Source organism: Thamnophis elegans, chromosome 3 (assembly GCF_009769535.1).
Source record: "Thamnophis elegans isolate rThaEle1 chromosome 3, rThaEle1.pri, whole genome shotgun sequence".
Lineage (NCBI taxonomy): Eukaryota > Metazoa > Chordata > Lepidosauria > Squamata > Colubridae > Thamnophis > Thamnophis elegans.
Genome location: NC_045543.1, coordinates 6,517,217 through 6,661,395, shown reverse-complemented (window position 1 = coordinate 6,661,395; position 144,179 = coordinate 6,517,217). Strand labels below are relative to the sequence as shown.

The 144,179-nt window shown below is 42.3% G+C and overlaps 1 protein-coding gene and 1 pseudogene across 1 annotated transcript; both read right to left on the bottom strand.

Moving 5' to 3' along the window:
* Positions 1-34,372: 34,372 nt before the first annotated feature.
* LPIN1 (lipin 1) lies at positions 34,373-101,701 on the bottom strand. The gene is made up of 20 exons (XM_032213520.1): positions 101,514-101,701; positions 88,336-88,536; positions 86,396-86,491; positions 83,333-83,664; positions 80,502-80,606; positions 73,608-73,737; positions 70,187-70,490; positions 67,858-67,951; positions 66,121-66,311; positions 59,790-59,883; positions 58,467-58,536; positions 53,566-53,658; positions 52,013-52,068; positions 50,273-50,393; positions 47,620-47,768; positions 46,851-46,937; positions 44,746-44,898; positions 43,322-43,436; positions 41,778-41,880; positions 34,373-39,593 (listed from the first exon to the last, which is right to left on the bottom strand). The coding sequence occupies exons 2-19, from the start codon at positions 88,525-88,527 to the stop codon at positions 41,809-41,811; spliced, it is 2,454 nt and encodes an 817-aa protein (XP_032069411.1). The 5' UTR covers positions 88,528-88,536; positions 101,514-101,701; the 3' UTR covers positions 34,373-39,593; positions 41,778-41,808.
* A 29,508-nt stretch (positions 101,702-131,209) lies between these two features.
* Positions 131,210-131,328, bottom strand: LOC116506887 (annotated as a pseudogene).
* Between the last annotated feature and the right edge of the window lie 12,851 nt (positions 131,329-144,179).

Here is a 144,179-nt window from a genome sequence, read left to right as displayed (position 1 = left end):
ACCCCCACTACTCTTGACAAGAATTTATGCAGAACACTTTTCTTTACTTAGTTTTCTATAATTATTATCTTAGTTTATTATATAATTATCTTAGTTTTCACAATTATTCTAGTGTAGGAAAAGTAGCTGGAAAAATAAGAGTAGGGTAAAGTTAAAGAAGCACATGCGTTGTCACTAAAAGCCGTCTGGAACATGTAGGGACAGAACAGTTTTTTGAGAGGGGCAATCAAATGTTGTATAACTTATCTCTAGATATGTTTTTAAATATAAAGAACGTATAAACAGTGATGAATGAATGACATATTGGCGCGATCAGAACATCCAACAGCTAAATGTGGAATTGTAGAACATGGTCAAATTGGTGTGTTTTATTTTATCAATAGAGCGGGCTACCTCTACTACGGTTTTAGGTAGCTTACAATACATAAATCGCTAGATTTAAAACAAGGGCGGGCAAGGATAGCTGATGCGCAAAATATACATTGCAACGCTTATTGCAAAGCCTCTCAGCTATCAAACGACAACCCGGCCTTCACGTGGTGCCCCCCGTTCCCACCAATCGGGCTCTGTCGACCCTTGGGACTGGCGCCCCCTTGGGTATATCCAGCCGAAACAGCTTCCATGGATCGCCGTATCCATTCCAATCAGTCCTTTTTAGGGCTAAACAATATCGGTTGCCTCAATGTGCAAACATTGCTACAAACAGGGAAGCAGGCCCTTCTCGCTAAAATCATATAATAGCGACTGGCTGCACCACCTGACAACCCTAGCCCAGGACCGAAAACAGTGGCGTCAAATTTCCATGGAAGTCGCCTATACCCACGATGGGTGAAGAGGCGTCAAGTACAAGTACAAGTACAAGATTTAAAACAACAGCCCGGGAAGAAAAATCAGGCAGATAACATTGCAGTTGTTAAAACCATTGTTGGGGAAACAACAGAACCAATTACATCGTGTTAAATGTCAATAAAAACAAGTGGGATATCTGGAAGATCTCTTAAGGACCTCAATAAAATACAGAACAGAATGGAAAGCTAAAGCAAACAATCAAGCATATTTATTTTAAAATATATTCCTCCCGAATTGACGGCATTTAAATCTAGGAAGAATTGGATAACTAATTCGACCGTCCCACCAACAATGATTCTCTTGAAAAAAATCCCCCTGAAGATTTTAAAAGCATTTTCTTGGTATTTTGGCAGAAATCTCATGTTGACAATAAATTGCTATTGTGCTCCCAATAAACATGCATTTAAAGTCCCCAAAATATTTCATGCATATTCAATTGCCAGTATGAAGCTAACCACATCTCACAAGCTGTCACTTGATTTAAATTTACTCAATGCTTCAATAGCTGCCATTTATGCGTTCGTGGCTTCTCTCTGCTGGCCCGTGCTGTGCTTAATTGGTCCTTGTGCTCTGATTATCATGGATAGATGATATTCAAGCAGGAAAGAAGAAAAAAGAGAATGAAATCTTGGAAGGTTTAATATGCGTTTAAGAAAACGCAAGGAGCTCTCTGACCTATGTTAGAAATGTCTTTTAATGAAGTGAACACTTTGAATTCCTTAGAAAAGTGAGTTATGTGTCTCTCCTTCAACTGTACCAGAGGTGGGTTCCTACCAGTTCGCACCTATTCGGTAGAACCAGTTCATCAAATCTACCGAACCGGTTAGAAGAGGTCCCACCAGTGGACCCGGAAAGCAGGCCACACCTACAGAACGAGGTTCCAAAAATTTTTGAAACCCACCACTACCACACACACAGAGAGACAGACAGACTGACAAAGAGAGTGAGGGAGAGAGAGAGAAAGAAAAAGAAAGGAAGAAATAAATAAAGAAAAAAGAAAAAAGAAAGAAAAGAGTGAGAGAGAGATGAAAGAAAAAAAGAAAAAAGGGACAGAGAGACAAAAGGAAGGAGAGAGATAGATAGATAGATAGATAGAGAGAGAGAGAGAGAGAGAGAGAGAGAGAGAGAGAGAGAATACATGGCCAGCAAGCCACTCCCACAAAGGAGGCCACACCCACAGAGTAGGTTCCAAAAAATTTTGAAACCCACCACTGAACTGTACTAAATGAGAATCAACCCCTGGTTTTCAATCCAATGTGTTTCTCAATTTAAAAAAAAAATCTATTATTTTCCTTAGCTACATAATCTCATCATTCAACTTTCCTTTCTTGATAGCTTCTCAAAATCCCAGGATCCCTTATAGCAATGACGGCTAACCTTTTAGTTGTCGAGTGCCAAAAGTGCATGCATGGGCCTGCCAGCGTGCCCGAACCCATAATGCAATGTGCGTGTAACACCCCCCCCATGCCCCCCCTACTCCCCCACACATACCCATATGACACCCCATCCTGTGCCCCGTTTTGAGCCTAGTAGGCCTCCCTAAAGGCTCCTGGTAGCAAAAATGCGCCACGGGGGGAGGGGGAATGCTGCACCACCCCCAGGCCTTATTTTGGGCTTAGTAGACCTCCCTGCAGCCTCTTGGGACCAAAAATGGGATGCAGGGAGGCATGCCACCCTTCCTGTGCTCCCTCTCCCCTCCAGTGCATGCGCGTGTGTCTCCCGCATGAACTCCTCTCCCCGTGCATGTGTTGCAGAGACCTGAAAATCAACTGGCATACACGGTGAAGCTGAACTGGGGCGACAGCTCGCATGCCCAGAGAGAGTGCTCTGTGTGCTATAGGTTTGCTATCACGGCCTTATATGGATATTGAATGGACAAATCAATCTTATTTGAGGTGTAGTTTTGTACACATGAATGGCATCAGCTTGGGAAGGCCTGCCAATCCAAATGATACCAGAAAGAAGCAGATACAACAAAATTTTAAAATGTACTTATTCTCACATATGGTGGACCTGCCCGGTTTAAACACAAAAAATATTGGACAAAAATTTGGAAATGGGTGCAAGAAATTACAGGAGAACAGATAAAATACAAACCCAAAATCTTTCTACTGGGAATAATCAAAGGGGAAATATACAAAGAAAATTAAGTGCATATTAACACATCTGCTAACTACAGCTAGAATAGTATTTGCCCAATGCTGGAAACAAAATAATACCCACTCGGAGGAATTAGTGATAAAAAAATCCCTTGGATTGTGCAGAGATGGATAAATTAACACTGAAATTAAAAGATAAAGAAGAGTCGGAATATTATGAAATTTGGAACAATTGGTACAAATGGCTGCAAAACAAGAATAAAATTAATTAAGCCAAAAAACAATATATATAAATATATATAGAACTGTGTTTAAAGTGTGTAAATATAGAAGCGAAACATTATATGCATGTAAAGGTATGATGGCATAACAATGTCGATGTAATGACTGTAAGGTGTTGTAGAAGGGGAAAAATAATTTTAAAAATCTGCTAAGAAAAATTTTAACATGTAAACTGAGAAGATATGCCTCTTCTGGGGTTGATGGACACCGTGACCCGTCAAAACTGCGCTCGACTAAGCCGCGCCCGATTAAACCGCGTCGCTGATGTCATCAACAGGGCGACAACAGCCAGCGCGGAGAAAGAAGGGCGCTTTAAATAGCGCTTTGAAAGCAAGCCAATTCAACTTAAGGTAAGGGTTAGCTTTAGGGTTAGCTTTAGGGTTAGGTTTAGGGTTAGGTTAAGGGTTAGGGTTAGGTTTAGGGTTAGGTTTAGGATTAGGGTTAGGGTTAGGATAAGGGTTAGGTTTAGGGTTAGGTTTAGGATTAGGATTAGGTTTAGGGGGTTAGGTTTAGGTTTAGGGGTTAATTTTAGGTTTAGGGTTTACAGCGTGCTTCTGTCTCCACACTGTTGTCGCCCTGTTGATGACATCAGCGACGTGGTTTAGTCGGGCGTGGTTTAGTTGTGGTTTTGTGGTGGAACCAATGGACACATGACAATCCCCAGCATTCTTTATTACTGCCCACAATGGCTGGTGTTGCTGGGACTGCTAATTCAGCAGCATTGGTGGAATTACAGGTCGCTTGTCCCCGATTCAAAGCAGAATGGAACAACTCTCCAAGGCCATCCGGCCACAGCCATCTCGTTGCGTCCAAATCACCACGTCCAACTCACCATGGGATAAGTCACCATGGCTGGTTTACCAAGGGACAACTCACCGCAGGACAATTCAATTTTGATTTAAAATAATTTTAAAATTATTTTAATTTTCTCCATTCACATTTCATTTTGTCTCTCCTTTGGCATCCTTTCTTTAATTATTCTATTCCCCCAAACCCCCATTTCTTCGATATTAGTGTAACTCTTGTTCTGCGGTGGGTTGGCTGTGGCAAATTGGCTTGCTTATTTCTCTGCTAGCAATCTGCACATTTCACCGTAAGGGGAGTGGGTGATTTCCTCTGTAATTGAACAAGGAATCTATCATGCGTTTTGAATCATTAAATTTTGAAGTGGCAGTCTAATAAGACTACTGATTATCCAATTGCTTCATTTTGAAAATCATATTTTCTTCTCATTCGGACATGGACATGGCTACTGAAATTAATGATTCACATTTGCATACGGAGAGGGTCTCCGTGTTTTGTTTCCAGCTCAGAATATGTCACTCACAAATTTCTCATCAAACTTATATATTCATTTCTTTGGCAGAGTGATTCTTAACTGGCCATATTTGCATAAAAGCATGAACACTTATCTAATTAAACATTATGTTAATAGCATCAAGCATAACATTAGAATTATCAAGGCCTAGCATTACCAAGGCATTTATACAGACCACAATAATTATTTTGCTTCTTATGATACACACAAAACTTGGTATTAAAGACTATCCTAAAGAAACGGAATAGTTTTAAAACTTTTAAAACTAAGGGAACATGTCTTTTTCTCACATGTGTTGGCTTGGCAACTGGGAAATAGCCTATTATCTGTCTCTCCTGCTCCCACTCAAAGCCTTTTACTGTCTATACCAAACATGGTTTTAAAGATAAAATTAGCACGTAGGTATCTACTTCTTACTGAAGGATAGATATGACTAGTGCTCCAAATATAATTTTTATTTTGGGGGAAAAACATCCTGCCTCTTAAATGCTTGGTTTCATATAGTGGTTAAAATATTGGGGGGAAATTGCCCGACATGAATTCTTCACCTCTCTTCAGTGGTGGGATTCAGCCGGTTCGCACCTATTCGAGAGAACTGGTTGGTAACTTTTCAGGCAGTTCAGAGGACCGGTTGTTGGAAGAAATCTCCTTTTGTTTTTCCCCACTTTACAGGGCTAATCCTGTAAGGAAGGCAGGAAGGAAACATTCTGGTGTTGTTTCTAGCCTCATCTTTACTGCCCTGCTTACAGAAACTGCCTCTCCGGTTAACCCTGATTACATTGTAAGAGCTAAGGCGAAGCACCCATCGACGGGAGTGACATTGAGTTGGCCACACCCACCCAGTCACATGACCATTGAGCCCCGCCTACTCAGCTGGCCATTAGGGCAGAGAACCGGTTGTTAAGTTATTTGAATCCCACCACTGCCTCTCTTACTGTTGTATTTTTCCTAGAAACATTAGAAGCTACATCCATCAACATCAGATATGGGGAATCTATGGTTGAATAAAGGATAACATTTGTAGCTCAGGGTTGAAATGAGGTGTCCTTTGTGTTCTCCGGTACACTGATGATGTTACCTAGTTTGGGTATTGAAATATCTGCAGAAAAACAGACAGAAAGCTCAGAGAGCACTAAAGACCCTTTAAGGTTGGCATGGGCCCTGGCATTTCATTTGCCATCCAGCAACATCTTGAGATCACACTGCTGAAACTTATTAGCAAAATACCTAATTTTGTTGGTAGAATTTTATTCTTCTTCCCCATCCCCACAAAAATCCCAAATCAACAATGGTGTGAACAGAACAAAGAAGCCTCTGGAAAGCTTCAGTATCCACTCTGATTTTCATGTTTATTATGTTCCATCAGAGGTGGGTTCCTACCAGTTCGCACCTATTCAGTAGAACCGGTTCATCAAATCTACCGAACCGGTTAGAAGAGGTTCCACCAGTGGACCCACCACTGGTCCTTGGATATGATTATTCTACACTATCATGCTCATATTTATAAAACTCAGTGCCTCTGTGAAAGGTAAGGATGACTACTGCGGTTGTGGTGCAAGCAGAACATTCCGTGTGTTGAAGTTGTTTTAACGCAAACCAAAGATGCGCAAACATAAAGCTCACCTCACGTCACTGCTAGCAATACTACTTAGACTTCTATATTGCTTCACAGTGCTTTTACAGACCCTCTATAAACGGTTTACGGAGTCAGCCTATTGCCCCCAACCATCGGGGTTCCTCATTTTACCCACCTCGGAAGCATGGAAGGCTGAGTCAACCTTGAGCCTGGTGGGGTTCGAACTGCCAAATTGCAGGCAGCTGGCAGTCAGGAGAGGTAGCCTGCAGTACTGCACTCTAACCATGGCACCAAGTGGTCCCTTAGCAACAGCAAATCCAGAATTACATTTCAGCAACACGTAAAGTTGTCCTCAACCTGGAATGTTTTGCAATCCAGCAAATCATCTGAGGATGATGCCTTCCCAGCTGTAGCTTGAGTGCTCTTCTTTCCTGCTGCTTTCTCCATTTGAGAAGCGCTCCCTAAAACTGGCTTTGAATTGCCAATGTTAGAACAGGAAACCACAGTATCATCATCAAGAGGACTAGCTGGCGGCCAGCTGAAGAGGAAGTGTGCATTAACTTGGTGATGTTCATCCTTTGTTCAAACAAGGCGGAACAAAAACTCATCTGGACGCATTTTAGGTGCATCTGGCTTTCTGTTTGCTGTGAGGATATGGGGAGGGAAAGAGGGGAAGGAGAGGAGGGGAAGAGGATCTGTGTCTTCTTTTTAAGGTACCAATGGGGAATGCCTGGTTAGCATCTTCCATTAACCCAGTGGTTCCCAAACTTGGCAACTTTAAGACTTGTGAACTTCAACTCCCAGAATTGGTTCCACCACAAAACCGCGTTTGACTAAAGGGCTCTCGACGAAACCACGTAGCTGATGTCATCACAGCGCGACAACAGCGAGGAGAAAAAGCACACTGTAAACGCTAAACCTAAAATTAACCCCTAAACCTAAACCTAACCCCCCTAAACCTTATCCTAAACGTAACCCTAAACCTAACCCTTAACCTAACCCTAAACGTAACCCTAAACCTAACCCTTAACCTAACGCTAAACCTAATCCTAACCCTTAACCTCACCCTAAACCTAACCCTAACCCTTAACCTAACCCTAAACCTAACCCTAAACCTAACCCTTACCTTAACTTGAATTGGCTTGCCTTCAAAGCGCTATTTAAAGCGCCCTTCTTTCTCCGCGCTCGCTGTTGTCGCCCTGCTGATGACGTCAGCGACGCGGTTTAATCGGGCGCGCTTTAGTCGAGAACGGTTTTGTCGTGCCACGCCCAGAATTCTCCAGCCAGCAGAGACTTCTGGGAGTTGAAGTCCACAAGTCTTAAAGTTGCCAAGTTTGGGAACCACCGCATTAACCAATCCTGCTTTCATAAACACAGATTAAGAGACAGACCTATTCCTGTCAGTTCTGATTCCTTTTCGACACATTTCACTCAAGCAGCAGCCCTCGCTTTACTCTTAAATAACAATTAAAGCAGAAGAACTCCCTCCATTCGCCCCCTGCTCCATATGGAAGGCATTGTTTCGATCAGCAAATTAAGCAAATATTGATGCTGTTTTCAAAATTACGACACATGCTGTAATGAAAGCAACTTGAACATCCAACATTGTATTATCTAGAAAGCTGGTGGATTCACGGTTTCAGCAAGCACAAAAAAAATCGATGTCATTCAGTCTCCTAAAAATCCTTTTTTTTTTACCCTTGCCTACTTATAGCAATAGCAATAGCAGTAGACTTATATACCGCTTCATAGGCCTTTCAGGCCTCTCTAAGCGGTTTACAGAGAGTCAGCATATTGCCCCCAACAATCTGGGTCCTCATTTTACCCACCTCGGAAGGATGGAAGGCTGAGTCAACCCTGAGCCGGTGAGATTTGAACCGCTGACCTGCTGATCTAGCAGTAGCCTGCAGTGCTGCATTTAACCACTGCGCCACCTTGGCTCTTAGACCACCTTGGCTCCATGCCATGGCTTGGCTCAGTTTAAAGTCCCTTTCACTTGTCATAAAGGGGAAATGTCCTCTTTGGACAAGCAGGGACTAGGCAGAAGTGGCTTCGCTGTGCAGAAGAGAAGAAGCAGCCATTTGTGGTGATAGATGTTTGAAGGAACCACACTGGGCTCGATCTGACTGGGACAGGGGTAGGTTTCAGGCGGTTCGTGGCGGTCCCCGCGAACCGGTTGGTCGGCGAACCCGGAAGTAAGTAACCTCCAGGAACGCCGAAGGATCCACCCACCCGCCCGCGTTTCTTACTCGGTTTTGACGAGTTCTGCTTCCACGCATGCGCAGAACGCATACAGCGCCTGCGCGATCCTCCAGGAGCAGCTGGACCATCGCACAGGTGCTAGTACGCATTCGTGCACTGCACGCGTGCACGAGGATGCCGCCGGCCCAGTTCCAACCGAACCGGATGGAACGGGGCGAGAAACCCACCCCTGGACTGGGACCATCTTCCCCAGAGATACTGCCTGAAACTGAGAGGTCCAACAGGACCAGAAGGAGCATACTACCCTTATTCAGGTCCCTACACAGGCCACCCAAGAGAATGGCTAAGACCATCTTGGCCCTATACTTGGATCTGAACCCTGACTGAAAAATATCCAAATAATCCACTTTTTCTGGGATTAGTCCACCATCACTGTTTCAACGAGCCTCCATAAAAAGGTCAGGTTAAAAACTGGATTAATTAATGAAAACTGCTGGATGCAGGGATGGCCTCTTCAGAAGTTGTCCTGCCCACAATCTCCATCAAGACTGCTAATAATTTGCCCTTCGGCAAAGAGGCCAGGGATGAAAATCCAGCAGGTTCTGACAGGTTCTGGAGAACCAGTAGTGGAAATTTTGAGTAGTTTGGCGAACCGGCAAATGCTACCTCTGCCTGGCCCCAGAGTGGGGTGGGAATGGAGATTTTGCAATATCCTTCCCCTGCCATGCCCACCAAGCCATGCCCACCAAGCCATACCCCGTCCACCAAGCCACACCCACGGAACTGATAGTAAAAAAAGTTGAATTTCACCACTGAGAAAGGCATTGACAATGTCCCAACATCAAAGGTCAGTGAGTAGGCAGTCCGCTATATTTTGGACCAGTTGTAGATTCTGAATAATTGCCCTAGATCCAAGTGGTCACCTCTCTAACTATTGTCTTCCTAATGGCTAGTATAGCACCTATTTATTTTCATACAGTTTAGAAGTCCCAGATGATGTGGCCAAGGAGTACCTTCACCAAAGGTTCCGTCCTACAGAATTAATACCACAAAGAAAATGAAAGAAACTATAGAGCAGAGGTGGGCTTCAAAAATTTCAGCAATGGGTTCTCTGCCTGGTTGCTGGGTGGGCGTGGCCAACCTGGGCATGGCCTAGTTGGCCTCCTGCACCGGTGGGGGAGGCATTTTTGCCTTCCCCAGGCTTCCCCAATGCTTGAACCTTGAGCCTCTGGGAGGGTGAAAACTGCTTCCCCCAGACTCCGAAGACCCTCCGGAGGCTGGAAACAGGCCCATTTCTGGCCTTCTGGAAATTCCAGGAAGCCCATTTCCCCCTCCTCGAGCTCCGTGTGGCCCCTGCACTTAATGTAGAGACTCCTGGGAGGGGAGGGGCAGCAGGGGTGGGGTGGGCAGGGCCAGCCAGGGATGGGATTTGGAGTTTCTCCAAATTGGCTATAACATTAGCTACAGGTTTTCCCAAACCTTGGCGAACCTATAGCAGCTCATCCCTGAAGCAGAAGTATTTCCACTCTGTCTTTATGAATCGTAGAGGTTCTTCAGGATGTCTCTCAGGAGGCTCCCAACCTTCCCTAGACATGGTGGGTAACAAACCTGCAATTTCTTCTGTACAAACTACCTGCTTTCCCTTACAGCTTATCTCTCCCCACGTCACATTATAAGCAACTCTGTTGGAGGACTGCCTGGTTTAGTTTCTGCCCAGTGGTTGCTACGTTGAATATTATGCACTAACAATTTGTCGTTCTTCTCTCTATCACCATTAGGATTATAAACTACAATCCATGATAGGGTGAAAAAAACAAATTTGTAGGTCCCCAGATTAAAGTACCATTGCTCAACTGAAGTTTCCATCAAGTAGGATTGCCAAGTTGATCCGTTGGAATTCTATTTCCAGGATCGAAATGTTTGGCCTGTCCTTTGTTTCATATTGCAAAATGTTTAGGAAATCATTACCATATGTGAATATTTTTCTCCAGGAATGTCTTCTGGGAGGAAAATATTTTCCATTCTTTATTGCACAAAAGACCACCGTTTATCTTGACTTAATATTGTGAGATACTCCTCAAATGATGGTTTCCCTCCTATGACCTTCCTCCCTTAGAAATTCTAAATAGACCGAAGTTCTAAAAAGTTTCCATAACAAGCATTTCAAAAGTTCCTGAGCAGTGATGCTGAAATATTTTTCTCCTTTCACTTTACCAAATACTGAATAGAATTATTAGTGTGTCTGCGTATTTGTACATTATTCATATTACAAAACTGTGCTATACAAGCCGCAAGCAAACTACTTTGCCATAATATGAGTCCAAATCCTTCCATAATTTCTAAGTAGATTTCCTTCTTCCCCACTATTTATACCACAGAATGCACCAATTAAACAGTGCTGAGTCTCCAATTACCACCGTCCCAGTGTGGCAGAAAGCATTCTGAAATATTTCAAGGCTGTGTTCAATACAAACTGTGTTAAAATCAGTAATAATATCTAAATTTCATACTTTGAGGCCCCTTCTTGTCTCAATCTTCATTCATTGGCACCATTGTTTGGCTTGAAGTACAGCAGCACCAGATCCAACCAATGAGGTTCATTCAAGTCCAACCTGTCTTTCGTTCATATTTGTGCTTTTAGGAGGAGAAGATTTAATCCAGATATACAGCCAGAAAGAAAAGTTTCTGACTGGGCCTTAAATACATAGGAACCATTCAGAGGTTGGCTGCTGAGGGTTCGCACAGGTTTGAGTGATCCTCTAGCTAGGATTCTGCCCAATTCAGCAAACCGTCAAATGCCACCTCTGGCCACGCCCAACCCAGCCCGGCCCTCCCAGGAGTCTCCATGTGGCCCAATCATCACGCCACATAAGTACAGACCCCATGCGGAGGCTCGTCCGAAAACAGACCTGTTTCTGGCCTGTGGAGGGTGTCCGGAGCCCAGGGGAAGCAGTTTTTGCCCTCCCAGAGGCTCCGAAGCATGAGGAGCAGAGGTGGGTTCCTACCAGTTTGCACCTATTTGGTAGAACCGGTTCATCAAATCTACCGAACCGGTTAGAAAAGGTTCCACCAGTGGACCCGGAAAGCAGGCCACACCTACAGAAGAGGTTCCAAAAAATGTTGAAACCCACCACTGGTCCTTGGATATGATTATTCTACACTATCATGCTCATATTTATAAAACTCAGTGCCTCTGTGAAAGGTAAGGATGACTACTGCGTTTGTGGTGCAATCAGAACATTGCGTGTGTTGAAGTTGTTTTAACACAAACCAAAGATGCCTTTTAAAAAACAAGTTTACATCCTATTCTTATGCAGGCCAGTGCTGTGTATGAGGTAATTTAAGGTGGTTCTGACAAGTGTCGTCGGCATCTTCATATCCGGTCACATGGGCGGCAAGCCACTCCCATCCGGTCACATGGGCAGCAAGCCACACCCACAGAGTAGGTTCGAACAATTTTTGAAACCCACCACTGCTGAGGAGGGTGAAAACGTCCCCCCCCGGTGGTGCAGGAGGCAAACTAGGCCACACCCGCCATGGCCACGCCCACCCAGCAATAGGGCAGCGAACCCATTGCTGCAATTTTTGAAGCCCACCCCGAACCATTTTACAGAAAGGATTTCCTCAATACAGCAGGATCCCTGCAAATCATCTTGGCACAGGCTTACCATCTTTTCAAGCAGCTCAGCCAGAATTTGGAAGATGGTCAATCCATGCTCCCAGATAAGGAGAGAACATAAGTTTAGACAATTAAACTCTTCCCTTGTGGGAGCACCAGACACCAGGCCTGGGCTGCCAAGGTCCCCTCCAGCCCTGTGAGTCTATAGGATAAACCTCCCTTGCCAGAAAGCATGGACGTACAGCACACAATGCAGAAAGCAAACATTTGATTCTGCTGGCAAGGTAGACCTAAGAGAGAAGATGTTTGCTGTGCTGTTTTTCTCCCACTCTGGACCCTTTGTGTTTCAAAAAAAAAAAAAAATCTTCCCCCACTGAAGTGAAGCCTTATGGCTAGGATAGAAAACTCTTCTAACCCCACTCCTCCATCCAGGAATGAAAGCCGAGAAAAACCTAAATGAGAATGTTTTTTTTAATAAGTCCAAACTCTCAGTGGCTAAAAGCCAAATCAACAGACAGATAAGCACTTTGGCAGCAAGTCCTACAAACCTTGGCAGCAATGCAAACGAACTCTGGCAACAATCCAGCCTGCCAAGTTTGTTTCTCGTTAGTCCCTAACGTTGACTTCTGCAAGAAGAGCGTGGCACAAGCAGTCTCTTTTATAGTCCAGAGAGGAGCCTAATGACCATCAGCTGAGCATAATTACCTCCTGTAATTACGTAGTTGTTCTTGACGCCGTGTAGCCCTTCGACGGTGTGCATCCTGGAACAACTCACAGGTGGTTTCTGCATCACTCTCTCTTGTCTCCTCCCCACTGATCCAAGGCTCAGGTGCCACCTGGTGGCCAACCAATCTCTCTGTGCCCTGCTCGGAGTCAGAACCCTGTCCAGGGTCCTCCACATCCTCCAGGGCCGACTCATAAGGCCCTTCGCTGTCGGAGTCTGGTGGCAGCTCCAACGGCTCCTGCCAGGCCACAACAGAAAACCTACCGATTAGTGAGAATTTCAGAGGCCTTTGGATCTAGTGGATATAAAACACTGCCATCATGCCTCCCAGTCTTTCAGCACTGCTGAATAAATCTTCCCAAGTCTGAGGATTACAAAAAGAAAGAAATAAAATTAGAAGCTGATTCATGTGGGAATCAGCCTCAGACATTACATTTCCCCCTCAGAGGTTGGAGCTTTTTCTTCCGCTTCAAAGCAGTGGTCTGAAATACCCCACAGTTCCTGAGATGTCCTCTAGGGACCAAGGAAATACAGTTTTCACATATTGCTTATTTTCTCATTCAAAAAAAGAAGGAGTTGTGCCATCCATGTGGTGCCCAGGGCATCAGGATGATGCATTTTGAACCAATTGGGTAAGAAGGAAACATCAAATCAGCAGAAGAAAAAACCTGATCGGAGGTTAGTTTCCCGTCACTTAAGTGGTGTGCATTTCTGCTGGCTGAGTGTTTCTTACCTGGGTGGGCACATCCTATAGAACAGGCCCACCAAAAAGTAATCAATCTCCTGCTTACAATCTTTACAAAAGTGAGTGCTAATGAATTTAACACATTCGTTTTTTCAAGACAAATTAAGCATGTCAGAGTGACTCAGAGACCTATATAGGGGAAGTTTGAAACATATTTAAGGGGAAATTTACTTGTCAAAACCTGTTAGTTTGTTGAAGTCTGAGCAAGCCCATGCTTCTTCTGAAACCTTATGTAAAATGATGTACTGGGTACATGAAGGTCAGGGCATTCAAAGTGCCGTTGAGTACCAAGGTAGAGAAAAAATAGTTAAAATAAGAAACAGCAAAGTGCTACTAGCCTCAAACTGCAACTACAGACATTTCTATGTGAAACAGAACACATATTTAATGCCAATCCATCTCAGTAGGGCTTCTGTGCAGGGAAGCATGCTAAGACTGTATCGCATTCTGAGCTATCCCTAGAGGCAGCAAATTTTGTGTTTTGTGACATGGCAGTGAACAGTTAGGATTTATAGAGTATTAATTTTTATTTTTATTTTAGTGCCGCGTGGAATATCTGCTTAAATCCGAAGCATCTTAGTGAGATCTTTGCTGTCGGGCATTTTTGGTGGAATACAAAAAAGCCTTGGGCTAGGCCAGATCTCGGTTGCTGGTTCTGGAAGTGTATTCATAACTCTGCAATTATATATAAGTGCCATGCAGAGACATTCCACTCCATGGAAGGTGCTTTTTGGAGGTTTAAAGGCCAGCGTACATTTGAAAAAGTTGACCTGCTGAAATAGTGGATTTATCTCTATTTCACCAGGGATCTAGATTACACTAGGTATGTACCAAAAGAATTAGGTATATTACTTTTAGTAAGGTGGCAAACATTAATATAGAGGTGAATCCCAAATTGTAATGCAACTCAGTGGGACTCACTTCCCTACAGGTTAAGGCAGTAGTATTAAGTACTTATTAGGATCTACTGAATGGGCAATGGATTACATTTGACTTGGAGTTATGGAAGCTGGTAGGATTGGACTAACTCCTAGCATGGTAGGATTGGACTAACTCCTAGGGAGGAGAAAAAAATATCAAGCTAATATCTGTTAAGATTCAGTTCCTTTGAGCTGATTCCGCCAGCCTCACTCTAGCATAATACGTGATCAGAGAATGTCATCTGAAAAGTTATTTCGTTTGGATGGCAAATATGTCAGGAACTTTTATTCCTCCAAAGAAATGCCCCACTAGAAGGAATGGGTAATATTAGGGTCATTGTCGAAGTAGCTGAACATAAATGTGTCTGTCGGCTTTGTGGAGGCAGTGTCTTTAATTCTGAAACAGCGCAGCCATTTTTCAACCTGAGCAAGTGCTAATGGGTCATTGTGTATTTCGAGCACAACTATCATCCCCATTTTCATTCTTCATCTAGCTGCAAATGCTAATGTGGTGTTACTTAGTGCAATCAAAGCTGACACCAACGCAACGTATCAATAATAATGTGCATTTTCAGTTATGGAACAGGAATTCCTGCTGCGAATACCTTGGAGAGAAAAGCAGGGAAAAGCATACGAGTCTTATCTGGTTCAGACCCGATAAGTTGCCATGCCAACAACAACCCATTGAAACATATCATTTAGGAAACGTGGCTATTCTAGTAGCACAATGGGTTGTTTCACTGGATTCGATACTTTTCTCGAATTAGTTATCCCTTCGTATTAAAGTCATGATGATCTAATAATGTGAAACCGTAAGAAATAAGTGAGAAAAATGACCAAGTGCGGGAAATACCAGCTTGTTCTCAGAAGCACAAAAGAACTGGTAAGGAATATGTTGAGTTTGGCAAAGTAAGGTTGATATTACTCTACCCTGAGTGTCCTACTTATTCTAACTGATTCATGAGATAACACAATGATTTATAGGACTGATACAATGTGACCCTGAAATACCTCCAATGCTCGTCTCTTATTTCTATGCACTGGAACGTGTGGATGCTGTTAGGCACAAACAACCAGAATCTTATGTGTAGAGTCCAAACTAGCTACTTTATTGTTCCATGCCAATTTCACAGGAATCTTCCCAGACTGGCAGATTCGTCTGGGAAAGACAAGGCTCAGAGGAACCCAACAGCAATAGCAGTTAGACTTATATACCGCTTAAAGGGCTTTCAGCCTCCTCTAAGCGGTTTACAGAGTCAGCATATTGCCCCCAACAACAATCCGGGTCCTCATTTTACCCACCTCAGAAGGATGGAAGGCTGAGTCAACCCTGAGCCGGTGAGATTTGATCAGCCGAACTGCAGAACTGCAGTCAGCTGAAGTAGCCTGCAGTGCTGCATTTAACCACTGCGCCACCTCGGCTGACCCAAGGGGAGTCAGATCTTGCCTTCTTGTGTTATGGACATAATGTCCATACCAGGGGTGAAATGCTACCAGTTCGGACTGATTCGCCCGAACCAGTAGTAAAAACTGCTACCGGTTCAGGCGAAACAGTAGTTCCATGATTTATATTAGATAGAATTGATGGATTTCCTGTTTTGTAGCTAATCTAAATTGCCTGGCACATCAGATTTAAACGCACACACCCTCGCTGTTCTTCTTACCTTTGCAGGCGTGCTCATCCTGTTTTGATGCTCCGCGCATGGGTGGAAGGTCCTGAGCACGCGCACACTCACATTGCTACCGAATTGGTAGCAAAAGTAAGTTGATTTCACCGCTGGTCCACACTAATTACCTATTTGATCCCTCCTCTGGACTCCATGGCTGTTCTCCAATATGTACTCCGTAAAAGGGAAACACTTGTGTTGAGAATATGTTTTGACTCAATCAATTAGCCTTTGCTTTCAAATCAGAAAAGCTGCAGGTTGTATGCCTGTGTATTCACATGTCTAAGCAAGTTTGTGTGCATAAGGGCAGAATATAATCAAAATACAATATAGTCCCTGGAAATAATTCTTTGGTTGCCAGTGTCAAGGTATCGAGCACCTCTTCAAATTGTCTTTAAGATTTCACTTTTTCTGTCAAAGGAAATAACAGATTGTATAGCTGTGATAACAAAAGATATTTACCAGATCTATATTACTCAGAAAGTGAATTGAGCCCCTCCTCAGATTAGTCAATAGCATTGCTGGATACTTTCCATTTCATTAAATCTGCTTGAAAACCACGATGCTTTTTTATGGTTGGGTGGGAGAGTTTAATTCACTTTCTAGGTGGATGTGAACCAGGGGTGGGTTTCAACCGGTTCGCGGCGGTCCCTGCGAACCGGTTGGTCGCCGAACCCGGAAGTAAGTAACTTCCGGGAACGGTGAAGGGTGCGCCCGCCCACGGTCCTTACACTGTTTTGACGAGTTCTGCGCTTCCACGCATGCGCAGGACGCATACAGCGCTTGCACGATCGTCCAGGAGCAGCTGGAGCGTCGCGCAGACGCTAGTACGCATGCGTGCACCGCGCGCGTGCACAAGGACGCCGCCGGCCCCGTTCCAACCGAATCGGTTGGAACGGGGCGAGAAACCCACCCCTGATGTGAACTCACGGTAGACGTTATGAATTGGATCCGAATCTGCTCATTTTTAATCTCAGTGAAGATTAAGCAGTAAATGCCCCAATCTCAGCTAAATTACAATTTGCATTAGACTGTCCAAACGTCAGTAAATACAGTAGGTTAACTTTGGATTCAGGTCTTAGTGCCATTGGAAGAAACCTTCTCTAGGTGGTCCTCTTCTCACAGATGTCCATAGTTGGAGTTCCTTTTTCTCTAAGTTAGATACAATGATTAGTTCTAGAGCGCGCCTCCTTTTGATTTCGAGAAAATATGATGACATTCGTTGGATTCTGGCTTCATATATTCTAAGGGAAATGAGTTGAACTAAATTTGGTATGTATTAGGAGATCTATCTTGCTATCTGTCAGGAGGTTTATTCAGGAAATGTAAAAGAAAAATCATAAGTCATGAGGTAAAATAATTGTGTTCATAAATTCCAGCCTTCTAAGTTTTAAATACGCTTAAGCAAAAATAGATTCAAAAGAACATTTCCATGAATAAATATTATCAACCCCTTCCTCCACCATTTGATGATAACTGCTTCCTCATTGCTGCTGTATTGAAGTTTGATTAACTGAATAATTTGGATGATTGGTTTATCAGAGTGCATAGCCCCAAGCCCTTAAATAAGAAAGAGAAAGGGGGGGGAAACATCTCAGCAGAGACTCAGAGGGGAGCAAAATAACCCAAACTGTCAATAGCTCTCCAGAGTCCCAAGCAGATGTTGCTGTTGTTTTCTGCTTCAAGATCTGAGATTGAACAATATACATGAAAAGCAGTGGTGGGTTTCAAAAATTGTTCGAACCTACTCTGTGGGTGTGGCCTCTTTTGTGGGAGTGGCTTACCACCCATGTGACCAGATGGGAGTGGCTTGCTGCCTATGTGACTGGATATGAAGATGCCGACGACACTTGTCAGAACCACCTTAAAATACCTCCCACACAGCACTGGCATGCATAAGAATATGATGTAAAGTTGTTTTTTAAAAGGCATCTTTGGTTTGCGTGAAAACAACTTCAACACACGCAATGTTCTGATTGCACCACAAACGCAGTAGTCATCCTTACCTTTCACAGAGGCACTGAGTTTTATAAATAGGAGCATGATAGTGTAGAATAATCATATCCAAGGACCAGTGGTGGTTTCAAAAAAATTTGGAACCTCTTCTGTAGGTGTGGCCTGCTTTCCGGGTCCACTGGTGGAACCTCTTCTAACCGGTTTGGTAGATTTGACGAACCGGTTCTACCGAATAGGTGCGAACTGGTAGGAACCCACCTCTGATGAAAAGCCAGCACTGTACAAGGTAGTCCTCAACTTACCACAATTGAGCACAAAATCTATGTTGCTACGTGAGGCACTTCTTAAGTGAATTTTACTCCTTTTTACAACTTTTCCTGCATCGGTTATTACATGAATCGCTACGCTTGTTAAGTTAGTAACACGGTTGTTGAGTGAATCTGGCTTCCCCATTGACTTTGCTTGTCAGAAGGTTGCAAAAGGGGATCACACGATCCCAGGACACTGCAACTGTCATAAATATGAATCAGTTGCCAGGCATCTGAATTCTGATCACATACCACAACAGTTGTAAGTGTGAAAAAAGTGTGAAAAAGTTGACCTGCTGAAATAGTGGATTTATCTCTATTTCACCAGGGATCTCGATTACACTAGGTATGTACCAAAAGAATCAGGTATATTACTTTTAGTAAGGTGGCAAACATTAATATAGAGGTGAATCCCAAATTGTTTGTATACTGTATTGCATTATAGTAAACATATTGGGACATCAGAGCCGAGGTGGCACAGTGGTTAAATGCAGCACTGCAGGTTACTTCAGCTGACTGCAGTTCTGCAGTTCAGCTGTTCAAATCTCACCAGTTCAGGGTTGACTCAGCCTTCCATCCTTCCGAGGTGGGTAAAATGAGGACCCGGATTGTTGTTGGGGGCAATATGCTGACTCTGTAAACCGCTTAGAGAGGGCTGAAAGCCCTATGAAGCGGTATATAAGTCTAACTGCTATTGCTATTTCTATTTGACTTTTTTCATTTCCCAAGTGTCTCCTCCTCCTCCTCCTCCTCCTCTTCTTCTTCCTTTTTTCTCTTTCTTTTTTCTTCCTTCCTTCCCTTTTCTTTCTTTCTGTCCCTCCATTATTTTAATTCTCAAGGTATCCCAAACATCCAACATTCAAACATCTGTCTTGTTGGGCCAATATCAATCTTGCAAGTCTCAATATGCTTCCCTTTGTTCACTTCATGTGAGCTTAGGAAGGATTTGTCCGAAATGTTCTCTCAGGATATTTTTTGGGGACAGCCTCAAGCTCCTCTTATCTGGCCACTGCCTTGGCAGCGACTCTTCCTATTATCCTTCACGGCCAATCTCTGGACTTGGTACTGACTGGGAAGAAAGACGAACAATAATCCCTAGAAAGTGAATTCCTCACACGGAGGGAAGAAAGCGTCTCTGAGTGACATCACTACAGCCAAAGTGGTGCGGTAACTGAAACAGTTCTGAACAGCTTCCATAACTCCAAGTCAAATGTAATCCATTGCCCATTCAGTAGGTCCTAATAAGTACTTAATACTACTGCCTTAACCTGTAGGGAAGTGAGTCCCACTGAGTTGGTAATATTTGTGATTAGACATGTTTGAGGTTTCTTAATGAGAAATTGCCTATTATCTTTCAGTACAGTGGTAACATTCACTAAATTAACTGTTATAGAGGATTACCTCTATAACCACTAGTTGGCATGAATTCCATTAAAGCTAGTTTTCTGTTTATGGCCTTTGATGCATCATCCTTGGTCCACCTCCTCAATGCATCAAAGGAGCACATGGTACAATTTACCAACAGCGAATAATAAGGCCCGACCAACAGGATCTGCGTGAATATGGTTTAAAGTCTTAAAATGGAAAGGCTGTTTCATAATTCTTCTTCAGAGTTTGAAATTATTGTAATTGTGGGAGTGTAAACAGGATACATGTCATGTGTTTTCACTTAGATGTTGGACAAGTTATATTTGGCAGAATAGCTTGAAGGAATATCAAATGTGTAGTTTAGATGCAGGCTTCCAGTGAATGAAACTCTTTCTAGAGATACATTAACAATTGGCTTGATGGGTATAATTACACAGATGCTTCCCCCCCCTCCACCTTCCCCAGTTTTTTCCTGTCTGGTTCTATAGCGTTTGTTTCTACAACGTTAGAAAATATGGCATAAATGAGCAACAGAAATCTGCCAAAATCTACCAAAAGCATTAAGTAATTTACAGCTTGTCAGGAATGCAAAACCAAATGATAATGAAGGAGACACATCCTTTACACAATGTGCTTTTCATTTACAGTATTTCTAGTGTCTTGAGCAGATAATACTTAATCTCAAGGCATATTGTATACAGGTAGATAGCTTAGTTTATTTCATCGCAATAACATGAGTAAAAAGATTCCTAAGCGAAAAAACAGGCCGATCTGCCAAAACAAAGAAACTCTCAGATGTATTAATTTATTTATCGGATGAAAGAGCACATGCTTCCTGATTCTGAGAATGGGCTTCCTTGGAAATATTCCAATACTTGAGAGCTTAAGAGATTTATGGCCATCCAGGTAGGTGGCCATCTATGGTTCAAGCACATGGGATGGTGATTTTCAGCCTGGATTTAAAGAAGGAAATAGAAGATGAAGTTTATGATGTGAAGGCACACAGAGACACACGCACACACGCACACAAACACGGAGAGAAATCCTGCTATCGATCAAAGCAGTTCTGAAAAAGAAGAGAAAGTATCCTGCCAAAAGTAAATAAAATTGAACCTGCGGCACAATCTATTGGATCAGGGTTTTTTTTTAAAAAAAAGAAATCAAGTTGCTGGTTCACACTCAATTATACCCACGCCAAAAAAAAAAAAAGGATGGAGAAACTCACAACAAGGTGCAAAAATCAACCGATGGAGGGAAGGAAGAAGGGAGGGAGGAAAACAAAAGGAAGGAGGGAGAGAGAGAGGAAGGAAAAAAGGAAAAGAAAGGAAAGGAAGGAAATCTCAGTTCTCTGCCCAAATGCCTTCAAACCATGGAGGAGGAAGAATCACCTCAGGCAACACAAGAGTTTGGCCCAATCCTGGCTTCTCTGCAGCCACTAGTTTGATCTATGGTTAAGGTACCAGCTTAGAAAGCAGGAGATTACGTTTTCAAGACCCACCTTAGCCCTGATTAGTCAACTTCTGCAACTTTAAGACACGTGGACCGCAACTCCCAGAATTCCCCAGCCAAGCTGGCTGAGGAACTCTGGGAGTTGAAGTCCACGTGTCTTCAAGTGGCCAACGGTGGGGAAAAGCCTGCACTAGAGAAACAGCAATGAAGCTTGCAAGAGGAGGCCACAATTCAGGATATTCACACACACACACACACACAAACCATATGCAAAGCTTAGCGGCAGAGCAATTGCCAGAGGAAGTCTTCTCTTTCCATTTGGGAGCCAGGCGCCGAGTCGAAGGAAAGTCTGGACTCTACAGCCAGCTGTTTCACTTGCCCCCTTCTAAATAAAGCCTCTGTCATAATTAGCTATGCTGAACAAGCCATGGGTACCACATAATATTGCATACACTTTCGGTGGCGGCATATCTGGAGAGAGAGAGAGAGAGAGAGAGAGGGAAGGAGAGAGAAAGAGAGAGAGCTAACTAGAACCATGGGCTATTTCAGTCTTTTGGGGGGAGGTTGGGGGAGGTTGCTGGAAGAGCAAGGAGGAAAGAGAGCAACCATGGTATGAAAAAAAGAGCTGGATCTTCTCCAAGCTTCCCCGGGGCCAGTCAGCCATCAATATCCTGCTTTGGCCACAGAAGGTCTGTGGAGGAAGCAGCCAAAGAACAATTGGGAAAGGTTTCTAAACCGCAGGAATTGAGGGAAGGAAGCCAGAAGGCCGCCAAGTGATGCAACTCAAGGGAGAGATGGGGAGGGAGAGGTTGAAGTCTCTCTTTCTCCAGCTCCTACACTGGAGCATTCATCATTGGCTGTGACCTTCCAGGAATGTGCTGACAGACTCAAAAGCCCTCCGTATGACATTCGGCCAAGGGGATGGGGAATGACGGCTGCTTGCACGGCGGTTCCTTAGCTGCAGGCACCATCTTCTGGAGGGCTCGAGGAAGGGCTCTGAGCTGCCCTCCCCCGCCTCTCTCCCAACAGAGCTATTCGTTTCTTTATTGGTGTGTCCCACCTTTACTATGTACTTACAAATAACTCAAGGTATAAACACATCCAACACGTCTCCCCCCGAGCCCCTCTTCTTTTCCTCACAACTCTGTGAGGTGGTTTGGGCTGAGAGAGGGTGACTGGCCCAAGGTTTCAGGGTTAAGGTGGGTCTTGAAAACGTAATCTCCTGCTTTCTAAGCTGGTACCTTAACCATAGATCAAACTAGTGGCTGCAGAGAAGCCAGGATTGGGCCAAACTCTTGTGTTGCCTGAGGTGATTCTTCCTCCTCCATGTTTTGAAGGCATTTGGGCAGAGAGCTGAGATTTCCTTCCTTTCCTTTCTTTTCCTTTTTTCCTTCCTCTCTCTCTCCCTCCTTCCTTTTGTTTTCCTCCCTCCCTTCTTCCTTCCCTCCATCTTCCCTTCATTTCCTCCTTCTTCCTTCCTCTCTCCCTTCCTCCTTTCTTCCTTCCTTTTCCCTCCCTCCTTGTTTCCTTTTTTTCCTCCTTCCCTTCTTGCTTCCCACCCTCCTTCCCTCATTTCTTCCTTCCTTCCCTCCTTGGCTCCTTCCTCCCTCCCTCCTTGCTTCCTTTCTTTTCCCTCCCTCCTTTCTTCCTTCCCCTCTCCCTCCCTTTCTTCCTTTTGTTTTCCTCCCTCCCTTTTTCCTTCCCTCCATCTTTCCTTCATTTCCCCTTCCTCCCTTGCTTCCTCCCCCATTTCTTTTCTTCCTTCCTCTCTCTCCCTCCTTTCTTCCTTCCTTTTCCCTCCCTCCCTCCTTCCCCCTTGCTTCCTTCCTCTCTCCCTCCCTCCTTGCTTCCTTTTTTTCCTCCCTCCTGTCTTCCTTCCCACCTTCCTTCCTTCATTCCTTCCTTCCTTCCCTCCTTGGCTCCTCCCTCCCTCCCTCCTTGCTTCCTTTCTTTTCCCTCCCTCCTTTCTTCCTTCCTTCCTTCCTTCCTTAGCAGCAGACCACGGCCCAAACAGCTCTTCCCACCAACCTTTTATTGTTGCCTTTCCTAGAAGAAGCTCATAACACAGGCTGTTTGCATAGCCCTGTGAGAGGAATTATGCAAGGATTCTTAGGGGAATATAAACCCAACCCTATGTTGAATCTTGCAAATAAATAAATAATGGGTTTGTTTAGCTATCTTTAAGCGGCAGGTCAGATCTCGACATGATCATCAGAAATCTAACCTCTGAAGAAATCCAAACGCAACTTTTTGTGTAGTTTGGCAAATATAAATACTTTTGACAAGAGGAATCGAGGGAAGGGAACCTCAAGATGTTGCAATTCCAGTGGATCTTTTAAGAGAAAACATATAAGAGGAATGTGACTTAAAGGATTCCAAGATCAATCTGTTACTTGAAATTTAACTGAAAAATAAAGCACCATTTATTTTAAAAAAATGGGGGGGGGGAAATGACTTTAATGGTTGTTTTAGGTATAACATTTTGAGCTCAGCCCATTGTGGTGTTTAAGGTGGGCATGGACATGTGGCTGTTTTGACAGCAATCTGGACATTATTTGCTATTGCTTTAATTTGGGGTGCTTTTTTGATTTCCCAGTTTTACAGTAATGCTTATAGCCCTGAGAATCTTCGGTCACCTTCTTTCCAGATACCAGACAGTTCTATTTAGCTTCCAATCCTAGACAAGATCAGCCAAGTGTCATTGTATATTGAGTGAATGATTGGGTATTATTCCTACACACCAATACACTAATGGTATCACTGTGTGTGTACCCATTTTGTGTATATATTATAGTACTGTTCTGACCCCTCCTCGTTCCACACCAAAGCACTCCAAGTCAAAGATACTTTACGGAATTTATTAATAGACAGGCAGGTCCTTGGCAGCAATCCAGCACAGATAAGCCTTGGCAGCAATCCAGCCTGCCAAGCTCACAATACTGTTCTCCAACATTAGTTAATGCCTTGACTTCTGCGAAAGGGGCGTGTGCACAAGCAGTCCTTTCATAGTCTGGAGAGGAGCCTAATTACCACCAGCTGAGTGCAATTACCTCCTGTAACTGCGTAACTGTTCCTTACGCCTATTAGCTCTCCGCTGCCGGGCATCTAGGAACAACTCCCTTGGCTCCTCCCCACTGCTGACATCCGGATCACACTCCCTTGTCTCCTCCCCACTGATCCAAGGCTCAGGCGCCTCCTGGTGGCCAACCAGCCTCTCTGCGCCTTGCTCAGAGTCGGAACCCTGTCCAGGGTCCTCCACATCCTCCAGAGCCGACTCATAGGGCCCCTCGCTGTCGGAGTCCGGTGGCAGCTCCAACGGCTCCTGCTGAGCCACAACAAGTACCCATTGCAATTCATGACTTTATTAAAATTTTATTCTAGCTCACCATTCTGCCTCAAACGAAGCAATTGAGAGGGCTTATTTAAACACCCACAACCAGACATCAAAGGTGATTTTAAAATACACTCACACACATCACAGCCAGCAGGAAACAGCGCTTCATATCAAAATCCAGATTAATATCAGGGAGTCAGGGAAAAAATAAACTTAAACCAAACATCCAGCAGGCCAAAGGCCTGTGAGAACCACCCGAAAGGTCTTCCGCTCCGAGAGAAAAGAGAACAGGACGGGAGCAAAATGGATTTCCCAGACATGACTCTATATCAAGGGACAGTGTGTGGTCCGTCATATTCCATCAGCCAGTGGCAAGTGAGATTGCTACAGAGATTCCCTCAATGTACGCAAGCTATACCATTCTGTGCATGGGGGGGGGAGTGATTTGGCAATATATATCATGCAGATGTGTTTCAATAACAGCAAAGCCTACTTTTTCTTTTTTCTTTTAAAAAAATTTTTTTTTTGAAAATTTTATTAATTTCATATATACATTCACAATTCTATGATCTCATAACTGTTATTAATAATATGTATTTATAACAATTTTTCCCCTACAGTTGACAATATACTTGAGATTACTTTCTTACCATCCCATAACTCCATCTTATCTTACAACATTCCTACTTCTTCTTCCTTCCTTCCCTCCTTCCTTCCCTCCTTTCTTCTCTCCTACTCTCCTTCCTTCCCTCCTTCCCTCCCTCCTTCCCCCTTTCCTCCTTCCCTCCCTCCTTTCTTCTCTCCTTCTCTCCTTCCCTCCTCCTTCCCTGCTTCCTTCCCTCCTTCCTTCCCTCCTTTCTTCTCTCCTCCTCTCCTTCCTTTCCCCCTTCCTTTCCTCCTACCTTCCCCCCTTCTCTCCTACATTCCCTCCTTCCTTCCCTCCTTCCTTCTCTCCTTCTCTCCTTCCTTCCCTCCTTTCTTCTCTCCTTCTCTCCTTCCTTCCCTCCTTCCTTCCCTCCTTCCTTCCCCCCTATTTTTTCTGAAGTTTGGGTGTTCTTGATAGACATGGTAGCTTGCTTTGGACCAGTGACGTGTGGTGAGGTTTATGGCTGGTGAGGCAAGCGGGCAAAAGCCGCCCTATGTCGGACACAGCGGCAGGGCTTTCGGACAACCTGCCTCTGTGTCCGACATAGAAGCATCCCGCTATGTCCAAAAGCCCTGCCGCTATGTCTGACATAAAAAAAAGTGCCAGCCCACGCGCCAGCAGAGGCGGGTAAAACACACACACACATACACAAAAAAAAAAACCAATTACTTACAATAATACAATTACTTCCAAATTACATTAATTTTGAATTCCCTCCCTCCGACCCACATACCTTTTCCTGTTGTTTCACAGAGGAGTTCAACTCTGCTCTTGTCTGTCATGATGAAAATGTAAAAGGAAAAAGGCAAGAGCTGCTGAGGTCAGGCTGGGTTAGCTGCTGCCAGAGTCTCCAATGGATGACTCTGCTTAACTGTTTAAAAAAGCCTCTAAAAAAAGTGCCCTCTACAGGAGGAGGCAAGAGAACCACGTGCCTCATCTACATAAGGAATTTTTCGGCTTTTAACCCTTGCTTAACTCTGCTCGAGTGATCATAAAGATAGACTAAAGGAGGCACGTGGTTCTCCCGCCTTCTCTTGTAGAAGGCACTTTTTAGAGGCTTTTTTAAACAGTTAAGCACTAAGCAGAGTCATCCTCTGTGACTCTGGCAGCAACTAGCTCAGTTTTTTCCTTTTAATTTTTTTTTCTTTTCATGATGACCGTGGTGAGGTTCTGCCTCCCCTGCCTCCCCTGACTGCATGTCCCTGCTTTGGACCTTGGGTGCACTCTTTCCCCTCCTGATATCCCTTAATAAATAAAATCCTGTTTCTTAATGCTTTTCCTGAATTAATTGGTTATAAGCCAGTGATAACTAACCTTTTTGTCATCGCGGGCAGAAAGTATCCTGCACACATAATGCAATGTGTATGTGACACCCCTCCACGCCCTGCGCATGTGTGCACAACAACCCACATGTCCCATTTTCCAGCTCTATTCTGAATTGAAATTGAAAACTGTAAAACTTTCCCTAAAGTCACTTGGTTAGATTATTACTGGGCTGTGAGACTCCTTACACAAATGCATTTTCCTTAGTTTACCTTTTCCTTAGAGTGGCCTTAAAAAGTCATTGTCAAAAGAAAATTGGACCAATGGTCTTGAAAAACCAGAAACGGGAGGTATAAAAATGATGCAACCTTGGAAGGATGGCAGAAACAGAGAAGAGAAATACCGCAGCTTTCAGCATGGGTGCCACAGCGGCACCTAGTGGTTAAACGAAATCCACAAATAAATAGTTCTAATATACCTGAAAATGTTCCCGTCCAGCTTAAAATTAGCGATACAGAAATACTTTAATTTAATGTATTCAGTTTAGGTGCCACTCAACACCAGACAAATCTGGACAGCTCACAATATCACTACAATGAAAATACAAAAGTGGAAAGGCAAATGGAAATATTGTTTTAAATGATTTGTGGAATATACAGTTTCACCTTGATTTGAAATCCTGAGATTCTTTAATGGCCATTGCTTCTGAGACTTACTCGGAAAATTAATCAATCAATAGAGCTGGATAGGATCTTGGAAATCATCTATTTCGGAGTCAGCAAATTTAAACACTCAAAGAGCCACAAAGGTCCCAACCAGAAGCCCCCCCCCCTTGTTCAATTCTGGAGCTGACCAGAAGTCCAGTTCCCCCACCATAGAGTCTCCTCCTAGCATGGTGTCCTTTTTCTTCTCCCTGTCCTAACTGAAAGCCCTATCAATTGTGGAGCCAACCCACGACAGGGAGCCGCAGTAGAGGGCTGAAAAAGCCACATGCGGCTCCAGAGCCACAGGTTCAACCCCCCCCCCTGCTCAAGCAGGTGACCCTATACCATTTCAAACAAATGGATGTCCAGTCTCTTCTTTAAAACCTCCAGTGATGAAGTACCCACAGTTTCTGGGCTCCTTTGAAATTGTGTCATGCCAGCCACATGACCACGGAGACATCTTCGGACAGCGCTGGCTCTTCGGCTTAGAAACGGAGATAAGCATCACTCATAGAGCCAGAAACTACTATCACGCATGTGCGGGGAACCTTTACTTTTATCTAATAGATGGAAGGTATACACCTAGATCTCAATTCTCCTATTATCTTTTGAATAGGGATTGTTGCCCATACTTACTCAATAGCAGAGAGGTCCTTACCCATATTCCTCTGAAACATGTCTGAAATAGGCAGAGTCTTACAAATGTTCTGTATAGAAACCATCCTGTTGAAGACTCTGTTCCATGATATAGAAATGTTTTCACACATTGGAAGTAACTAACCTGCAGTGTTGAAGGAACATGCCAATTCCAGCGTTATTTGGTTTTTTTAAAAAAAAAAAAAACATAATACGGCAAAATGTTGTTTATTAGATAATTTTAGTATAGGCTATCTTTCTGCTTTAACAATTTTAGCTGTTTATATATTTTTTCTAGAGAGATATGGTGGCTCAATGGCTAAGACACCGAGCTTGTCAATCAGAAAGGTCGGCAGTTCGGCGGTTCAAATCCCTAGTGCTGCGTAACGAAGTGAGCTTCCATTGCTTGTCCCAGCTTCTGCCAACCTAGCAGTTCAAAAGCATGTAAAAATGCAAGTAGAAAAATAGGGACCACCTTTGGTGGGAAGGTAACAGCGTTCCGTGCGCCTTCAGGGTTTACCCATACCAGCTACATGACCACGGAGACGTCTTTGGACTGCACTGGCTCTTCAGCTTTGAAACAGAGATGAGCACCGCCCCCTAGAGTCAGGAATGACTAGCACATATGTGCAAGGGGAACCTTCACTTTTATTAACCTGCAGAATTTAGAAACATATGCAATGTACGCTCTCCAAATCTGCTATCTACTTAGTCTCCTAGAACGAGAAGTATTACTATCTTAACAATCATAGATAGTTAAATAAAATATTGGCTAGATAATATTAAGATTTCCCTCTCTTGGGGAGTTTCTTTCCCATATCGTTGGTGTTTGTTCTGCAGAATGCATTATATATGAAAAGACAAGATACAGATTCTTTTGATTAGGACCAAGTGCCAAATTAGAAAAGTAGAAAAATAGGAACCACCTTTGGTGGGAAAGTAACAGTGTTCCGTGCGCCTTCAGCATTTAGTCCTGCTGGCTACAGGACCATAGAGGTGTCTTCGGACAACGCTGGCTCTTTGGCTTTGAAAGGGAGATGAGCACTAGAGTTAGGAACGACGAGCACATATGTGCGAGGGGAACCTTTGCCTATTTTTTTTCTAGTTTTGTACACCACCCAGAATCCATTGAAGTTGGGTAAACCAAGAAGGCTTCCACTAATGTTGATAAAGCAAGCCATCAGTATAAAATAAAATAAAATAATAAAATAAAATAAAATAAAATAAAATAAAATAAAATAAAATAAAATAAAATAAATAAAATAAAATAAAATAAAATAAAATAAAATAAAATAAAATAAAATAATAAAATAAATAAAATAAAATAAAATATAAAATAAAATAAAATAAATAAAATAAAATAAAATAAATATAAATAAAATAAAATAAAAATAAAATAAAATAAAATAAAATAAAATAAAATAAAATAAAATAATAAATAAAATAAAATAATAAAATAAAATAAAATAAAATAAAATAAAATAAATAAATATAAAATAAAAAATAATAAATAATAAAATAATAAAATAATAAAATAATAAAATAATAAAATAATAAAATAATAAATAATAAAATAATAAAATAATAAAATAATAAAATAATAAAATAATAAAATAATAAAATAATAAATAATAAATAATAATAATAATAAAATAAATAAATAAAATAAATAAAATAATAAAATAAAATAATAAATAAAATAAAATAATAAAATAAAATAAAATAAAAGCAAATCTCTCCTTCCTTCCAGCACTGATGAAGTTACTTAGTTGGGTGATGAACATCTTCAAGAAACAACCAAGCTCAGAGAGCACGAAGGACCCCACAGTTCAACCTGGAGCTACAAATATTCTAACTCTTGGTAGTATCGATATTGTGATCTTATCAGCTTTAGCCAATTTCCCATTTGCAACCTGGAACCCAAATTCTGACAGTAGATCTCTTTACTTGCATCTATTCATATTAACAGGAAATTGTGACTTTCTATAGTTTAGCACGCTTGAAAAGAACAGGACTTACATTCCCACATAGGTATGTGTTGTGACTCAGCAGATGTCTTCTGTGAGTCTTTTCAGGATGTAAGGTCAACGATGCAGCTGGGGCTCGTTAGTGGGGTTCTGGTGATAGAAGAACGGATAGTGCCACACCCTGGTTGCAGGAGTCAACGTTTGTTCCTTGGTTCATTCAACATTCATTGATCATCAGTCGTGGTTTATGTAAGATACACTTGGAGAAGTGTTTTGTTTTCTATAACCCTGATTCAAGGATACACTTGGAGAAGTGCATTGCGTTGTAAGAGTTTTTGTTTATGTATTTATAAACGACTGTATTTATGTTATTTTTGGGCTCGCAGCCAGTCTGAGCCGAGAACTGATAGAGTTCCTTTTAGGTTTGTTTGCCTGTCGTCTGTTAACGAGCGGAGAAGGGGGGACAGAACAGGTATGGACACCCAGCAGCTAATGGTATGTCCCACTCTGCAGTGCCTGCCACATACATGTTGCTTTCAGCCAGTGTTATAACACAAGGAGCCTGTCTCTGCGCTGCTAACACCTGGTGTTGTTGCAAAGAAACCAGATGGTTTTAACTCCAGGCTCATGTGATTGATGATCCCCCCCTTTTGTCTAGCGTAGTAACCGTCTTTCACACTTTGGAATGCAGATGTCGTGGTAGTTGTTTAAAACCCCTCTTTTTTATTCTTCCTACTTGGCTAGAGAAACCAATCCAGCAGGCCTGAAAGATTGAGGAATTGAAAGGGCTTTCCTCTCCCCCTAGATTCATTTGGGATGAATAAAGCGCGATATCTGTTTTTAGAAATGACAAGCTTTGGGATTTCTAAAAACTTGGGAGCTAAGACGCGGGAACGGCTGGCAAATGTTCCATGGAGCAAATATCATGGCCAAACAAGTAATGAAGCCTGGCTGACTCAAATCTCTTTTCAGATTTTTACTTACTTGGCAACGGAAAATCTTGGATTAGGATGAAGTGAAGTTCGTAAGGAGTCAAATTAAGTCATCCTGTTGGCTAGAGTTTATCTGACTCTAAGGCTATACTATTTTACACTTTTTTATTGGTTTTCCCCCCCTTGGCAAGTTAGCTGTGCTTAGGTATGAACAGCATCTTTTTTTCTGAGCTACAACGAAGCCTGTCCGTCTGCATTGTTCTGAAAAATATAGCACTTAGCAATAGCAGTTAGACTTATATACCGCTTCATAGGGTTTTCAGCCCTCTCTAAGCGGTTTACAGAGTCAGCATATCGCCCCCACAGTCTGGGGTCCTCATTTCACCCACCTCGGAACGATGGAAGGCTGAGTCAACCCTGAGCCGGTGAGATTTGAACAGCCGAACTGCAGTCAGCTGAAGTAGCCTGCAGTGCTACATTTAACCACTGCGCCACCTCGGCTCTGTATGAAGCTTGATAATGCAGATCAGTGCTTCTCAACCTTGGTCACCTGAAGATGCGTGGACTTCAACTCCTAGAATCCCCCAGCCAGCAGAGCTCTGCTGGCTGGGGATTCTAGGAGTTGAAGTCCACGCATCTTCAGGTGACCAAGGTTGAGAAACACTGATGTAGATGATTTCATCTTTTGTAATGTTTATTTTTTTTCCCAAAGCACGTTAAAAACAAGCTGTTCCCAATCTGGCCTGGGAATTCTGGAAGCTGTAATCATATTAATATCCTAATATTATTTATGTCGATAGCTTTAGTATCCTGTGGCTATCACTGAGCATTGTATCTATGTTTTTTGATGATTGTATTTTATGATTATGATTATCACTTGTTGTTTTTATGTACAGTGAAAGCATATGCCCCAGAGACAAATTCTTTCTGTGTGTCCTGTTTTATTCTCTTTCCTTTTTCACTCCTCTTTCCTTTTTTCTTTCTTTATCCTTAGCAAGGTTTTCCCAGAAGCGATTTGCTATTGCCTCCTTCCTAGGTCTGAGAGAAAGCGACTAGCTGTAGGTCACCCCGCTGGTTTCACATCTAAGGCAAAACTAGAACTCACCGTCTCCTAGTTTCCAGCCTGGATGCCTTATCCACAGGGCCGGATTTAGATGAAAAGAGGCCCTAGGCTATTCCACTTATGAGGCCCTTTCACCTCCCATTTTTAAGTTTGTAAATGACATGAGAGACAATAAATACATCATTACTGTGATATATATCAATATATATCAATATATATAGCTGGCCTCCCGACGGAGGGCGGCTCTGCTCTGCGGCAAAGGCAGCGAGGCCAGCCGCCTCCCCTGCTGCGCTCAGCTGCCTGGCTCGGCCCCCTCGCCCTCACCTGCCTGGCCGCTGGTGGGCTCCGCGTCAACGGAGCGGCTACTGGGAGCGGCCGCGCCTCTCGCCCGACTGCCGGTGCTGGGAACGTGGGCGGGCTCCCCAACTGCCACGGCGCTTGAAACGATCTTAACCAATACATTTTTATGTTTGTTTATTAGTCATATGCGTAGAATTTCTCCTTATTTTCGGTTCAGTGTTTTAGTGTTCACTGTTTTAGAATAGTGTAATTTTAATTTTGCTAACAATTTGAATGTAGGCTCCTCTTGATCTTGAGGCCCTAGGCTGAAGCCTAGTTAGCCTATAGAAAATCCGGCACTGCTTATCCACAACACTCAATTGGCTCTCAGAATTGGAATAAAGAGCTAACCCAATCTGATACTAGCTCAGCTTTCAAAGTTCATTTTAGAAGCCTGAAATGGGAGAGGATTTTTTTTTAAAACAAACCCTGAACTGTTATAATCCATTTCTTTCTTTCTTGATCACCAAAGAAAATAATACCCGCCTTTGAAGGGTCTGGAAGACAAAAGGCACGGTTGCATTTAGAAAATGGTACACAACTGAAGGGTGTTGCTTGCAAGCCTTGATTGTGGCCAGAGAAAATGGATTTCCTGAATCAATAAATAGGCTCTTGTCAACAACATGAACTGACTTTTAGACTTTGCAAACACCTTGGAGAGCTTCAGACAACTCCTGCCTCTCCATTTTTCCTCCATCCTTCTTCTCCTTTACGCCCCAGTGAGACCTGCCAGTGAATTAATGAGGAATCCCCCCGCCCTCCCTGCTTTTATTGTTGCTGTTGTTGCCTGTGTTAACGTAACCGATCAATTTTTCTGCTAAAAGCTGCTGGGATAAAGGGGGCACCGAGGATGTGCTCAAAGCATCCCATTAATATTGTACGTTTCTGGAATATAAAAGGCCAAAGAGACAGCTCTCCTGGACGGGGAGAAGGTTGATATAAGGAGAAGCACCAAAAAAAAAATCAAACAGTTTCAGCATTCCTCTACCAGAGTAGTGAACCAATGGTGCAGTGGGATCTACACCCAAAATGAGTTGTTTCGTGCCCACTTTGCTACGTTAGGTGGGAAATAAATCCACAGTGTTCCTCCTCCTGATATTTCCAATTTTCTTTCTTTCTCACAGGCATAATGCTTAAAATAGGAAACTTAAGCTGGGGACCCGTCAGCTAAAGCAGTGGTCTCCAACCTTGGCAACTTTAAGACTTGTGGACTTCAACTCCCAGAGTTCCTCAGCCAGCTTTGCTGGCTGAGGAACTCTGGGAGTTGAAGTCCACAAGTCTTAAAGCAAAGCTGGCTGAGGAACTCTGGGAGTTGAAGTCCACAAGTCTTAAAGCAAAGCTGGCTGAGGAACTCTGGGAGTTGAAGTCCACAAGTCTTAAAGCAAAGCTGGCTGAGGAACTCTGGGAGTTGAAGTCCACAAGTCTTAAAGCAAAGCGGCTGAGGAACTCTGGGAGTTGAAGTCCACAAGTCTTAAAGCAAAGCTGGCTGAGGAACTCTGGGAGTTGAAGTCCACAAGTCTTAAAGCAAAGCTGGCTGAGGAACTCTGGGAGTTGAAGTCCACAAGTCTTAAAGCAAAGCTGGCTGAGGAACTCTGGGAGTTGAAGTCCACAGTCTTAAAGCAAGCTGGCTGAGGAACTCTGGGAGTTGAAGTCCACAAGTCTTAAAGCAAAGCTGGCTGAGGAACTCTGGGAGTTGAAGTCCACAAGTCTTAAAGCAAAGCTGGCTGAGGAACTCTGGGAGTTGAAGTCCACAGGTCTTAAAGTTGCCAAGGTTGGAGACCACTGAGCTAGAGCTATGGTGCAACCTTAAAGGTGGTTACTGAAGACTATCCATGGCTCAGGGGACTTATGAATAGACATAGTTAGGATTACAGTCAAATGTTGTGATTGAGCCCAAGTAGACTTTCACTCTTTGCTTAAACTTTCCTCCCAATCCTCAGAAACGTTCTAAAGACTTTAGGCTTGGGGTGAAATTTGTTCAGTGTGTATCAGTAGTTCAGTGTGTATCAGAGGTGATATTCAGCCGGTTCTGAGCAGTTCTGGAGAACCGGTAGCGGAAATTGTGAGTAGTTCAGAGAACTGGCAAATACCACCTCTGGCTGCCCCCCCCCTCCATCTATTCGCTGCCTCCGGAGTCCCAGCTGATCAGCTGGGTTTTGTTGCCCTGCACAGGAGAATGGAGTTGAAAAGCAGGTGTGATGAGGAGGGAAAGGAGATTTTGAAATAACCTTCGCCAGGAGTGGGGTGGGAATGGAGATTTTGCAGTATCCTTCCCCTGTCACGCCCACCAAGGCATGCCACGCCCACCAAGCCACGCCCGCAGAACCGGTGGTAAAAAAAATTAGAATCCCACCACTGGTGTGCATCTTTTGAAATCACACGCCACACATGACATTTTCCAATGGATTGAATTTATTACAATATATTTATTTGCATTTTGTTGACCATCAAACTGAAGTTATCTTTTTTTTTATAGAGTCACAGCACTACTGCATATATGTACAGAGAAAATACTTTTCCCAAATATTTCCCTTAATAATTCTCCCTCTTGCCCTCAAATTCCCATCACCATTATTTGAATTTCAACGTATGGAACTAAATAGCCATAAAATGTATCAAAATAAACAGTGATCCATCTTGCATATTCTAGTTTAAGATATGGGAGAGAGTACAAACAGAGCATATATTGGCTTTCTATTTAGAAAAGGACATCTTTTCTGTAACAGAAAACCATCAATACACCAGAAGAGGGTCTTTTTTTTTTAATCTTTCACAGAAAGAACTAATTCATCCACTCCACGTTTATTGTGCAAATTCAACAATGCCATTTTAATGTATGCAGAACTACCTGGCCAAATTAAAAACTATTTAGAAACCGGATCTGCAGCTCGTTTTATGTTTTTAACAATAAAGCTTGAGTAGGCTTTATAAAATATTCCTCCCCAACCAATGCCATAACTATCAGCTGCAATCCTCGGGAATTACATTCAACACTACAATAGCATTTTCTAATAAAGCTTAGGAAAGTTTAAAAACAAAAAAAAATGATGCCAGGCACATTAAAAAAAATCAGCAAACAAGAGCAAAATCAATTTGCCAAGGTTTGTCGATTCACATTTTCTTATGGAAATCCAGAGTTTGCCTCAAGTATTAACGCAGTAGAATTACATGTGGGCACAAGAATTCTCGGTTTAGCCTTGGTGACACAGTCCAATTCCTGAAAAAACATTTACTGTTGGTTTATTAACTATTCCTTAAAATGAAGCCTGTTTCTTAAGGCAGCATCTTCATCCTTGAAATACTAGAATAAGGAAACAATCTGGATCTACCAAGGGAAAGAATCCCTCTGATTCCTAGCTGTCTTCTTGCAATTTAAGTAAATGGGAATGAAACCTGTTTCAATAGGGCTGGGCAGAGTTTCAGATTCAATGCCCCCAAACGTGTTCAGAGCAAAACAAGAGGCAGAACATCTGCCCGCCGCTGTAAAGCAGCGGTACCAAAGCAAGATCCGAAGCGCTATTCAACACTGTTGCTTAACCTTAGCTGGATCGTGCACATTTTGTTCTGAGAAATCAAATACAAATTCAAAATGGCAAAATACACGTGTCCCGGCTGTGCAACGTGCGTTAAGAAAGAGGAATAAGCACGAGAAGCATTCTGCAATAAAAGATACGCGCTCCCCAAAAAGTGATAATATAGAAACAAGTTTTTCCACGGCTTTCTATTCCCCATGCTAAACTTTTGGGTGATCAAATGTTGCTAAATCCACAATCGTGTTCTTGGACCTGAGAAGTAGATTTCATGTTGTTCAACTAGGAATTCGGTAACATTAAGACCTTAATATTATGCTGGTTTTGGATCAGTACCTGTATTTCTTTATGTACCCGTGATATTGCCCATATATAGGAACCAATGTACATTCAGAAATAATTGGAGAAGGGGGGGGGAGAACACTTTACTAATCCCAGCAAGTTATGGTGTCCAATCATATTACTGAAAGCACATAGGATGAGAAGTGGGGAAAGAGAATTATTAGACAAGGAAAATGACAAAATCCCATTCAAGGCAATGAAATGGAATGTGTGATCTAGTCCAGGGGTCCCCAATCCCCGATCCGTGTACCTGCACCGGACCGCAGCACGCCAGTAACCAGGCCGCACAAATAAGTGACGCCCCATCCGCAGGATCCAGGTAGCGCATGAAACCACGCCCCCTCCGGTCCACGGAAAATCCTTTCTCCACGGAACTGGTCCCAGGTGCCCAAAAAGATTGGGGGGGGGGGACACTGATCTACTCCTATGCATCCAACTCCATCTTTATCAATTACCTGCTGAAAAGGGTTCTAAGAATTGCCGCTGAAAATCACTTTCATTTGATTTACTGGATCTTCATCATAAATTTAGACCGGAGACATAATATTTTGTCCTATTTTTGTTGTTGTTGTTGTTGTTTTGTAGTTGCAAGCAACAGGTATTAGAGATGTTTCATCTCCTTACAGATATCAATACCCTCATTCAGGGGTCCCCAACACCCCCGGTCCATGGACTGGCACTGGGTTGCAGAATACGAGAAACCGAGCCACACAAACTAGCGAAGCCCCTTGCGCAGGATGTGGGCAGCATGCGAAACCATGCTCCCTCCAGTCCACGGAAAACCCTCTCTCCGCGCAACAGATCGCTGGTGGCCACAAGGTTCGGGGACACTGCCCTAATTAATCTATTGGAATACAAAAGAGCTTGTATGCCTGTTGAAGCAAAATAACATGCAGAAATTTGGCTGTGCACACTTAATTCCCCTTTCATTTTAACCGCTTGGATGTGAAAGGAATTTTTTTCCCCTCCAAAACCCCACAAGAGTTCGAAAGAGAGAAATGGATTCAAATCTCAACCCCGTTTCTCCTTCCCTATCAAGCAAAGTGATTTTGGGGGCTTGAGCAGTTTTGGTTTTACCCGCTCCTTTGGCCTTTGAATTATTTTAAATTATTTTACATATGCTGCTGTGGACTGCCGAGAACGGTAATCAGAGGAAACAGTGATGCTGCTTCAGAAAGGTTGTGTACTCACAAAAAAGTTAACAGCACAGAAGGAATTAAATGAGAAAACCAATTTCTAGTTGGGCCTGGCTGTAGTCACCGACAATCCTGATTGAATCGATCTTCATTCCAAGATTGCAAGTTGAGAACAGAATCTACAATATACGATTTAATCATGTGGGCTGTCTTACAGTAGGATTAAAATTGCAAACATACAATGAAATCCAACTGTAGCGATGGGGCTTATTTCTGAGTAGGTAGTATCAGTTGCAGCATAAAGCTAATGGGATAATTATTTAGCGGAATGTGCACTATAAGAGCCAGTGTGAAATTAATTCATTAAGTATAAAGAGTGACAAGCTATGATACTGAATGTAATTTTCACTATCAGTGGGAAAAGCCCCCTGATTTAATGGCAAACAAATTCCCTTACTTAAAATTGGCTTGCAGCTTTGGATCCTAAATCCAGTTAAAGGCAGAGCTTACTAACACAGCAATCCATTATATTTTTTAGAAGTTAGGCCCAATGGCTTTATTGGGACTTCCAAGTAATTATTTATGGTGGGGGAAAATCTAGGTCAAGTTAGTGAAAGTAATTTAACTTTATTCTAATTAACTTTAGCTGGATTTGGCCACAGTATTTGGGAGCTGCTAGAGTGCAATTATGAAAACACAAATAGACAGAATTCTCAAGTTCCCTTTTAAAAGAAGCAGAATATATAATGGCAAGTGAGGTATATCTAAATTCATATAAGAAGGATTCCAAACAATTTCTTCTAAGGGGTATTATTTACTCAGAGATCAGCAAGAGAAAAATACTGGAGTTAAATTTCAACACAGTGAGAAAGATATTTTAACATAGTTCTAACCATCTCAACAGCATTACTTTTGCCAGTCTCCAACTTTAAAAAAAGACTTACAGACCTCAGGCCTGTTGTCTTTATATAACAGATTACCTAGCAACCTTCCAATAAATATTAAAAAGGAAATAGTTTAATAAAAGCAAGGGTTTTCTTTTTAAAAAGATTATTTGATGCACAGTATAAACAATGGAAACTTGCATTTTAAAGAAAGCCAGCAACTTGTAAAAAGCAGCTTCTCTCAATCTAAAATATTCATTATAATATTGAATCTCAAAGACAGTCAAACGTAACCAAAAGAAAAAGGAAGGTAATGATTTTTCCTAATAATACCAAGAAAAAAATAATGAAATGTAAAAACTCTCAGTAAAGGCTGTCTATAATGTAGGATACCCCAAATCATATTAATCTCAAAACTGTGTGGTGAAGAAAAAGAAAAATACCAAGGGAGAATCTTCAGAGGATTTAAAATCAGCCAACTCCTTCACTTCTCACATCTAATTCACATAGTGCAAATAAAATAGGCTGATCCAGCAACGAAGCAATTCAAGAAAGTTCACTAAAAATACTTCCAGACATGTTTCCCTTGCAATTGGAGGCAGAAACCTTCGCGCATTATTATGTTAGGTGGGAAGAGCACACTTCTATTTAAATGGCATCGCTGTTCATGGGAAAGAAGCCAGGAACGGCAGAGGACTCTGCTGCCAAGTATCCAAGACACTCTATTTGAAAAGCATATATGTCACAGTAGTAAACTCTTAGCTATGGCCATAAAAATATTGCACTGTGGGACCTCTGGCGGGCCCAAACCTTCCAGCAAGATTAAGATGAAACGCAGTAATTGGTAGCAGGCTCAAAGTTTCGCTTGATAAAATATGGCCTAACTTAGCAGAGCCGACTTAGTCACGTGCAAATGATAATCAAAGTGCATTCGATTCCTTAAAAATCAAAGAGATTTTCATCGTAACAAATGAAATTGAAAGAACAATTGGCAATGGTACATATGGACAGAATTGGGAGGTTAGAATCATAACCCCTATCAATACAGTGCTAGCAACCACAGCCGTGCTGTGTTCAGCTTATCGATCGACTGAATTTTGTTCACTTGATCTCAACGTATTTTGTTGATTACCGGGGGGTTTTTTTTGGGGGGGGAGTATAAAAAAATATGCGTGTTACACCTCGGAGGCTTAGAGTTTCCTCTTCCTCTACCTGAGAAGTAGGGGATGGAATGGCTCTGGTAGTGCTTCAAGAGGCAAACACACCAGTGTGCTTTCAAAGCTCGCATGGAAACGCCGAAGACCATAGAGGGCTTTGAGGTTCCCGCTACCATGGCACCCGGAATTGTCCCTTTCGAAAGAAGACAGGGCATTTTGGGTACCCCTTAAGCATTATGCTGGTGAAGAGCTGGACAACCTTCAGAATGCTTTTAAAGAACAAAGGTAATTTCTGAATTGGCTTTTTTTTTTTCAAACCACTGCATCCCAAATTTCGTTTTGAGGCGCAAAATCCAGTTGAACAACTGAAGCATAGAAGAGCTGAGATGGTTAAGATGCTGCCAAGATGTTTCAAAAAGACTTATGGCAAACTAGAATGAATATCTTGATTGTCAAAAGGTGGCAGTGGCTCCCTCCATATGTGAACTGACTGTAGGTGTCAGAACAGGGAAGTCTGAAGAATGCCTTCTTTTCAGCAAGGGAAATACATGATCCACCACTTCGCAAGTCTCCCATACCTGTGAGGGGAAAAGAGAATTTGGGGGGGGGGGGGGGGGGAGAGAGAGAGATAGAGAGAGAAACATCTGAGATATTATCTTAACTATTTTATTTATTTGTTTCATTTCTATGCTTCCCTACTCACCAATAAGGCAACTTTGGACGGCTTAAAAACAGCAAAAAGGTGAAATTCAAAACATTATTCACTCTATTACTGATGTTGTGGATTGCATGAACACAACTCAGGCAAAATAATTAGAAAAACATAACATCCCTACATCAGCTTTTAACTTATTCCTGAATGTTAGGCCTAGAGGTGTGACTTTCTAAAACACTGCTAGGAAGAGTAGAATTGGGATGCTGCTTGAAGATTTGTAAACCACAGTTAGTCAGTTTTGCAGCAAAGGTCTTTGTAAGAAAAAAATCCACAATAGGTTTATAAAACCCACTAAAGTTTAAAAAAAAAAAAAAACAGCAACAAAAGTATCTCCTGCAGCTTACAGAAATGAACAGGTGAACAGGTGAGGTGTTTCAATGGCCAAACTGAAATTAACCTCATCTTCTGATTTCAAAGATTAAAAACAACAGGAATAGAAATCCAGGCGAAAGCAACAAGATCTTATTTATTAACCGCTGGACAATTCCATTTGTAGCAAAGCGTTACATTTCCCTCTATAATCACTTCCAATATTTTCCCACCTGAATTTCAACTTCAGAAAGCCTATCAAATATACCGTATTTTTCGGAGTATAAGGCGCACCAGAGCATAAGACGCACCAAGGTTTTGAAGAGGCATTTTTTTTAAAGTAGGTAGGTAAATAGAGGGATAAGAGAGGAAGAGAAAGAGAAATACAGTAGGTAGGTAGGGAGAGTGGGAGAGTAGATGGGTAGGTAGGTAGGTAGGTAGGTAGGTAGGTAGGTAAAGGGATAGGTAGAGAGAGAAATAGAGAGAGAAATACAGTAGATAGGTAGGAGAGAGAGAAGGTAGGTAGATAGATAAAGGAATAGAAGAGAGAGAGAGAGAAATACAGTAGATAGGTATGGAGAAAGAGAGTATAGGAAGGTAGGTAGGTAGAGGGATAGAGAGGGAAATAGAGAAATACAGTAGATAGGTAGGGAGAGAGATAGGCAAGAAGGTAAATAAAGGGAGAGAGAGAAGAGAGAGAGAGAAATACAATAGGTAGGTAGGGAGAGAGTGAGAAAATGAGTGTGTATAGGTAGGTAGGTAGGTAGGTAGGTAGGTGGATAGAGAGAGAGAAAGAGAGAAAGAGAAAAATACAGTAGATAGGTAGGTGTTTCTGCTGGCACAGCACTTGATCAATGTAATTCTCATCAATCAGTTAAAGAGCTTTCCAAAAGGAAAAAAAAAGTTTTGCACTCTGCAAACTTCCAAAAACGGGCCCGTTTTTTCTCTCAAAAAAGGCATGAATAGCCTTGGGGGGGGGGGGACACTTGCAGAGTGCTCTGAGGGGGGGGGGGGCAAAAACAGGCCCGGTTTTTGTCCAAAAAATTTCATGCATATTCTTATGGAGGCTTATGGAGTGCTGCTGGGGGCTGGGGGACAAAATATGGCCCAGTTTTTTTGCTCATTTCTGACCTCCCAGCCTCCAGGAGTTCTCTGAAAGCCTCCATAAGGGTATGCATGGCCATTTTGGTGAGGCGGGGCTTTGGGAGGCAAAAAATGCTGTATTCGGTGTATAAAACACACCCAGATTTTCAGCCTCATTTTTGAGGAAAAAAGGTGTGTCTTATACTCTGAAAAATACAGTAACCACTTAGTAGACAAACAGACAGCTTATCAGGCAGCCGAAAACAAAAGTTTGGAAAGGAGAAAAGTTGTTAATGGATTACACCTACAATGGGACTTGGCCATTCTTTCTTAGAAATGATTACTTGATTATTTTGTTGTATGCACAAAAACCCACACCTTATTGAAATCTTAAGAGGGCATTTTTAAATCACTGCAAGTGTATTTTTAAACCAAAAAGTGTATGTCCTTTACAAAGAGGTTGTTTAAATAAAGAAAATGTTGAATCCTACTTTTTGATGTTAATCTCTACACCACCAAAATAAATATTTAGGAATACGCATCGTATCACTGAATTTTTATTTCCAGTCCATTCATTTAATTCCTGCTACAACTTTCAGCATCAAGGACTTAAGGAGGAAAATCAGCAGGACATAAGCAGCAGAAAATTACTCACGATGAAATGTTGGTCTTCGCATGTTCTTGAATTAGTTCTCCTTTTGGATTACAGTGAATATTCTGTTTAGTGAAACTCCAACTTGCTTGTATGAGTACACATCCTGGATAAAATAATATATATATATATGAATCTCATTAAAATAACCCACAAATAGTTTTTAGGTGTATGTATTGGAGGCACTTCATACATTTTAAGTTATAAAATATATATTCCAAGAACTGATTCCTTAAAGTTGATCTGAACTTCTGAGATGGTAGTTTTCACAGTAATATCACAGAAATGATTTTCCGCCAATGATTTGTTGTTTTCCAATACTTTTTTAAAAATTTCCTGGTCATTATCACCATTAAAAACGAGTGGCAGTTTCACAAACATTCAGTGAAAGCTTTATCTGGCTGCCTAGGGAATGGAAGCAATATAGAAGGGTGTATCTGAGCACAGATAAGATACCTTTGTTAAGGATTATCTTGAGAAGATAAGAGCAGTGTATGCATTTCTTCTGCTGTTATTTTGTCTACTGGTTGCCCATCTGCAGATTTAAGCTGATTTAATTATACCTAGGCAGGGAGGGACCAGTGGAATACCTACAAGGTCATTGAGGGCTATTCTCATTATCTGTTGGGTCTGATCCACTTTAAGCTGGAGGTCAGCCATGAAAGTCCTTTGCAGGTGACTGAGACACAGTCTAGTTACATTATCTGGGAAGGGTTTGAACCCATTAGTCCTGAGATAAGGAACAAGGTTTTTTCAGGGGTGATGGTGTAAGTCTGACCACCTGTGTTTCAGATCTATGTCCATTCTGGTTGGACACAGTCTCCCATGAGGTGGTAGTTGGATCTATGTAGTGGTGAGCTCATTCTTGAGAGAGGGGATGGTTTGGTTGATTCTGGAGGAAGTGGTTTGATCCCTTCTCAAAAAAATATTGCAGCATCTGGAAGACCGCAGTTTAATGGGCATTCCTGGAGGAAGAACCACCAAAGGAAGAGGACTCCTTTAGTCTTGTTTCAAACCAGTATGTAGCACTGGTATCTCTTTGCAGCTTTTGATACCATCCACAATGGCATCCTTCTGAACCAGATCAGGGGCCTGAGGTGGTCAAGAACAGATCCAAATGGCCCAAGCCAGCATGGCCAACTGGGGCAATGGGAGTTGTAGTTTAGCAGAACCTGGAGAATACTTTTCTGAACTGGAAAATGAATCCTGCAGTGCCAATGCCTCTATGGAAAAACTCTTCGGGAAATATCATCACAATTGGTACTTAGCAATAGCAGTTAGACTTATATACCGCTTCATAGGGCTTTCAGCCCCCTCTAAGCGGTTTACAGAGTCAGCATATTGCCCCCAACAACAATCCGGGTCCTCATTTTACCCACCTCGGAAGGATGGAAGGCTGAGTCAACCCTGAGCCGGTGAGATTTGAACAGCTGAACTGCAGAACTGCAGTCAGCTGAAGTAGCCTGCAGTGCTGCATTTAACCACTGCGCTACCTCGGCTCTTCAAACAATGTAATTTTTTTTACAAACAATGTAAAAATTACTTACAGCAGCCCTGTTGCCAAAGGCAGCATAAAAAGGTTCTGTGTTAGGATGAAATAAGTGTTTTATGTCTGTTAAACACTGAACTTTAAATTTCTCTGGCTTCTTCTCTATCACTTCCCTGAAATAAAAGAAGAAAATAAATTTAGGTAAAAATAAATAAAATAAGGTGAAATATTAGATCGGGGTTGTCAAACGCAAGGCCGGCAGGCCAGATCCAGCCCACAACGTGGTCGGATCCAGCTTGCGGGGTCGTCCTGGAAAATGTAAGGGGGCAGCCCACATTGCTTCAGCCCAGTCTACCCAGTACAAAGAGGAAACGTGCCAGCAGTTTGGGGAGTGATGTCAAGCTGGCCATGCCCATCCAGTTGGCCACGCCCCCACACACCCCGAGGCCAACCACAGCCTTGATGCGGCCCTCTATGAAATTGAGTTTAGATGATATTAGATTAGCATCTGTATTAGATGATAATGCTTTATGTGTAAATGGTACACAGCATATTTCTTTCAGCAATATGAACAGTTTCAATTGATGAAGACTTCCGACTAATGATCTCTCAAGATTTTCAGAAGTATTTTATGGTCCATAGGGCTGTTTAAAATTAAACAGGAAGCCTTATTCTATGTAAACAAAAAAAGGCATTGCTATAAGCCTGTTGATTTTGGCAATGTGGAGCGGTGGTTCATTTGGATAAACTTTCAGTCTTCAATAAATGTATAATTACTGATGAATATATTGGCCTTATAATTACTTCATGATCTGATTTCCTTCTTCCTCAATGGACAACATCATGAAATCAGAAAGGGAAAGGTTTCCAATCTGCTGTATTTTAGAAATATGAAGATCAAACATTTTTCTTTTAGCTTATTTTTATTCAATAAGAAGCAAGTGGATAAAGAATATATTTAGTGGGGAAATTACTCTGCTTTTAAACATTTCCTATTAAGACACAATTTTGGGCATAAGCCTAAGGTGAATTCTGATTACAGGTTCCAAATCCATACATGTATATTTCTGCCAGAAATAGCTTAAATTTACTGCTTTTTCATCAGGATCACATAATTACCTTGCACTAAAGTTGATCCATAAATACTGAATTCAACAACGTGCATTACTGAACAACAATATATTTTACTGCTACATTTTGTGGGGTCACTACATGTATATGATACCTTTGCAACAGTATGTAACTGTTGACACCTTAATCTTATTGTGTAATCGGTCTAACCCCTGAATCATTTCAGGTGTGAAAAAAATTACACCTTGTTCACAGTAGCGTTTCTCAGTCGTGGCCCTTTTTAAGAGGTGTCAGCTTCAGCTGTCAGAATTCCTGAACTGGTATTCTAGGAGTTGATATCCACACCTCTTAGAAAGGCCAAGGTTGGGATATAACTGGTCTAAGCGTTGCAAGAACCAAATGCTGTGATACCTGTGAAAAGCTGAGAACAAACTGCTGGGACTCAATAGCACAGGCCCTTGTGGTAACACCGTTCCTCGCTCATTCACCCAATGCAAGTAACCTCGAGTCATATCTGCCATCCCAATAGCACGGGCTGAACAGTACAGGAACTTGTATCCATTTCTGTGATTTTAAAGAGAGAGAGAGAGAGAAAAAACAGGCCGTCATCAACACACATTTATTGAAATTGTTTTTGCAACTTGCAGGGGTTACAGATTACTATTGCTAGGTACACAATACTATGGAACCACAGCTGCCAGTTCTTTAGCTGGCGTTGGCCTTCATACACACATCACATTCTTCCAAGAACCATGGCAGTGGTGGGATTCAAATAATTTAACAACCAGTTCTCTGCCCCAAGGACCAGCTGGGTAGGCGTGGCTCAGTGGTCAAGAGAGTGGGTGGGCGTGGCCAACTCAACGTCACTCACATCGATGGGCGCTTCACTTTAGCTGTTACAATGGAATAAGGATTAACTGGAGAGGCAGTTTCTGTAAGCAGGACAATGAAGATGAGGCTAGAAACAACACCAGAAAGTTTCCTTCCTGCCTTCCCTACAGAATTAGCCCTGTAAAGTGAGAAAAAACAAAAGGAGATTTCTTCCAACAACCGGTTCTCCCAACTGCTTAGAAAATTAACAACCGGTTCTCCCGGATAGGTGCGGACTGGCTGAATCCCACCACTGAACCATCGATAGATGTAGATATATACAGGTAGTCCTTTTCTTACAACCATTCGTTTAGCAATCATTCAGGGCTGGGTTCCAGCTGCTGCTACTGCCGGTTCGCTCAGGGTCATGCGTGCGCGCATGCGCAGTACTAAAAAAAACCAAGATGATGCCGCCTAGAGAACTGGTTCGGGGGTGGGGGCGGTCGAGTTACTACCTACTTTTCCAAACCAGTCCAAACTGGTAGGAACCTACCTCTGCAATCAATTCTAAGTTACATGTAGGAGAAGCGCAACCTGGGCTGAAAGGTGAGATTAAACGTGTCATCATTTGGAGTCATTGTATTTCCACAAGAGACCCAAGTCCAGCTCCCCACACCCCACCCCACCCTCCCATGAACTCCATTGATTTTTATCTAATGCCAAGTTAACTTTGAGCATTAGTTGAGTGGGACTTACTTTACCAATGGTTAGATAATAAAAACAGAAGGGATTGGTGCTAATGGTTGGTATGGGTTGCTGCCATTATCATTGAATTGATATCATTGTGATGAATACTATTGTAAATACTTTATGGTTTCCTAAAAGTAATTGTATCTAGACAACACAGTATTTGATTTAAATTGTTGTTGTTTTTTACATATAGAGCCGAGGTGGTGCAGTGGTTAAATGCAGCACTGCAGGCTACTTCAGCTGACTGCAGTTCTGCAGTTCGGCTGTTCAAATCGCACTGGCTCAGGGTTGACTCAGCCTTCCATCCTTCCGAGGTGGGTAAAATGAGGACCCGGATTGTTGTTGGGGGCAATATGCTGACTCTGAGAGGGCTGAAAGCCCTATGAAGCAGTATATAAGTCTAACTGCTATTGCTATTGCTATATTACGTAAACAAAGCAAATTTAAAAAAATGAATAAAAAAAGAACCCAAACTGTATTCCAAGAGAGGGCAAAAATGATAAGAGCTGCCTGTGGTTTACGCTGCCATGCTATTTATCATTCCAAAGCTGCCTATCTGTCCTGAAGGATGGGCACTCAATTCTCAATGTTTGAAATATTCTTAGCTCAATAATTGGCATTTATTTTTATATGCCAACTTGCATGCAATGGGAACTGACACCTGGAGTGGAAACTGACAAAGGAATAGCAATAGCAATAGCAGTTAAACTTATATACCACTTCATAGGGCTTTCAGCCCTCTCTAAGCGGTTTACAGAGTCAGCATATCGCCCCCACAGTCTGGGTCCTCATTTCACCCACCTCGGAAGGATGGAAGGCTGAGTCAACCTTGAGCCGGTGAGATTAGAACTGCCGAACTGCAGCTAGCAGTCAGCTGAAGTGGCTGCAGTACTGCACTCTAACCACTGCGCCACCTCGGCGCAGAGATGATTTTGCAGAATAGTTAATAGACTTACTGGCTCACTTTGTGATACAATTTAGCAATGCCTTGATGCGTCCAGTCCTTGCCAAGGGTAGGCAAAATATGACCTAAAGTATCTGATCTGCAAAAACAGAAGATATTTCAAACCAAGAAGAAATATACAATAGCAAGCTGTATTTGTGGAATACAGAAAACACGTTAGGCAATTAACGTTAATATACTTGTTGGTCAGCATAATTACTTTAATGACTTCTAGCAATGCAGGAATATATATTTAGAAATATCATTTTTTTTCCCTTTCCAAACAATTATTTTCACTGTATAATGGAGGTGTTGGAAATATTCTAATTTTGACCCTATTGACCCTATAGTATTATTACCAAATCCTTTCACGACTAAATTATATATTAGAAGCAGCAGTTATTTTGAGCCACTTTATAACAGAAGCAAATAGCTGGCTTCCCCACTTTGTCTGATGTTTGACAATGGCCCAGTGGTTTTATATGCTGCAAAGCAGAGACTGTGCCATCAATGTGTTGCTTGGAGGAGTTTGATCCTCAAGCGAAATGTATATATACATGACAGCATCACACTAAACAGAAAGGATACTTCAAAGGAAATTCTTAATTTCTGCTTCTGTAGAGTTGGCTCTTTCACAAATCATGAAACAGCCAAGCTTTTAATATTTGCTCTTCAGTTTAAAATAAAAAAACATCACTAATGGTTTGTCTTACCAGAAAGAGCAGAATATAGTATTCCCTGAACAGAAATGTGCCATTCTGTCTCTAGCTAAAAAAACTCACCTTGTGATGGTGCCATCAATGTCAGAAATAATGACTTTGTCATCCCAGTTCCATAAATAAATGGTGCCTTCACAGCGACATGTTCCTTGATATTGTGTTGTGACACTAAAAATGACGTCATTGGGACCATTTTTAAGGTTGAGATTTTTCTGTCAAAAAACAACAACACACACACACAGTCTAGAATTCAAACTTACTTTGAAGGAAATATATATGGCATTGTAGTTCAAATGAAGCTGCAATTATACTTACAGCTTCCAAGCTAACAACTTATGCTCATAGGCTTAATGTTAGGAAAATATTTCACTCTACACCAATTAATGAATTATTTTGATTAGGCCTTAAGAGAATCAAGAAGGGGGAAGTCCACCAGTGTACACCGCCATGATGGATAAAATCCCTCAGAAAAACCTTATTAACGCTATAGGTAATTTTGGCATAAGTAGACAGTAATCATGTTAAGGTTTTCCAAAAAATCGCTTTACAGACACTTAAACACCAACTTTGGTTAAAACAAGATGTCCCTTTCGCTTGTATTCAATGTTGACCTTACAGAATGAAATGCTGTGTTATCAAAGAAGCCTCCTTAGCCAAAAAGATGTGAAGACTCAAGCTGGACTCCTTCTTTCTGAAAATTATGCCCCATGCCCACCACCAACCAAGAAACTCTTCCTGTGTGTCCAATCACACTTGGCCAATAAAGAATTCTATTCTATTCTAAATTCCAGGTTTTGCTTCACAAGGCGGTGGCAAAAGGCTAGGGGAAATGATCCCCCACAGGTTTGCCTCAGGTGCCGATTTTTGGCATAGTGACTACACAAAATCTCCCACTAACTTGGTAAAAGCAGAAAGGTTCATGGCTCAGTGACAGAGCATATTCTTGACAAGAAGAAAGTGGCATCTTTGAAGCTGACGCCTCAGCCACTAGAAACAAGTTTGCTTTCTTTCTTTCTTTCTTTTTCTTTCTTTCTTTCTCTTCTCTTCTTTCTTTCTTCTCTTTCTCTTTCTTTCTCTCTTTCTCTCTTTCTTTCTTCTCTTTCTCTTCTTTCTCTTTCTTTCTTTCTTTCTTTCTTTCTTTCTTTCAAGAAGGGGAACAGACTCTACTCCATAGTAAAGGTATGTCACTGAAGCACACCTCAAAGAAAAAGAAAACAAATTCCCAGGACCCAAAAGGCAGCTGGGCTTTTTTTGATTTTTTTCCCTAGCACTGAAGAAGCTACTTCGATGAAAAGTGAAATGTTTTTAAAAAAAAAAAAACAGGAAAGTCCAGTTGCCTTTTGAACATCACCTTTGGGACACCCATGATCCGAATGACTTAGAATCCCCATAGACAGAAAAAGAAATGTATGTATTCATGGTCCCTTACATTTTACTGATTTTTCTCAACCTGTCAAGTTTGTTCCCTTTTACTCCATTCTTAAAAGGATGTCGTTTGACTATTTTCTTCTGCTACAGTTCAATTAACAGGCTTCCTTTCCCACTACCATGGACATAACTGGACCAGCTGGACTGCCAATCAACGGAATGGGACTGTTCTCCTCCTACCCTTCGCTGTCCCTTTTTCGCCCCCAGGGTTTCTCCCCCAGTCATCCACCTCCACCATTTCGTCTCCACTGTTAGGGCCCTAGCTGTTTGTCCTGGGTAATGGGACCCAGCCTCTTCCGTTCCAGGCCCTTCCTCACGGGCCTTTGAGAGAAATACTGTCCACTCCGGCCTTTTGAGCTTAAGAGAGAGTTAGCCACCAGCCAATCGGAGGAAGGGAAGGGAGAAAGAGAGAGGGAGGGAGGGAGAAAGTGTTGGGGGAGAAACCCTGGGGGCGAAAAAGGGGCGGCGAAGGGTAGGAGAACAGTCCCAGACCCCTCAATCAATGATCTCTTCTTCTCTTGTAAGCAAGTGATGCTGCAAGATATCCTTTCCTTGATACTGGGAGCTCTCTTATTATCACAGACTAGCTGATAACACGGCGTTGCCCAGTTATTTATCCTAATTTCCTAATTATTTATTTATCCTAATCCTGTATTAGACAGGAAAAGGAATGAATTATATCTATAGTGTGAAGTCAAAGTAATTCACTATAGATATAATTGATTCCTTTTCATTTCAGCGGCCCAGGCATTCCAGTTATGCTGGAACACACACACACACACACACACACACACACACACCAGGGGTGGGTTTCTCGCCCCGTTCCAACCGGTTCGGTTGGAACGGGGCCGGCGGCGTCCTCGTGAACGCGCGCGGTGCACGCATGCATACTAGCGTCTGTGCGATGCTCCAGCTGCTCCTGGAGGATCGCGCAGGCGCTGTATGCGTCCTGCGCATGCGTGGAAGCGCAGAACTCGTCAAAACCGGGTAAGGAGCGCGGGCGGGCGAGTAGGCCCCCATCGCCGTTCCCGGAAGTTACTTACTTCCGGGTTCGCCGACCAACCGGTTCGCAGGGACCGCCGCGAACCGGTTGAAACCCACCCGACACACACACACACACACACAAACGAGGGGTGTTAGGGGTGCCTTATCCCCACAGTATTTGTTTCCAGAAAGTAAGTGTGTACAAAGTTTGGTTGAAATTGCTCGAGGCATTCCAGAGTTATGCTGGAACGTACATACACACAGAGTCATATATGGAGGAATCCTGATGACAAATGTTACTTACCAGCTGTTCTGAGCTGAGTCGAAGGCTCTTTTTATAACCTATTCCAGACAACAGTGGAAGGTGGGTGGTTTCACTTTTAGTTCGGTGATCTTCATCACTTGAAGAAGTATCATCTTTGATTCTGAAACGTCAGACACAGAATGCTCACATTTCTTTTCTGTATCAACTCAAGTGGGGAAACAGGCTTGTAAATAGGATTCCTCAGCTATTATTGATTATTTTATTTATGACAACTGAACACTCTTTGGGAGTCTAGGCCAAGAAAGAGTGACTGGCTCAAGGTCACCCAGTGGGTTTCTTTCCTGCCTGATATGGACACCAATCTCAGCAATTCTAATGTTACTTCCTTCATTAAACCATACAGGCTGTAATCACACTGATATAATTCACAATCATTTCTTTCTTTCTCTGATTAGTCATAATTTGATATTTGTTGAAGCTCCCAGAACTGTCATCTTGCTATAAAAGTAATAAAATAATAAAGTAGCAGCAGAAACAAATAGAGCCAATCGTCACGAATGCAGGCTACTTCTGCTGATTGTCGGTTGCCTGCAATTTGGTGGTTCGAATCTCACCAGTTCAAGGTTGACTCAGCCTTCCAGCCTTCCGAGGTCAGTAAAACGAGGACCCAGATTGTTGGGGGGCAGTAGGCTGACTCTGTAAACCGCTTAGAGAGGGCCATAAAGCACTATGAAGCAGTATATAAGTCTAAATGTTATTGCTATCTTGCAAAACCCAAAATAAATTTGTCGATGAAATAAGTTTGTAGCAATTTGGAAAGAGACACTGTGCTGGTTAGAGCAAATAATTACTTTAGGAATTAAGAACCATCCTCTTAAGAGATTTCTTTCTGGGAAATGTAGTTTTACGTCATGTAGTTTCTGATTGGCTAGCAGGGTTTTTAAATTCCAGCCCTGCCAGGATCTGTTTGCTTCCTTAATACAGGGACAAACTATCTTGTTTCACCTACGTGAATGGGAACGGATTACGTGTACCTCAGAAGAATCTCTTCAGTGACTGTGAGTTATTGTTTGAAAATGCCTGATAAATAAAAGTAATGTACATGCAGAGGTGGGTTCCTACCAGTTCGCACCTGTTCGGTAGAACCAGTTCGTCAAATCTACCGAACCGGTTAGAAGAGATTCCACCAGTGGACCCGGAAAGCAGGCCACACCTACAGAAGAGGTTCCAAAATTTTTTGAAACCCACCATTGACACACAGACACACACACAGACAGACTCACACAGAGAGAGAAAGAGAAAGGAAGAAAGGAAGAAAGGAAGAAAGGAAGGAAGAAAGAAAGAAAGAAAGAAAGAAAGAAAGAAAGAAGAAAAAGTGAGAGATGAAAGAAAAAAAGGAAAAAGAGACAGAGAGACAAAAGGAAGGAAGGAAGGAGAGAGAGAGAGAGAGAGAGAGAGAGAAAGTGAGAAAGTAAGAAAGAAAACACATGGCTGGCAAGCCACTCCCACAAAGGAGGCCAGACCCACAGAGTAGGTTCGAAAAAATTTTGAAACCCACCACTGTGTACATGATACCCTTTCCTGGAGTTTATCTGTCTGCGCCAAGCAGCCTGCCGCTTGAAACAGAACAGACACCATAACAGTATGTCTAACAGATCTGGATTCAAATCTTATTCAGTTATGGAACACCGAAGGTGTGTTTTCTTATCATTTTGAATAGATAAATGAGATAAATATTTTTTAAAAAATTAAAAAAAACAGGATAACAATGTCCAATACCTGTCTGCAATACTCTTCTCTTCTGTTCCGTTGAGACCTTGTGCTGGCTTTGCCTCCTGTGGGTAAAATGTAAGTGGGTGAGGAATAGTGTGTGAACATTTTGCACAGTCCATCGTCTTCCTACTTTGAAGAAAACCAAACTACAGCAAAAATTAACCCAGTTATGGCACTATTCTATTGCAAAATCCATTCTTCCTGGCCTCCATAGTTCTGTTTTATCCAGCTATTAGGGAAACATTTGCTCAGGTGATTCACCTAAGGAGCTTTTATTGTGTTTAATAATTTCTTCCTGGACCTACTTCTAAAGTTTCATGGGGAATTTGAATGATAAGTAAAAGGTAGAGGTAAGACTAAATGTAACTCAACTTATTGATGACTTCATGGATACATCCGTGGGGTTTTCTTGGCAGCAATACAGAAGGGAATTGCAATTGAATTATTCTGTGTAATCATTGCATACCATTAGCTAAATGGACCATCTATGCCTACTGTCTTTCTACTAGGGAATAATAAAAGTGCCGCAGCCATCAAAATCAGATGCCTTTCTACAAAATCTCCCATAGCCATTTTGGCAATCCCTGCAGGAGCCAAAATGCTTAATCAGGTGGCTCATTGCGCCAAACCAGCAAATGAGTTTTTAAATTATTGACGGTGACCTTGAATGCTACTCAGGAAAATAATATTGACCAGCTTTGAGATGCTGAAGAAAGAACGTGAGACATTGTACCAAGAATTACAATAATCAGCTTCCTGGAAATCTTTGTGGTGGCAGCTTAAGGATCTGCAAATACAGGTAGTCCTTCATTGAGCCCAAAATTTATGTGGCTAAGCGAGACATTTGTTAAGTGGATTTTGCCCCATTTTATCACCTTCCTTGCCACAGTTGTCAAGTGACTCACTACAGTTGTGAACTTGGGGACATGTTGTTAAGGGCATCTGGCTTCCCCAATGACTTTACTCGTCGGAATTTCACAAAAGCTGAGCACGTTTGTCCCCGCTCCCACCCCCCCACCCCCGGGGACACCGCAACTGTCATAAGTATGAGTCAGTTGCCAAGCATCTGAATTTTGATCACATGACTGTGGGGGATACTGCAATGGTCGTAAAATGTGAAAAACTGTCGTAAGTCACTTCTTCAGTGCCGTCGTAACTTTGAGCACTCACTAAATGAACTGTTGCATGTCGGGGGACTACCTGTAATGTTTACATTCTCTTATAAACTAAATAGGATCCCGAACGAACAAGCAAAACAATGCCAGTGTTTAGCATTCAGCGGTTCATTTTTTTTGGAAAATCTGGATTCTTTAAGGCAGTGTTTCTCAACCTTGGAGACTTTAAGTCCTGTGGATTTTAACTCCCAGAATTCCCCAGCCAGCACAGCTGGCTGGGGAATTCTGGGAGTTGAAGTCCACAGGACTTAAAGTCTCCAAGGTTGAGAAACACTGCTTTAAGGAGAGTCAACAAGTCACAGAGTTCATGCAGGGACTTGTGTGTAGTGTGTGTGTGTCTGTCTAGAAGCCTAGAAGAAAAATTCAAGGTAGTTCCAGATTTACCTCTTTGATAGAGTTATTCCTCCCTCTCCATGAAAACCACCATCTTCCACCTTTTTTGGGCATCTTATCCCTCATTATAGAATCCACAGTGGCCTGTGATAAATGGATGGTAACATAAATAATGGAACTGAACAAAAAGTAATTGAATTCATGCAAACAAAAGGTTTTCTTAAAGAACAGAAAAACAAAAAAACAAAAAAACCACAGAGACAATTTAAACCGAGGCAAAGCAAGTCAAAGGAAACATACTATCTGTGGGCTACAAATCTTGTTAAAGCAAAACCTAATGGTATCCATAAGCGCACGGAAATAACTTAAACAAGAACACTTCAAAAATCCAACAGAGGAAAAACAGGAAAGAAAAATGGGAACAAAAAGGGCAGAATAAGTTTAGTGTAATGCATAAAAAGGTGGGGAGAAAGAAACACTAATTTTGTTCAGTATAAATTATAAAAGACATTTTATTGGCAAGGAATTCAGCAAGGCTCTCTTTCATAAAAACAATAAATAGCTGGATGTTTTACTATGCTCTAATAATTATTAGAAAAAGGGGTTAAATGATAACGGTTGAATGAAACATTAGTATTAATAGGGCAACATGATAGCTAAAACTGCTGAAGAGGAAGTTACGGTCTTAACACAACATGTTTAACAGTAAATTTATTCCAGTAATATACAGGTGATTTCTCATTCTAACCCAGTGTTTTTCAACCTTGGCGACTTTAAGTCCTGTGGACTTCAACTCCCAGAATTCCCCAGCCAGCTCTGCGATTCTGGGAGTTGAAGTCCACAGGACTTAAAGTCGCCAAGGTTGAAAAACACTGTTCTAACCAAAGCACATACGTTCTCCTTAGATCAAGATAAAATTAACATCCGAAATATTCAAATGCACAACGCTTAATCCTAACATGCATTAAAATGCTTTGGATAATTCACCAGATTTTAATTACCTCGTGAAAGTTACGATCTACACAGCTGAATGAGCCATCCAAAAAAATGCAACAATTCCTATCTCTCCTTTACCTCAAAGTCCACTGCTTTAACTCAGCTCAGATTCACATTCCACACGGAGGCTGCAGCCCGGGGTGGGGGACAGGGGGGACGGGACCAAAAGCTGGACTGCAAATCCCATCATCTCTAAGGAGTGGCTATAGCAGATGGGGCTTGAAGATCAGCAAGTGGGTCCCGCTCTCAGGCTTACAGCAGGAATGTGGAGAGCCAGTCCTCTGTGAACAATGGGGTAAAGAAAATACTTACAGGTAGTCCTCGGGTTACAATGGCAACTGGGACCAGAACTTGTCACCTCAAGGCTGGATTATTGCAACGCACTCTACATGGGGCTACCCTTGAAAAGCGTTCGGAGACTGCAGCTAGTCCAGAATGCGGCCGCGCAAGCGATATTGGGTGCACCGAGGTACACCCACGTTACACCTGTCCTCCGCGAGCTGCACTGGCTACCAATTGGTCTCCGGACGCAATTCAAGGTGTTGGTTATTACCTTTAAAGCCCTACATGGCTTAGGGCCAGCGTACCTTCGAGACCGCCTACTGCCACATACCTCCCAGCGGCCAGTAAGATCCCACAGATTGGGCCTCCTTCAGATGCCGTCAGCCAGACAGTGTCGGCTGGCGGGCCCCCGGAGGAGAGCCTTCTCTGTGGCTGCTCTGACTCTTTGGAATGAGCTACCCCCAGAGATCCGGACCTTACCCACTCTCATGGCCTTCAGGAAAGCTGTAAAAACTTGGCTGTTCCAGCAGGCCTGGGGCTGTTGACCTCATTGTTGAGGTCCAGCCCCGATTAGAATGAATGTATGTGGTGTTGTGATTTTAAACTGTCTTTTTTTTCTCTCTCTCTCTCTTTTTTGTAAGCCGCCCGGAGTCCTTCGGGATTGGGCGGCACATACATTTTGATAATAATAAATAATAATAAACTATTGCCCCTAAGTGATGCAAGAGTAAAAGCATGAATGTCAACAATTTCGGCAACAATTTCGGTAGTCCCAAATGCCATAGTAAACCCCAAGAAATGTGGGTTATTAAGCAAGAAGCAGTGGAAATCCCAGATGAGGATGTCTGCAAGTGCAGGGTGGCTGGGAGAAAGAGGATGGGGTGCCATTCCAAGCACAGGAGGACGGGCAAAACATTCCAGGTAGTCCTCAACTTACAAAATTTCACTTAATGACCATTCAAAGTTACAAGGGCACTGAAAAATATGGCTTAGGGTCATTTTTCACAGTTACACCTTTGCAGCGCCCCCACGATTATGGGATCAAAATTCAGATGCTTGGCAACCGGTTCATACTTATGACCGTTGCTGTGCCCCAAGGTCATACCATCCCCTTCTGCGACCTTCTCACAAACAAAGTCAACGGGGATGCCAGGTTCATTGAACAACCGTGTTACGAACTTAATCAACTGTAGTTTAACAACTTTGACAAGAACGGTTGTTAAAACAGGGCAGAATTCCCTTGATAAAACGTCTCAGCTGAACAACAGAAATGCTGGGCTCGATTGGGGTCGTAAGTCAAGGACTACTTGTATGCTGCAGGAGCGAAGGGAGGCTGGGAAAGCAAGGCGCCACGTGAACAAAGAGAGGCAAGGGAAACAGGGCATTAGGCCATACAAGCAGAGTAAGGATGGAGAAGACTTGCAAGAGCCATTTACAACTTCCCGTTGGCTTCCCGTTGACTTCATTTGTAGGAAGCTGGAAGGGAAAGTTGAAAATGGAGATCATGTGACCACCGGGCACTGCAACCGTTGAAAGTAGAAGCTGGTTGCCAGGGGCCCAAGTCGCGATCCCATGAAATGGGGATTGTGGGATGGCCGGAACATCTACGAACAGTTGTTAAGTTTTCTTAGTTGAGCACCATCGTGATTTCAAACGGTTGCTGAACAAGTGGTAAGCAAGGACTACCTGTACAGTATATTGGTCTGGAAGAGGACTAAACATGAATTTCTGGTGAATTTGAATTCAGTAATGGAAACAGCACGAAAACTGGCATAGCCGGTTTGACCCCGTCAATGATCTGTTGCTCTTTTCATGCCATTTGATGTTGTAAGGAGAAAGTGAACGCGGGTAGCAAATCCTGGCTTGAATTTATCTGTTGCAACTTTACTGACTGGACAGATCAATCAATCGATAGGCAGTGAGACAAAAGGATGCTGCTGAGTCCATTATTTCATCAAGCATTAAACAAATTAAGGGCTATCTTGGGATAGATTTTTATGTCACTCTCAGTCTACAGGGAAGACCCCAATAGACCTCTAACTGGACGTAAGTGTGTCTAATGAAATCAATTAGTTCAGAAGTGGGTAAAAGAGATTTGATATGCAAGAGCTAAGCCTAATGGAATGTGTGGGTGACCTTGTGGGGGGATGAAAGAAAGATACTGCCTAGGAAACAATCAGATAAGAGGAGGAGGAGCCCCCCAAGAATTTAATGATCAGAGAAAGAAACTTAGGAAGTCTCTCTCTGTCCTCATTGATCAGATGAGTCAAAGTGGTGATGGGAAGTCTGGGCTTTCAGACATATTTTTTTATTAATATACACCTATAATACAGTAGATTTAGGTCATCTACTTGTGTTTCCTGTCAGGAAGGCTGACACTAAACCCAGGAAGGCTGACACAATAAACTCTGAGTTTCTTTCCCTGATAGCATACATTCAGACATGGGAATAACATACAACAAAACGGATTATGCAGCTCCAAGCTTCATTTTAGCCAGGTGAAGAATAGATAGATAGATAGATAGATAGATAGATAGATAGATAGATAGATAGATAGATAGATAGATAGATAGATAGATAGACAGACAGACAGACAGACAGACAGACAGACAGACACAGGATAGATAGATAGATAGATAGATAGATAGATAGATAGATAGATAGATAGATAGATAGATATAGATACAGACAGACAGACAGACATATATAGGTGATAGATAGAAAGACAGACATGATAGGTGAAAGATATAGATAGATAGATAGATAGATAGATAGATAGATAGATAGATAGATAGATAGATAGATAGATAGATAGATACTGTAGATAGATAGATAGATAGATAGATAGATAGATAGATAGATAGATAGAGACAGACAGACAGACAGACAGATATAGGTGATAGATAGATAGAAAGACAGACATGATAGGTGAAAGATATAGATAGATAGATAGATAGATAGAGAGAGAGAGAGAGAGAGAGAGAGAGAGAGAGAGCCAGACAGACAGACAGACAGACATATATAGGTGATAGATAGATAGAAAGACAGACAGACATGTAAGGTGAAAGAGATAGATGGATGGATGGATGGATGGATGGATGGATGTATGGATGGAGAGAGAGAGAGAGACAGAGATAGACAGAGACAGAGAACAATCCAGATTGTCTTTCTTTTTTCAAACAAATAATTCTGAAGGCAAATTATCTAATCCATCAACAATGTCTTTGAAAACAATTCATGCAAAATCTAGAAAATGTACAAAGCACCAATTCATGGCCCAAAATTAATATAATTATTGAGGTATCTAAATACGTCTTACGTTACCTTTTAACTAGACAAAGTAGAAGAAATGTCACATAGACATACAATTATTTTCTAATATGACTGAACTAAGGCTAAATGTTATCTTGGAAACTCTGCAATTGTTTAAAATATAGAGAGTATATATATATATAGTCTAAGTCTGTCATCATTCTTAACCCAAGAATAAAGAGACTGCTAAAAAAAAAAAAAAAGGTTACATCGCCCCATAATGTCTTACAATTGTGTCTTAGTCAGGGATCGAACAAACCAGAAGTCCAGGATGAGGTGGGGTGGGAGGGGTATCATACAGAGTCTGGCTAGACAAAGAAAGCGAGGACCTTTGGCCACAAGTCCGGCATGGTCAATCTCACCTTTGGCAAAGGTTTCTGGAATGCCTGCATTGCCAGCAGGAGTGGAGCTGCTGTTGTCCAGTTGTAGTATCTAAGAGAGCAAAACAATATTTATATGCAACTCCTTGAAACAAGCAAATTGTATACTTAATAATTATTATTTAAACCATGCAAGTTAGAGCCAGTTTGGTCTAGTGGTTAAAGTGCTGGCCTAGAAACTAGTAGACTGTGAGTTCCAAGGGCTGCCTGGCTTCTTCCCCTCCTCGGCGGGGGGTTGGGTTCGAGAACCGAGACGCGCGTCCTAGCGTGGAATGGGACTGTTCTCCGCCTGCCCTTCGCCCGCCAATTTCGCCCCCACGATTTCTCCCCCAGTCATCCACCTCTATCACTTCGCCTCCGCTGTTAGGGACCTGGCTGTTCGTCCTGAGTAATGAGACCCCTTCTCTTCCGTCCCCAGCCCTTCCACACGGGCCTTTGGGAGAGATACTCTTCACCCCGGCCTTTTGGGCTCAAGAGACAGTTATCCGCCAGCCAATCGGAGGAAGGGAAGGGTGAAAGAGAGAGGCACGGAGGGAGAAAGTGTTTTGTGTCAATTTTCCAGTTGCCTCAGGTCCGAGCTAGAAAATCTAATAAATCCTTTGTATTCCCCCCACCCCAAAATGCTGGGGGAAAGTGCCGCGAGATGCACCTCTTACCTTTCCAGGTCCGTGGCGGTCCTCGTCATTGTGTCCAGGGAAGCCCCTGGTTAAAAAAAAAATAGAAAAGAAACCCTTCTCGCAAAGAGCCAAGGTGGCGCAGTGGTTAAATGAAGCACTGCAGGCTACTTCAGCTGACTGCAGTTCTGCAGTTCGGCTGTTCAAATCTCACCGGCTCAGGGTTGACTCAGCCTTCCATCCTTCCGAGGTGGGTAAAATGAGGACCCGGATTGTTGTTGGGGGCAATATGCTGACTCTGTAAACCGCTTAGAGAGGGCTGAAAGCCCTATGAAGCGGTATATAAGTCTAACTGATATTGCTATTGCTAACTTCAAGAAGTTTGATAGAACTCGCGAGAAGGGTATTTTTTTTTAACCAGCGGCTTCCCTGGACACAATGGCGAGGAACACGACGGAGCTGGAAAGGTAAAAGGCGCGCCTCGCTTCTCCCCTGCCCCAGAAAATAATAAGCCCTCCCCGTATAATAAGCCCAAGGCCATATTTCGTGGATCAAAAAAAATAAATAAGACCCTGTCGTATAGTTCAGAAACAAAGCCACTTGACCAATAGTTCAAGGTTATGTTTAACCTGCCAAAAAAATATCCAATTGATCAAATTAGATAAAAGCTATTCCGCTAAGCTGTACTCACTTGTTTCCAATCTTCACAACAAGATTAGGGTCGTCGATAATAGCTGGGTTGTCGACAAACTGCTGATAAGAGACTTCTTGCTCTAAAAAGTTTTCTGTTTGGAAGGGAGGGAAAAACATGAATGAACCTCAAATAATAGGTTAAAATAGCGCGTGGAATATATTGCAGTGTTAGCCTCTTTAGGAAACCACAGAAGCATAAAAGCAGTTTCAGAGCCTGCAATCTCAGGTAGTTAGCAGAGCATAGTTTTAGGAGGAAAGGGATATAAAGGGATATAAAGCCTTTTACTTGAAGGTTCCCATCAAAACCGAAGCAGAGAATGCTGCTTGAAAGAGACACTAGCCCGCCTTGGTTTTATTTGTAGGAATTCCAGCAGATAAATTCACACGTTCAGCTTCAAGAATAGTCTGTCCCGACTAGTCTTGAGAAAACCTCAGACTGAAAGTGGGTTTAGACCAGGGGTGTCAAACACAGGGCCCTGGGGCCAGATCCAGCCCGCAGAGTGTTTAGATCTGGCCTGAAAACAGCAAAGGACCAGACTGCGGGGCCTCTGCCAGCAAAAACGGAGCTTGGTTTTCGCTGGCAGAGGGTTGCAGGAGGTGGTTGCAGCCGAAAACGGAGCTCGCAAGGCTGTTTTCACTGGCAGAGTGATCGGGCCACCATAGATGCCCCTGACAACAGTGACACTGAGCTGGGCCACATCCACCCTGGCCATATCCCCTCCTTCCCGGGAGTCAAACATAAGCCTGATGCCATAACCCTCAATGAATAGCATTAGCAATAGCAGTTAGACTTATATACCGCTTCATAGGGCTTTCAGCCTCTCTAAGCGGTTTACAGAGTCAGCATATCGCCCCCACAGTCTGGGTCCTCATTTCAACCACCTCGGAAGGAAGGAAGGCTGAGTCAACCTTGAGCCGGTGAGATTAGAACTGCTGAACTGCAGTTAGCAGTCAGCTGAAGTGGTCTGCAGTACTGCACTCTAACCACTGCGCCACCTCGGCTCAAATCGAGTTTGACATCCCTGGGTTAGACTGAATCACATATCTGAATAAATTTGTGTACAATTATAAAACTGAAATATGACTCTTCTTTGAAAAGAAAGATACGTGTTCTGTCCCCCCTTCTCTACTCGTTAACAGACGACAGGCAGACAAACGTAAAAGGAACTCACTTTATCAGTTCTCGGCTCAGACTGGCTGCGAGCCCAAAAATAACATAAAGTCTCTGACGAGATAACAGAATACCAAACAAAACTCTTACAAAGCAATGCACTTCTCCAAGTGTCTCTCACAAACCATGAATCCTGAACGAACGAATGAACGTTGACTCCTGCAACCAGGGCATGGCACCATCCGTCCTTTTAACACCAGAACGAGCCCCAGCTGCATCGTTAAACTTGCATCCCAAAAAGACTCACAGGAGACGTCTGCTGAGTCACAATAGATACATATACACAGCCTATGGCCAATCATATAGTTGTGGCCATAAGACTCCTTGCAAGGTATAATTAATTTCCTAACCTGAAACCAATTCCTGGATGATGGTTGCAACCAAACCAGCCTTCCACCTATATTGTGCTTTTATAGATTAATAAATAAATAAATTTATGTCACCTTGCAGGTACTAATCTGAATCAACATGAATGGTGTCCTTTAAAATAGCACGGGAAACAATATCTACAACATGACTTAAGATTAAGGGCAAGAACCAAGATAAACATCTTAGAGTGGCTTGTAACTTGCTAACTGATTAGTCACGTTTCTGTAGTTGCATGGACAAGTCACCTGTTCCCCAAACTGCAATAAACAACAGCATTTCTACAGAGGGTTGTACAATCTCTTTGAACCTGTTTAACCAACTTCCCGTCTTTTATTTTATTCAGCTGTGCCAAACATATGCCCATTTTTTTTCTGCTTATACCATAAAGCTCAAACTCTGTGAGTTTCTCCTTGCTGACCAGCCCTTCAGGAGATCTGCCTGCTTTTATTTGATTCACTAATTCTCCTCGGATTTATTTTTCTCTTAGTAATGATTTCCCAATCCATAATTTTCTGTTTCTCAACAGCCAAGTTTCACAACTGATCTTACCATATGGAAGATAATTACTTTAGCTCAGTGTTTCTCAACCTTGACAGTTTGAAGATGTCTGGACTTCAACTCCCAGAATTCCCCAGCCAGCATTCGCTGGCTGGGGAATTCTGGGAGTTGAAATCCAGACATCTTCAAGTTGCCAAGGTTGAGAAACACTGCTTTAGCTGTTCTGAGGGTTGCTGTCATTAAAATGCCTCATGCTTCATCGTTTTATCTAAGCCTGCCTTTCCATTCCTATTTTATTTTGTTCTTCCAAACTCAGCTCTTCTCATATACTTTGCTCTTCTGTTCAAGTTGAAAGAAAGAATGGAACAGAACAGAACGGAATGGAATAGTATAATAGAGTTGGAAGGGACCTTGGAGGTCTTCTAGTCCAACCCCTGCTTAGGCAGGAAACCCTACACCACTTCAGACAAATCGTTATCCAATTTCTTCTTAAAAACTTCCAGTGTTGGAGCATTCACAACTTGTGGAGATAAATTGTTCCACTGATTAATTGTTCTGTCAGGAAATTTCTCCTCGGTTCTAACTTGCTTTTCTTCTTGATTAGTTTCCACCCATTGCTTCTTGTTCTACCCTCAGGTGCCTTGGAGAATAGCTTGACTCCCTCTTCTTTGTGGCAATCCCTGAGATATTGGAAGACTGCTATCATGTCTCCCCTAATCCTTCTTTTCATTGAACTAGACGTACCTAGTTCCAGCAACCATTCTTCATATATTTTAGCCTCCAGTCCCCTAATCATCTTTGTTGCTCTTCTCTGCACTCTTTATAGTCTCAAAATCTTTTTTACATTGTGGCGACCAAAAATGAATGCAGTATTCCAAATGTGGCCTTACCAAATCATTATAAAGTGGTATTAATGATTCATGTGCCCCTGATTCTATCTCTGTTTATGCAGCCTAGAACTGTTGGCTTTTTTGGCAGCTGCTGCAGACTTCTGGCTCATATTTAAATGGTTGTCCACTAGGACTCCAAGATCCCTCTCAGTTGCTACTATTGAGCAAGGTACCACAGATATACTGTAAATTATAGATATAGATTGTCTGAGAAAAATAAAACATATTTCCAGATTTACCAATCTACTATAAGTCTGTTTTTGCTGTTGATAAACCAAAAGATAAACATCCTTCTTGGATTCTCTTGCTCCTATTTGGCTTATTTCTCTTTTTACAAAAATCTCATCAGGCATATCTCTTTCCACATGTGGGTTTATTCTTCCTTGTAAGATTTTAAGTAAAAAACTTTCCATTTAAGAAATCACTGCAATTGTTCGGTCATTTACACGTCCTTATAGCCCCCTTCTTTGATTTAGTTATTATACTGGTATGTTCCAGTAACTGAGGCAAGTGAATATTGTTTCATATTAAAAGTGCATTAGCTACCTGCCATGGATCACTTTTCCATGGAGTAGCTCCCTAGATGTATTCTTCTTTTTTAAAAAATGTATCTGTCATTCTGAAATCTTAGCTATAAAAGCTATTAGTATAACCCTTCCATTTTCTTATAACTGCTTTCACTTCTATTAGATTTATTTTGTGTTTATTCCTACATTAGCCATACATTTCCTGTTTTCTACCTGAACATCTTAAAAGTTTATCTAATTTTGTTCCTTGATTCTTTTTAGCTGTTGACAAGGGACTGAATGTGTCTCCTGTTTTTTTCCTGCTTCTTGCCAGAAAAATGCATTTGGTTGCCATGTATCCTTCCAAGACTTTCATCCTTCATCTTTTTCTTTTTATTTAAATAGCTTGCTCTAAAAAGCATTGAGAACTTTTTTTTTCCTTTTAAGTTTTAGGAATATTTTTTGCAATTTGGTTTTCACTATGCGTCTCAATTCTTTATGGAGCTGTTCTAGTTGTTCTCTTTTACATATTGAATTTGTTCTACAAGTTGGTTTTACGTTCTAATTAACTAAATCAAATCTTGTTCTCTCCAATGGTCTAAATTTAATTATGCAAACATGGCACCAATAGTTTATGGTCTGTTTCACAATCTGCACACAGAAATTTCTGGCTTACTGCACTGTATTTCTCCTTCTTTGTTTCCTATTATCTAGTTAACATGATTCTATTGTTTTGTATCTGATGATGTCCATGTGTGGAGGCTTCTTTTTTTTTATCCTCGAAGCAAATGCTGGAAACAGAGATTCTCTTCACAAAGTTTTCTAAGACTATCGTTCTATAATTTCAAATTCCTCCATTTCTCCACACTTTGCCCTACTAAACCTATTAGTAGAACTAATATAAGAATGTTCTTATATTAGCACATCTTATAATTTGTCAAATACTCAAACTGTCCAGCACTGCATCTTTACTAAATATAACACTTGTAAAACATTAGTATTCACTGGATTATAAAAGTAAGAGAGATGTCTTACAACAATTAAAACCTGGCTTTTCCGGCAGGCTTGGGGCTGTTGACCCCTTGATTGAGGTCCAGCCCCCTCTTGATTGGGTGTTTGTTGTGTTTCCCTTTTTAACCTTGTTGTGTCTAATTGTTTTTAATAATTCTTTTTAATCTTTTTTCATTTCTGTAAGCCGCCCGGAGTCCTCCGGGACTGGGCGGCATAGAAATTTAATAAATGATGATAATGAACAATATTGACACAGTTTCTCATTGCTTTCTTCCAGTTTCATTTTCAAGTTCTTACTCCCCGCTGTGCCAATTGAGTTTTTATTCAATTTACATCGCCACCCGTCTCAAACATGACTCAGGGTGGTTAACAAGGGATTAAAAACAGGTAAAAACAACATAACCAACACAATAAATAACAAATATAGCAGCTAAAATAAAACCAGCCAGAATAACAATAGCACTTAGACTTATATACGCTTCACAGTGCTTTACAACCCCAAAGAGATAGGAGGTGAGAGAGCTGCAGTGCCCCTGGTCATAAGGGCAGGTGGACTGCCTGATTCGTTACCTTTATTATTCTGATTTCAGGGATGCTGCAACACCCTTGACTTCGGGAGCAGGTTGTAAGTCTCTTCGTTCAGGATTGACACGATTTTTAACAGTTGCTGAACGAAGGGTCATAAGTCAAGAAATACTTGTAATGAAGAACACCAGTGGTGGGATTCAACCAGTTCGCACCAGTTCGGAAGAACCGGTTGTTAACTTTCTGAGCAGTTTGGTGAACTGGTTGTTGGAAGAAATCATTAGGGCAGAGAACCAGTTGTTAAATTATTTGAATCCCACCACTGAAGAACATCACGTTATATGCAAATTCTTTAAAGGAAGGGTGTTTGTAAACCTTCTGTCCCACATAGCTTACTACACAATATCCACAAGAGGTCACTATATGCTTTTTTTTCAGATAATTTTTTTATTTTAAACACATAAACACATCAACAAAAACAAACACATAACATTAAAAACAACATAGGAACAATAAGTTCCATCGTATATCATACAGCAGTTTTGAATCGGTTTCTTTGCAGTTAGTGTTTTCCCTACTATACATTTCTATCTTTCATTCATAATCTCCTTATTCGTTATCCATTTGTATGTACATTTCTTTATTTATTTAAACTTAGCTACTTATGACCAGATATTATTTACCTATATTATGCTAAATATTTTTACTGTCATTTCTTCTCTTACATACAGATTATAGATATACATTCACATAATTATTCTTTTTCTTTGCCATTCTTATATTATTATTATCCCATTTGGAAGTTTATAAGGTAGAGTTTAGAATGCTTCATTTATCATCCTTCGCACATGCTAAGACACCACCTTGTTTTCTCTTTCTTTTTATTTCTCCCTCCCTTCCTTCTCTACTTCCTTCCTTCCTAGTCTCCATCCCCTTCTTCTTTCCCTTATCTCTTCCCTACTCCTACCCTTTTTCTTCTCCTTCCTACCTTCTCTCCTTCTCTTTTCTTTCTCTTCCTCCCTCCTCTTCTTTTTCTCTCCCCTCTACCCACCTTCCCTTACCTCATTCTTCTTTCCTTATCTCTCCACCACTTCTTCTTCTCCTACTTTCTCTCCTTCTCTTCCTCTCTCTTCTACCCTCCACTCCTTTCCTTCATCCCTCCGTTCTCTACTTCCTTCCTCCCCTCCTTTCCTTCCTTCTTCCCTTCCTTTCTTTTTCTATTGTTATAGGTGTCTCTTTCAGATCCCAGTTCCTGCATATGCACTATATGCTTTTTCTTAGAGGGGTCGGAGCGTTCAAACCAAGCATTGCAGTATTTTACAATAGGGGTAGTGGGGTGGGGGGAGGTGTTGAGCGTACCTTTAGATATTTCTTTATTGTCACTCAGTCCGCCACAAAGCGAAATGGCAATGGATGGCAGGTCTCGGATTCCATCCGAAGTGCTCTCGACACCGCTGTCCACCCCTGAGCTTCCGACTGATTGAGGGGATTGATTGGCTGAGCGGGGACTGTTTTCACTCGTGTTTTTCCCGAGGGGAATATGATCCCCACTGAGAAGAGAAGAGAAGAAGAATTAGTGACCTCCACTCCTTCCCAAAGCCAGAGGGCTCATGAATTTCATCATCTGACTTTCTAGCCTACTTCTCCGCAGAGGAGAGTTAAGCAATCACTACAGGAACAATCTCTCTCGTTGAGCGATTAAAAGCACTTCTAGGTAACATATTTGGACAGGTGGGGGGGGGATTACTCCCAATGCATGCTTCTAGTCTTACCCCAGTGCTATCTATCTATCTATCTATCTATCTATCTATCTATCTATCTATCTATCTATCTATCATCTATCTATCTATCTATCTATCTATCTATCTATCTATCTATCATCTATCTATCTATCTATCTATCTATCTATCATCTATCTATCTATCTATCATCTATCTATCTATCATCTATCTATCTATCTATCTATCTATCTAGCCACCCACCCACCCACCCACCCTCCCACCCACATACATACATACACACGCACACACATATATGCATGCACACACGAACACAAACACAGACACAACTTCTGCAATAGATTGGTCAACACCTGGAATGCTCTACCGAACTCCCTTGTTACATCCTCTAACCCTTACAGCTTCAACCTTAAACTGTCTACCGTGGACCTCACCCCATTCCTAAGAGGTCCGTAAAGGGGGCGTGCATAAACGCACCAGTGTGCCTCCCGTCCCTGTTCTACTGCCCCCATTTATTTGTATTCATTTCCTTTGTTCGTGTCCATGTTCATACTTACACCTGCTATCTTGCACATGTTTGACAAACTAATAAATACAAATACAATGTACAGTCTAAAGGTTCCCTGTGCGTCTTTTGGACAGCCACTGTTTTAAGAATACCAACACAGCAATGGGAGTTTTATGTTTGATGTTTAAATAAATCTAAATCTAAATCTAAATCTAAATCTAAATCTAAATCTAAATCTAAATCTAAATCTAAATCTAAATCTAAATCTAAATCTAAATCTAAATCTAAATCTAAATCTAAATATGTATGTATGTATGTATGTATGTATGTATGTATGTATGTATGTATGTATTTTGTGTCACAACCCCTGGTATGCCCAAATATGAGAGGAAGCATACTGCTTCCTTTCTCTGTCTATCGGCTCATCCCAAGAGATCATCCAGACAGAAAGCCATTATTTTTACTGTTGCCTTTGTTACATTTGTGTTGCATTTGTGCTGATAAATAAATTATTTATCAGCACAAATGCAACATATATATCTATATACACATACATACATACATACGTGTTGCAGTAAACTTCCTCCCATATTTGGGCATACCAGGGGTTATGATTCTAAATACATACATACATACATACATACATACATACACATACAAACATACATACATACACACACACACACACACACACATACACACAAGTTTTGGCTTGGTAATTTCAAACACACTTCAGCAAAGTACAGATTTCCTCCAAAAGCACAAAGGACAGAATTTTGTACATAGGGACACAAGATGCTGAGAGAGCTATTTCCATAAATAGTAAATGTCAGTTTATAGCGTGCCTACTTTTTAGGAAAATAGAGTGCAGCAACTTCTGGCTCCATGTCAGTCAGATCATCTAAATACACACCATCAGCACCAAGATGTCGACTCCGTTTATCTGTAAAATGCAAAATCTTATTATTGTACAGGGCTTTGAGAAGACACATTTTTCAGATAAGGTAAGAACTTATTTGATCCGTTTAACCCAGATTTTATCAGGAGCTTACGGTGCGAAAGAAACAAATAATAATTCATTAAAAGAGAATAAAATCCGTAGCACAGAGTAACAGTGGAATAACAAACTCAGATTAGAATACGTTTTTGTGGGTGCAGAAATCGATAGGCCAGGGGTAGTCAACCTTCTTATACCTACCGCCCACTTTTGTATCTCTGTTAGTAGTAAAATTTTCTAACCGCCCACCGGTTCCACAGTAAATGGTGATTTATAAAGTAGGGAAGTAACTTTACTTTATAAAATTTATAAAGCAGAGTTACAGCAAACCCCTCCCGCCCACCATGAAAGCTGGAACGCCCACTAGTGGGCGGTAGGGACCAGGTTGACTACCACTGGGATAGGCAAATGAGATTAAGTAGAAGTTGTATCTCAAGCATGGAATTTTTTGTGGCGTCTTTCTTATTTATGCTCTCCTCCATCACAGCAAACCTATGGTTCATAGTAGAGTTTACAAGTGGTACTTGACTTACAAGAGTTTGTTTAGTGACTGTTCAGTTTCAATGGCACTGAAGAAAGTGACTTATCACTGTTTTTCACACTTACGACCATTGCAGTATCCCCATAACCATGGGACCCAAATGATCCAAATTCGGATGCTCGGCAACAGACTCATATTCATGACAATTTTGCAGTGTCCCAAGATCACGCAATCCACTTTGGCGACCTTCTGACAAGCGAAGTCAACAAGGAAACCAGATTCACTTAACAACCATGTTACTAACTTAACATCTGGCAGGGATTCACTTAACAACTATGGCACAAAAGGGGCAAAATTCACTTAACCAATGTCCCAGCTAGCAGGAAACATTTGGGGCTCAACTGGTCGTAAGTTGAGGACTCCCTGTGCCCTATTTACTGCTTGAAGGGTTAGAAAACTGCACCATTAATTCAGCATTCATCTTTGCTTTTGCTCCCCCATCTTAAGGAATCTGCTGCACCCATTTGAGGAAGGGAAAGCATGAAAAGCCTCTTTGGAACAACTCTTTTGTGACTGTTGTGGCCCAGCAGGAGCCGTTGTAGCTGCAAACAGATTCCAACAGCGAGGGGCCCTATGAATCGGCTCTGGAAGATGTGGAGGACCCAGGACAGGGTGCAGACTCCGAGCAGGGACCAGAGAGGCTGGTTGGCCACCAGGAGGCGCCTGAGGCATGGAGCAGCAGTGAAAGCCAAAGGGAGTTGGTCCCTAACGTCAGGCCCTGGAGCAGTGAGGAGGAGCTAAGGGAGTTGGTCCTGGACACCAGGCAAAGACGGGCAGATAAACGCCGACAGCAACTACGGAGATATAGAAGATAATTGGGGCCAGGTGATTGTGATTAGGCTCCTCCCAAGAGAGTACATAAGAAGAGACTTTGGGAGGAGGCTGTTTGCAGGACTCAACTATTATACTAAAGCTGGAGAAGCTCTGTCTGGTGTGTATTTCTTATCTGTGGAAGTCTGGGTTGCTGTCAAAGTCTTGTCGGTGTGTTAATTTACTGTGACTAAATTCTCTAGCAATAATCTTGTGTCGGCGTGACTCACCGTATGGAGGGGGGTCATAACAGGTGACTATATTCCACTTTTGTTTACTCAGGAAGCAACTAGCTTTCTCCTCCCCCTCATTAACTCATTTCTTGGAAAGGCCAGTTAATTTCATTGGTAACAAGCAGGGGTGGGATTCAGCCAGTTGGGACCAGTTCAGGAAAGCCAGATGCTAATTTTACATCTGGATCATCAAACCAGTAGTTGCAAGGACTGGCTGGCCCCGCCCACCCCTCCCCTCCTAGGAGTCTCCCCGCAGTTCATTTTGGATACCAGGTAATGGCCCGCGCGTAAGCTCTGAGAGGGTGAAAAATGAGCCTCCTGGAAGTTCCGGAACTCCGGAAACGGGCCCGTTTCCAGCTTCCAGAGGAGCCCAGGGAAGGCTGTTTTCGCCCTCCTGGAGGCTCAAGGAAAGCCTCCGGAGCCTGGGGAGGACAAAAATGCCCTCCCACACCATGGTGCAGGAGGCCAAGTAGGCCACGCCCACCATGGCCAAGCCCACCCAGCAACCAAGCAGAGAACCGGTTGCTTAAAATTTTCAATCCCACCCGATAGAAAAATTGTTGACAATAATGATTGGTTGCAAAAGGTGCTACATACCCTTTTTTTTGGAGGGAGAATCTGTTTTGCCGGCTGGCTGCATCAAGGATGTTGTGGCTGGTTTCAATTCTTCCCCGGCCGGATGTGGAAGGGCTGCTGCCCCTAAAGTCTCTATATCCGTTTGGGATGTTTCATCCGGGTCTTCCACAACCAAGACAGTCTCATCCTGCCCAAGATCAGGCAAGGAAGGGAGGTGGTGCATCTCTTCCGTATCAGCGCTCTGGATGACTCGAAAGTGCGTGCTTCCAGAATGATTCACAGCCACTGAGGTGCTGGATTCTTTTGGCTTGTGTGGGATGGCAGTCTGAAAAGGAAAAAGAAAAGGGTTAGGATTAGGGTTAGGGTTCCTGGGAAAAGAAAGAACAGAAAGGGACACGAAGCGTGAAAAATGAAAGCAACCTTGTTCCGCTCATATATCATAGAGCGAATCCCTCTTAAAAGTTAGGCTTATTAGTTAATTTTTGATGATTATTAAGTAGAGATTTTAGTACTTTATAGACTGTTTTAGATTAGCATTGAATGTTTATCCATTAACATAAATTTACTATGATACTAATAGAGAAATAATAACCCTAGCCAAGGTGGCGCAGTGGGAACCGAGGTGGCGCACTGATTAGGGTGCAGTACTGCAGGCCACTTCAGCTGACTGCTATCTGCAGTTCAGCGGTTCTAATCTCACCGGCTCAAGGTTGACTCAGCCTTCCATCCTTCCGAGGTGGATGAAATGAGGACCCAGACTGTGGGGGTGATATGCTGACTCTGCAAACCGCTTAGAGAGGGCTGAAAGCCCTATGAAGCAGTATATAAGTCTAACTGCTATTGCTATTGCTAACCCTAGTTAGGATAAATAACCAGGCCATAGAAATGCTAATGTATATTTTGGGTGATTGTCAAGTAGAAATGTTAATATCTCTTAGATTGTCTTAGATGTCTAATGTTCATTTTCTTAGCACATAATTAACTAATTGGGATTGAGGGAAAAGTCCTATAAATCTTATTAATAAATCATTGTTTAAAGACGGCTATAAAGTTATAATATTGTGTGGGCCTGGAGAGGAGAGGTGAGATAAACAGTAAATAACCTTTAGTTAACTACAATAATAACAATGAAATGTTAAGGGACAATATTTAATGATACAGGTGTGTTAAGGGGGGGGGATGCTTAGATATCTTACTTAACCTAATTAATTTTAGAATATGTTATAAAGGTGCAATGTTATTGGAGATCTATTGAAATTGCAAATGAATGCCAGTAGGTGGTTGTGTCTTCTAATATAAATGATTCTAGATAAAAACATGTTTAAACAATGGTAACCAAATGAGAATTATGGTACAGCGATAGTAAAATACATAACTTTTCTTTCTTGACTTAAAATGTACAGGGCGGGGCATAACCTTTTCCTAGGGGGTCACAGCAACACTTGTAATAACAACACAAATAATTCATACACCATTCGAAAGCCCATCAAAAACTGAGTTTATTGACACGATTTAATAGTCAGTATGACCACCATTAGCCCTTCGAACAGCATTCAAACGAGGTGGATTGATAAACGTCGCTCCAGCATCGCGAGCCTCTCGAAAGGCAATGCATTTTATTCTGTCAATGATCCTTTGTTCTTCCGAATCGAATTTTCCAGCCATTCTTAAAGCAAATTTAACATTTAATAGCTCATTCAATTCAGTTTTTATGGGCTTTAAAATGAGGTGTCGCGGAAGTTGTAAACTGCTGTCGATCTTGCTGTGACCCCCTAGGAAAAGGTTATGCCCCACCCTGTACAACCTGATTTGAATGAAGCATATGTAAGAATTGTGGAAGAAACGCACGGAATGTATTTGTAACCAATCGATACGCTTTCAACAAGATGTAACGAAAGATGATTTTTTTGTTTTTGTTTAACTAAAACAATAAAAAAAATTCTCAAAAAAAAAACGTTAGGATTAATTCAGAAAGTGCACTGAAACAAATCTGGATTCGCCTGCAAGTATATCCTCCAAGGAGACAGAGGCAGCCTTGCTTTCTGGTGGGATGTTTTCAGACATTTATTGGCCGCTACATCCTGGAGTAAAGTCTCATGATGACATGATCTTGACAAAACTATGCCACCTTAGCCTGGGCAGCCGCAGGATGGAAGGCCACTAGGGGATCATGTTACCCCTGAATTCTATGAAGGAACAATACTGATAAAACCCAGTTCGTATTGAGAAGATGACAGCATCATCTTCGGGATCCAAAACAGAACCTAACTTCAGTTCCTTCCTCTGGATCATGCACGAAATAATTGAAAAGGAGAGTAAGGGATCAGATTTATTTATTACAGAGACCCTATCCTCTGCTTGGAATTCAGTCCACATTTTTTAAACTAGAAGAGCGGGGACAATTCTCGAAAGCAGGCTTTACAGTTATTATGGAGGTTATTTAGTCGTAAGCAGGCATCCTGGTCAAAGGAACACTCCTAAATATGTGTAGAATTGTTTTAAGTGAATTCAGTATCTCAAATTCTGCTCAGTATTATGGAGATGTTGGAGATCAGTCAAAAACCCACTCGTACGTTAAAGGCCACAGACCAGGCAACAATTTTGCTTCCTTCCACGTATTCCATTATTGTGTTTTCCAAAGAAAGTGACAGAGGACAAATGACAATAATGCAAATAAAGTAACATGTGTTCCTTTTGCAAGCATACATTTGATTCCCACCTGTCTCATCTCCCCAGGTGCCACTGCCAAGGAAACATAAGGAAGCATCACCATCAGCTTTTGAGCTACGCTTCGCCCTTTTTGTACCAACCAGAAATTGTTCTTAGTTTAAACTCTAGCTTAACTGAACAAGCAAGTATCTAAAACATGAACAATTGTGGTTTGGACAAACCACAATTAAAGCTGACTAAAAGATGCCCAAAAGAGAAATAGCTCTTGCCCTACCTACAAAGCCATAGCAAAACACCAGGTAGAAGACCGGTCTAAGAGTCCAATATTCCTAACACTACAGTAAGCTATGGTTTAAGGCAGGGGTGTAAAACTCAATTTCGTTGTCTGGCGCATCAGGGTTGTGTTTGACGGAGGGGCGTGGCCAGCTCAATGTCACTCATCGAGGCTCTGTTTTCAGCCACGATGGCCTCCTGGAGCCCTCTGCCAGCATTGGCGGCCTTCTTGAGCTCCATTTTTGCTGGCAGAAGCACCACGAGCCGGTCCTTCACTGTTTCCAGAGCAGCCCCGCGAGCCAGATCTAAGCACCTTGTGGGCCATATCCGGCCTGTGAACATTGAGTTTGACACCCCTGGTTTAAGGTATTATCTACATCTTCCCTCTGTATCTATTAGCCACTTCTATATCCCATTCTGGCAGAAGAGAAACCTCAAGTGTTCTGGTTTTAAAAATAAATAAATCTGTGATGTCTGATTTGTGTTTCTTTTCACATACCTTTGTGGCTTGAGGTAGTTCTCCCCAGTCCCAATGCATCTGAGGATTATTGTTTGCAACACTTCTTTCCAGAGGCTTACTGATTAATTCAGAATCACTTTTAGGAGTGAGCGGTCGGGAATCCGAAGGGCTGCAGGAAGAACAGGGAAGAATCGGGAAGAGCATGAGATCAAGCAGGCTGCTCAATTTTCTATTCTGAGTGCCAATATTGTATGGACTTAATTAAGCCTACTAAATCAATTTGGATACAAGCCTTGATCAAGAGGCAACTCAAACTATTGGCCAGAGGAGGAGATAAAGCGGATGTTAAACTAAAGTGAGATTCAACATTCTGAAGCTAAACAAAGAGAGAATAGTCCCATTCTTCTGTTTGACAAAGAAAAGAGAATTCCAAATATTTCCCTTGGGAAATCAACTGCACACATATGACTTGCACCATAGCCACTGAAACACGTAGAAGTGAACAAACTCATTGTGCTTTTCCCTTTTAAGAGATGATTTGCCAAATGGTGTCCAGTACATGTTTTCAAGTAATCAGTGTTATACAAAAATAAATTGTATTAGTTTCAACAGGATGCACGCTTTAAAAAGTTGCCAGACCTTGCCTCTACCCTCCAGGAAAAAAAAAACAGAAAGGTTTCTTCTCATTCTTTGACAGAACAAGGTCAACAAAAGAGAATTCTGACTATTACTGTATATGCCCACACAAAGGAAGTCACATATGGGATCTGCAATGTGCAGAAACAGAGACAGTGGCTCCCAAAACAAGAAAAACAGCATCTGGGTCCGCATATCTTGACTTCTATCCTCTTAAGCTCAGAATTGCACAGGAGTTTGGATAACTGTGCAAAAGGTTTCAAGCTTAAAATGCCCCTTTTAAATTCCAGGCAGGTGACTCAAATTTGCAAAACGCTGTCGGAATCTTACTGGAACATTCAGAACCCCAAACAGTTTTGTCTCAAGTTTGAAACAGAGATCAAAAGAAACTTTTTTTTTTCAAGTTCAGAATACTACTGGCTTTGTTAAAACAGCCCATTTCAACAACATACAATCCAGTGGTGGGTTGCTAATCCCGTTCCAACCGGTTCGGTTGGAACGGGGCCAGCGGCGTCCTCGTGCATCTTAGCGCCTGCGCGATGCTCCAGCTGCTCACGGAGACTCGCGCAGGCGCTGTATGTGCCATCCAGCTGCTCACGGAGAATCGCGCAGGCGCTGTATGTGCCATGCGCCTGCGTGGAAGCGCAGAAGCCTTCAAAGACCGGTAAGGAGCGCGGGCGGGCAGGTGGGCCCTTCGCCGTTCCCGGAAATTACTTACTTCCGGATTCGCCGACCAACCGGTTCGCAGGGACCGCCGCGAACCGGTTGAAACCCACCCCTAATACAATCGGTCTGAAACTTGAAATGGGGTGTTTTCAGCTCACACTGTTTTCAAAAACCCTTCACTCAGTGGGGGTGTTTTTCCCACTTAGGAATAAAATTGCTGACACAAAATGATCCGTTTGAATCACTAATGTGATTGGCACCCTAGCAGAGGTCTTGCAGTACAAAGAGCAATAATTAATTAAATAAATTAGATATTTAAAGTATGTATAATTTGGGCACTGCCCAGTTATGGTACCATTACTCAATTATTGAGGAGGAAAGAAGAAATTGGTGCCTACATTTAATTTTTAGAGTGTGCACACAAAGATAATTTGGCACAATGGAGGGAGGGAGAGAGGGAGGAAGGAAGGAAGGAAGTCTAGTAGAAATGTAGTCAAAATTATGTCATCCATGCATAAGAAATAAGGGCTTTACAAACATTGATCCTCTCTATTTCCAAATAAAATATGATTCAATGGCACATATTATGGATAAATTAAAGTGGGAGAAAACTGAAAGCCAAAGGGATATAATCGTCAAGAAGAAAGAAAAGCAGAAAAAATAAGCAACTTCATTAGCTAGATAAAACCTTTATCCTGGAAAATCACTATAAAATGACCCAGGAAGAAGAATGGAAACTGCTCATTGAAATCGATGGCATGACTAAAATAAAATAAAAAATCTTAATGTAGCTGGGAGAAGGCTAAGCAACTATCCCACTATCCCAATCCAGGAAAATAATACAGAACAAAAAATTAAAATCTGGAAAGTGTAGACCCCCTAACTGAAAGCATGCTGTAAATATTTATTTACAGGCTCCATTCATTTCTGTCACAATAATAATCCCCAGAAAGAAAGCTATCCCTATTATTATAACTTGGGTTTTATTTTTACAAACTCTAGATACAATCTGAAAATTATAGAAACTTTCCTGGTTGTGAAATGCACTGATCTTTCGGAATATCATTAAAATACGCATTTAAATTATAACACCCTTGGTGTAAATATGGATAGTATAGTCGTATTCGAATCTTCTTTATTTCTTTATATTTAAGGATGGATATAACTTGTTTCATAATGTGGAAAGCTTATGAATGAACACAGGGATGGGCTTCAAAGATTTCAGCAACGGGTTCTCTGTCCAGTTGCTGGGTGGGCGTGGCCATGGTGGGTGTGGCCTAGTCAGCTTCCTACATCATGGCGGGGGAGAGGGCATTTTTGCTTTCCCCAGGCTCCAGAGGCTTTCTTCGAGCCTCTGGGAGGGCGAAAACTGCTTCCCCCAGGCTCCGGAAGCAGAGGTGAAATGCTACCGGTTCTGACCGGTTCGCTAGAACTGGTAGCAAAAATTGCTAAGGTTCTCCCGAACTGGTAGTTAAAAAAAAAAAGATTTAAAAAGTGGGGGGAGAAGGTTCTGTGACACTCAGCTGTGCCGCGTGATCGTCGGAACCTCTTTTTAGGTACCAATGAGGTAGGGAAAAAATGCTTTAGAAAGTGAAATAAAGACGGTCTGAAGACTCGTGACTCACAGCTGATCTGCATGATCGTTGGAACCATTTTTTTTTCATTTTTTAAAGCATTTTCCCCTACCTATTTACCCGAACTGGCAGGAAAAAAGATGCTTTAAAAAGTGGGAGAAAGTTGGACACACCCACCCGGTCACATGACACCCCCCCTTCACCAAGCCACGGCCACAGAACCGGTAGCAAAACATTTAGATTTCACCACTGCCCGAAACCCCTCTGGAGGCCGGAAACGGGCCCATTCTTCCCCCTCCCTGAGTCTCCACGCGGGCCCTACACTTACCTTGCATCCAAAACGGGCCACGTGGAGACTCCTGGGAGGAGAGGGGGGAGGCGAGGGGCCAGCCAGGGGTGGGATTTGGAGGTTCTCCAAACCAGCCATAATGTTAGCTATGGGTTCTCCCAAACCCGGGTGAACCCGTAGCAGCCCACCCCTGGATGAGCAGCTTGTGTACATATATTTCATTTATTGAATTTCTAGGCCGCCCAATCCCGAAGGACTCCGGGCGGCTTACAGAAATGAAAATATTAAAAAAGAATTTAAAAACAATAGGACACAACAAAGTTAAGAAGAAGCACAACATACACCCAATCAGAGGAGGGGGGGGCTGAACCTCAGTCAAGAGGTCAACAGCCCCAGGCCTGCCAGAAAAGCCAGGTTTTAATAGCTTTGCGGAAGGCCATGAGAGTGGGTAGGGCCCGGATCTCTGGGGGCAGCTCATTCCATAGGGCCGGAGCGGCAACAGAGAAGGCCCTACTCCAAGGCGTCGCCAGCCGGCATTGTCCCGCTGAAGGCACCCGGAGAAGGCCCATCCTGTGCGATCTTATTGGTCCAAGGGAGGTATGTGGGAGGTATATAAACCTGATGCAACAACAAAGGATAAAGAAACCTATTCAGGGAGTTGATGACCAGTTACTCTCAAATGTCACTCCTGATAAGAAACTTAACAACTACAGAAATGGGAAGCGTATTTTTCCCCCCATCAGACACAGGCAAAAAAAAAAAAAATACAAGCAAAAGCTCTCCGAAGGAAGGAAGCTATGAATCTATAAAAGCACACCAGCCAGTGAGTGTTAAAGGAAACCACAAGCCACAAAGCCTCCTTTGTGACAGAGGCTGTCAGCCAGTCGACAGAGTTCCCACGCCCTAAAAGGGATGCAAGCCATTAACAAGGGGAGTGATCATCCCCCAGTGGATTTCTCTTGCTTCAGAACAATTTCAGTTTCTGATTGCTGATCACCACTTGATACACTTTTTTTTTCCCCCATGAGAACCTGTAACTTACTTTTGGCTTCCTTAAAACGTTTTAAGGGGCAGTAAGCTTCAGGAGATGGAAAACGTCCAGAACTACGAGTTCTGCAAGATCAAGCTACACTTTTCTTCGTTGAAAGGGTTAGCTATGGTTTGCATTTGAGTGAAGTCTCAGAGGGCTGCGGTGCAATCTTGTCCTGCACAGCCGTGAATCGCTTTCAAATTGACTTTCCTTTGAAATGGATTCTTATCCTAGAATTATATCAGCTATTTCATCTGTCTTATTTTTTTTTATAAATAACTCAAGGTGGCAAAGATATGCAATACACCTATTCCACCCACACACACACACACACACACACACACACACACAAATAAAAACAGTGCTATGAGATGAGATGAGGGGATGAGAATGGTCAGTTCAAAGTCACCCAGCAGTTTTGGAGGTCTAGAATAATCTATCACTACATCATAAACTTATAAACTGGATGCATACATTTTTTAAGAACTGTTAAACTGTCAGAACCTGTTACTGTAAGAAAGATTGTTTTGGATTAGATTGGTTTTAATGCAAATATAGAGGCGCAGAGCCGAGGTGGCGCAGTGGTTAGGGTGCAGTACTGCAGGCCACTTCAGCTGGCTGTTATCTGCAGTTCAGCGGTTCTAATCTCACCGGCTCAAGGTTGACTCAGCCTTCCATCCTTCCGAGGTGGGTGAAATGAGGACCCAGACTGTGAGGGCGATATGCTGACTCTGTAAACCGCTTAGAAGGGCTGAAAGCCCTATGAAGCGGTATATAAGTCTAACTGCTATTGCTATTGCTATAGGGAATAGAACCTGGCATTTTCCTAGCGAAGAGCAATCTACTGTACTTCCTTGTTAATAGTTCTTCTGGCATGAAAATCGTTATTTGCAAAATTGGTTCTTTTCACTGAAGGAATAAAAATAGCCCTCAGAACCAGAAACGTTTCATTTCTGGACCCAAAATCCCTGCGTTGGCAAGCATGATACTATATAAAACACAGTACAATTTAAAAAAATGCAAGATCAAAAATTGATTGCCCAACCCTGAGGAAATCTTCCGACTACCCTCTTCTCTGCTAGTACAAACGGCTGGATTAGCAAGCAGGAAGCCGGAGTTTAAAAACCCAACTTTGGAAAGGCAGCAAAACCAAGAGTGTAAGGCGGTAATCAATGAATTGTAAGACAGGCAAGGGGAAAAGAAGGATATTTTTTAAAAAATTCTGAAGAAAGAAAAAGGAGTCAAAAGCAACTGATGAGATCTACGATACAGATAGACAGACAGATAGACAGATGGACGGACGGACAGTAGGATGGACGGTTGGTTGGTTGGTTGGTTGGTTGGTTGGTTGGATGGATGGATGGATGGATGGATGGATGGATGGATGGATGGACGGACGGACATACTGACAGATAAATAGACACTGTTTGATGGGAGATTTATACTTTTGCACAATTAATGTTACCACTTAAAAAATCCCAGACAAAAACTTTTATGAACGACTTTCCCAGTTTCCTGCCATGAGTTAGTCAACGAAATCAGTTTGAAAAGATCCGCCAATCTTGTATACCGTTAACAGTATTAAAAGGTTAATCACCCCAAATGCAATTGGCTGTTCTACCTGTCTGCAGCAGGATAGTGGGAGGTCCGGTCAGGACAAGAACTAGATAAGCTTCCCTCTGCTGGAACAGTGAGATGAGAGGGCCTCCCTATGCAAGTTCTAGGTTTACCGGATAGTATAATACAGCAGGAGGGGAAGGGGGGGGAAAAAAGAGAGAGAGAGAGATTAGGCCACATTATCCTGCAATATGCTTCAAATCAACCCATGTTGCTGCATCTGCCTCTTGGAAAGCATCCAAATTGGGTGAAACAAAAGGGAGCCCTCTAAATGACAAGATCCAGAACTGCTCGAAGCAAAACAGGAAGGCAGAAGAGTGTTCAAGAAACCACTAAACCACGCTATACAAATGCTTAACAAGAAGCTGCAAACAGCAGAGGCAACCATTACACTTTGTGGTAACCTAATCGCCTCAAATCAAGCAGCACTCAATCCTAAGGAGACATAAAGGCTTTGTATAGGTTTAGACCAACGAAAAGAACATTATAGACCTAAAAATGGATACGTAAGGCCAACGGTTTTCTGAAATTGAGCCTAACAAGATAAGAGATCAAACCATTCCTGTTAAATATGGAACGTATAGAACATTTGTGTTCTGTCAGAAGGACAAAGCTTGAACTAATCCTTCTCAGCTCCCAACTTAAAAGCTGTTCCAAACAATTCATCTTCCCACAGCTTTGAAGTGAAAGAAATCTGCTTACACACATTCACATATAACATATAGCTGAGCCCTCAATGCGTGAGTGAAGCTTGAAGTGGGAAACTGGAGTTTAAATGGCCGAAATGGAGTTTAAACCAGAGAGAGATACTCATAGCATTAAGGCCAGAAGCATGAAAAGTCTCGTCCTTCCTTTAACTGCTGAGTAGGTCTGAAAAGGAAGAATGCATGAAAAGGGTTCATCATGGAGATTGTTTGATTTATTCCTGGTAACATGCAGTTCGGCTGTTCAAATCTCACCGGCTCAGGGTTGACTCAGCCTTCCATCCTTCCGAGGTGGGTAAAATAAGGACCCGGATTGTTGTTGGGGGCGATATGCTGACTCTGTAAACCGCTTAGAGAGGGCTGAAAGCCCTATGAAGCGGTATATAAGTCTAACTGCTATTGCGATTGCTATTGTACCTCTGTCTGGGTGTCCATTCTCCATCTGAGTGGGGATGAGCAAGCACATTTATGGAAGAAACCGTCTCAAGGTCTTCATCCCTGGACAAATCAAGGATCGATGTTCTGAACATAAACAATACACAGAAAAAAGAAGAGATTTTGTTTTAAATGCCCATATCTACCACTGCATGCAGTATTAGTGGTACAACAAAAACATGTAAAAATTAATACATATTAAACCCATGGAGGCTATTGTTAAAAGATTCTAGATACTTTCAGAACATGTGCAATTTTTTTTAAAAAATGGACTCTATTTTCTGGAAAAATGTGTTTTCTAAATTTTCCATAAACATCTGAGTTAGGAATTCTTGGTAAAACCTATTATTACATTACAACATATCATACCTTGAGGCCGTTAAGGACTGGATGAGAGCTAACAAACTGGTACTCAACCCAGACAAGACCGAGTGGCTGTTGTGTTTCCCTCCCAACAATTTGGCCAACGTTCCATCACTCAGGCTGGGGGGTCAAAATTTATACCCCTCAGACAGGGTCCGCAACTTGGGAGTCCTCCTGGACCCACAGCTGACTTTTGACCATCATTTGTCAGCTGTGACCAGGGGGGCATTTGCCCAGGTTCGCCTGGTACGCCAGTTGCGGCCCTACCTGAATCGGGAGGCCCTCACAACAGTCACTCGAGCCCTTGTGATCTCCAGGCTGGAATACTGCAATGTGCTCTACATGGGGCTGCCCTTGAAGAGCATCCGGCGACTTCAGCTAGTCCAGAATGCAGCCGCGCGAGTGATCGTGGGCGCACCACGGTTCGCCCACATAACACCGATCCTCCGTGAGCTGCGCTGGCTACCTGTTGATCTCCGGGTGCGCTTCAAGGTGCTACTCACCATTCACAAAGCCCTCCATGGTAGTGGATCTGACTAGAGCCAAGGTGGCGCAGTGGTTAAATGCAGCACTGCAGGCTACTGCTAGATCAGCAGTTCAGCGGTTCAAATCTCACCGGCTCAGGGTTGACTCAGCCTTCCATCCTTCCGAGGTGGGTAAAATGAGGACCCAGATTGTTGGGGGCAATATGCTGACTCTCTGTAAACCGCTTAGAGAGGCCTGAAAGGCCTATGAAGCGGTATATAAGTCTACTGCTATTGCTATTGCTATTGCTATATTTGAGAGACCGCCTTCTGCCAATTACCTCCCTCCGTCCCATCAGATCGCATAGAGTAGGCCTCCTCCGAATTCCATCCGCCAGTCAGTGCCGACTGGCAACTACGCGGAGGAGAGCCTTCTCAGTTGCAGCTCCGACACTTTGGAACGATCTCCCCGTGGAGATTCGCACCCTCACCACCGTCCAGACCTTCCGCACAGCCCTCAAGATCTGGCTATCCCGTCAGGCCTGGGGATAAGACCCTAACCTCGCCCCACCCGAATGCTGAATGAATGTTGTGTTTTACTGGTTTATTTTTTTATTCACATTTTTTTTCCTGTGTTTTGTCTTGCACTCCCTTCCTATTAATTGTAAGCCGCCCTGAGTCCCCTCAGGGAAAAGGGCGGCCTATAAATGTTAAATAAATGAAAAATGAAATATCATGCCATATATCATATCTGAAGTTTCTTCCAGATGGACTCTTTAAAATGCTCTAGTAATTGTTCGTTGCAAATTCAATGAGGCAAACGGACGATGTTATTATCTTATTTGCTGTGGGTTTTTTAAATCTTGTTTTCAATTTATGAGAATACAGTAATTTATTTTAAGAGTACAGCAGCATAATGCTTCAAAATTACAGATACACCACAACACAATCAGCTGGGGGGGGTTAAAAAAAATAGACATTTTGATCAAATGTACATGCAATTTTTTTTTAAAAAAATAGAATTTTGAAATATTATAAATTAATCTGCGCCTTTGCCTTTATTTTATGGGCAGTGTAAAATAAATGTTCTGCCTATTCACATCTATATGTGTGTGTATGTGTGAGGGGAGAGAGAGAAATTAATTCAGAAGAAACATGGATCAAGCAACTATGTTCTGCCTATTCACATCTACATGCAAATATGTATTTTATATACATACAGTCATCCACTGTTCTCTAGGCACAATATTTTTACATCAGCTTTATCTGATCTCATGAATCCCTTTACTCAAGATTTTTTTGCAAATATTCGTTCCGTTCACTGTTACAAAACACCAATGTTAGAAAATAGAACCACAGAAGATGAATTAGTGTTTTTGGAATGTTTTAAAACTTCTAGCTAATTTTTCAAAAAGACGCCTATATGGATGGATGAAATATATCTGTGCATTTGGACAGGAAAAAGTAATTCCCTTTATTATTTTTTTCACTATTTTTTTACTATTGATTTTTTTTTCTTTTCTTGGTTCTATTTTATGGAATAAAGGACAGTAATAAACTGTCCTTTAGGAAGGCTAGGAATCTGCACTAGTAAGGACAACTAGGAGGCAGTCCATAGGCATAACCTATCTATGAGGAAAGTTCATTTACCGGTAATTACAAAAATCATAGCAACGAATTGTTTGGATGCTGTGCTGCAAATTCATGTACACACCATTTTAAAAAAACAATACAACATAAATGACAGCTTGCATTTAAACATAACTTTTCACTTTTAAGCTAAACTTTACAAGGTAACCGTAACACTGTAATTTTGCAACTTTAATCAAATTAAAAACTACGATGGATGAACATTCTATAGTTCTTGTGCCACAAAAAAAGCAGGAAAAAAATTGATTTAAGACATTTAAACGCTAAACAATACTATTGTTTGACTTAAAATTAAAAATTAACATTCTGAATTAATCAGACCCTCTCGATTAATACCTGGAAGTAGTATCTAGCAGCTCATTTTCTTCATCGGAACTCATTTCTATAGGGAACATGCTTTCGTCTTCAGTCGTATCAGCATTCTCATCCCTTTTTAAAATGTCTATTTTATGGGCGGATTTCCTTCTCCTCTTCCTCCTCTTCTTGACAGAACAACTTGCAGCCACGGATTCAGTGGCAGAAGGAGAAATAGAGATTGATAACTGCGAAGGACCAGCAGAGTCCATGCTCCTTAACCTATCCACAGAATTTCTCTTCAGCTGTAATCCCATGAGAGACGATCCCTCGGTCAAAATGGGGGACGTAGCCAAGTGGTATGGAATTGCCTCCTTAAAGAAAGGAAACACAAGTCTCTTGACATCTGGCATCTATCAACTCAAAGGTAACAATAGTGAATTCATATGCTCCAAATATGTTCTGCACCAATGAAACTTTCAAGGCCAGCAGAATATGTTATTTGAGTATTTGAGTATTTATTAATACTTATAGGCCGCCCTTTTCCCTGAGGGGACTCAGGGCGGCTTACATAAAATGAGGGGAGGGGGTATACAAAACAATAAACACACACAATACATAAAAGTAAAATAATAAGCAACATTCATTCATCATTCGGGTGGGGGCAGTTATCTTTGTCCCCAGGCCTGACGGGCTAGCCAGGTCTTAAGGGCTGTGCGGAAGGCCTGGACGGTGGTGAGGGTACGAATCTCCACGGGGAGATCGTTCCAAAGGGTCGGAGCTACTACTGAGAAGGCTCTCCTCCTTGTAGTTGCCAGTCGGCACTGACTGGCAGATGGAACTCGGAGGAGGCCTAATCTATGTGATCTAATTGGTCGCAGGGAGGTAATTGGCAGGAGGCGGTCTCTCAAGTACGCAGACCCACTACCATGAAGGGCTTTATGAGTGACAAGTAGCACCTTGAAGCGCACCCGGAGATTAACAGGTAGCCAGCGCAGCTCGCGGAGGATAGGTGTTATGTGGGTGAACCGAGGTGCACCCACAATCACTCGCGCGGCTGCGTTCTGAACTAGCTGAAGTCGCCGGATGCTCTTCAAGGGCAGCCCCATGTAGAGCACATTGCAGTATTCCAGCCTAGAGGTCACAAGGGCCCGAGTGACTGTTGTGAGAGCCTCCCAGTTCAGGTAGGGCCGCAACTGGCGCACCAGGCGAACCTGGGCAAATGCCCCCCTGGTCACAGCCATCAGATGATGGTCGAAAGTCAGCTGTGGGTCCAGGAGGACTCCCAAGTTGCGAACCCTCTCTGAGGGGTATAGAATTTGACCCCCCAGCCTGAGCGATGGAACACTGATCGAATTTTTTCGAGCCGAATTTATGAGCCGAAGTGGCGCAGTGGTTAAATGCAGCACTGCAGGCTACTTCAACTGACTGCAATTCTGCAGTTCGGCTGTTCAAATCTCACCTGCTCAGGGTTGACTCAGCCTTCCATCCTTCCGAGGTGGGTAAAATGAGGACCCGGATTGTTGTTGGGGGCAATATGCTGACTCTGTAAACCGCTTAGAGAGGGCTGAAAGCCCTATGAAGCAGTATATAAGTCTAACTGCTATTGCTATTGCTATGTGTATATAAACAGAAACCTAATGTGTTTTCCCGAAAATAAAACAGAGTCTTATTTTCTTTTGACCCCTCCAAAATAAGCACTTGGCCTTATTTTCTTATTTTTTAGGTACAGGAGGCGATGAGCATGGTCACCTCATGGCGGCTGCTGTGTTGCAATATTTTTGGGGAGGGCTTATTTTTGGGGGAGGGCTTATTTTAGCGCATGTGCTCAAAAGCCCGATTAGGCTTATTATCCGAGGAGGTCTTATTTGCAGGGGGAAAGGGTAAATGTTACAAATACATGAATATGTACCCGTAACCATCCTTTCCAAAAGTCCTCTTGACAGAAATTCTTCTGGAAAAGGCAAACTCAGAAAAATGTGCAAGTGAGGAAAACATCTCAAATTTAAGAGCTGTGGCTTGCCAGGAAGTGAGCCCTAATAATCCTTGATTATTAATGCTAACTACTTTGCAAACTCGATAAAAACTAATGATTTGATTTAATATTCATCTGATACATACATTACATTGTATGCCACTTTTTTTGTGCTAATGGCTTATCCATAACTAGAGAAAATGATTAAAAGCCCTCATTTTCTTCCATAATGTCTATTACCTGACATACAAGTGAAACTCGAAAAATTAGAATATCGTGCAAAAGTTCATTTATTTCAGTAATGCAACTTAAAAGGTGAAACTAATATATGAGATAAGACTCATTACATGCAAAGCAAGATAGTTCAAGCTGTGATTTGTCATAATTGTGATGATTATGGCTTACAGTTCATGAGAACCTCAAATCCACCATCTCAGAAAATTAGAATATTACATGCAATCAATAAAACAAGGATTGTACATAGAACATTATCGGACCTCTGAAAAGTATGAGCATGCATATATACTCAGTACTTGGTTTGGGCCCCTTTTGCAGCAATTACTGACTCAATGCAGCATGGCATGGAAGCTCTCAGCCTGTGGCACTGCTGAGGTGTTATGGAAGACCAGGATGCTTCAATAGCAGCCTTCAGCTCTTCTGCATTGTTCGGTCTCATGCCTCTCATATTTCTCTTGGCAATGCCCTATAGATTCTCTATGGGGTTCAGGTCAGGCAAGTTTGCTGGCCAATCAAGCACAGTAATCCCAGCCATTGAACCAGGTTTTGGCCCTTTTGGCAGTGTGGGCAGCTGGAAAATGAAGTCAGCATCCACATAAAGCTCGTCTGCGGAACGAAGCATGAAGTGCTCCAAAATCTCCTGGTAGACGGCTGCGTTGACCCTGGTCTTAACGAAGCACAGTGGTCCAACGTCCTGTTGTTCGGTGGTCCAAAGTCCTCTTTTCTGATGAGAGCAACTTTTGCCAAAAGCACCAAAACCTGGTTCAAGGACCGTGGGATTACTGTGCTCGATTGGCCTCTTCATTCTTCCTCCATACTCTGGGTCCTTGGTTTCCAAATGAGATGCAATAGTTGCTCACAAAAACAAAATACTTATGGTGGGCTGGTCTCACCTCTTTGTCATCTGTTTCCTCTACAAAAAATGCTTCTCCATTGTCTCCTAATTTCATGTGCAAATCCACAGATTCTCCATTAATCTCTATGTCAACCTTGAGAGAGACAGAATACAAAAGATATAGATTTTTAAAAAATACCCTCAAGAAAATATGACATGTTCATTCCTTATGTGAAAGAACTTTTTCCCCAATTTACAGCAACAGGGGCCAAGTGGTTAAGGCAGTTCATATTACATCAGCAATTTCTACTGATTACTTATTTAAAAATGAGAAAAACTGATGCTGCCTTGCGTTCTGTGAAAGACTCATAGATAATAATGTCTAAATCTAGAACTTCCCAAATATTAGTCATTATTCTACACCAGTGGTAGTCAACCTGGTCCCTACCACCCACTAGTGGGCGTTCCAGCTTTCATGGTGAGCGGTAGGGGTTTGCTGTAGCTCTGCTTTATAAATTTTATAAAGTAAAGTTACTTCCCTACTTTATAAATCACAATTACTGTGGAACCGGTGGGCGGTTAGAAAATTTTACTACTAACAGAGATACAAAAGTGGGCGGTAGGTATAAAAAGGTTGACTACCTCTGTTCTACACCAAGTAACATTAAGAACGAAGAGCATAATCTAGCACAAATTAAGAACTATTTACTTACCCCAGGTGACATCTGATTTAAGATCTTTTAAATCTCACTTGTTTCAATACATGTTCTGGAGTCTGGGGCTAAAAACCACATTATATAAAGTTCATAAAAGAGCTTAAAGCAGTCATTAATCAAGGGATAGACTGAGGTGAGTAACTAGATAAGCTTTCCTTGCTAGATAGGTGATGAAAGCCCTTACGCGCACCAAATGATTCCTGAGTACACATTAGTTTGACTCACAGCAGTTATAACACACATAGTTCTGTCACTTGCTGAAAATGCTGATGACTTTTGTTTTTTAAGAAATCCCCAAGTAGTGACTCTTTATTTGGACTCATTATCATTTGATTTCCTTCAAGTGTTATAGGAGTAGGATCACCTATATTTTAAAAAAAGATTAAATAGCTGTCGGACACACACCTCAGCTATCCTCCTGACCGTGACCCGACAAATGCGCTCCCGACAACAGCGCGCCGACAAAACTGCGTCAATAAAACCGCGATGTCGACAGCGCGCCACAAAAGCGCACCGACAAAAGAGCAGCGACAGAAGCGCGATTATGGTTAAGGTAAGGGTTAGGGTAAGGGTAAGGGTTAGATTCAGGGTTAAGGTTAGGGTTAGGGTTATCTTTAGGGTTAGGTTTAGAGCGTGCGTCTGTCGGCGCACTGTTGTCGGCGCGCTTCTGCGCTCATTCGTCGGTGCGATTTCGAACTCACGGTTTTTTCCCGCGGTTTCATCAGCGCGCTTTTGTCCAGCGTGCATTTGTCGGCGAACCCTCCTGACTGCCATAGGATGGGAGTTGCTATTAATGACATAAGCTGCTTTTTATGGCTGCAGCCACCATTCCCTTTGGGAAGCAAATGAGATAGGAGAGTGGGAGTTTTTCAGGGAAAATGGTAGAAAGTCTACTGAGAGCCTCAGTCATCCAAGTCTTGGTTGTCCCAAAGGTGCTTTTTTTTTTTAAAAAAAAAAAAAAAAGCAATTGGACTTTGTTTTTTCCTTGAAGACATTTCACTTCTCAAGAAACTTCTTGGATGAGACAATCTTCAAGGAATAAGTCCAGTTTTTCAAAAAGCGCCTTTGGGCAGGAAGAAAAGGTTTTAACTGTTCCAGTCCTTGTGCCCATGTGCAGTGTAACCCTAACCCTAACCCTAACCCTAACCCTAACCCTAACCCTAACCCTAAACCTAACCCTAACCCTAACCCTAACCCTAACCCTAACCCTAACCCTAACCTTCAACATCTTACCCATTTAACAAATGCAAATCAAGCTGAAGCTTTTTTTTTTGTTCCTTACCACTTTTTCCTTAGAACGTAGAACTCCCATCTTTCCAAAGCGTACGTGAAAAGGTGAACATTGGAGGTTTCCATTGGGCTGGCGGATAACAATGATGTCAATGCACCCAGACAACGTGGCCGGGTTTAATCCTTTGTAGAGCTCCTTCACTGTCACAAAGACTTGCCCTGCTAACTGTCCAACGTAATTCATGGTTTGTGCCTGGAGACGATAAACAGAAGAAAATTATCATTAGATGATGGCTGATTTGCAATCCCTGCAACAGCTGCAGAAAACACCTGCAAAGCCAAAGCAAATCCGTAAAAGAGCAGAAGAGCAAATCATTATTTGCATATAAAAAAAATCATTTTCAGTAGAATTGACCATATTTCTTCAGGCCAAATCTAATCAAATAGAGGATATGGTGATCTGGCCTTCAGGAAGAAAATGAGGGGGAAAGAAACAGAATACTACAATAATAAAACTTGACCCTTCGCACTCTTGGATCCATGCAGCTGCTTTTATCTCTGATTTCATTCTCTGGTTCATGCTTTTATGAGCTTATTTATTCATCTGATTTACACCCATTGCAAACGAGGAGACTGAATCACTGAAATAGCCATATCAATGGAGCAAACCCCAGATAATATGCTGATAAGAAATATAATTATACATTCCAAAATGTGTGATCACTAGCCTATAAAATCATCCTACTACTCAACTGCAAGCATTTTGCTTGCTATAAGAATCTGGCCAACTACATGGAACATGTCTCCAGGTAAGAAGGAAGAGGAGAGGAGAGCCATCAAAGATGAGAAGATGGGAATAAAATGAGCAGATTAGTAATGCCTACCTGTTCTGACCCTCCCTTCTCCGCTCGATCACAGACGACAGTCAGACAGACTTAAAAGGAAATAACTTTATCAGTCCCGGCTCATGCTGGCTACGAGCCCAAAATAAATATAAATAATGTTTCTGGCAAAAAGGTTACGCAGCAGAATGCAAAAACTATTACAGCAACACTAGGTTTACAGAAAGCAAATCACTTCTCCAAGTGTCTCTTTGAATCAGGGTTACAGAAAGCAAATCACTTATCCAAGTGCCTCTCACAAACAAACCACGACTGGTGAACGACGAACCACAAATAAACGAATGAACGTTAACTTCTGCAACCAGGGCATGGCACCATCAGTCCTTTTATCTCCAGAAGACGACACTAACGAGCCCCAGCTGCATTGTTATTCCTGCATCCCGACTCAACTCACAGCAAACTTCTGCTGAGTCACACCGCCTACCTATTTTTTTTTTCAGTGCTGTTTTAAAGAGCAAGAAATAACACCCCTGAGTTTCAGAGATAGACAGAATCCCCCACAGAATAAGCAAAAGAGCAATCTAGAAAAGCTTAGACTGGAAAAGTCACAGACCATCATCAGATTCCATTCCACAATACTCTTTGATGACTCTTGGGGATATGGAAGGTCATTAAATGCCAAAAGTGGTTTCTTAAGGCTGGCAATAGTTTAATCCATCCATTTCAAAACCCTGAAAAACTCCTTGAACTAATTTTTCTCATAAGGTATTAAGAGGCAAAATTGGTGATTTGCCCCTTAAAATTCTGCCCAAGCCAGAAAGCCCTGCTTCAGTGATCTCAAGTCATCAGCATTGCCAGCTGGTGCCCTTCGGATTGAAAACGTTTCTTTATCCTTTGGTGTCCTGAGTTTATCCTACTTCTAATGAACAAAATGTTTAGTTGGGCCTTTAAATCAGTGTGTTGTAAGGGTTAAATTTGAATTCATAGTTCTACTGAATTTTTAGACAAGCATGAACAGCCGGTCTAACATAGTACCATTGTGAGTGGGATAATATATTTATCAATGCTGCTTTTGATTCTTTTCTGGAGGAACAGTGACATACCAATACAGTATAATGATCCCTTAGCCTTTCCCTCTGACATAACAACTGAGATAGTTGCCACTGTTCATAAAAGTGCTTGAAAGTCTTCTCTTTAAATCAGTGGGGCCACTTTTAAGATACACTATATTGCCAAAAGTATTCGCTCACAACTGATTCTGATTATTTGGATGGGTGGAGCGAATACTTTTGGCAATATAGTGTATATGGACTTTAACTCCCATAATTCCCCAGCCAGCATGTACAGTATTGTACTACTGTGAGTAGATCTCCATGCTGAAAACAACTATCTCAGATAGCAAGGCAAAATTCCACCAAGAATATACATTTGCAGGACATGAAAGCTCAGATATGCTAGCTTGATGTGGCAAAACTATGAAACCATTTATTAAAGAATTCCAGTGACTGCAAGCTCTGCTTATACAACAGCCAACGTTCGGTTTCTTGTACTGCTTGCTCCTGCCTGCTCTACACACAAGTCTAAAAGCAATTATCAGGGGGGGGGAGAGAGAAGATGCGTGACCTGACAAATGCGCACACGACAAAAGTGCACTGACGAAACCGCGGCGAGAAAACCGCAACGTCATAAACGCGCCCATAACAACACACCGACAAAACTGCGCCCACAAAAGCGCGATTTAAGTTAAGGTAAGGGTTAGGTTCAGGGTTCTGTTTAGGGTTAGGTTTAGGATTAGGGTTATTCAGTTGTTATTAGTTGTTCGTTGAAGGTGTGCTTTTGTCAGCGCGCTGTTGTTGGCACGCTTCTGCGCTCATTCATCAGCGCTATTTCAAACTCATGGTTTTCTCGCCGCGGTTTCGTTGGCGTGCTTTTGTCGAGCACACATTTGTCGATGAACCGAGAAGATGTACTTGCTCCTTGTTTTGGTAGCAGCCTATTATTTTGCGTTTATGTACAACTGTGTGAAAACAAATTCTCAACAACAACCAAAATCAGCGATGATGGGATTGCAGAAAAAGAGCAGAAAGGGTTGTGACTATCTTACAAAAAGGATTAGAAGAAGGAAGGACAGAGGATAAATCAGGACCCATTGATTGATGCCTGAGTAATCTCCAGTCGATCAAAAGAAGCAAAGTTGGCTGGGGGATTCTGGGAATTGAAGTCCTCCAGGCTTAAAGTTTACAAGGTTGGAGACCCCTGGTTTAAACTGAATAACAGCAATAATTCAAAATTTGTCTATTAACTTCCTTGTCAGATTTTTAATCAAGAATGCCTGGCCACTGATTGTACTGTTATAGAGACTAACTTGATTTTGTATTTAATAACAGCAGCAAGACTGTTGGTGGTGCAATACTGGAAGAAGGAAGATTTGCCTACTATTCAAGAATGGACATTAAAAGTCACAAACCTAGCAGAGATGCCTAAAATATCAGCATATCTCAAGGACCACTCAAATGAGAGATATAAACTGGAGTGGAGAAGATGGATTGACTATATTCAAAATAAATACGGGACTAAGAAATTCCAGATAGCTTATGACTAAAGAAACAAGGAATTATATAATCTGTTTAGAGTTAGCCTAGCAAAGAGGAGTTAAAGCTCAAATGAAAGATGATACTAACTTTCTTTAAGTTTATTTTAGAACATCTTTGTTAAAGATTTATACCCTGTATTGGTTCTGGGAAGTTGGGGGGGGGGGGGGAGAAGGTTGTGGGGGTTGGGGTGGGAGGATAGTGGGAGGGAAGTAAACATTTGTAAAAGTTTTTTTTCTAAAAATTTTCAATTAAAAAAAAAAGAATGCCTGGGAGAAAATCAAGAGTAGGTTTTGATTGAAATCATGTGTAAGTTTGATTCTCCTGTGTTTCACAAATTGGGCTAATCACACATGCTTGAAAGCTGCTTTTCCTTCCATTTGTACCATCCATCTGCATGTGAACAAGGATCCAGCTGCTGAAAACAAAAATCAAGCATAAACCGGACTCCAAAACTGCAGCGCATCGGCACAACGGGTAACAATGACAGAGGTCAACTGGAAAAGCCCTATGGGACGAGAAAGGAGATTTCTTTCATATCATTCAAAACAGAGAGGGAGGGCCAGAGGGGAAAAAGACAAACAGCGGAAAGGCTATCTTCAGCCACAAAGCTATCTTTAGTTATTTCCACTTTTCCTCTTCGGCATGACCTCTTCTGGCCCCACCACCAGCCAGAGGATGCAGCGAAAAGCATCCTGTCTAGCGTCTCAAAGCCACACACTACTAAGAACCAGGAAATAGGCTGAAAGAACACAGAAGCATTCTAAAATCTGCAGAAGAGCTCCTACGTTTCTATCATAACCTTCTTGAGTACAAAAGTCTCCTGAAGCAGCACAAAAAAGTAGACTTCCAAAATACTGTATGTTGCTACCTGAGGGGGGACTAACGAGATGGCACTGCTCCTTCCTCAGATTCAAGTACAAATGTTGACTAGAATGATTAGGGAACCCTTTCCCATAACTCTAAGCAGAGGTGGGTTCCTACCAGTTCGCACCTATTCGGTAGAACCGGTTCATCAAATCTACCGAACTGGTTAGAAGAGGTTCCACCAGTGGACCCGGAAAGCAGGCCACACCTACAGAGGAGGTTCCAAAATTTTTTGAAACCCACCACTAGCAAGGATCTTGTAACTTGACAGCTTTAAGACTTGCATGCTTCAATGCCAGAGTTTCTGATGATCTAAGTACTAATTCATAATTTCATATCCGGTCACATGGGCGGCAAGCCACTCCCATCCGGTCACATGGGTGGCAAGCCACTCCCACAAAGGAGGCCACACCCACAGAGTAGGTTCCAACAATTTTTGAAACCCACCACTGACTCTAAGGTAGCTTCATGTCCACCTAGTATTAGACACTGCCTGAGAGTGAAGAAGGGAAAAGAAAGCTACCGTATTTTTTGGAGTATAAGACGCACCTATTTCCCCTCAAAAAGAGAGTGAAAATCTGGGTGCGTCTTATACACTGAATGCAGCATTTTTGGCCTCTCGAAACCCTGCCCCCTCCACAAAAATGGACATGTAGAGGGTTTGGGAGGCTTGCAAAGTGTTCCTGGGGGCTGGGGAGGGCAAACATGAGTGGAAAACAGGCTGCATATTTCTCATCCCCCCCCCCCAGTCCCCAGGAGCACTCTACAAGCCTCCCAAAGCCTATGCACGCCCCTTTTATGGCAAAAAAACGGGCCCATTTTCACAAAAAATGGCCCGTTTTTTGCTCATTTTTGTCGTTCCCCCCCCCCCAGCCCTCAGGAACAGTTTGCAAGCATCTCAAACTCTCTGCATGCTCCGTTTTTCACAAAACATGAGGCGTGCAGAGGGTTCAGGAGGTCTGCAAAGTGCAAAACTTTTTTTTTTTTTTTGCAGTCTCATCGTAATTTTGAAAAGTTGCCAAACACATAGTTGTAAATTGAGCACTACCGATATCTCACTCTCAACTAGCAACAGATTAAACTAAAAGAATTAAACTAAAAGAGATTACAGCGTTTTCAACATGACCAATCCGATATAACATATGATGAACACGCAGGAATCAGAGAGGAGAAGAGGAGTGAGGTGCTCCACAATGGATTAATTCTCAAATGGGCAGAGTTAGACACTGAAATTATAAATAGAACATCTTGGAACATCGTCTCTGGTGCTCCTCTACTTTTTACGGTATAGCTAGGATGTCCTAAGAAGTCCACCTTATGGAATTGGGCACAGATTTAGCCTTGTGGACAGAAGCAAGAATGGTCAGAACCAAAAAGTAACCACCTGTGCCCACCTTTTATATTTCCTTTCTCAGTTTTCTTTCCACAAAATCAATACTGCTTGCATTATTGAATGGGAAGGGCTACACGAGGCTATGAAATGGCATTTTCTCTGTGTAGATAGTTTTATTTTCCATTTTCATACAGTCACACATATACTGTGCAGAACCGGGGCCATATAACATTAAACAATAAACACAGCCATTCCTCTTGTCAATAATACCCCCCAAAATAGAAACCCAATGTACCTCTTCGACCCTCCATACACCCTTTCTTTCGCCCCCCTCCAACTTTCCATCTTCCCTCCATCATTCCCCTCTACCCTACTTCCCCTCCCCCTCTACCACTCCTCTCTCCCGATACACTCCCTCCCTTCCTTCTCACCCTCCCTCCAATCCTCTCTCCCACCCTCTCTACCCCTCTTTCTTCTATCCCTCTACTCCTCCCTTCGGTGTATTTCTACTATCTATTAATATATTCAGCTTGTCCTATTTTTACACTGGAATTAAAGAGCAACAGTATACAGGTGCAATCGTGTTACTAAAACCATAAAGCTATCAAGCAGAGAAAGATGTGCAGAAGAGAGGAGAACATTTCATTTTGGTCACAATCTGGATAATTATTTTCAAAAGAATGATGTAAAGGTTTCCAGAAAGAATCCTCAACTAAATAATTCAACTTGAAAACAGGTTCTTAGAAAAGTTTCCTTACTGAAATGCAACTCACATCTCTAGTGGGTATCTTTATTAAAACAAGTCAAAACAAGTCACTAGCATGACTTAGTCATTGATATTTGAATACAATATGAATAGCCCTTCTTGACTTGATGCTATACTGAACTCCTCCAGTTCTTCTAATTTAACAAAATGAAAACCAACTGAATACAATTTCAGTTTCACTTTCAGAATTCTTTTATGGCTTCCCACTTTTTCACATTTTAAAAGAAACATGATAAGGTAATCAGAAAAAGATTACAAAACTTATCTACCAAGAGTTCCTGAATCTAACCACCGCCTTCAAACTAGCTTATATCTTTATTTTAAAACATAACATAACTTAACGTAATCTAAATAATTCAATGCACTAAAAGCTAAACAAATTGAAACCCTTAAACGAAATTGAACAACAGACTGAAAGACATCAAAAGAAAAGGCTTTGCTGTCAGAAATGATTGCAACCAAGCTTTTGAGAAATCAATTTCCACAGTATACAACTAAATAAAATATGCTACTCATCTCAAAGAATTGCAATGGGATAAAAAGTAAAGCTACTTTTGAAAAGTGCAAGAGGAAGTCAGGCGGATACTGTATTGGAAAAATGCATGGATCTACTTTGCAAAAACTGCTAATTCTCCTTTAGCAAAGAAATCAAACTCTTTTCTAACTACTGCATTGTATTATTCACAGAAATGGCAGCAGATATTAGTCTCATACAGAAGCCTATTCTTTTAATATCCTGCTTAGCAAACCATTTAACTAAAACAGCACAGATTTGAATCTGCTGAAGATCTGCATGCAAGGAATACAGATGTATTTAAGTCAGTGGTTCTCAAACTGTGGGTCAGGACCCCTTTGGGGGTCGAACGACCCTTTCACAGGGGTCGAACGACCCTTTCACAGGGGTCGAACGACCCTTTCACAGGGGTCGAACGACCCTTTCACAGGGGTCGCCTAAGACCATTGGAAAATACATATTTTCAAAAAAAAACCAGAAAACATAAAATAATTTTATGGTTGGGGGTCACCACAACATGAGGAACTGTATTAAAGAGTCGTGGCATTAGGAAGGTTGAGAACCACTGATTTAGGTAGTCCTAGATTTATGACTGTTTGCTTAAAGTCCATTCCAAATTACAATTGACATCTCCAGAACTACTTAAACATGTTTTTAGACTTACGACAACAGCATACCCCCTCCCCAGGATCATGTGGACGCATTTTGGCTCATTTTGCAGACCTTTGCAGCATCCTACATTCGTGACCACAATTTGCTACGTTTTTTCCCAGTTTCCAGTGTTTACTTCTGGTTAATACCCATTTGAAAAAGTGGATTCACTTAATGACTGCTGTGTTTGCTTACCAGGCTCAAGGTTGATTCAACCTTCCATCCTTCTGAGGTCACTAAAATGAGGATCCAGATTGTTGGGGGGCAATATGCTGGCTCTTAATATGCTCACCACTTAGAGAGGGCAGTAAAGCACTGTGAAGACGTATGTAAGTCTTAAGTGCTATTGCTATTGCTAATAACCATCTTAAGAACAATTGTAACTTTGAATCCGGTTACATATTGCTTCGATTTACAGTCCTAATTCCATACTCAATTACAGTTGTATGTTGTAGGTCATTTACCCACCCACACCCCCACCCCAAATCAATTCCTCTCTATGTTTGTTTGTTTATCTATTCCATTGGTACAGATAATTGTTCCCTGTCAAACCTACACTTGCAAACCATGTTTATAATTCTGGTTCTAATGCATTATAGTTTAATATTGATGGAAAGCAATGGGTGGGTATGAAAAAGTTTGTGTATTCTTCTTTTTCCCTTTATCCTATACAATTCCCAAAGTATATTTAATTTGATTTATATCTTACTTTTATTTTGTGCAACTCAAACCATCGTGCATAATGCTCCCCCCTTATTTTCCTCTCAATAACAACTGGATACGTGAACTAAATTGAAAGAGAATAATAGACCCCAAATAGTCCGTGTGTAAGGGAGAACTAGAACTAGAAGAGCTGAGGTGGCGCAGTGGGTAGAGTGCACTACTGCAGGCCACTTCAGCTGACTGCTAGTTCAGTAGTTCAGCGGTTCAAATCTCACCGGCTCAAGGTTGACTCAGCCTTCCATCCTTCCGAGGTGGGTGAAATGAGGACCCAGATTGTTGGGGGTGATATGCTGACTCTGTAAACTGCTTAGAGAGGGCTAAAAGCCCTATGAAGCGGTATATAAGCCTAACTGCTATTGCTATTGCTATTGCAGTCTCCCAGTTTCTTAACTGCCAAAGTGGGTAGAAAGAAAAGAAAAGAAAAGAAAAATTAGGAAACACAAAAGTATTATCCCAAACTTTTTACTTCTGAAAAGTAATTTAGATTCTTTCATTTTACAAGACGGAGTGGGAGGAACCTTTAACCACATTTTTTAAAATTTTAAAGAATTAATGGACCAATTGCTTAATGGAGAAACATCAGCCTGATTCATCCTTAAGGGAACAACAGGAACATTTATTGATTTTCTCGCCCACAATCAAGGATTATCAAATCAGCATTGAGCCTATTAGAATCAGAACCTTCATTCAGAAAAATAATCCAGTTCAATAATTCAAGATTAAATAGTTTGGAAAACTGATCTGATGCTAACTATTAGCTCCTCTGTTCAATCCTGATTTCTCAAAATCAAATTAGAAAAAACCCTTTGTTGCATATGTACAGAAGTATAAAAATCAGACGGATTAGAGATCTAATCAAACTGTTTTCAACTTGAATGCCCAAACTGAAGCTTCGCATAACTATAAAAACAACCCTTCCTCTTTCAGGTCCAAATACTTAGCCTTAGTTATGCAATAGTAAACCATTAATTTTCTCAAAGCCAAGGATGCAAGGCACATGCCTACCTAGGATTAGAAGAACAGGATGTCCTTGACTTACAACAGTTCATTTACTGACCGTTCAAAGTTACAACGGCACGGAAAAATGTGACTTATGACCATTTTTTTCAAAGTTATAACCTTTGCAGCACCCCCATGATCATGTGATCAAAATTCAGACGCCTGGCAACTGTTTCGTATTTATGACCATTGCTGTGTTCCAGGGTCATGCGATCCCCTTTTACGGTTCCACCACAAAACCACGCTCGACTAAACCGCGCCCGACTAACCGCGTCGCTGACGTCATCAACAGGGCGACAACAGCGCGGAGACAGAAGCACGCTGTAAACCCTAAACCTAAAATTAACCCCTAACCCTAAACCTAACCCTTAACCTAACCCTAAACCTAATCCTAACCCTTAACCTAACCCTAAACCTAACCCTTAACCTAACCCTAAACCTAATCCTAAAGCTAACCCTAAACCTAACCCTTACCTTAAGTTAAATCAGCTTGCTTTCAAAGCGCTATTTAAAGCGCCCTTCTTTCTCCGCGCTGGCTGTTGTCGCCCTGTTGATGACATCAGCGACGCGGTTTAATCGGGCGCAGTTTAGTTGAGCGCGGTTTTGACGGGTCACGCCCTTTTACAACCTTCTGACAAAAAAAGCCAATGGGGATAGCCAGATTCACTTAACAACCAGATTAATAACTTATCAACTGGAATGTTTTACTTAACAACTGTGACAAGAAAGGTCGTAAAATGGAGGAAAAATTTACTTAACAAATGTCTCACATAACAACAGAAACTTTGGGGCTCAATTGTGTTCGTAATTCAAGGATTGCCTGAATTACCGTATAATAAGTAGAAAGGCCATTTATTTCTACCTTCTGTACTCTTCGGGGAGGGAGTATCCAAACCTAATTCTTATATAAGAATAAATACTGATTTAGGATATGGGGAACTAGAGCGCTAGTTGTCTTCAGTTTAATTTCTAGCTTTGACCATCTAAGAATTCATTCCTTTTTATTGCTGAGTCAACATCCTTTTAACTACCATGACCACCAAGCTCTGGCCAAGGAGATAAGCCTTGTCTTAAAAAGCATAACTCATGGAATAACCACCAAGAAGAAACTCTTCATGCCCTTGTCCCTTTGATCTGTCTTTTTCCACATCCACTTTTCTAAACTCTTTAATCCATATAAATAAGCACACATATGTTTCTATACTCATTCATGGGAAGAAGGGCCATTTCACTGCTATACAGCTTTAAAAGTTCAGCACTAAGGAACTCAGGTTTTTTCCAGCATGGTCTAAAGATAACCCTCAGCAGAAAATTGGAGGATCCCCAGAGTTTATGGCTTAGAATAGCTTTGAGAATAACTGAATATTTCAGCTACACAAATGTAGTCTTGGCAAAAAAAAAAAATAAACCTGATCACTTCTGCATTGACCCACTTTTGAAACTAACACAACCTACCAAACCACAACAGCCTTGTTAAATACTTAATCTTTGTTTGTGGAAGAAAAGCAAATGCTAATGTGTACAGGCATGTTTGGGACTGCTATCATTATAAATTCCCCTGACTGCTTCTAATAGTTTTGGGAAAATATTTTGCCCTTTTTAATTGCACAAAGGAGGCTTGAAAATCAAGGGTTCTACAACCAGAAGAGTTGCAAATGCACTAAAAGTGGAAATTCTATACACAGTCCACTGTTTTTGACAAAATGTCTGCAGGAATGCTTTAAAAGTCCACCCAGTGAACTGGCTATGAGAATCTCCATTTAGCATATAAATTTACCTTCTGGGTCTGAAAGCACTTTGCAAAAGTGATGGCTAGGTTTCAGGCTTAACCTGAATCATTTCCACTGATGCTGATGAAATCAAATGTAAACCATTACTGATTCATAGCTATTGAGAGAATGAATTACTGTATCTCATCACATCTCATCCAGAATTATGTTGTTCACACAATCAAGTCAGATATTCAGACTATATTTGACATTTTTATCCACTTATGAACTCCTTCCCAAGTACTTGGGATGAGGAGATGGAATTTTTATTAGTAGTAGTACTATTTTAGAGAAATACATGTTTTGTAACTATCTCCAATCAAGATGCTCTCCAATTACGTATCTGGAGACTTTAGTTCCTAAAATTCCCCATCCAGCAAGCCATTTTGAAGTCCTAAAACCTCTTCGGGGGTTTGACTTGTATTTGACTTCCCGCTTTGAGGGAAGATTTGTGTGGCCCAACTGCACAGAATTTTTAAAAGCTATGAATTTTAGGTTCAAAATGTGCTTTCATATTAAGGTTCTAATTGAACGCATGCTTTTTTTTTAAACTTTAAATTTAATGGAATTACTGGGCATCACAAAAGAAAAATGATCTGTCTGAATGCCATGTAGTTTTGAGTACAAAACCTTTTTATACTTAAATCTAATAACTATGTTTTTTGATTATGCTATATCCTATATTTCATTCAAGGGAAACACATATAATACTTCCCCTTTAATCCTTACAACAAAGCTATTACAAAAGTTATAGACCAATATTCTCCAGTATGCTTTGTGACTGAGATATGAAACTCTCAGTAAAATCAAGCACATCACATGAGGGGCTTTAAAATGCAAAAACCACACATACCGTACATATCATAATGTAGAGGCTTCAATTCAAAAATACATTGCATTACTTTTTTCTACCGCAGGCATACAATCAAGGTGAATTCAGAAAAATACATAGTATATTAATACAATTTCAATCATCCTGAGAGTTTACACTGATTTCTCCAAGCAAAGGAGATTATTCCAATGAAAGAAAACACACCTTTTGAAAAACGCTGATAACATTTTACAGGCAGAATTCTACTACATTTAATGATTGACTGTTGAAATTGCTGAAACAGTTTTAGCTCACACCCATTCTATCTGGCTGTATACCAGAAATGTGAACAACAATTCCTTAGGTAGAAGCTAAAATGATTTTAATTGTGCTCTCGCTTCCACACCAATAAAGCCCGGTTCTCCCACAGGAGAGTATTAGGCAATACAAACATTATTTTAAATGTTAATTGAAGTAAATATGTCATCAGGAGGTACAGAACTCACTAACACTAACATTTGAGCTATCGACACAATCTACATATTATAGCTAGCAGTATCAAAGAACCATTTCTCATCGCACATTAGGCAACTGTGTCATCAAACAGAAAATACTATGTGCACAGATGCGGAAGATCCAAGGAAAGTTCAACTCTCTCCAAAAACATCTAAAGCAGTGTTTCTCAACCTTGGACACTTGAAGATGTCCGGATTTCAACTCCCAGAATTCCCCAGCCAGCATTCGCTGGCTGGGGAATTCTGGGAGTTGAAGTCCGGACATCTTCAGGTGGCCAAGGTTGAGAAACACTGATCTAAAGCATCTAAAACGGCTATCATTTCTTTTCACCTTCAGAAACCAATGAAGTGCTTTCTTCTCATCTCAAAACAGCCCTTACAGACAAAAATGAGTACCTGGAACTCTACCACAAGCCTATAAACCTTTTCCTTTTGTTACCACTTAGGCCCCGCTAATTACCACCGTTGCCGCCTAGGTTCCTTCCACAATATGCTTCTTAAATCAAACTAGAGAATTCCAGGAAACGACATGCTTCTCCACCTTCAGCAGCGTTACCGTGTCACCAGCGATCCTTAAAAACACCAGCTTATCTTTGGATCCGTATGGTGGCAAGCAAGGGACGGAAAGGGAATCCCGGAGGTTCAGTGTTTTTCTAGAAAAGTACATGAAACGCTTGTCCAGGTTAAAAACAATTTTAAAAGGCATAACTGAGGCTCAAACAAAGCTATAAACACTGTAAGCATCGTTAAGCTGAGAGGGGGGGGGGAAATCAGCAATCTCTGACTTCTTTGACATTCCGTCTCCGCTACGACCTGCTGCCAAAAAACGGTCTTCCAGCTATTTCGTACCTGGCGCGATTTCTCTTCTCCACTGTAAAACACATCAGCAATTTCTCCCCAGGGAAGCAAAAAGCAGCTCTCTCTCGCTCTCTCTCTCCCGCGGAGATCTTAACTCCAGGAGCAATGAATGACTGCAGAGCAGGCTAGAGAAAAGGAGGAACAGCAGCTCAGGGCCGACGCGCTGCTGCGCTCGCTTCTGTGTCTACAGAGGCTACTGCAGGGATGTCAATTCATCCCCGCATCACCGCATGGGACCCGCCCCGGGAGGAGGGAGCTAGCAAAAACAGACAGGAGGCCGAAGGGGGGAATTAAGGGGAATGACTCGAGCTGAGATTAGAAAAGGTGGTACAGGATTAACGTTGGGGCTCTGCTTTAGCTATGCCTGCCTCTTGGATGGCTCTCCTCTATGGATATAGGTCAGAGCCGCGTGAATCACTAAGGATGGATCTAGGAAACGTACAAACCTCATTGGCTGCTGAGACAAGGGGATGCATCATCGGAGTTCTGTAAAACCGGGAAAGTGGCCGCCTTGTTCAAAATGAAGAGGGGCCAAAATCACAGAGGTAACTTAATAAGATGGTGGTTCATTCATACAGTAACGTTTATTTCAAGCAAAGCACAATTCGAAGCAACTCAAGAATGAGTAGTAGCTAAAGTGCTGGGCTAGAAACAAGGAGACTTTCGTTCTAGTCTTCCCTTAGGGATGAACGATGGATGGATGGATGGATGCCTTTGGCCTGGTCACTCGCACTCAGTCCAGCCCCATCTCCAAGGATTGTTCTTACGGGGAAAATAAGAAGTGGGAGCATTACGTAAGCACTTGGCACTGACAAAAAATAGAGGAGGGATAAACCACTAATGAAACAAATGTCAAGAATACATCCATATCATTATCGTTTGCAACTATGTGGAAGTTATTGGCATTTTTTTCAGATTCCCAATTAAGTCCCCAGGCCAATGACAGCCTCCCATTCAAGTATTAACCAGATCGAACCCCTCCTTAGCTTCCAGGCCCCGTGGTGCTATTTTCTGGAATACATAAATTGATTTTTTTTTCTATATCTGGCTGGAAATCTTGGAGATAACTTGATGAAATATGCATTCAAATGATGAAAAAGAAAAAGAACGTCTCCATGAATAGACTTTTTAGCCACTGGTGGAACTGAATTAAGTTACACAAAGCGGCACCGTCGTGAATGATTTGAACAATCTGGTCCATCTCAAAGGGTCACAAAATCAACCCTGCCCATTCCAATGCAATGGAGTTGAAATACCTGTGTCAGCATACACACAAAGAAATTAGCCCAGTGTTTCTCAACCTTGGCGACTTTAAGACCTGTGGACTTCAACTCCCAGAATCCCCCAGTGTTTCTCAACCTTGGCGACTTTAAGACCTGTGGACTTCAACTCCCAGAATTCCCCAGCCAGCTATTCAGAAACACTGAATTAGCCACTTCATTCATATATACTGTACAATGTACACAACAATTGCCAAGCGTGATGAGGATGCCAGGCAATTTTGTGCCTGGGAAGCAAAGAACGCACCATTATTCCCAAACTACAGGGTGGTTAACCTTTAATACTAGGCTCAGATTTTATATACAAACAAACAGGTCTGTGTAATATTTCAGAATTTTGTTCAATGAGAAGAAAAAATGTAATCTTATTTGGTCCTCCTTTTTTCTCCATACCTAACAGCAGCAGTAAAAAAAAGAGATTGTTAGTTTTAAATGCTGCTGGAAGAATATATTTTCCCAGAACAGGGCTTCCTGCGACAACATCCCGGGTACAACAATAACAACAATAACAATAACAACAACAAAAATATTAAAAATAACAACAATAATAGCAATAAAACAATGAAAACAACAATAACAATAACAACAATAACAATAACAACAAAAATATTGAAAATAACAACAATAATAGCAATAAAACAATAAAAACAACAATAACAATAACAACAATAACAACAAAAATATTGAAAATAACAACAATAGCAATAAAACAATAAAAACAACAATAACAATAACAATAACAACAAAAATATTAAAAATAACAACAATAATAGCAATAAAACAATAAAAACAACAATAACAATAACAATAACAACAAAAATATTAAAAATAACAACAATAATAATAAAACAACAATAACAACAACAACAACAATAACAACAAAAATATTAAAAATAACAATAATAACAATAAAACAATAAAAACAATAACAACAATAACAATAACAACAAAAATATTAAAAATAACAACAATAATAACAATAAAATAATAAAAACAACAATAACAATAACAACAATAACAACAAAAATATTAAAAATAACAATAATCACAATAAAATAAAAACAACAACAACAACAACAACGCCACCCTTTTTACACCTCTTTCTCTGCACAACCTTTCTGAATCCTGGAAACGGACATGGCTACTCAATGGCGAGGCACGAAACCATTGTCCACATATAAGCTGCACCCACCTCGAGATCTGAGTTGATGCCACTTTCCCTAACCCCCCACCCACCCACCCACCCACCCAATTTGCAGGGGACCCTCTGCAGAGGCGCAGGGCGAAGGGCGAGGCGAAAGGAAGGAGAGGAGCCACCTGATTTTAATTCGGCGGGTCCCGTTCGGCCGTCGGGATCCCCCCTCGGCAGGGCCCCTGGGCTTCTGAAGCGGCTCCGCGCTTGGCCGTTTGCATTGTGAGTCAGCGCCAGGAGGAGGAGAACTGAGGTGATCCTCCCGGCCAATCAGAGGGCCCGCCTGGCCTCAGCCGAACACCCCGCTCGGCAGGAAGGGGGCGGGGCGGCGAAGCGCGAGCCTCTGGGTGGGGCTTTTGGAATGTTGTTTGCCGGAGCCTTTCGGGCACGTGCCGGGTAAATAAATGCCCTTAATCCCGTGGCCGGCGTGAACAAAACACGTCGCTGGGATCGTCGGAGGCGCTGCTTCAATGGGCAGGCGGAACCCAGAGGATTAGATAGAGGAACCCAGAGGATGGATGGATGCATGCATGCATGCATGCATGGATGGATTAGACAGACATGATAGGTGATTGATAGACAGACAGACAGACAGACATGATAGGTGATTGATAGATAGACAGACAGACAAACATAGGTGATTGATAGATAGACAGACAGACAGACATGATAGGTGATTGATACAGACAGACAGACATGATAGATAGGTGATAGATAGACAGACATGATAGGTGATAGATTAGAGATAGATAGATAGATAGATAGATAGATAGATAGATAGATAGATAGATAGATAGATTAGACAGACATGATAGGTGATTGATTGATTGATTGATTGATAGACAGACAGACAGCCAGACATGATAGGTGATTTATAGATAGACAGACATGATAGATAGGTAATAGATTAAATATAGATAGATAGATGATAGATGGATGGATGATAGATAGACAGACAGACAGACATGATAGTTGATTGATAGACAGACAGATATGATAGGTGATAGATTAGAGATAGATAGATAGATAGATAGATAGATAGATAGATAGATACATGATAGATGGATGATAGATAGATTGATTGATAGATAGAGAGATAGTTAGATGAGAGAGAGAGAGAGATGATAGATAGATGATAGATTGATAGTTGATAGATGATAGAAAGAAAGATAGATAGATAGATAGATAGATAGATAGATAGATAGATAGATAGATAGATGAGAGAGAGAGATGATAGATAGATGATACATAGAGAGAGAGAGAAGATAGATAGATAGATGAGAGAGAGAGAGATGATAGATAGATGATAGATAGATAGATAGATAGATAGATAGATAGATAGATGATAGATAGATAGATGGGAGAGAGAGAGATAGATGATAGATGATAGATGATAGATAGATAGATAGATAGATAGATAGATAGATAGATAGATAGATAGATAGATGAGAGAGAGATGATAGATAGATGATAGATTGATAGATGATAGATAGATAGATAAATAGATAGATAGATGATAGATAGAGAGATAGATAGATAGATAGATAGATAGATAGATAGATGAGAGAGAGAGAGATAGATGATAGATAGATGATAGATAGATGATAGATAGATAGATAGATAGATAGATAGATAGATAGATAGATAGATAGATAGATTAGACAGACATGATAGGTGATTGATTGATTGATTGATTGATTGATAGACAGACAGACAGCCAGACATGATAGGTGATTTATAGATAGACAGACATGATAGATAGGTAATAGATTAAATATAGATAGATAGATGATAGATGGATGGATGATAGATAGACAGACAGACAGACAGACATGATAGTTGATTGATAGACAGACAGATATGATAGGTGATAGATTAGAGATAGATAGATAGATAGATAGATAGATACATGATAGATGGATGATAGATAGATTGATAGATAGATAGAGAGATAGTTAGATGAGAGAGAGAGAGAGATGATAGATAGATAGATGATAGATTGATAGTTGATAGATGATAGAAAGAAAGATAGATAGATAGATAGATAGATAGATAGATAGATGAGAGAGAGAGATGATAGATAGATGATACATAGAGAGAGAGAGAAGATAGATAGATAGATGAGAGAGAGAGAGATGATAGATAGATGATAGATAGATAGATAGATAGATAGATAGATAGATAGATAGATAGATAGATAGATAGATAGATGATAGATAGATGGGAGAGAGAGAGATAGATGATAGATAGATGATAGATGATAGATAGATAGATAGATAGATAGATAGATAGATAGATGAGAGAGAGATGATAGATAGATGATAGATTGATAGATGATAGATAGATAGATAAATAGATAGATAGATGATAGATAGAGAGATAGATAGATAGATAGATAGATAGACGTTAGAAAAAGAAAGGTGATTTATTAAGACTTCTAATAAAGAAAGGGGGGGTGACGAGGTGATCATAGGGCTATCAATTACCCCTTGGATCCACATGGTGCTTATTTGTGCTGCCCGAGAAATTAAAAAGAAGAAACCGCCACACCTTATAAAAAATAGGAAATGAGCTCCTCCATCCTGCCCGAGGGGCAGCTTCTCTGCATTTTCAAATTAATTAAGGCTTATTCCCGGGTGAGAGCACGGAGAACTGCTTTGTTGAACCTGATGTGGTATTTTTTACAAGGCTTCTCTTCCGGTTGAGCGTTAGAAACCCTGGTATTGTTGCTTTGAGCAATCGCTCTCTTTATTTTGATGCCAAAGGAAGCCACCCAATGGCCCTATTTGCTTGGCCTGGCGTCAGAAATACTCCTAGGAAACTAACCTTGGTCGAAGCAGCAGTTTTAAAGAAATTGGTTGGGTAGTGCCTTAGTGATAAAAACGAAGATAGAAGAATGAGCTGACTCAAACATCTCTAGGTGTCGAAAGCAAGATGAGAAAAAACAAAGTTGCTCTTAATGGTTCCACCACAAAACCATGTTCGACTAAAGCGCGCTCGACGAAACCGCGTAGCTGACCTCATCACAGGGCGACAACAGCGCGTAGACAGAAACGCTGTAAATGCTAAACCTAAAATTAACCCCTAAACCTAACCCCCCTAAACCTAATCCTAAACCGAACCCTAACCCTTAACCTAACCCTAAACCTAACCCTTAACCTAACCCTAACCCTAACCCTAACCCTTAACCTAACCCTAAACCTAACCCTAACCCTTAACCTAACCCTAACCCTAACCCTTAACCTAACCCTAAACCTAACCCTAACCCTTAACCTAACCCTAAACCTAATCCTAACCCTTAACCTAACCCTAACCCTTAACCTAACCCTAAACCTAAACCTAATCCTAACCCTTAACCTAACCCTAACCCTTAACCTAACCCTAACCCTAACCCTTAACCTAACCCTAAACCTAACCCTAAACCTAATCCTAACCCTTAACCTAACCCTAAACCTAAACCTAATCCTAACCCTTAACCTAACCCTAACCCTTAACCTAACCCTAAATCTAACCCTTAACCTAACCCTAAACCTAATCCTAACCCTTAACCTAACCCTAAACCTAACCCTAACCCTAACCCTTAACCTAACCCTAACCCTAAACCTAATCCTAACCCTTAACCTAACCCTAACCCTTAACCCTAAACCTAACCCTTAACCTAACCCTAAACCTAACCCTAAACCTAACCCTTAACTTGAATCGGCTTGCTTTCAAAGCGCTATTTAAAGCGCCCTTCTTTCTCCGCGCTCGCTGTTGTCGCCCTGTTGATGACATCAGCGGCGCGGTTTAATCGGGCGCGCTTCAGTCGAGCACGGTTTTGTCGTGCCACGGCTCTTAATATATTAGACAACAACTGAAAACAATTCTCTCTTATAAATTTATGCATCACCTCTTTCCCTGAGTTTTTGCTTATGATATCTTCAGGTGTATCCCAGAAAGGTTCTGGGTTTCACAACAGAAAAAGGAGCTGCCTTTTTGGACACTCCCCACTCTTGTAATTGTGTTCAATAATTGGCAGGAGTAATTTATTAACATTTTTTCAAAGGAACTCTAGACCGTGAACCAGAGGCCCCTGACACAATCTGATTTGTTCCCTGTGCCATCTGTCTGGCAAACTTGCAAGATTCGTTTCTCTCGCCACGTACATGTTTACACCCGAGATAGACTGTTGTTTCTCTGTATCGTATAACATATGTGGGGTATATGCATTGGTGATAGAAATGTCCTGGGTTCGGTTCCAAGTGGGGGGGGGGAAAACTGGAAACATAGAGGCTGCTTGGTGGACAGGATCAAAAAGAGCCGAGGTGGCGCAGTGGTTAAATGCAGCACTGCAGGCTACTTCAGCTGACTGCTGTCCTGCAGTTCGGCGGTTCTAATCTCACCGGCTCAAGGTTGACTCAGCCTTCCATCCTTCCGAGGTGGGTAAAATGAGGACCCAGACTGTGGGGGCAATAATGCTGACTCTGTAAACCGCTTAGAGAGGGCTGAAAGCCCTATGAAGCGGTATATAAGTCTAACTGCTATTGCTATTGCTATCACATGGTTTGAGCTCCTGGACAGAAAAGGGGGATCACATGCTTCAAGATGTTGGGTGAAGAAGAGAAGAGAGAAAAGGGGCTTGCTGAGAGTTCCTGAGTATTTTATACTCTCTGTTTGGCCCCACCTCTCTGTTTCTTGTTCCTTTGTGTAATAAATGTATTCTGATTGTTTGTCAGACTCCAGGGGGAGGAGGGGGTGTTGTCTTAGCTAACTTGGTAGGTTGTGTATCCTTTGAGTCCCAAGCTTGGCTGAGTTCCCAGATGCCATGTGGTGAGTTTCTGTGGGGGGGCTAACCCTACCTTTGTTATGTAGAGTAGAGTAGCTCAGGAGCCCCTAAAGGCCCATTGACAAAGGTGGGTGCTATTAAGAGTGAGCCTGTTCCCTGCCTGAAAACATGTTTCTCCGTTTCTTATCCGGGGAAAATATAACATTCTGCCTTTTCAATATTCCCCAGGACGTTTCATTTTTCTAGAAGAGGGGGTAGGGTGCTAACTTCATAATCAGCATAATTTTTGCATGTATTTATTTTGTCATGTTTATGCAGTGTATATTAGAGGTGGAGAACCCTTTGAGAACCGTATGCAACAAAATTTCATTTTGATGTGTGCTGATTCCTGTATGTTCAAAGTGACAATAAAGTTATTCTAAGACATTCTCGGACACGCCCACACCAGAGTCTCTGTGCCACAGTGCCTAGGGGGAAGTTTCTTTATTTGCACGTACAATGACTAATTCCCAGTAAGAGGTCATACTGGTCAAGCAGATGGAAACTAAAGTCCATCAAAACCTGCAGGACCACTGCTTTTGGAGGCAACTGGACATTCTTGGTTGATTGATTGATTGATTGATTACATTTATATGCCGCCCTTTTCCCCGAAGGGGACTCAGGGCGGCTCACAATTCAAACAGGGAAGGGGGTACAGACAAGGGAATAAAAAAGACGAGACATAACAATACAAAAATTTAAAAACACACAACAACCATACCATTCGAGACGGGGGGCAAAAACTCTTTAGCCCCAGGCCTGTCGGAACAGCCAGGTTTTAAAGGCTTTGCGGAAGGCCTGGAGGGTGGTGAGGGTTCGAATCTCCACGGGGAGTTCGTTCCAGAGGGTCGGAGCAGCCACAGAGAAGGCCCTCCTCCGGGTGGTCGTCAGTCGGCATTGGCCAGTGGATGGAATTCGGAGGAGGCTAATCTGTGGGATCTGATCGGTCTGTTGGAGGTAATTGGCAGTAGGCGGTCTCTCAAGTACCCAGGTCCAATACCATGAAGGGCTGGTGTTTTTGAAGACTTTTCTTTTACTTCTCATCCAAGAGGCTCCTTCAGCTCTGAAACTTCTTGGATGAGAAGCAAAGAAAAATAAGAAAGTCCCAGTTGCCTCCTGAAAAAGCACTTTGGGGACAACCATGACCTCGATAATTGAGATTCTCCAAAGACACTAGTTTTGGCCTCCTTCACATTTGAGGTTTCATAAAACATTTCAGTCTTCAGACTACAGATAGTAAGTTTTCGCTTATTATCAACCCCAATCTTTACACTTCCTGTATCATAATTCCAGCCTACACTTAAAAAATTTGAATATCCTGAAAACATGACACTGAGATAACATTATACTATGCCTGCTTATTCAGCTTAAGGTCTATACACGCACTTTAATTTAAGCATTATTCTGCCCACCCAGAATTCATGTTTACTTAATTGCCAAAAATACCCATGAAGCCTTGGATACATTAATACATCGCAGTAAGCATACATCCAATTTAAAATGTCACTTTTCAAGGTGAATTAGGATTGGTGAATATACTCACCCCACGTTACAGTTTTGGCAGTTCTAGCTGTACAGATTTGGTGTAGCTGTGATCACGTGTTTTGTATGCTGCTAACTCAGGAAAGTGGTTTCTTAATCTGATCCTTCCTGTTATTGATGGATTGCAGCAGAAGAAGAAACAAGTAAAAAGCAACAAAACAATACTGGAAGAAGGAAGACTTGCCTACAACTCAAGAATGGACATTGAAAGTCACAAACTTAGCCGAGATGGCTAAAATATCGGCATATCTTAAAGATCACTCAAATGAGAGATATAAACGAGACTGGAAAAAATGGATTGACTATATACAAAATAAATACGGGACCAGGAAATTCCAGTTAGCCTATGCTTAAGATCAGAAATGATTTAAATTGTTTAAAGTTAGTTCAGCAAGAAGAAGCTAAGATCAATGTAGAGATGTCATTAATTTCTTTATTTCTTTTTTCTCAATAGATTTTAGACTGTGTTTGTTAAAAATCCATACCGTGTACGGGTTCTGGGACGTCGGGGGGGGGAGGAGGAGGGGGGTTGGGGGGGAGGGGGGAGGGAGGGAGGGTTATACATTAGGCTAGAAAAGAATTTGGCGTGACCCGTCAAAACCGCGGTCCACTAAAGCACGCCCGATCAAAGCGCGTACGTGACGTCATCAGCAGCGCGACAAATAAAATTTAAAATAAATAAAATTAAAATTAAAATAAAATTAAAGCAAGCCGATTCACATAAAGGTAAGGGTTAGGTTTAGGGTTAGGGTTAGGTTAAGGGTTAGGGTTAGGTTTAGGGTTACGTTAAGCGTTAGGGTTAGGGTTAGGGTTAGGTTAAGGGTTAGCGTTAGGTTTAGCGTTAGGTTAAGGGTTAGGTATAGGGTTAGGTTTAGGGTTAGGTTTAGGGTTAGGTTTAGGGTTAGGTTAAGGGTTAGGCTTAGGGTTAGGTTTGGGGGGGTTAGGTTTAGATTTACGCGTTAATTTTAAGTTTACCGCTCACAGCATGCCATTTTCGTCGCGCTGTGATGACGTCACGTACACGCTTTCGTCGAGCGCGCTTTAGTCTACCGTGGATTTGTGGTGGAACCGAATTTGGTGGTAAACTAGAACTATTTTGACACACAAAAAATTGTACTTCGATGTCTTACTGATTGAAGAATGATGAAATGTTTGTTTTAAAAGAAATAAAACTTTTGAACCACAAAAAAGCAACAAAACCTATTGCTGGTCTGTTGTTGCGGGAAGAGAATGGGCAGGAATTGAGTGAACCCATTTAAAAAAAAAATCAGGATCTTAAGTAACATCCTCCTAAGGTTCTGGGAATATTCATTCTCAAACATTTGAGTTTTAGAACCTTTAGCAATTCAGCCCTTATGGCATGCATCATAACATTTTGTACAGGCAGTCCTCGGCTTACAGACATTCATTTAGTAACCATTTGAGGCTACAGCAGCACTGAAAAAAAGTGACTTATGATAGGTTTTCACCTTTGCAGCATCCCCATGGTCACGTGATAAAAATTCAGGCACTTGGCAACTGGCATTATAGCAATAGCAATAGCAGTTAGACTTATATACCGCTTCATAGGGCTTTCAGCCCTCTCTAAGCGGTTTACAGAGTCAGCATATTGCCCCCAACAATCCGGGTCCTCATTTTACCCATCTCGGAAGGATTGAAGGCTGAGTCAACCCTGAGCCGGTGAGATTTGAACAGCCGAACTGCTGAACTGCAGTCAGCTGAAGTAGCCTGCAGTGCTGCATTTAACCACTGCGCCACCTCGGCTCTGTTCCACTGTCCTGGGGTCCTGTGATCACCATATATAACCTTCCCACCTAGCTTCCCACAAGCAAAGTCAATAGGAGAAGCCAGATTCACTTAATGACTGCATGGTTCACTTAAGAACTGCAATATTTGCTTAACAATTGTAACGGGGGGGGGGGGGGATAGTAAAATGGGGCAATGGAAATTTTGGGGCTTGGTTATGGTCGTAGGTCAAGGACTACCTGTATGACAATTTTCACATATAGGGTTTTAAAAAGCAACCTTTCCAATACATAGTCAGCCTTAGCTAAACAGGATGCAAATGCACTTCGTTCTTCGCCCTTTCGTCATTGGCCTACCCATTTTCACTTGCAAATCATTTGAATCCTGAAAACAAATTCGGTCTCCCACATATTTCCCAAAGCTATCCTGATTTGTTTATTATAAAAAAAAAATCAAAGAGGACATATAAACATGTTTAAATACAGTAGCTCTCTCGCCTGATTCCTTAGCTGGGAATCTCAAGAAATAGTAGGTATTACTTAATCCATATTTTGTTGAAGTATTAAGTTCTTCCTGGAATTCCTACTGCAGACTGGTTCATTGGTTGGGCTTGTCTTTATTTAAAGTGTGTGTGTATATGTGTGTGTGTCTGTCAGTGGTGGGTTTCAAAAAATTTTCGAACCTACTCTGTGGGTGTGGCCTCCTTTGGGGGAGTGGCTTGCTGGCCATGTGTTTTCTTTCTTTCTTTCTTTCTTTCTTTCTTTCTTTCTTTCTTTCTTTCCCTCTCTCTCTCTCTCTCTCTCTCTCTCTTTCTTTCCTTTTGTCTCTCTGTCCCTTTTTCCTTTTTTTCTTTCATCTCTCTCTCACTTTTTCTTTCTTTTTTTTTCTTTCTTCCTTTCTTTCTTTCTCTCTCTCTCTGTGTCAGTCTGTGTGTGTGTGTGTGTGTGTGTGTGTGTGTGTGTGTGTGTCAGTGGTGGGTTTCAAAAATTTTTGGAACCTCTTCTGTAGGTGTGGCCTGCTTTCCGGGTCCACTGGTGGAACCTCTTCTAACCGGTTCGGTAGATTTGACGAACCGGTTCTACCGAATAGGTGCGAACTGGTAGGAACCCACCTCTGGTGTGTGTGTGTGTGTGTGTGTGTGTGTGTGTGTGTGTTAGTGACTCCCTGGGTTATCTACTGAAGTTTTTCCCATTTGTGGGATTATCATCTACCTTCTATCATCAGGCAGAAGGCATCAAAGTATAGCCAGCCGAACAAACAGGTTTAAAGGTAGTTTCTATCCTTGGTCTGTGAGACTTTTAAATACAACCACAATCACTCCATGCACACGCTAGTTTTTTTTTCCTTTTTCTTTCTTTTTTCGTTTCTGTTATAATTTTGCACCAGTGAGGTTAAAACCAATTTCGCTGTATTTAAGAACAATGACAATAAAGATTATACTTATACTTACTTATTATCCTGTTTTTTTTTTCCAGATAGTTAATGTCCTTCCCTTAGTTCACACATATTGCTCCTTAAATTGCAAGAACTGGATTTCCTTCTACCAGTCCTGACTTCCTATGTTTTGAAAAGAGGCTGTCATTCCTAGATGGACTCAGATAATATCAAAAGTATTGAATTACAAGAGGATTATAAAAGGAGAAAGAAAAAAACAACCGTTTGATTGGATGGACTCGATTTTAACTCCTGTTCCAGTTAAAGGATAGAGGGATTATCAGGTAAGAATAGCTAAAGGATTGAGAGTCAGAGATTGCATTTCGGTAGTTAGTTAGCTCCTTACAATACAATACAATAGCAGAGTTGGAAGGGACCTTGGAGGTCTTCTAGTCCAACCCCCCTGCCTAGGCAGGAAACCCTATACCATTTCAGACAGATGGCTATCCAACATCTTCTTAAAGACTTCCAGTGTTGGGGCATTCACAAGTTCTGGAGGCAACTTCTGTTCCACTGATTAATTGTTCTAACTGTCAGGAAATTTCTCCTCAGTTCTAAGTTCCTTCTTTCCTTGATTAGTTTCCACCCATTGCTTCTTGTTCTACCCTCAGGTGCTTTGGAGAATAGCTTGACTCCCTCTTCTTTGTGGCAACCCCTGAGATATTGGAACACTCCTATCATGTCTCCCCTAATCCTTCTTTCTATTAAACTAGACATCCCCAGTTCCTGCAACCGTTCTTCATATGTTTTAGTCTCCAGTGCCCTAATCATCATTGTTGCTCTTCTCTGCACTCTTTCTAGAGTCTCCACATCTTTTTTAGATTGTGGTGACCAAAACTGGATGCAGTATTCCAAGTGTGGCCTTACCAAGACATTATAAAGTGGCATTAACACTTCACGTGATCTTGATTCTCTCCCTCTGTTGATGCAGCCTAGAACTGTGTTGGCTTTTTTGGCAGCTGCTGTACACTGCTGGCTCCTATTTAAACGGTTGTCCACTAGGACTCTAAGATCCCTCTCACAGTTACTACTATTGAGCAAGGTACCACCTATGCTGTACCTGTGCATTTCGTTTTCCTTGCCTAAATGTAGAACCTGACTCTTTTCACCGCTGAATTTCATTTTGTTAGATAGTGCCCAATGTTCAAGTTTGTCAAGATCCTTCTGTATCTTGAGCCTGTCTTTTGGAGTGTTGGCTATTCCTGCCAGCTTGGTGTCATCTGCAAATTTGATGAGTTCCCCATTTATCCTCTCATCCAAATCAAAGGAAACCTTGCTTTCTCAAAAGGTGGCAAATTCCCAGGGGTAATGTTACAGGGTTCAGTTTCCTTTGAATGAGTCAGCACCGATGATTTACAGTAACCTTTTCATGTGAGTTTTATTTATAGATGCAGAGGTCAGTGAAAAGAAGCTAACAACAGGCCGCAGAGTTGCTTTTCTCACAACAGACTTTTGAAAACCACCTGCGTCAGTCGCGTACAACCTGAGCCACAGCCTGGTTTGGGTTTTCACCCACACCTGGACAAATTAAAATAACCAAATTGGTCCAGAGTACTCCACTCCTTCACCCTGAGCAGTGGTAAAAGACTAGAAACCAGGAGACTGCAGCTTCCTTTAAAAAATTTTTTTTTATTAAACAGTTTTTTTAAAAAATGACATTTTCCTTCTATACAGCATTTCCACATTGGTATACATCTATTATATATTCCTTTCCGCCCCCCCTTACTTCAATCTATACATATTTGTTGTGGCCCAGCAGGAGCCGTTGGAGCTGCCACCAGACTCCGACAGCGAGGGGCCCTATGAGTCGGCTCTGGAGGATGTGGAGGACCTTGGACAGGGTTCTGACTCCGAGCAGGGAGCAGAGAGGCTGGTTGGCCACCAGGAGGCGCCTGAGCCTTGGACCAGTGGGGAGGAGACAAGGGAGCATGATCCGGAGGTCAGCAGTGAGTTGTTCCTGGATGCACGCCATCGAAGAGCTACTCGGCGTTAGGAACAATTACGCAATGACAGGAGGTAATTGCGCTCAGCTGGTGGTCATTAGGCTCTTCTCCAGCCTGTAAAAAAGACTGCTTGTGACACGCCCCTCTTGCAGAAGTCAACGCATTGACTAAAGAGAACGTAACTAACTTGGCAGGCTGGATTGCTGCCAAGGTTTGTCTGAGTTGTTGCCAAGGTCCTTATCTGTTTGTTTGCTTTCAGCCACCAAGATTTTGGCTTCTTGCTATTAAAAGTGCATTCTAGTTAAGCTTGTCTCGGCTTTCGTTACTGGACAGAGGAGGGGGTCAGAACACGTATCTATACTTGTAATTCCAATATCTTTATATGCATAGTAATATATTCATGTATTGAAATATAATCATTCATTATGAATCATTTCCATTAATACAAATGTATTACTATTTTCTAACTCCTATTTAATCTTTAACCTTTACCCCTATTTTCTAACCATTTATACCATCACTCCATACCATATAAAAATCTCTTTCTCCTCTCCATCTTTAATTTCTTTTGTGGGTCTATCCATCTCTGCACACTCTAAAACTTTCCTTATCATGTTTTCCTCTGATGGTTTGTCGTTATTTTTCCAAAGTTGTGCATACATTATTCTAGCCGCTGTTGTAGTATGTAAAATCAAATATTGTGTTTTCCTATTGTATTTCCCTGTAAATATTCCCAATGAAAAGTTTCATGTCTATTTGCTGTTTAGTTAAAAAAGAGCTGAGGTGGCGCAGTGGTTAGAGTGCAGTACTGCAGGCCACTTCAGCTGACTGCTATCTGCAGTTCGGCGGTTCAAATCTCACCGGCTCAAGGTTGACTCAGCCTTCCATCCTTTCTGAGGTGGGTGAAATGAGGACCCAGACTGTGGGGGCAATAATGCTGACTCTGTAAACCGCTTAGAGAGGGCTGAAAGCCCTATGAAGCGGTATATAAGTCTAACTGCTATTGCTATTATAATCCCACTTTCCAATAAAAACATATTATTGACAGCTGCTCAATATTCGTGCTTTAAAAAACAAAACAAAATCAAGGCTCTATATCCGGTTGCTTAATAAGAAAGGCTTGGTTTAATATATTATACTTTTTTTAAATGATTTGGTCAAGCTGTATCTATCCAAGGAAAGGTCCATCATGTGCAAATGGTTAATAAAATGCTGCAATATACTTCTAACGCTGGTTAAAACAGAATAACCACCCAATAAGATTTTTCATCAGTCAAATCACATTCATTCTATCATCTGCATATAGATTTGGGTTCTGATTTGGTTGTTTTCTTAGGTAAAAGGTATACCACCACAGCAAAGAAATGAAAGGAAATGAAGGATTTCCAGCATATCTTCCGGGCAAAACTTTTTCCATCCTTTTTAAAGCCTTGAAGTTGACAGGTTTAGGTTTAGGTTTATTTAGTTAGTATGCCGTCCTATTCCCGGAAGACTCAGGGCGGCTAACAATCAGAAGGGGAAGGGGGGTACAAAATAAAAATAAAAAATACAAACAATTTAAAAATGCAGCAACAGTCATAACCTCGGATGGGGCTGGAAAATTCAACAGCCCCAGGCCTGCCAGAACAGCCAGGTCTCCGTTGCTTTGCGGAAAGCCGGAAGGGTAGTAAGGGTCCGGATCTCAGCGGGGAGATCATTCCAGAGGGCCGGAGCTGCAACAGGGAAGGCCCTCCCCCGGGGGGTTGCCAGCCGACACTGGCTGGCAGATGGAATTCGGAGGAGGCCTAGTCTGTGGGATCTAATAGGTCTTTGGGATCTAATAGGCCTTTGGGAGGTGATTGGCAGGAGGCAGTCTCTCAAGTACCCAGGTCCCATACCATGTAGGGCTTTAAAAGTAACAACTAGCACCTTGAAGCGTGTCCGGAGACCAATGGGCAGCCAGTGCAGCTCGCGGAGGATAGGTGTGACGTGGGTGTACCGAGGTGCACCCACAATCGCTCATGCGGCTGCGTTCTGGACAAGCTGAAGTCTCCGAACACTCTTCAAGGGCAGCCGCTTCTAATAAGCCTTTCACCTAACATCAAAGTTATCACTTATAAAGGAAACATCATGATCAGAAGCAGCGGTGCAATATCCTTGATCTAACCTTGTCAGACCTCACTTCTGCTTTATTCATTATACAGTAATTAATCTCTAAGAAAAAGCATGTATGAACCTAATCAAAATCTTGCTGCACTATCCAACCCCCTCCCCCCAAAAAACGGACCAACTCACTAAATTGATGATATATGCATCTACAACATTTCCCTTGGTTTCTATACTTGTTATATATTATTGCTTTAAAACCTGATAACATTGTTTTGATTAAAGCACATCTCCTGTATTCATTTTTTTTTTTGAAGTTCTGATACCAATTCATTCTAATTACAGGATTCCCAGAGGTGGAACACCAATTAAGTGGCACGGTAGATTATTACTTTCTGTCATTTGCATGTGATACTTGTTTTGCAAACAGCTAAATAATCTTTATGCTAAATAATAACATTAAGACACGATGGAGTAAGTTTTACTCAGAACTATCTAATAAGAAAGAAGGAAAGAAGGAAGGAAGGAAGGAAGGAAGGAAATCTCCCCAGTATAATATTCGATTAACATGGCAGTTGTATTTTATTTGCAAAATGTTCATGTTTTCTATAAGATGACCTCAATTTTTCTCAAATTCTTACAGTCCTTTGATTTTGGTCATGGAAGAAGTCTTCTATAGAACAAACTTTCTTGCAACTTTGATGCCCTCTAAGTAGGCTGTCAAGGTTCTCCCATGAAGAGGTAGCAATAGCAATAGCAGTTAGATTTATATACCGCTTCATAGGGCTTTCAGCCCTCTCTAAGCAGTTTACAGAGTCAGCCTATTGCCCCCAACAATCCGGGTCCTCATTTTACCCACCTCGGAAGGATGGAAGGCTGAGTCAACCCTGAGCCGGTGAGATTTGAACCGCCAAACTGCCGAACTAGCAGTCAGCTGAAGTGGCCTGCAGTACTGCACTCTACCCACTGCGCCACCTCGGCTCTTTCATAATGTGTTGGAGCCCTGCTTGGATGCAGTAGTACTTTTGTGTGGATCATAATTTTAATATTTTACTAATGCTTGTGCATTTATATACTGGGGATGTTGTTCTATTTTTTAGGTTTTATTGAATTTTCTGTAAGCCATCTAAAGTCTGCCTGAGTTTCATAGCCATACAAATGTTTTAAATCTATCCATATATACTACGGTACTAAAACTCTTCTGTCTGCAACTTTAACTGGAGGGAAAGAGCATCACAGGGCAAAACTTTTTCAAACAAGGTGCTTCAAATGGGTTAACTTAACAAATGTGCCCAAAATTCCGGTTCCACCACAAAACCGCGCTCGACTAAACCGTGTCGCTGACGTCATCAACAGGACGACAACAGCACGGAGACAAAAGCATGCTGTAAACCCTAAACCTAAAATTAACACCTAAACCTAAACCTAACCCCCCTAAACCTAATCCTAAACCTAATCCTAAACCTAACCCTTAACCTAACCCTAAACCTAACCCTAAACCTAACCCTTAACCTAACCCTAAACCTAACCCTAAACCTAACCCTAAACCTAACTGTTGCATATTCAATATGCAAATACCAGCTGCGACCTGATTGGTTGGTCGTTTTGACAGTTGGTCTGAGTGCTAGTATAAATACCCTGGCAGTTGCAGGGAACGTTTGAATCGCTTGTCACCTGTGTTATAATAAAGATCTGTCTTGCACATGGCTCCTGCGTGTCAATTCCCTCACAACAACAACCCACACGTTTACAATACTGGCGACGAGGATGGGATTGATATGCGATTCCCGCAGAGCCTAACAACATCAGCCAACGTGAACGCAGGAAAAAAAATTTTTTTTCTTTCCTACATTGAGGGCCTGTCAGGGACGCCGCTATGGCCAGCAAGCGACATCAACAGCAGCCTCCGGTTGTAGCCAACCTCAGTAAGCTCCAGGCGCGGCCTCCATCCGTCCGAGGGACGGGCTTCCTACGCTTAACCTCGACTGGAGCTGCCGCCGCTACTCAGGGACGAGCTATGGACCGTGATGGATAAACTGCGCCAGCTGTGCCTGCCTGCCTGCCACCAGCTGTTCCTACGGCACTCCAACCGCCTCGTTCCAACCGCTGCGTTCAACAACAGCCTCATTCTCCAAGCTGCCACCTAGCACCACCGGCTACGCTCTCTCAGCCTGTCTAAAGCCTCTCCAACACTAGCACACTCACAACATACACCAGACTGTCCTCTACACCATGAGCCTCCTTCCGCTGCAAAGGCCACCGCTTGCCTCCCTAAAACCAACGAGAGCCTTCCTACAACACAACGAGAGCCTCCCTGCTGCAAAGATTCCAAAGGACCTGTTTTTTTTTTCCTGGTTCTAAAATTTAGCTACGAAGGACTCACCACCATCTTGAAACAGCAGAACTGGGGGGAAGGAGAGAGATTGAATATGCAAATACCAGCTGCGACGTGATTGGCTGGTCATTTGGTCTTTAGAACTGGGGGGAAGGAGTGTTGCATATTCAATATGCAAATACCAGCTGCGACCTGATTGGTTGGTCGTTTTGACAGTTGGTCTGAGTGCTAGTATAAATACCCTGGCAGTTGCAGGGAACGTTTGAATCGCTTGTCACCTGTGTTATAATAAAGATCTGTCTTGCACATGGCTCCTGCGTGTCAATTCCCTCACAACAACAACCCACACGTTTACAATACTAACCCTTAACCTAACCCTAAACCTAACCCTAACCCTAACCCTTAACCTAACCCTAAACCTAACCCTAAATCTAACCCTTACCTTAAGTTGAATCGGCTTGCTTTCAAAGTGCTATTCTTTCTCCGCGCTGGCTGTTGTCACCCTGTTGATGACATCAGCGACGCGGTTTAATCGGGTGCGGCTTAGTCGAGCACGGTTTTGACGGGTCACGCAAAATTCCAACTCCCATGGAATTGATATTTGGCAAATTTTGTAAAACATTTCATGACGTCAAATTATAAAGAGCATTTTTATGACATAATGCAAAATATTTTAAAATATTTGCTGTGATCAGTCCCTGATGTTTCATTGTGTTATATCTTCCTAAATTTTTAAGAACTGTTCAAGTATATGAGACATTCTGCCATTGTTGAAAGTATTGAGGTATCTGGGAATGAAGTTGTCTAGTGTGGGAAGTTATCATCCAGCCCTCTCCCAGAAAAATGAAATATCCTAGGAAATATTGAAAAGGCAGAATATTTCTCTGGATGTGAAAAGAAACATGTTTTAAAAGACAGAATAGTTGCCTATAGCTTTCTGCCCATCCCCAGCTAATGGGCCATTAAGATGGCCAGGCTAGCCCACTTTACATAATAAAGACTTCTCCTCACTGCAGCTGTAGGGGGAAGGGATATTACTCAACTGACCACAAAGCATCTGAGAACGCATCACAGCCTAGAGAGTAGCCCCCTGCATGGCACCATGGGAGTCTGACAACCAATCAGAATACATTTCTTGCACAGGAACAGGAAACAGAGAGGTGGGACTAAACAGGGTATAAAAAGCCTAGCAAGCCCCTCCCTCAGCCCTTCTCTTCTTCTCCACCAACATTGAAGCACGTGATCACCTTTTCTGTTCAGGGCTCAAGCCATGTGGTCCTGTCCACCATTAAAACCATCTTTCCAAGCAGCCTCCATGTCTCCAGTGTCTTTTCCCCACTTGGAGCTGAACCCAGAAGGACATTTCTTTCAACACTAGTAAATAAATAAAATCCAGAATAGGAGGAGACATTTTAAAGCCACTGCAATGTCTCAGAAACATTATTGAAAATTTATTTTCCTTTAATGTCCTCCATTTCAACCAACTATTATGTGGCTGTGTTAACTCCTGAATATATCTCCTAGCGATGCAGTTTATTCATAGGAATACCATTTAATTTACTTGGATAGCCCAGTTTTACTTACTTAAAGATACATTTACTTTTATCTTTAACACCAATTCAAGAACAGTTGAAGTGTTTTTTGGAAAAGAGAGAGGTTGTCAGTATCTATATTATAGTAGTTTGGAAGCAGAGCTTACTTAGTTTAGTAAAATTCACTTCCAAGGAAGTATGGATTGGATATTGGTCCTTATTCAGCGTGGCACGACAAAACCGTGGTCCACTAAAGCGCGCCTGATTAAAGCGCGTCGCTGACGTCATCAGCAGTGTGACAACAATGACCGCGGAGAAAAAAGGCCGCTTTAAAAAGCGCTTTTAAAGCAAGCCGATTCACGTTAAGGTAAGGGTTAGGGTTAGGGTTAGGGTTAGGTTAAGGGTTAAGTTTAGGGTTAGGTTTAGGGTTAGGTTAAGGGTTAGGTTTAGGGTTAGGTTAAGCGTTAGCGTTAGGTTAAGGGTTAAGTTTAGGGTTAGGTTTAGGGTTAGGTTAAGGATTAGGTTTAGGGTTAGGTTTGGGGGGGTTAGGTTTAGGTTTACGCGTTAATTTTAGCTTTACCGCTCACAGCGTGCTTTTTTCGTCGCGCTGTGATGACGTCATGTACGCGGTTTCGTCGAGCGCGCTTTAGTCGACCGTGGTTTTGTGGTGGAACCCTTATTCAGATCATTCATAACAATTTGGTTGTCACATATCTTTTGTTGTTTACCGATATTTACTTGGGATACAGTGAAAATAAAATGCACAAAGATTTTGACACTCCCTATACTGTGTTTTATCCAACCATACTTACCACAAGAAAATCAATATATGTGCTCAAAAACCACCCATCAATTATCTTTTGTGTTCTTGTTGCAATGGTAATTGCGCAATCATATTTTCAAAGAATCTAAGCCACAAAGATTAGAAACACAGTTTCATGCCTACTACTTTTGAGAGTACAGAGGATTTATGCCACCTTTGTAATATAATCATAGGTACATCATTAATTCAGTTCAATTTATTGAGGTCAAAGACAAGTACAGATACTAAATAAAATTTAAGACAGAGTTAAAATATATCTGTAAAACCATCTAAATAGCTTTAATATGTGAAACCCACGATGAAGCCTAGGTTAAATTAAATGCTAATGTGAACACTAAAATTATATTAAGTATGATATATTTAAAATCGCAACAAAGAAAAGCTATCTATTAATATAACCGAAGCGGTAATATCTAACATTTAAATGAATTAAAGGTACAGGGTATGTAAATGTACACATTTCCCTGAAAATATCTCATAGAATTCAGTGGGAATTCAAAGTCCTAAATAAGAGAGAATGTTTAGAATTCATTAAGAGATCGATAGGATACATCCAGACAATTGTTTTAAAATGCCTTTTGGCACTTCGTAAGACTTCATAGACGCACTCTACATGGGGCTGCCCCTGAAGAGTGTTCGAAGACTACAGCTGGTCCAGAACGCAGCCGCGTGAGTGATATGGGCTGTATCTAGATACACCCATGTTACACCTATCCTCCGCGAGCTGCACTGGCTCCCCATTGGTCTCCGGACGCGCTTCAAGGTGCTAGTCGTTACTTTTAAAGCCCTACATGGCTTAGGACCTGGCTACCTGAGAGACCGCCTCCTGCCACTTACCTCCCAAAGACCAACAAGATCGCACAGGTTGGGCCTCCTCCGGGTGCCGTCAACCGGACAATGCCGGCTGGCGGCTCCCCGGGGGAGGGCCTTCTCTGTTGCTGCACCGGCCCTGTGGAACGATCTACCCGCAGAGATCCGGACCCTCACCACTCTCCCGGCCTTCCGTAAAGCCATCAAGACCTGGCTGTTCCAGCAGGCCTGGGGCTGTTGATTGATATGTAGCCCCGCTTAGATGGAATGGATGATGTGGAATTTTAATATTGTATTTTCTATTTTTAAATTTTAAATGTTTCTTTGTCTTGTTGTATGCCGCCCAGAGTCCCAATGGGAGTGGGCGGCATACAAATTTTATTAAACTTGGAAACTTGGAAACCTGCACAAAATGATGGTCGCATAATTTGCTCTCCAGATATTTTACTTCTGCCTCAGAAACGAGTTTCTAGATCTATGGACCTGACTCTTGTTCTCTTTGACACACTGTGCACACAAAAAAAAGTTGATTCAGGGGAGCTTTGCAATTCAGAGCGCGCCCCTCTGTCACGCAAGGTGTTTGCCAGTTGCGTCATTTGTTTATATCGGTCTAGATCTCTTGCGCAAGACCGCTAGGCCTGTGTAGGGGAAGAGCTTTGCAAGTAAGAATTTGGGCGTTCTTTTTCACTTTCTGTAGTGCTTTTTTCCTATTCTTTTTCTCTTCAGTTCAAAGTATTGTTTGTATTCTGTTCACAGCTTCTTTAATAAAGTTATTTTTTTTAAAAAAGAAACCTCTAGAATGTTAGACTGGATTACTGTAACGCACTCTACATGGGGCTGCCCCTGAAGAGTGTTCGAAGACTGCAGTTGGTCCAGAATGCAGCCACGCGAGCGATAATAGGTGTACCTAGATACACCCATGTTACACCTATCCTCCGCGAGCTGCACTGGCTCCCCATTGGTCTCCGGACCTGCTTCAAGATGCTAGTCGTTACTTTTAAAGCTCTACATGGTATTGGACCTGGCTACCTGAGAGACCGCCTCCTGCCATTCACCTCCCAAAGACCAATAAGATCGCACAGGATGGGCCTCCTCCGGGTGCCGTCGACTGGACAATGCCGGCTGGCGGCTCCCCAAGGGAGGGCCTTCTCTGTAGCTGCACCGGCCTTATGGAACAAGCTACCCGCAGAGATCCGGACCCTTACCACTCTCCCAGCCTTCCGTAAAGCGACCAAGACCTGGCTGTTCTGGTAGGCCTGGGGCTGTTGATTGAAATCCAGCCCCACGTGATTGAATGGATGATATCTTATTTTAAATAATTGTATTTTTAATGTTTTTATGTCTTTGCTTTTGTTGTGAGCCGCCCAGAGTCCCTGGGGAGTGGGCGGCATACAAATCTTATTAAAGTTGCAAAGTTACTTATTTGCCTTAAGATTTTAAAAGCCCATCCTAAAGTGGTAAGCATAAGATGACCAGATTTTAACATTGGTAAAGCGGGACACCATTGACCGGGGGAGGGGTGTTCTTGATTAAAAATTTGGTCTATATGGAGCAACAAAAATTTTCATAGAACGCAAAAATAGTATTGTAATTATTTGTTATTATTAAAGTTTAACATTATAACATTAACAAAAATAATATAAAACTCATATCCTGGCGAAATAGCCACATGGCCGCTGAAAACCGTATATTCCCTTCCCGTTCTCCCGCCGTTCCTTAGCTTGTTGTGCATTCTTTCCAAAAATCGGGACTTTTTAAAAACGTTGCAGGACAAATTGTTAAAAATTGGGACTGTCCCTCCAAAAGCGGGATGTCTGGTCACCTTGGGTAAGCAGGCATTTCCAGTATACTGTACCAGAGATGGGTTGCTCCCGGTTCAGCTCGGACTGGGCAAAATGGTAGTAGCAGCGGTGGGAGGCTCCGCTCACCCGCCCGGACACTTCTGTGCATGCGCAGTAGTGTTACATGCAGGAATGCACCCGAAACGGTAGTAAAAAAACTGGCAACTCATCACTGTACTGTACCCATAATAACAAATTGGCAAGCAACAGATATCTTTGCTACCTCTCACTTCCAAAGAATTAAAGACTATCTACAAGGTTCTTTCTTTCTTCTACCCTGTTATCATCACAGCAATCCTCAGGCGTAGATTATATTGGCAAAAGCTCAGTAGACAAGGTCTACTGGGGCTGCCCCTGAAGAGCATCCGGAGACTTCAGCTAGTCCAGAATGCGGCCGCACGAGTGATCGTGGGCGCACCACGGTTCGCCCACATAACACCGATCCTCCGCGAGCTGCACTGGCTACCTGTCGATCTCCGGGTGCACTTCAAGGTCCTACTCACCACCTATAAAGCGCTCCATGGTAGTGGATCTGGCTATTTGAGAGACCGCCTTCTGCCAATTACCTCCCTGCGTCCCATCAGATCGCATAGAGTTGGCCTCCTCCGTATTCCATCCGCCAGTCAGTGCCGACTGGCGACTACTCGGAGGAGAGCCTTCTCTGTTGCGGCTCCGATGCTATGGAACAATCTCCCCGTGGAGATTCGTACCCTCACCACCGTCCAGGCCTTCCGCACAGCCCTCAAGAACTGGCTAGCCCGTCAGGCCTGGGGATAAGTCTACTTTCGCCCCTCCCGAATGCTGAGTGAATGTTGTGTTTTACTGTTTAATTTACCTTTGTTCACATCTCTTTTTGTATTTGTCCTACACTCCCTTTCCCCTTTGATTGTAAGCCGCCCTGAGTCCCCTCAGGGAAAAGGGCGGCCTATAAATGTGCAATAAATACAAATACAAAAAAAATACAAATCTATGACAGTGTTTCTCAACCTTGGCAACTTGAAGATGTCCGGATTTCAACTCCCAGAATTCCCCAGCCAGCGTTCGCTGGCTGGGGAATTCTGGGAGTTGAAGTCCCGGACATCTTCAAGTTGCCAAGGTTGAGAAACACTGATCTATGAGCTTCATTCTGAGTGGGAGTTTTACATAAGCCTCTCTGCTCCAAATCCAACCTTTTAAACAGCCTTGCAAGTTTAAGGTCAATAGAAACTTCACACAATACCACCCCAACTTCCTACTACCCATTGACATTTTCAAGAGTAAACCTGTTTAGTGGGCACAAAATTCTGAAGAACCAATAATGTTGGACACCTGGGAAAAGATATGGGTTAAGAAATGTAAAATTTACACAAGCCCAAAACCTGAGAGAGAACTTTTATAAGATGTTTTATAGATGGCACTTAGATCCTAAAAAAATTGGCTTGCATGTATCCGAATTTACAACCTAAATGCTGGAGATGTGATTGTGTTGATGCTACATATTACCCTATATGGTGGACTTGCAAAAAGGTTAAAGCATTTTGGATAAAAATATGGTGGATTATGCAAAGTATTTTTAAAAAGAAGATAAAGTTTACCCCTCAGTTATTCTTGTTAGGTATAACTACTGATTGTACTGTTATAGAGACTAACTTGGTTTTGAACCTAACAACGGAAGAGAGACTGTTGGTGGCGCAGTACTGGAAGAAGGAAGATTTGCCTACTATTCAAGAATGGGCATTAAAAGTAACAAACCTAGCAGAGATGGCTAAAATATCAGCATATCTCAAGGATCACTCAAATGAGAGATATAAACTGGAGTGGAGAAGATGGATTGATTATATTCAAAATAAATACGGGACTAAGAAATTCCAGATAGCTTATGACGGAAAAAGTAAGGAATGATATAATTTGTTTATAGTTAGCTTAACAAAAGAGGAGTTAAAGCACAAACGAAAGATGAAGCCAAGTTTCTTTTAGTTTCTTTTAGAATATGATCGTTAAAGATTTATACCCTGTATTTGCTCTGGGAAGTTTGGGGGGGGGGAGGTTGGGGTGGGGGAGATGGGCTCGGGTGGGGAGGTGAGGGAGGGGGGTAAATATTTGTAAAAGCTTTTTAAAGTTTTCAATTTAAAAAAAAAAGAGTAAACCTGTTTAGCAAAAGAGTACACAAGTCCTACCCAGAAATCTGCGGAAATAATATCTGTATGCATATTGTCTCCTGGGATGACCTCTTCATTCTGCTTCCATTACCTCCACATTCTCTAATCTTAAGTATGGCCAAGAGTATGGCTAAGTATGCATTCCAAGAGGTTGTTGTGCAGGTGTCACTTTGCCCCGCCCCTTGCTCATCTGGGCGAAGAGTTTAGTTTAGTTTAGTTTCCTTTATTTGTATGCCGCCCTTTTCCCTGGGGGGACTCAGGGCGGCTCACAATTCAAAAAGGGGGGGGGGAGAGACACACAATAGACAATACAACATGTTAAAAAGAGAGCACAACAGTCACACAATTCGGGTGGGGCTGGAATCTTAACCCCAGGCCAGCCGGGACAGCCAGATCTTTAAAGCGGCGCGGAAGGACTGGAGGGTGGTGAGGGTCCGAATCTCCACGGGGAGTTCGTTCCAGAGGGTCGGAGCAGCCACCGAGAAGGCTCTCCTCCGGGTAGTTGCCAGTCTGCACTGGCTGGAAGATGGAATTCGGAGGAGGCCTAATCGATGCGATCGTATCGGTCTAGTGGAGGTAATTGGCAGTAGGTGGTCTCTCAAGTACCCAGGCCCACTACCATGAAGAGGGAATGAATGCTTCCTTTTGCATTGCCCAGGATAACGCTGCATGAGCATCCTCACGCAATGTCACTAACTAGATTGCTAGCCCTCTGGATGTTTGATTATCCCGGTTTGTCGCGAACTCTTAACAGATTTTAAACTACCAGCCTTTACTTCAGAAAAAAAAAAAAAAGCTCTCAGAAAACTGACTTCTGGCCTCACGGTTTGGTTGCCGATTAAAATGGCTACTTTGCATATTTTGAATTTGAGGCACGGAAGAGCTGCCACCACTTAAATGACACAGCACTAAATTAGGATTAATTTCCTATTTGAGTTCAAGATAGATAGATAGATAGATAGATAGATAGATAGATAGATAGATAGATAGATAGATAAGTTTATTTATAGGCCGCCCTTTTCCCTGAGGGGACTCAGGGCGGCTTACAACTTATGGGGAAGGGAATACACACAATGACGTATAAAAACAATACATACTTAAAAATAGAAGCAACATTCATCATTCGGGTGGGGACGGACTATAGTCTTTAACCCCAGGCCTGACGGGATAGCCAGATCTTGAGGGCTGTGCGGAAGGTCTGGAGGGTGGTGAGGGTACGGATCTCCACGGGGAGATCGTTCCAAAGGGTCGGAGCTACTACTGAAAAGGCTCTCCTCCGCGTAGTTGCCAGTCGACACTGACTGGCGGATGGAACTCGGAGGAGGCCTAATCTGTGTGATCTAATAGGTCGCGAGGAGGTAATTGGCAGGAGGCGGTCTCTCAAGTACCCAGATCCACTACCATGAAGGGCTTTATGGGTGGTAAGTAGCACCTTGAAGCGCACCCGGAGATCAACAGGTAGCCAGCGCAGCTCGCGGAGGATAGGTGTTATGTGAGCGAACCGAGGTGCACCCACGATCACTCGCGCGGCCGCATTCTGGACTAGCTGAAGTCGCCGGATGCTCTTCAAGGGCAGCCCCATGTAGAGCACGTTGCAGTATTCCAGCCTAGAGGTCACAAGGGCACCAGAACTCAAAGCCACCCGCCGCTTCTTGCTATTGCAAGTTTCGTGCTAGTTGAGGTTGTTGTTAGTTGTGAAGTCGTGTCCGACCCATCGCGATCCCATGGACAATCTTCCTCCAGGCCTTCCTGTCTTCTACCATCCCCAGGAGTCCATTTTTATCTTAATGTTTAACATCCGCCTGAATTGTCCAATCTCCATTTTTATTTTCACAATCTTTCCTCCCCTAAGCCCCTTAAAGTACTTTCGGTGTATCTGAAATTTAGTATTTTGGTCTGTTTGATTCTTGATTATAAAGTTTCCTCAGAAAAATAAACACAATATGATATTAGAGTTCTCTCTTTACAAATCCAATTCCGCATAAGTGAATCCGGATTGCAGTTAGTCTCCTATTTTGACAGCCTGTTCTAATATCTTACTATTTTAAGGAAGAGCGTTCAATTTCAGTTACTATTCAGTTACTATTGCTATTAAAGGAATGGGTATTTTGTCTGATTCTCCACTTCCCCAAGTCCTATTCAGAAAGAAGACTGCTAAATCCTGTGAGATTTTAGTAATGTTGTTGTGCGTGAGAGCATCTTTTAGAAGTCCAGCAAAGATTTGGCATCCATATATTGGGTGAAATATTGATTGAATTACTTTTTTTCAATATTGAAGATGAAGAATTATTACTGGTAGTAAACAATGATGGTCAAAAGTTACCCATGAGATCCAATATGGTACCACTGTTAAGATACCAGGCCCCACATTTAACTCTACTTTTAAACATCGAAATTTACTGGGTGAGTTTTGGGTAGTACAGTATTTTGTCTTAGTTCAACCTACCTCAAGGGTTGCTGTTGTGGAGACAAAACAAGTCAGTTTCATTCCAACCCTTTTGAGTTTTTAGGAACAAGCCAGAGTATAATTTTAGCAATTTAATGGGTTTATATGCCGCCCAATCCCGGGGGGGGGGGGGGGGGACTCAGGGCAGCTTACAAGTACGAATAAAATAAAAATAACATATAGGGGAAGAACGTAAAACAATACAAACATTTTAAAAACACAACATACATCCGGGTTAATTGGGGGTTCACCTGATTTGAGTCAGCAACCCCAGGCCTGCCGGAACAGCCAGGTTTTGGTGGCTTTTTGGAAGGCTGCAAGGGTGGGGAGGGTCCGGATCTCTGTTGGTAACTCGTTCCACAGAGCCGGAGCAGCAACAGAAAAGGCTCTCCCCCGAGTGGTCGCCAGCCAACATTGTCCGGCAGACGGCACCCAGAGGAGGCCTAACCTGTGAGTTCTTATCGGACGTTGGGAGGTGTGTAGCAGGAGACGGTCTCTCAGATATCCAGGTCCAGTGCCATGTAGGGCTTTAAAGGTAATCACCAGCACTTTGTAGCGCATCCGGAGACTAATAGGGAGCCAGTGCAGCTCGTGGAGGATAGGTGTAACACGGGTGTACCGAGGCGTGGCACGACAAAACCACGGTCCACTAAAGCGCGCCCGATTAAAGCGCGTACCTGACGTCATCAGCAGCGCGACAAATACGACCGCGGAGATTTTAAAAAGCGATTTTAAAGCAAGCCGATTCACGTAAAGGTAAGGGTTAGGTTTAGGGTTAGGGTTAGGGTTAGGTTAAGGGTTAGGGTTAGGTTTAGGGTTACGTTAAGCGTTAGGGTTAGGTTTAGGGTTAGGTTAAGGGTTAGCGTTAGGTTTAGGGTTAGGTTAAGGGTTAGGTTTAGGGTTAGGTTTAGGGTTAGGTTAAGGGTTAGGTTTAGGGTTAGGTTTAGGGTTAGGTTTGGGGGGGTTAGGGTAAGGTTTTCGCTTTAATTTTAAGTTTACCGCTCACAGCGTGATGTTTTCGTCGCGCTGTGATGACGTCAGGTACGCGCTTTTGTCGAGCGTGCTTTAGTCTACCGCGGTTTTGTGGTGGAACCGTACCGAGGTACCCCTGATATTGCTCGCACGGCTGCATTCTGGGCCAACTGCAGTCTCCGAACACTCAAAGAAATCAAAGAAATAAATCTAATTTTGCTTGCTGATAATTCTTTTACAATCTTGCAATATAAATCTTTGCATATAACTTTAAGCCTGATACAGAAGATTCTTCCAAATATTATTGTTGACTTCTAATCTTTTAAGACAGTAACAAATTTGCTGAGATATACTTTCTGAGTAGACATCGGTATTTCTCCACCTCAACAATGTTACAACGTGTGGACTTCAACATCAGCTATGGACTGATCGACATAAATCTTTATGGCTGTACTTCAGGATGAAGTGTGTAATGTAAGAACAGGTGTTGCTACTACCTCTTTGAGAGCCTTCATTTCTGAGCAGTGACGAAACAATTGTGGTTGTGCTAATGAACTAATCAACCTATGCAGGAACCAAATCAGGTGACTAAGATGAATCATTTAGATAGCTTTGACCCTGTTGAAAGAGAAGGAGACTAGGAGACTCGTGGTTTTTCTCAATGTGATTTTCAGATTTTAATCTCCCTTGTTTATGAATGTGACGTGTTGACATTGCAGGACAAGTTGTGAGAAGTTTTGAGGGAATCAGGACACTCCAGGCACGATGAGTATGGTAAAATCCTTCCAACATGACTTTTGGAATATCTACGTTTGAACGTCAGATATTAAACTGATAAGAACAGATACAACACATGATCTTAGCCAAAACGAGAAGAGGCAATGCAGTGGCTCAAAAGTTAAGATGCCGGGCTTGTCGGATGCAAAGCTGGCAGCCCAGGTTCAAGATCCGAGTGGCACGTGACAGGATGAGCTCCTGACCTTATCCCAGCTCCTGCCAAACTAGCAGTTTGAAAGCATGTAAATGCAAGTAGATAAATAGGTACCATTTCAGTGGGAAGGTTAACAGTGTTCCATGTTGTCATGCTGGACACATGACCATGGAAATGTCTTCGGACAGTCCTGCAGTGCCTTGAAACAGAGATGAGCCTCACCCCTTATAGTTGGCAACAATTAGCGGAGTAAAATCTGCATGGACTTATTTTTTTCTTTTCTTTTTACCTTTGAACGAAACACAAATGTAAAAAGAACATACTTACATTGACATTACGAGTCCAGACCTCTCTGATCCAGCCAGGATCTTTCATCAGTGGAATCTAAAATTCAAGATCAATGTTTAATTAACACCAGGTAGAAAGTCAGTTCCCCCACTCCCAAAGAATGAAATATTTTGAGGGATATTAAAACGATCAGAATATTATATTTCCCTCGATGACAAATGGAGAAACATGTTTTTAAAGGCAGAAAGCAGCCCCCCTCTTTCCTTAATAGCCCATAGCAAATGCCAGCACTTAAAAGATAAAGAGCTTATTGAAAGGGAAGATTGGTATCTAGATAGCTCTATTCATAGGCAAAGCAAATACTGCAGGCAGAAATCCATTCAAGACAGGATATTTTGAAATTCCCTGCAGCAAAGTCTGAACAAAGGCAGAATGGTAGGAATAGAAGCAAGCCCCCTCACTCAAGATCCAAAATAGGATGAAAGCTCTTAAGCCACAATAGGAACTGCCCAATACCCTTTCAGATCACAAGCCACCTCATTGCACGATCCCAGAGCAGTTCAAACTTCACCTGGGAGCTCAGATAAACAATAAACCAGAGGTAAACCAGGTTAGCTCAGACAAGCACCTAGGAATTGCATTTCCTCTTTTGCATATAGAGCCAGCTATGACCCCTACATGACCCTTACATGACCCCATAGGAATCTGACAACAGCCAATAGAACGCATGTTCTTGCACAGGAAGAGGAAACTCAAATACAAAGTCCAGAGAAGGTACAAAAATACCCCACTCTCAACTCCATATGGTCAGCTGCCCAGAACCACAAATCCTTGTGTGGTTCTGCTTCATCATTAAATGGGAACTATCTCCCCGTTGAGATCCGGACCCTTACTACCCTTCCGGCCTTCCGCAAAGCAACTAAGACCTGGCTCTTCCGGCAGGCCTGGGACTGTTGAATTATCCAGCCCCATCCGATGTTATGACTGTTGCTGAAATTTTTAATTGTTGTTTTTAGTTTTGTACCCCCTTCCCTTCTTTTGTTAGACGCCCTGAGTCCTCCGGGAGTAGGGCAGCATACAAGCTAAATAAATCTAATCTAATCTAATCTTTCTTTCCAATCAGCCTCCATGTTTCCAGTGTCTTTCCCCCTGGCTTGGAACTGAACTACGTGGATATTTCTTCCCACCACTATAGTGAATATAGTAATTACTTAAAAGGGACAGCACTCTTATCTGTGGAAGTGTGAAGTTTTACATCTCTACCACAGCTACATGTGCAAAATTGTCTCCTTTCCCTACTTGGCCAATAGAAGTGTCCCAGTGGATTATTATTATTTTTTTTTTTAAAGCAGTTTTGCTGACTTAACATGAAGTACCCCTATTCTGGCAATCTTCCATGTCCCTTGCAATCTCCTGTACTTTTGAAAGTGATTTCTGAGAATTGGCAAATCAGTTGGGATATGAGACAGAGAGATGCTGTAGAAAGAAACAAGAAATAGAAGCAATGCAACTTCGGGAGTTTATCTATGTATAATAATCCAGTACCATGACATATCTGCATAAGCATGGACCTGGGGTTTTGTTTTCCCGTTGTGATCGTTCTATATTGACGGAGTCAGCACAGCTGACTATTTGTAAGCTTGCAAGGTGGTTTTCTGCAGAGTTAATACTACAGATGTTTTTTTTTAAATATCACATGGGTTGCCTTTCCATTTCACAGTGACTCCACCGCCATCCTGTGCAGCCAATGAGTCCTCAATATATGACTTTGGATTCGTGTATTTTTATATAGCTATACTTCCTACGTTCATGATATGGTATTGGTATTGGTATTTTATTATTTGTATGCCGCCCTTCTCCGGGAGGACTCAGGGCGGCGAACAATTCAAAGGGGAAAAAAAGGGGGAACATAAAAGACAAAATACAAATAATAAAAGTAGGCAACAGTCGCACAACCATACATGTCGAGAGGGGAGGGAACTCATCACGCCCAGGCCTGCCGACAAAGCCAGGTTTTGACGGCTTTTCGGAAGGCCTGGAGAGAGGTGAGGGTCCGAATCCCCGCGGGGAGTTCATTCCAGAGGGCCGGAGCTGCCACAGAGAAGGCCCTCCCCCGGGTAATAGCCAGGTGGCATTGGCTGGTAGATGGCAGCCGGAGGAGGCCAACCCTGTGAGATCTAATGGGTCTGTGGGAGGTAATTGGCAGCAGGCGGTCTCTCAAGTACCCAGATCCAATACCATGAAGGGCTTTATAAGTTACGACTAGCACCTTGAAGCGTATCCGGAGACTGATAGGTAACCAGTGCAGCTCGCGGAGGATAGGTGTAACGTGGGTGTACCGAGGTGCACCCACAATCGCTCGCGACATCGCGAGCATCGTTATCCATACTGTGTCAGCTACACTGTTTGCATGAAGAACAAAATGTTCTCTTACATCTTGTACTAAATAGATATTGAATGCGTCAGACCCAAGAACCAAGTTACTTCAAGAAGTTTTTATTGCTGTTCACCTACAAACTGAATCTTGCCAGATTAAAGCACTTATCTACATAACTATTAGATATACCCAATAAACAACTAGGCAGGGGTGGGTTTCAGGCGGTTCGCAGCGGTCCCCGCGAACCAGTTGGTCGGCGAACCCAGAAGTAAGTAACTTCCGGGAACGCCGAAGGATCCACCCCCCCCACCCGCGTTTCTTACCAGGTTTTGACGAGTTCTGCGCTTCCACGCATGCGCAGAACGCATACAGCGCCTGTGCGATCCTCCAGGAGCAGCTGGAGCATCGCACAGGTGCTAGTACGCATACGTGCGCTGCGCACGTGCACGAGGACGCCGCCGGCCCCGGTTGGAACGGGGCAAGAAACCCACCCCTGCAACTAGGGGGTGTTGGCATATACCAGTGATAGTGAACCTAGTTGGCACCGAGTGCCGCAACCCGGAAGAGGCACTGCCCAGGGGACACGCGCACATCAGAAAATGAACTTCCGGTTTCCGCTGCACGTATGCGCACCAGCCAGCTAGTCCTCTGGTTACTGGCATCCATGCACATGTGATGATCAGCTGGCCGGCACGCATGCTCACGCCGGAAAATGGAAGACCAGGTCTTCCAGTTTCCAACACTGCCGCACACATGAAGGACAGCAGTGGTGGGATTCAAATAATTTAACGACCGGTTCTCTGCCCTAATGATTTCTTCCAACAACCAGTTCACCAGACTGCTCAGAAACTTAACAACCGGTTCTCCCGAAGTAGTGCGAACTGGCTGAATCCCACCACTGAAGGGCAGCTGACCATTGCGTGCGCATGCGTGCCAGAAACCCGGAAGAGAAACGTGTGACGATGCGCATGCCAGGTGACATGGCTCTGTGTGCAACTTCGGGCACACGTGCCATAGGTTCGCGATCACGGCCAAGGATTCTGAGCTCTGTTGTGTTTTTGATCCCTGAGAAAGAGCCCGTCCCTCCTGCAACTCTGGACTACCCCCCCCCATAACTTTTGTAATAAAGTTCTGTTGATATCCAGAAGCTGAGTGTACGTGTGTATGTTATTCTATAGTAAAAAATGGAGGAAAGAAAATGAGCCCTTCTAAATTAGTGTGGCACGACAAAACCGCGCTGGTGAAAATCGCGGCGATAAAATCGCGGTGCTAAAGCCGCGACGTCATCACCGCCGCGACAACAGCACGGCAACAGAAGGGCGCTTTAAAACGGCGCTGCGGCAGAAAGCCGACTTCAATTAAGGTCAGCGTTAGGATTAGGTTTAGGGGTTTGTTTTAGGGTTTGTTTTAGGGTTAGGTTTAGGGTTAGGTTTAGGGTTAGGGTTAGGTTTAGGGTTAGGTTTAGGGTTTGGTTTAGGGTTAGGGTTAGGTTTAGCGTTAGGGTTAGGTTTAGGGTTAGGGTTAGGTTTAGGGTTAGGTTTAGGGTTAGGTTTAGGATTAGGTTTAGGGGTTTGTTTTAGGGTTAGGTTTAGGGTTAGGTTTAGGGTTAGGTTTAGGGTTAGGGTTAGGGTTAGGTTTAGGGTTAGGTTTAGGGTTAGGGTTAGGGTTAGGGTTAGGGTTAGGTTTAGCGTTAGGGTTAGAGTTAGGGTTAGGGTTAGGGTTAGGGTTAGGGTTAGGGTTAGGGTTAGGGTTAGGTTTAGGGTTAGGTTTAGGGTTAGGTTTAGGGTTAGGTTTAGGGTACTGAGTGCTTGGGAATGTGCGAATTTGCCCTCCGTGATTATGTCATCGCGGTAGGGTCGCGTTTTTCCTTAGCGCTTAGAACGGTGCGAATTAGTCTTCGCGTTTATGTCTCCGCGAATAAGGGCTTCGCGGATTTGTGGTGGAACCCTAAATTAGAATAGAATAGAATAGAATGAATTCTGGTTAAGAATGCCATTATCAATTTTTGCAGAGGCTTCCAGGGCTGAATTGCTTATTTTTCCCACCTGTATTACTTTATAAGTAACTCAGGGTACATAACCCTCCTTTCTCCCCTTATTTCCCCCACAACAAGAACCCTGTGAGTGGAGCTGAGAGAGAGAGTCACAGGCTCAAAGTCACCCAGCCAAATTTCATGCCTAAAGCAGAACTAGAACTCCCGATTTCCTAATTTCTAGGCCAACACCTTAGCCAATACATATACAGTACATTGTTGTTTTTTTAATATTGGTGTAAAGGTTTCACAATCTTCGAGGCATTTGCTAATCTATATTTAAAAACAAGAGCCTTAAGTAAGCACAATGTAAGTTTACTTCCCTAATAGCATACACTCAGGAAGTAATTTGATCTGAACATCCTTTAATTAACCATCCTACAGCAATACAGGACAGTATTAGAGACGACTGGGAGCCACGCTGCAGAACTATCATGACTGTACAAGATAAAATACTGAATTAGTATCAACAGTTTGCAGAGACGGAAGTATCAATAGGTCACCATAATAGGCCAGGGGCTTCCAGTCCTCCTCTTACTACCCTGTTTCCCTGAAAATAAGACCTCCCCAGATAATAAGCCCAATCGGGCTTTTGAGCGCATGCGTTAAAATAACCCCTCCCTGAAAATATTGCAACACAGCCATGAGGTGACCACGCTTGCCGCTTCCTGGACACCAAAAATAATAAGACCTCCCTGAAAATAAGGCCAAGCGCTTATTTTGGGGGTGAAAAGAAAATAAGACCCTGTCTCATTTTTGGGGAAACACGTTACTATTTGTCTCTTGATGGTTCAAAGTTACAACAGCACATAAAACAGCGAGTTATGAGAGTTTTCCCACTTTTGCAGTATTCCCCATGGTCACGTGATCAAAATTCGGTTGCTTGGCAACATGATTAACTTAACAACTGCTGTGATTCACTTAGCCACTGTGGCAAAAAGATCATGAAACGGCAAAGCTCACTTAACAATTGCCTTGCTTAGCAGTGGACACTTTGGGCTCAATTGTGTTTGCAAGGCCGGGACTATCTGTAATTATAGCAATAGCAGTTAGACTTATATACCGCTTCATAGGGCTTTCAGCCCTCTCTAAGCGGTTTACAGAGTCAGCATATCGCCCCCACAGTCTGGCTCCTCATTTCACCCACCTCGGAAGGATGGAAGGCTGAGTCAACCTTGAGCCAGTGAGATTTGAACCGCCGAACTGCAGATAACAGTAAGCTGAAGTGGCCTGCAGTACTGCACTCTAACCACTGCGCCACCTTGGTAATTGATTGGTATCAGTAATTGATAAAATAGGTCATCTGCTGGCTAGCTGGGGACTTTTAAATATTCTACAAAGGCAGCCATTGCCTCCTTCAAACGAGGGGAAAGGAAGTGAGAAGGTTCTTGGCTGGGAAATGTGTTTTGTCTAACTAGGCCTAGAAAAATTCAAGCCCAATGCCTAGAAATCCTGGTGGGATTGAAACCAGTAAGATAAATTTGGCCGGGAATGTATAGACAGATCAGTGGTGGGATTCAAATAATTTAACAACCGGCTCTCTGCCGTAATGATTTCTTCCAACAACCAGTTCGCCAAACTGCTCAGAAAGTTAACAACTGGTTCTCTCGGAGTGGTGCGACCCGGCTGAATCCCACCACTGAGACAGATGTGTGAAGTGTTAGATAGCAATAGCAATAGCAGTTCGACTTATATACCACTTCATAGGGCTTTCAGCCCTCTCTAAGCGGTTTACAGAGTCAGCACATCGCCCCCACAGTCTGGGTCCTCATTTCACCCACCTCGGAAGGATGGAAGGCTGAGTCAACCCTGAGCCGGTGAGATTTGAACAGCCGAACTGCAGAACTGCAGTCAGCTGAAGTAGCCTGCAGTCCTGCATTTAACCACTGCGCCACCTCGGCTCTTTTAGGGTAAACGGATGAGGCAGGACTCAGGCTTCAGTGACAAACAATAGCTCTTTATTAAACAACTATTTATAAATCCAGTGCTGACCTGATTGACAGCTAGCCCTTTTATAGGGAGCTGTCAGATGGCTCAGCCAATGAGCTTCAAGTATTCTCCCGCCGGAATGGAGGACCTTGGTGGAGCCTATTGCTCCGGTATCAATATGTAACACGAAGAATTCCTTATTTCTTCTGGGTGCTGTTTGTGTTCTCTGGCATCGCATTAATCTGTACTCTTCCTTCCTCTGTCCTCCTGTATTTTGCTTGCTCAAATGAATGATAATTAGTTTTTAATAGGCAGTTCCCAGCCTCATGCATCTTAAAACAGATGACATAGATTTCTAAAACCAATCCTTCGTTGCCTCCTTAAAATAAAGATCCTTTCTTTTCGGGTTAATCCAGCATTGGTCTTTTTCCTAGCATCATACATTCCACAACCCTCTGGGTTTGGTTATTCTGATTAAAAGGGGGGGGGGGGAATGGGCCATTTATTTGAAAAGTTATTCCTGAAGAAAGCAGATTTCCAGTTCTCCCCTGTTCAAGATCAGGTTGTTAGGTACTGTAACTCCCTTCCGGAGTGGAATACTTTCACCCAGGAGAATACTGTACTTCTGAACTCAGTTGGGAGAGTTTAAGGATAGTGATTCAGGAATAGTTTTGACACACTTGTGTTTGCGACAGGAAGAGGTAGCACACCTGCACCTCTTCCGTACTACGGTGGATTGTCTGGCAAATGAAACATTTTTCAACCCTATTGATTTCATGAGCAGCAGTGGTAAGATTCAAATAATTTAACAACCGGTTCTCTGCCCTAATGACCAGTTGGGTAAGTGGGGCTCAGTGATCATGTGACCAGGTGGGCGTGGCTAACTCAACGTCACTCACGTCGATGGGCGCTTCGCCTTAGCTGTTACAATGTAATAAGGGTTAACCAGAGAGGCAGTTTCTGTAAGCAGGGCAATAAAGATTAGGCTAGAAACAACACCAGAATGTTTCCTTCCTGCCTTCCTTATAGGATTAGCCCTGTAAAGTGGGAAAAAAACAAAAGGAGATTTCTTCCAACAACCGGTTCTCCTGCTTGCTTGGAAAGTTAACAACCGGTTCTCCTGTTTGCTTGGAAAGTTAACAGCCGGTTCTCCTGTTTGCTTGGAAAGTTAACAGCTGGTTCTCCTGGGTAGGTGCGAACCGGCTGAATCCCACCACTGTTGCGCAGACATTGAACAGTCCCTTAAATTGAGCTAGACTCCAGGTATCCATTTTATTTTCACAACAATAAATCAAAATTGGTTTGTCATTGCCTCCTCATGCAATGGGTTTATTTCTCCCTCTCTCTTTACCTCCCAAAGACCAATTAGATCGCACAGACTAGGCCTCCTCTGGATTCCATCTGCTGGCCAATGTCGGCTGGCGACTGCCCGGGGGAGGGCCTTCTCTGTTGCAGCTCCGGACCCTTACTACCCTTCCGGCCTTCCGTAAAGCAACTAAGACCTGGCTGTTCCGGCAGGCCTGGGGCTGTTGAATTATCCAGCCCCACTTTAAGTTATGAATTTTGCAGTAATTTTAAATTGTTGTATTATTTTTTTATATTCCCCCTCCCTTTTTATTGTAAGCCGCCCTGAGTGTTCCGAGAGTGGGCGGCATACGAAACTAATAAATAATAAAATAATAATAATAATAATCTCTTTTTCTCTCTTCCCAGTTTAGTGTATGACCCTGCATACACAAACACACACACACACACGTTATGATTTCCCAAATAATCATCCCATCCAACGCTGGTTTTCAGAATCAGCTGAGGTCACGTAAGTGCTGCCATTTAGCATAGGCTAAGTATACATTATTTAAATAAATCCAGTGACATGAGAGTCAGTTTGATTAGTGATTAGGACACCAGGCGAGAGTCCATGAGATTCGGAGTTCTAGTAGGTAAAACAAAAAAACAAAAAAAACCAGCCGGGTGACTTTGGAGCAGTCGCTCTCTTTCAGCCCAACCCTTACTGGGTTGTTTTTGTTGTGGAGATAATCCGAGGAGGAAGGAGTATTGATATGTTTGCCACCCTGAGTTGCATATTAAAAAGGCAGGCTAAAAATCTAAAAAAAAAAGCAACTGACTTAAGCCAAATTGTCATCGTAAAGTTAGCAGAGATGTCTGCCCTGTGATGTTTGCACGGGGCGAACTCGGCCTCTCTCGTACATGCCCATAGACAACTCTGAATGTGAGACAGCCCATCTAGATTGAAGAATGACAGGCATAATGTCAGCGGTGGTATCTAGCCGGTTCTGACAGGTTCTGGAGAACCGGTAGCAGAAATTTTGAGTAGTTCGGAGAACCGGCAAATAGGCTGGCCGCGCCCCTGCTGCCTCCCAGCCTCCCAGCTGATCTTCTTTTGTTGCCCTGAACAACAAATTTGGAAAGCAGGTTAGTGGGGTGGGGAGGGAATGGGGATTTTGCAGTATCCTTCCCCTGCCACGCCCACAAAGCCACACCCACAGAACCGGTAGTAAAAAAAAATAAATCCCACCACTGCGTAACATATATTCAAAACAACACTAACACCCCGAAGGGTTGACATGCACTTTTCGTTCCAATATTTTCTTACAACTTAGTACCAAATTTATATAGTACTTGGTCCATTGATTCTTTGCTTATGTGCCTTCAAGTCAGTATTGATGCTTAGCAAGACAGGCCTCCTTCAGGATGATCTGCCCACAATCTGGCCTTTCGGAGCTCCCAGAAGCCCATCCATCAATGCAGTAATTGACTCCATCAATCTTATTGGAGGTCTTTCTCTTCTTCTATTGTCTTCCACTTTCCCCAGCATTATGGATCTCTCAAGGCAGATAGGTCTTTGTTTAATGTGTACAAAATAAAACATTTAGCCTAGTCATGTGGGATTTCACTAAAGACTCTGGATTGATTCGTTCTATAGTCCACTTGCTTGTGTTCTTGGCTATCCATGGTATTCTCAGGAATCTTCTGTAATACCAACTTCAATTTTAATAACAGAGATTATAACAATAATAATAGCTTCCATATTTTTTTCTATTTAGTTTCTTCACCATTGCTTTCAAGAGTTGGCCCATACCAATTTAAGGCTTAATCCCAAAGCAGATTAAGAAAATGACATGAGTCAACAATTTGTAAATAAGTAATGTATATTGATGTATATTCCTGACATATTTTTGCTCATCTTTTCCAACATTAGGTGTTAAGAAGCTCATTCAAAGCTGGGTTACAATTTTAAAAAAGTAACTGTGGAGGGATGAGAAAATTGTTTGTTTGTTTGTTTATTTATTTATTTATTTATTTATTTATTTAGTAGACTTATATACCGCTTCATAGGGCTTTCAGCCCTCTCTAAGCTGTTTACAATTTTTTTTTAGCAAATTGAGTCAGCAACTTGCCCCCACAATCCGGGTCCTCATTTCACCCACCTCGGAAGGATGGAAGGCTGAGTCGACCTTGAGCCGGTGAGATTTGAACCGCTGAACTGCAGATCACAGTCAGCTAAAGTGGCCTGCAGTACTGCACCCTAACCACTGCGCCACCTCGGCTCTTACCATAGAGTCCAAATCAGAAAGTAGGCGGAGATGGGCAGTGACCAGACAGGACATATCTCACCACCTCTCTCACTAATTGAAAAGTTTAAGACAATAATAAACAATGAGGGTGTAAGACATTGGCCAATTCTCTATTTATACTTCCTGAACATGGAGCCTCACATGCATTTCCCCTCCCTTCTTATCTACGGTTAGCCAAAATGGCTATAGAGTGTCTATAGCAGTGGTAGTCAACCTGGTCCCTACCGCCCACTAGTGGGCGTTCCAGCTTTCATGGTGGGCGGTAGGGGTTTGCTGTAGCTCTGCTTTATAAATTTTATAAAGTTACTTCCCTACCAGAGGTGGGTTCCTACCAGTTCGCACCTATTCGGTAGAACCGGTTCGTCAAATCTACCGAACCGGTTAGAAGAGGTTCCACCAGTGGACCCGCAAAGCAGGCCACACCTACAGAAGAGGTTCCAAAAAATTTTGAAACCCACCACTGGTCCTTGGATATGATTATTCTACACTATCATGCTCATATTTATAAAACTCAGTGCCTCTGTGAAAGGTAAGGATGACTACTGCGTTTGTGGTGCAATCAGAACATTGCGTGTGTTGAAGTTGTTTTAACGCAAACCAAAGATGCCTTTTAAAAAACAAGTTTACATCCTATTCTGATGCATGCCAGTGCTGTGTGTGAGATAATTTAAGGTGGTTCTGACAAGTGTCGTCAGCATCTTCATATCCGGTCACATGGGCGGCAAGCCACTCCCATCCGGTCACATGGGTGGCAAGCCACTCCCACAAAGGAGGCCACACCCACAGAGTAGGTTTGAACAATTTTTGAAACCCACCACTGTTCCCTACTTTATAAATCACCATTACTGTAGAACCGTTGGGCGGTTAGAAAATTTTACTACTAACAGAGATACAAAAGTGGGTGGTAGGTATAAAAAGGTTGACTACCCCTGGTCTATAGTAAACAACAACACCTAAGTTCTTAACCTTCCTTGCACATAACTTTTGTGACATGCTCACTTACCCAATACAGAGCTATCCTTCCCTGGTAAAAATGGCATCACTGTTGCTCATTTAGCAAGAGACTTATATACCGCTTTACAGTCCTTTGCAGCGCTCTCTAAGCAGTTTACAGAGTCAGCATATTTCCCTCAACAATCTGGGTCCCCATTTTACTGACCTCAGAAGGATGGAAGGTTGAGTCCACCTTGAGCCTGGTGAGACTTGAACTGCAGAACTGCAGGCAGCCGGCAGTCAGCAGAAGTAGCCTGAAGTACTGCGTTCTAACCACTACATCACCACGGTTATTTTCGCTTCTCATCAAAACTTACACTACTTTAGATATTATTATAAGAAAAAAAAATCCAACACTAAAAACACCAAATGCCACCACTACCACAAAGAGGTAGCACAGCAAAACTGGTGGAAGGGAACTATAAGAGCCGAGGTGGTGCAATGGTTAGGGTGCAGTACTGCAGGCCACTTCAGCTGACTGTTATCTGCAGTTCGGCGGTTCAAATCTCACCGGCTCAAGGGTGACTCAGCCTTCCATCCTTCCGAGGTGGGTGAAATGAGGACCCAGACTGTGGGGGCGATATGCTGACTCTGTAAACCACTTAGAGAGGGCTAAAAGCCCTATGAAGCGGTCTATAGGTCTAACTGCTATTGCTATTGCTACTATACTAAAATCCCTTCTACACAGAGCCAGTGTGGTGGCTCACTGGCTTAAATGATGCTGGAGATAGCCTTTGCTCCAGCAGTTCAAGTCCTAGCACTGCATGGAGGGGTGAGCTCCTGTCATTCGCCTGAGCTCTATGGGGTGGAAAAAACCTCCTTTACAGCTTTCAGGAAAGCTTAAAAGAGTAGGAATCTGACGGACTCCAGGGAAAAACGATGATACAGTAGCTCCATTAAAAAGACAATGGAACAGGCTTCTTCTCAAACCATCTAGAATGCAATCACAGTACTAAATAAATGTATCTGGGTTATGGAGATTTATTTATTTATTTAGTGTATGGCAAATACATGGGCATAGTTGTTCAAATGTTAATGTCCAGTCCACCCAGCCATTCAAGGACAGGGTGGTCTATGTTGAAAAAAAAATCAGACATTGGGCCGGTGTATTCTCCTGATGGACATTTGGACACAATGTGATGGACGTTTTGTCGAAGACCACCACAGTCACACTGAGTGGTAGAGACAAGACCCCCACTTAAACAATGAGTCCTGGAAGACACCATGTTGGGTACGGATCTTGTTCAGAGTTGACCAATGCTGGTGACCAACCTGGCATCTTTTGGGTAAGGTCATCTACGTAACTGCCTGTATCTGGGCGTTCAGCCACACATTTGGCGTTCCACTGTGTGTTGATGTCAAAGTTGTTTGTCAGCTGTTCAGCAAGTGCCAGAGAGGGCTGCCTGGATTTAAGCCTGCCAATTGATAGACTGGGGAGAGATTTTGCACTACCTCACCCACCTCCTAAAAGGATCTGTCTGATAACTTCCAAATGTGACTTGGAACACTCAGAAAATAGCCCAATAGGTTAATAGCGATAGCACTTAAACTTATATACTGCTTCACAGTGCTTTACAGCCCTCTCTAA

Coding starts and splice junctions, on each gene's coding strand:
- LPIN1 (XM_032213520.1), bottom strand. CDS start 88,527: ATGAATTACGTTGGACAGTTAGCAGGGCAAGTCTTTGTGACAGTGAAG. Junction 47,769..50,272: donor GACTCAGCTCAGAACAGCTG/GTAAGTAACATT, acceptor GTTTTTTGACAG/AAAAATCTCAACCTTAAAAA. Junction 41,881..43,321: donor CCTTTGGCAACAGGGCTGCT/GTAAGTAATTTT, acceptor TATTTTATCCAG/GATGTGTACTCATACAAGCA.